The sequence below is a fragment of the Stomoxys calcitrans genome, chromosome 2, assembly GCF_963082655.1.
Source record: "Stomoxys calcitrans chromosome 2, idStoCalc2.1, whole genome shotgun sequence".
Taxonomy (NCBI): Eukaryota; Metazoa; Arthropoda; class Insecta; order Diptera; family Muscidae; genus Stomoxys; species Stomoxys calcitrans.
In genome coordinates this window covers 159,780,826-159,901,029 of record NC_081553.1, presented here as the reverse complement: position 1 = coordinate 159,901,029, position 120,204 = coordinate 159,780,826, and the positions used below count along the sequence as shown (strand labels likewise).

Genomic DNA, 120,204 nt, shown 5'->3' with positions numbered 1-120,204 from the left:
TAACCTGAAATAGCTGCCATATAAACCGATCAGGGCTTGAGCCTCTACAGGGCAAGTCTCGTCCGATTTGACTGAAATTTTGTACGTAGTGTTTTGGCAAACTTTCCAACAACTGCGCTAAGTATGATTCAAATCGGTTCATAACGTGGTATGGCTGTCGTACAAACCGATCTTGGATCTTGACTGCTTTAGCCTCTAGAGGGCGTAATTCTTGTCCGATTTGACTGAAATTTTGCACAAGGTGTTTGGTATTACTTCCAACAACAGTGCTAAATTAGGTTCAAATCAGTCCATAACCTGATATAGCTGTCATATTAACCGATCTTGGATCTTAACTTCTTGAGCCAATAGAGCGCGCAATTCTCATCTGATTTGGAAGAAATTTTGTGCAACGGCTTCTCTCATGACCTTCAACATACGTGTCTAATATGGTCTGAATCGATCAATAGCTTGATACAGCTCCCATATAAACCGAGCTCCCGATTTTGCTCTTTGAGACCCTACAAGGCGCAATTCTTTATCCGAATGAACTGAAATATTTCACAATGACTTCTACAATATTCAGCATTCATTTATGGTCCGAATCGGACTATAACTTGTTTTTATTTGAAAAATTCATTCAAAGAACTTGACAAATGCGATCCATGGTGGAGGGTATATAAGATTCGGTCTGGCCGAACTTAGCACGCTTTTATTTGTTGACATAGAATTTAGATCTTTTTTATATCACGGCAATTGTTACAAATCACTACGTTTAAGGTATTCGATAAAAATATTTTTAATTCTACGAATTAAATTATTATTTAATAGTATAAATTGAGTATTGATCAATATTATATTGTGTTCCCATTCTCACATATGTAACTGGATACAATTTGATACAATTATATCTCGAATTTGTCCGAGATATAAACACATCCAATTATATATAACAATATACTAAGGATCCTCTTGATGGCTGAGGGATTTGACGTGGTTATTATTCAGGAACCATGGGTGCGTGAAGAAATGATTCGTGAACTTAGAATTCCGGGACTTAAACTACGCTAGGGTACGGGGAATGGGAGACATAGAGCCTGTTTTCTTGCAAAGAGTAGTTTAAATGTTTTTCTTCATCCACCGCTAAGCGCTGAAAATTTAGTAGTAGCCAGCCTTGAAATAAACAAGTCTCAATATGCCGCCTTCAAACCTTAAGTCGCTGGTTGAAGCCGCTTCCGTAGGGAAGAAGAGCCTCATTGTAGGAAGTAATGCTAATGCACATCACCAGATATGAGGCAATCTCATGGCAGCCGGTTGTATGTACCGGATTGACCCGATGAATTCCTTCATTGGCAAGGACTGCCGCCTCGGTGTAGCACACACTGCTACTACAACAACAACAACCAGATATGAGAAAGTTCGGATGTCAACGAAAGGGATGCGCTGCTTATCGAATATATTATTAGTTGCAATCTCTCGATTTGTAATAAAGGGGATAATCCGACCTTTATCACCAGGAACAGGCAGGTGGTACTAGATATTATCTTTATATCGGAAGATATAAATGGAAGAATATGCGACTGGGATGTGTTGGATGACCACAGCGTCTCTGATCATCGTTATATAAGTTTCAGCATTGGAGAAGGTACTGCAGAAGTGGTCCCTCGGCTAATCAGAAGAAAAGCGGATTGGAATAAATTTCGGCTCAAATTCTGCACGTCTATCCCTTCTAGGTATATACTGCAGTTATGAGACCTATAATGCTATATGGTGTTGTGGTCTGATGGACGGCGCTTCAAAAGTCCACCTGCTGCTCAATACATCACCGGATGCAAAGGATGGCTTGTTTGTGAATCACAGCCGCACTGAGGACGACACTATCTGATGCACTCAATTTTATGCTATATCTTATGCCTGTGGACGTTGTGGCTAGACAAATTGCAGCGACCACTGCCGCGAGGTTAAGGGTGCTTTCTCATTGGTCATGTGGCGGCTACGGACAATGTGTAGGGTGCAATCCACTCAGGTAGGGTGCAATCCACACTGCCTGGAACAGCGAATACTGTATCAATCAGTGTGGATTGCACCCTACCTGAGCCGCTGTTTGATAAAAAGTACTGCACCACCGTAGGCGTTACCAAAGGCCACCGTAGCACAGAGATCAGCATGTTCGTCTATGATGCTGAACGCCTGGGTTCGAAGCCTGGCGAGACCATCAGAAAAAATTTTTCAGTGGTGGTTTTCCCCTCCTAATGCTGGCAACATTTGTAAGATACTATGCCATGTAAAACTTCTCTCCAAAGAGGTGTCGCACTGCGGCACGCCGCTCGGACTCGGCTTTAGCAAGGAGGCCCCTTATCATTGATTTTAAACTTGAATTGGACTGTACTCATTGATATGTGAGGAGTTTGCCCCTGTTCCTTAGTGGAATGTTCATGGGCAAAATTTGCAATTTACCATTATTCCTGAGAAAACCGATTGGACCTACGATATACCTGGTAACTGAAGTTACAAAGACTTCTATACGGATGGTTCCAAACTAAACGACCAGGTGGGCTTTGGGGTGTACTTTAAAGATTTAGAAATGGTCATATCGAAAAGGTAGTGTGTATCAAGCGAAGAACATTGCAATTAAGGAAATGGTGCAATGGCTAAGATATAATGTCATTACGACGATTGGCATAAATATTTTCTCAGACAGCCAGGCAGCCGTTAAATCCCTGGAGAACGTATTTCTAAACACAAAAACTACCCTCGACTGTCGCAGATGTCTCAACGAGATGACTGAACAGTTCAAAATTCACCTGTTCTGGGTACCGGGCCACAGATTTATCCCAGAGAACGACCTTCCACATTTCAGGGATATTGGAATCTGTGAGTATGCCTCTAGCGACATGTAAGCTAAGTTTTCAGGACCTTGCCCTAAGGACAACGAATGATAGATGTTCACAAAGAGGGAGCTGTGAGCATTGAGCATGAAGGGGCCTACCACTTTGCTGTCATTGGCTAAAACAGACATTTCAGTCATTGTGTCCGTCATGACAGGTCACTGTCTAATCGGAAAACATGCTGACAGACGGAAAGTTGCCAGCAACGACATTTGCAGAAGCTATGAGGACATCGAAAAAGAGGTGACAGCTTGAAATTTTGCAAGCTGTCACCTTGAAATTTTGGAAGCTGTCACCTTGAAATTTTGCACAGATATTCAATATTTATGTAGGTCGTTGGGGATTGCAAATGGGCCATATCGGTTCAGATTAAGATATAGCTTCCATGTAAACCGATCTCCCGATTTGACTTCTTGAGCCCCTGAAAACCGCAATTTTTGTCCGATTTGGCCGAAATTTTGCACATAGTGTTCTTTTATGACTTCCAACAATTGTGCCAATTACTGTTCAAATAGGCCAAGAACCGGTCTCTCGATCATCTTTGTTTGGTTCCTAGAGCTTTAATTTTTGCTGGTTTGACAGAAGTTTGGTATGTAGAATAGGATTATGCCCTTCAACTAAATTTATTTTGTTTAAATTTTTAGCAGTATCCATGGTGGTGGGTTCCCAAGATTCGTCCCGGCCAAACTTAACACGCTTTTACTTATTATTGCTAAAAGCGCCTTTTTAAGGATTTCTACAATAAGGGAAAAATGTTTTGTGAAAACTTTCCATGGTAATACCTACATTCATTGCATATCAGTCTATAAACTGATATAGCTTCCATATAAACCGATCTCTCGAATTGTTTCGAAATAGAGATGTTGAAGGTTTGTTCTACGAAAAACAGGTAAGTGTGGTATACCAAATTAAAGGTATTAATCTCCCCTTTGATTTGGTATACGCACTTTTTTGAACGAAGTCCAATTACGTCCTTACGATGGCACTATCGATATTTAATTTTTTGACTGAGATCGTGTGTCGAATGATAGCAATCTCCTATGGTGCGATGTAAAAATGACGTATGGGGTTGTTTTTTAACACTGGTGAGAATAAAAATTTCATTTTGCTGTGCCAATCGACCATTTTTTCTAACTCTGGCAAATTTTGAAGTTTGTCAAAAATTAAAAATAAACAAGATGTGCGCGCCTCATAATAATACAGGAAAAATCCCGAAAATAATTTAAATAATGAATGAGTGAATTTTTTTCAAAAATATTTTCCATTACTGCTAGCAGTTATATTGCAAATGCGAACGTTGCAATATGGAGATATTTTGGGTCTTGCTTTGTAAAAGAGGAAAACACGGCGAGTAAAACAAGTAATGCTATTTTAAAGACGTCTGTATTTATTATTTCCCAATTTTAAGAAGTTTTGTACATAGAACTTTCTTCTCGAACCATTACTTTAAGAGAAATGAATGGAAATGCAAATTTGCTTCTATTTTTATACCCACCACCTTAGGATAGGGGGTATATTCATTAAGTCATTCCGTTTGCAACACATCGAAATATCAATTTCCGACCCTACAAAGTATATATATTCCGGATCGTCGTAAAATTCTAAGACGATTTAACGATGTCCGTGTGTCTGTCGGTCCGTCTGTTGTAATCACTCTAGAGCTTTCAAAAATTGAGATATTGACCTGAAATTTGGCACAGATACGTCTTTTTGATGCACGTTGGTCAAGTTCTTGAACTGGCCAAATCGGATCATATTTGGATATAGCTGCAATATAGACCGATTTCCCGATAAAGGGTCTAATGCCCATAAAAGCTTTATTTTTTATCCGATTTCGCTGAAATTTGAAACAGTGAGTAGTTTTAGGCCACCCGCCATCCGATCCAAATATGGTAAAGTTCGGTGACTTGACAGTGACTTATATTTATAAGACCACTCAATACCCGTGCCGAATTTGGGTGCATAAGTTACACAATTTTCACCAGATTGTGGCGAAAGGGGTTTTACATATACGCTCGAGAAGGTGGGTATCCAAAGTTCGTCTTGGCTGAACTTAATTCCTTTTTACTTGTTTTCTATTGTTCACATAAAAATGATGAACGAAACTCATGCCAGGTAAACACACTATTGACGCCGCTATAAAAAAAATCACTAAACGGCGACGCCATCATTTCAATAAACTACAAACACAATGCTGTACTTTTGTTCATTATTGTTAAATAACTACCATTTAGAATCCCGTTACCAATGATAATAAAAAATAATTTTACTTATTTTATGCCAAATAAGTCGTTAAAATTTAGTGAAGTTTGCCCAAGTAGGAGCTATTGATCGATTCAGACCACATTAGACACGTATGTTGAAGATCATGAGAGAAGCCGTTGAACAAAATTTCTGCCAAATCGGATAAGAATTGCGCTTCAAAAAGTCAAGATCCCAGATCGGTTGATATGGCAGCTATATTAGGTTATGTACCGATTTGCACCATACCTAGCACAGTTAATCGAAGTTATAACAAAACACTTCATGTAAAATTTCAGCCAAATCGGACGAGAATTGCGCCCTCTAGAGGCTCAAGAAGTCAAGACTCAAGATATGTTTATATGGCAGCTATATCAAAACATGGACCGATTTCCCCATTTACAATCCCAACCGACCTACACTAATGAAATGTATTTGTGCAAAATGTGTGCTAGCTTTACTCCTTCGAAAGTTAGCGTGCTTTCAACAGACAGACGGACGGACATGGCTAGATCGACTTAAAATGACGATCAAGAAAATATTTACTTTATGGGGTCTCAGACGCATATTTCGAGGTATTACAAACAGTATGACAAAATTAGTATACCCCCATCCTATGGTGGAGTGCATAATAAGAGATCCGACACTAAATGTATCCTTTAAGAGGGCCCAAATTTCATCTGATTAGGCTTACGTTTTGTACAATTCTCTCATGACTTCCAACTGACTTTATTAACCGTGATTTTATTTGATATTGCTTCTATATAAATCGATCTCCCGATTTATACTTCCCATTTTAGTTTAAAATATAGGTGATTGGAAATTAATGATAGTATCGATACTGTCGATATTTATTATTAAAACTGTCGAAAATATCGAATGTTGCGATTATCGATAGTTTGCCAGCTCTCCTCCAGAATGGAATTAGTTTGTTCAAAGCTTAATATTCTTGCGACAGAAGCTATAAACGGATGATAATTTCCGTACATGCTGATTTTTTTGTGTTGGTGTCAACCTGTATTACTGCCTTCTTCCAAGTTAGCGTTGGTAACTTCACGCAGGTATAATGATCATAGCCAACCGTCGTTTGATTTTAATAGCCCTGTTACTGTGAGTGAGATAACTGATGTTTTGTCATCATTCGGCCCAAACAGTGATACGGTCACATCGGTTTAATTTGTTGAAAGGTTTGAAGAATTGAAAAAAGCGTGCCAGTGGTGCCGCATAATGTTGGATAAATGATCAGCCAATATTTAAAAGTTATAATGATTTTGTTATTCAATTTTGGACGACTTTCCAAGCGTTATAAATAGTCCCGATATTAATGTTTAATTGATGAACTAATCAAAACAAAGGTGAAACAATAATTGAGTACTATTAGGTTGCCCAAAAAGTAAATGCGGATTTTTTAAAAGAAAGTAAATGCATTTTTAATAAAACTTAGAATGAACTTTAATCAAATATACTTTTTTACACTTTTTTTCTAAAGCAAGCTAAAAAAAAACAGCTGATAACTGACAGAAGAAAGAATGCAATTACAGAGTCACAAGCTGTGAAAATATTTGTCAACGCCGACTATATGAAAAATCCGCAACTACTTTTTGGGCAACCCAATATTATAACATGTTGGCTATCGGTCGTCGTGGTGCTCTAGACGATAAAACGATAATTCAATTTATTATTAGCGGGTTGCATGATGAGGTAATATGGAGAACCCTATCCGCAATGTCATTCGCTAAGTGTTCCGATTAATTGAAAACGTTACATGGCATAATGTCAGTGTCGAGAAGTAGGACATACGCTCTAAATGCACAAGTGCGACCAGTGTGCCGGTAAAGAAAGACTTTGAACGTAAAACCAAAGAGCGCACAAGTGACACATATCGCGAAGTTATCCTTAGCCACCGAAGAGGACAAAAGAATCTGTGAATGCGATTGTAAACACGAAAATGATATCCAGGACGAATGTGAAAACGCTTTTAGAACTTTGATTCGAGCGATAATCAGTAAACCAGTTCTTGGTATTTAGGATGTCAACAAAGACCAAGAACTGCAAACAGATGCGAGTAGCATAGAACTTGCGGCAATTATCATCCAGGTTGAAGGTGACGGATCGAGGAGATCAATTGTGTATTTTAGTTGAATCTGCAGCGATTCGGAGAGGAAATACCATGCATATGAATTGGAGGTTCTTGTGCTAGTGGAAGCGTGTGATTGATTCAGAATAAATCTACTTGGAAAAAAAACACTTTCTGTTTCCATTGATTGCTCTGCTATTTTAAGTATGAAAACCATAGCACCGAGAGTTCCACGTGTGTCGCGTTGGTTCTAAGCTGCTCGAATATGATTTTAAATCTTGCCATTGTCAGGGAATGATCATGACGCATGTCGACGTGATGAGTAGAGCTCCCGTGGAAGAAGAAGCAGACCCAGCAGATGTAACAGCGAAGCTGATCGTATAGACATCAGGACAGATGACTGAATTTACACGATGCAGAAACAGGATCCTGAGATTGTGCAGATAATGGCCATAATGAGAGGTGAAGTTGTGTCGTCTCAGCAGACGCATTACTGTAAGAAATTTCTGATTAAATCCATTGACTGTACAAAAGAGGACGAACCAGTGAGGAGAATGATCTGTTGGCCATTCCAAATAGTTTGCGATGGCGAATTGTTCGACAATGCCATGATGAAGTTAGACATCCAGGAGCAGATGGTACCATTAAGAAGATCGAGCAACATTTCAGGTTCAGACGAATAAGGAAAGAAAGTAAAAGGCAACATGAAATCGTATGTCGAATGCGAAGAAATTATGGGATGTTAATTCCAAGGGTGCCGTTTGAAGTGATTCATATGGATCACTTGGGTTCTTTCACCAAAAGTCGACGTGGAAATAAGCATATATTGGTAAATATTGATGCAATGACTCGTTACTCTCCGACTATTCATGTTCGAACAATGACGACGAAGCCAGTGCTGGACGCGCTCAACACATCAAAGTTGCAGTACGGAGCGAATGGGTTAGCAGAACGTGTAAACCAAACTATTTTGTCTTTCCTGAGGACTTCTGCGAATTCCATGGACTAGGACAACGAACTCAGACATGTCCAATGGAAGATCAATATGTCGGTCAATGCTACGACTAAGTATTCACCTATTGATCGATTTCGATTTTCAACTACGAGACATCAGTGGTAACAATCTTTTGTCTGCGGTTGCCGATCATAAGGAGATGACGACTCCAAGTGAACGCTGAGAAGGTGCCATGAATAATATCTTAATAGCGAGAAAGATGTGGAAAGTTAGGTTTGACGCGAATTAAAAACCACCTTTCCAGTACAACGAAGTCGATCTAGTTTTCATTCAGAGTACAATGTCGAGCAAGACCGTCAAGAAAGTCAAGAAAGTTTTGCCATTCGATAGATACGTCATGGAAGACATCGAAGAAGTACCGCGATATCAACGAAAATTCAGCACTGTGGCCAGAAGTGACAAGATGAAGTCTTGGTGTGCCGCATTTCCAGAGATTGACAAAGTGTACCAAGAAGATAGTCATCATAAGGACCATTACGCAGAGCACTTGTATCTCAGGGACTAGGTATCGTCAGGTTGGCCGAGCAACACATCGAAATATCCATTTCCGGCCCTATAAAGTATATATGTTCTTGATCAGCGTAAAAATCTAAGACGATCTAGCCATTTCCGTCCGTCTGTCTGTTGAAATCACGCTACAGTCTTTAAAAATAGAGATATTGAGCTGAAATTTTGCACAGATTTTTTTTTTTGTCCATAAGCAGATTAAGTTCGAAGATGGGATATATCGGACTATATCTTGATATAGCCCCCATATAAAGACCGATCTCACGATTTAAAGTCTTGCGCACATAAAAGGTACATTTTTTGTTCGATTTGGCCAAAATTTTTGACAGTGAGTTGTGTAAGGCCCTTCGACATCCTTCTTCAATTTGGTCCAGATTTGGATATAGCTGCCATGTAGACCGATCTCTCGATTTATGGTTTTGGGGCCAAAAAAGGCGCATTTATTGTCCGATTTCGCCGAAATTTGGGACAGTGAGTCGTGTTGGGCCTTCGACATTCGTCTTCAATTTGGCTTGGATCGGTCTAGATTTGGATATAGCAGCTATATAGACCGATCTCTCAGTTTAAGGTTTTGGTGCCATAAAAGGCGCATTTATTGTCCTATTTTGCCAAAATTTCGGACAGTGAGTTTTTTTAGGCTCTTCGACATTTATCTGAAATCGTTTCATATTTGAATATAGCTGCCATATAGACCGATATCTCGATTTTAAGTCTTGGCCCCATAAAAGTCGCATTTATAATCCGATTTCACTGAAATTTGACACAGTGACTTATGTTAGACTTTTTGACATCCGTGTCGTATATGGTTCAGATCGGTTTATTTGTAGATATAGCAACTTAAAAGACCACTATTTTTTTATACACAATTGAACAATAACTTGTACTTATAAGTATTTGGTCCAAATCGGAACATATTTCGAAATAGCTGCTATGGGGCATAAAGTGTGCAATTTTCACCGGATTTTAGCGAAAGGTGGTTTACATATATACCCGAGGTGGTGGGTATCCAAAGTACGGCCCGGCCAAACTTAACGCCATTTTACTTGTTTTTATAATGGCTACCCAAATGAATTACACATGGGGCAAATCTGGACAGCTGTCAAATGCGATGAAGATGTGTGCAGCAGGGAGTCAACCGAGTTCTGCCATACTATTTTTTCTTTATTGTAAACACACAGTACAATTAATTAAGTTAATAAACATTTTGAACTTAGTCCTTTATCCCACACGCCCATCCTTTGACATATGAAATAATACATCCACAGTCTCTTTGTCGCCTTAGTCTGTCTTCATTAAGTTGGCTAGAATTGATTATTATTATTTAAATCAGGTTAAATTTAGCAAAAATAGATAATAAAACATTATTTATAATAAATAGGCAAAAAAGGAGAACACAACTAAAATTTACGTTTTTTATACTAATTTCGTTATTCTGTTTGTAACTACTCGAAATATTCGTCTGAGACCCCATAAAATATATACATTCTTGATCATCGTGACATTTTATGTCGATCAAGCCATATCCGTTCGTCCGTCCGTCTGTCTGTCGAAAGCACGCTAACTTCCGAAGGAGTAAAGCTAGCCGCTTGAAATACTTCTTATTAGTGTAGGTCGGTTGGTATTGTAAATGGGCCATATCGGTCCATGTTATGATATAGCTGCCATATAAACCGATCTTGGGTATTGACTTCATGAGTCTCTAGAGGCCGCAATTCTTATCCGATTGGAATGAAATTTTACATGACGTATTTTGTTATGATATCCAACAACTGTGCCAAGCATGGTTCAAATCGGTTTATAACCTGATATAGCTGCCATATAAACCGATCTTGAGTCTTGACTTCTTGAGCCTCTAGAGTGCACAATTATTATCCGATTGGAATGAAATTTTGCACGATGTATTTTGTTATGATATCCAACAACTGTGCCAGGTATGGTTCAAATCGGTCCATAACCTGATATAGCTGTCATATAAACCGATCTTGGGTCTTGACTTCTTGAACCTCTAGAGGGCGCAATTCCTATCCGATTGAAATGAAATTTTGCACGACGTGTTTTGTTATGATATCCAACAACTGTACCAAGTATGGGTCAAATCGATTCATAACCTGATATAGCTGTCATATAAACAGATCTGGGGACTTGACTTCTTAAGCTTCTAGAGGGCGCAATTCCTATCCGATTTGGCTGAAATTTTGCATGACGTATTTTATTCTTACTTTCAACAACTGTGTCAAATAAGGATTGAATCGGTTCATAACCTGATATAGCTGCCATATAAACCGATCTTGGGTCTTGACTTCTTGAGCCTCTAGAGGTCGCAATTTTTATCCGATTTGCCTGAAATTGTACGACGGATCCTCTCATGACCATCAACATACGTGTTTATTATGGTCTGAATCGGTCTATAGATACAGCTCCCATATAAATCGATCTCTCTATTTTACTTCTTGAGCCCCCAAAGGGTGCAATTCTTATTCGAATTGGCTGACATTTTACACAGGTCTCTAACATATAATTTAATTGTGGTCCAAACCGGACCATATATTGATATCGCTCTAATAGCAGAGCAAATCATTTCTTATATCCTTTTTTGCCTAAGAAGAGATGTCGGGAAAAGAACTCGACAAATGCGATCCATGGTGGAGGGTATATAAGATTCGGCCCGGCCGAACTTAGCACGCTTTTACTTGTTTATTCTTGTCTTCAAATAAAAGCAGAAACAATCTAAAGAAATACCCCAAAGATGTCGGAGCAATCGATTATTATTTTGGACAAACGAAACTCGATATCGAACCACGTGATTTCAAAAATGCATCCTCCTCCTCCTTCCTTCCTCCCTTCCTTCCTTCTTGTTCCTGTGGTAGCACAATGAATAAAAACCGTCTTAGTATGTCTGATGGCAGATCGCTACCGGTTTTTGATGACCATGAGAATAAGTATCGCTAGAACAGATTGTTTTTATTGCTTACATAAAAGAAATTGCAAGACACAAGTGGATCCATCACAGGCAACACATAAGTAGTCGTTTGTCGCTTGGTGGGGGCCTTAGTTCAGTTTATAATTTTATATATACTTGACATACATATATTCTTTATAGAACTGTCAAATATACCTACTTTATAGATGTACTAGCTGACCCGGGCCCGCTCTGCTGCGCCTTCTTTAACTTTATATGGAAAAAAGTTTCCTTGGAATATTTATTTTCGAAAATTAAAGAGCTTTTAGTGAAATACCATGCTACGAATATAAATAGTATATCGCTTGACTAATTGTTTAACAATATAAGTGCCTTTGTTCGAATCCCATATGATCTTTATTGGTATACGAATTTTAGTTTAGATGTAAAGTGTACTCCATTCTTAAAATACTTTATTTCAGCCCGCTACTCTCATGACATCTTATTTAGGGGTGTTTTCGGGGGTGAGGTGGTCCCCCGGGCACTTGGCCTTGAAAAAATAGCAACATCATGCTCTTCTTTCAAATACCATTTATTTAAACCCCATATTGCCATTGGTTTAGGGGAATTTACACGATGAGGCGTCCTCCAAACACATGGCCCAAAATAGGTTATCAAATTCGTTTTCTATTCTTAAATACCACATATTGGCATGGTCGAAAAATTTTTACCCTTTGGGGGGTGTTTTGGAGAAGGGATGATGCCCTAAATTTGGATATCAAATTCGTATTCTACTCCCAAATACCTTTATTTGAGCCCCATTTTGCCATGATCGCTAAAAAATTGCTGATTGTGGGGTATTTTGGGAAAGGGGTTGACCCCCAGAAAATTGGTCCCGAAAGTGGGTTTCAATTCTTGCTCTGCCTCCTAAATACCTTTCATTTAAGCTCCACATTGACATGGTTGGTAAATATGCCCGATTTAAGGGTGTTTTGGGGATTGGGGTGGTCGCCCAAACACAAAGCCCGAAAAATATATCATCAACGTGCTCTATTCTCATATATCTATATATCATTTATTTGAACCCCATATTGTCATTAGCCTCAAACTTGGATATCAAATTCGTTTTTAAATCTCATTTAAACTCCTTATTGCAAAAGTCAGAAAATAAGTCCGGTTTGGGGTATTGGCTCTAAAAACTATTAATATTTAGTTTCACTCTCTTTACGACCCAAATTGTCTTGGTGAGCAAATACGGCCTATTTGGGGGTTGTTATGATGGTGGGACGTCCCCTAGACAGTTGGTCCCTAATATTGATATCAGATACGTGTTCTACTCCCAAATACCTTTAATTTGAGCCAAACATGATCGGCTTGGGGGGTGTTTTGGGGGATGGGCATCCAATCAGTGAGTTAGCCTTGAAAATATATATCGAATTCGTGTTCCACTCTAAAAACCCTCTTATTTGAGCCTCATATTCCAAAAGTCAGCAAATACTTACTAATTGGGTGGTGTTGTGGGGGTGGTTGGCCCCATAGACGCTTTTCCCAAATATTGATTCGTGCTTTCCCAAATCAGATTCGTGCTTTACTCCCAAAGACCTTTCATTTGAGCCTCATATTGCTATGGTCGTAAATTTGTTCTCTTTGGGGGATGTTTTTGGGGAGAGGGGGCCACCCAAACACTTGGTCTCATATTTGGATATCAGATTCGAATTCTACATTCCTTTTATTTAAGCCCCATTTTCCCATGGTCAGTAAATAAGTCCTGTTTGGGGAAGGGGTGGACCCCCAGAAACGTGGTCCCACATTTGGATATCAGTTTCGTATTCTACTCCCAAATACCTTTCATTTGAGTCCCATATTGCCATGGTAAGTAAATATGTCCGATTTAGGGGTGTTTTGGGGCTTGGGGTGGTCCCCCTAGCACTTGGTTCGACAATTGGGTATCAGATACGTTTTCTTATCCTAAATACCTTTCATTTGAGGCCCATATTGTCGTGATTGGTCTAAATATATGTTTGGTAGGTTTTAGGTTGGGGCGGCCCCCCTAGGTACCCCATCCGAAATTTGGAAACCAAATTTTTATTTTTAGGGTACTATATGAGAGCAAACAAAATTTTGCTTAAATCGCACTTCCCATCTCCGAGATCTGGCGTTTCTGAAAATTATTCTGATAATTGAAATTATCAGATATCAAAAAAAATTATGCACCATCTGTGAACTTTTCAAGAAAATCGGTTCAGCCGTTTCTGAGTCTATAAGGAACATACAAACATACAAATCTACAAACAAATACAAATTGATTTTTATATATAAGATTAAGTTTTGTGAATACTGGTGTTTACGTTTAATTTTTAATCTTTTCATTAGTTTAAGGCTAGTAATATTTTCTGTGGTTTGACAAGGTTAACACATTTAGTTTTTTTGGGTTTCTTTGACCGAAATGATGTCATTTACATATAAAAATTATTATGACACCAACCAATTTATCAGCTGTTTAGGTAGGTCCATGTGTACACACAAAAGTGTGTGTGGGTCTTACTAAAATTCATGCATGTGTTGTAATTTCAACCAAACCCCGTCACCACTTCTAAATTAATAAATAATGACACAAAACTACTTAAAAAGAAACGAATGCAGCATTGATTTGTAAAAATAAATAGATTTTGTAGGATTTTCAATGGTAAATAGTAAAAAAGACAACTTTCCAAAACCTTTGCCACAACACGTTCTTTCACAAACGTTATTACTTCGTACAGATTTATTGCAATAGCTTGTTTTTTATTTATTTTAAAAGTATATTTATTTATATTTATATTTATATACAAATACTTTCTTATTTGTGCATCCACAAATACCAAATTTTTTTCCAACCCGAGTAAGCATGACATAACTACAAGGTAGAGTGCCATAAACAGCTGAGTACAATTTTTTCTTGCGAAGGGCACTGTCTGTCAACGAGTTTTGGTTGTGTGTGTGTGTATTATTGCTTAGAACGATAACACACAAAAACAACGAAAAATGGCGCGAACAGTAACATACCCAAAATCAGAGTTGCACTAATCACTGATTTCAATATTTTGTTTTTGGCCAACTGCCACTACCTGTAAATCAATATATCTTGCTAGTAAGTACATGTGTCAGTATAGCTATTAGTATCATAACGGGACACATAGGACTACGAGCTCACTTATGTAAAATCGGTGCGGCAAGTGTAGGGCATGCGGGGAAGATGATGAGGCGTTGGAGCATTTCCTTTGTCATTGCCCGGCTTTCGCGCCGAACAGATACCGGTACTTAGGTGGAGACACAATATCAGAAATGAACCAACTTAGGGGAGTGTCATTGAAAACCATTAAGGATTTTGTAAGTAGTACGAAATTCCTAACTTAAATTTTTCTTTTTAGAGGTAACTTTATAGTTTTTAGAGCGCACAACAAACCGATTACTGGCTTAGGTGTATGTCCATAGTGGCATGGGGCGGATTAATATATGCACCCTCTTTTCAACCAAACCTAACATAAGTACATGTGAGCAAGATCACTAACATGGTTGGAGTTGGGCAATTCCATCACTTGCCCAGCTGATGGAATCGGCCCAACTCCAGAATAGTATCCAAATCCCAAAAGAACTTCAAATGCTTGGTTTGGATTTTAATTTTTTCACATTTTGTTCCTTTTTTAATTGTTTCAATTTATAATTTACACGTTTATAAACATAAATCGATCGATCTTGTGGTTGCTACACATGATAATGTAAATAAAAACTAAAATGTCAATTAGGAAGTGCCCAGAAATTAGACAGCCTAGTGGGAATTTGCGCCACAGGGTTGTATCGTTGATTTCATTGTTGTTGATCACTAACACAAAGAAACACTTGGTTACAATTAGAAGTTTGGCGATCGCGCTTATTTTACGTAAGAAAACGACTTGCTGCGCAGCGGCTTGATATAGCACCATTAATACCGACTTCCCGATAAGAAATCTTGAGTTCATAAAAGTGGTATATATTTTTGCCCAGATTTTAATGAACAACTGTGCCGAATGTGGATAAAACGATCTCCCGATTTAAAGATATGTGCCCAGAAATGCGATTTTACTACCCATTTTCGCCATTACAGTAAGTTACAGAGACCCCCAGCATCTGAGTAAAGACCAAATCTGAACATATTTGTATGCAGCAGCCATATTGCCCTGTTTTCCGATTGAAGGCATTGAAAACAGGTTAGTTTTGAACCCGTATTTACCCAGAATTTACGAATTTTGGAAGAGATCCCTTAACACTAGTACCAGTTACTGTCAATATCAGAACTTACTTATTTGGCACCTCTATGGTTTTATTCTGCACTCCTAACAAATACACTAGACGAAACAAGTAAAAGCGTGCTAAGTTCGGCCGGGCCGAATCTTATATACCCTCCACCATGGATCGCATTTGTCGAGTTCTTTTCCCGGCATCTCTTCTTACGCAAACAAATGATATAAGAAAAGATTTGCTCTGCTATTAGAGCGAGCCGGTCCGGTTTGGACCACAATTCAATTTATAGGTTTGAGACCTGTTATGGCCTCAAGAAGTAATATAGAGAGATTGATTTATACAGGAGCTGTATCGGGCTATAGACCGATTCAGACCATAATAAAAACGTATGTTAATGGTCATGAGAGAATCCGTCGTACAAAATTTCAGGCAAATCGGATAATAATTGCGACCTCTAGAGGCTCAAGAAGTCAAGATCCCAGATCGGTTTATATGACAGCTATATCAGGTTATGAACCGACTTGTACCTTATTTGACATAGTTGTTGAAAGTAACAATAAAAAACGTCTTGCCCAGACGCCAGATCTGTTTCTATGACAGCTATATCAGGCTATGAACCGATTTGAACCATACTTGACACAGTTGTTGCATATCATAACAAAACACTACGTGCCAAAATTCATTCAAATTGGATAAGAATTGCGCCCTCTAGAGGCTCAAGAAGTCAAGACCCATGATCGGTTTATATGGCAGCTATATCAGGTTATGAACCGATTTGATCCATACTTGGCACAGTTGTTGGATATCATAAGAAAACACGTCGTGCAAAATTTCATTCCAATCGAATAAGAATTGCGCATTCTAGAGGCTCAAGAAGTCAAGACCCAAGATCGGTTTATATGGCAGCTATATCAGGTTAAGGACCGATTTGAACCATACTTGGCACAGTTGTTGAATATCATAACAAAACACGTCGTGCAAAATTTCATTCCAATCGGATAAGAATTGCGCACTCTAGAGGCTCAAGAAGTCAAGGCCCAAGATCGGTTTATATGGCAGCTATATCAGGTTATAAACCGATTTAAACCATACTTGGTACAGTTGTTGGATATGATAAGAAAACACGTCGTGCAAAATTTCATTCTAATCGGATAAGAATTGCGCACTCTAGAGGCTCAAGAAGTCAAGACCCAAGATCGATTTATATGGCAGCTATATCAAAACATGGACCGATATGGCCTATTTACAATACCAACCGACCTACACTAATAAGAAGTATTTGTGCAAAATTTCAAGCGGCTAGCTTTACTCCTTCGGAAGTTAGCGTGCTTTCGACAGACAGACGGACAGACGGATGGACATGGCTAGATCGACATAAAATTTCACGACGATCAAGAATATATATACTTTATGGGGTCTCCGACGAATATTTCGAGTAGTTACATTCAGAATGACGAAATTAGTATACCCCCCATCTTATGGTGGAGGATATAAAAACAAGTTATAGCGATACGAACACTTTTTATCAACATTTTCCGCTCATTTTTCTATATGGAGTTTCACTGCGAAAAACGAATTTAGTACCAACCTTTCAATATTATTCGTTCAATTAAGAAAATTCACAATAGAGATATTTCGAACGATTTGACTCGTTCACTTATGCGGCAATTCTGCCTCTTAATAGTTATTGATAACATGCATATATTTGCTATTTTATTTTACCACTGGATGAACGAGCCGTTAAGGGCAAAATTAAAACACAAAAAAAGTTGCCAGTACGAGTCTGTTTGTTTGCTATGAAGTGGTAACGCCGTTTGCCAACCTGTCAAAACAATACCATAAAATATTTGTAAAATTTATAACTGAAATTTGCAAAGTTTATATGGCAGCTATATCAGATTATGGACCGAATTGAACCATACTTAGCACAGTTGTTGGTAGTCATAACAAAACACTTCATGCAAACCTTTTAGCCAAATCGGTTAAGAATTATGCCCTCTAATGGATCAAGAAATCAAGATACAAGATCGGTTTATATGGCAGCTAATCAGGTTATGGACCAATTTGAACCATACCAAGCACATTTGTTGGAAGCCACCTTATGCCAAATTTCACCCAAATCGGATAAGAATTGCGCCCTCTAGTTTATATGGCAGCTAAATCAAAACTAGCCCAATTACAATCCCAACCGACCTACACTAATAAAAAGTATTTGCGGACAGACGGTCATCGGTAGATCGACTTAAAATATCATGACAATAAAGAATATATATGCTTTATGGGGTCTTAGACGAATATTTCGAAGTGTTACAAACGGAATGACGAAATTAGTATACCTCCATCCTATGGTGGAGGGTATAAAAATGATTCGATTCAATAATTTTTTAACTGAAAATTTAAAAAAATAAAAAACGATTGTGATTGAATCTGTTTTAAACTCAATTAAAAATTTAATTAAATCAGTTAATATCTTAGTGAACATGTAAAAATTAATTGAATCAATTAATTTTTTAATTGAAATGGCAACAATTTTAATTACGACTGTAATTGAAAAAAATTAATATTCAATAAAAAAATTAATCAATTAATGTTTTAATTCAAAACGATGTTTTTCAATTAAATTTTTAATTAAAGCATTTGCATTTGCGATTTGTTTTTCTTTGCAGGAGATAATGCCGTAACATCCGATTTACATCAAAGTATCCTAGTACCAAGCGATTTTAATCCGACAGTAGGCGTCTTATGTCAGTCTTTTAATCTGAGTATTTGGTATCACCCTCATCCTATGGTGGAGAATATAAAGAGAAATAATTCGTTAATGCCATATAAAATAGATAAGGAATTTCCATTTCGCGAATACTTCGAAACCTTAATGGTTGAGACCTTAGTGCCGAGCAAATTTTACAGTTACCCATGGATTAGAAAGCACACGAATATTACACATTTATTTATTTTAATAAAATTAAACAATATTTAACACTCGAGTGTTTATTTGAAAGAAGTAGGTATATTGAAATCATATAGTTTCTATCTTAATGATTGTAGTATTAACGTTAAAAAAATAAATGATTGAAATTTTTTACATTTACTTCTCTATGTGTATAACTATGTATGTATGCGTATATATGTATTTATCTTCATATTTATATTCATTCATTTCTCAAGCTACTCTTATATTTATAGTTCTAATGTACCATTAATTTTAAAATAAGTAAAATTCTAGACTACAATGCAACCATAATCTTAAAAAAGCCTTTCCATTTCCTATTTTGTGTCTAACTTAAAAAAAATATGTTTGACAAAAAAAAAATAAAAACAAAACAAAAGCTCAGCTTGAAGTATATACAAAAGGTTGTCTGTAAAAACAAAAATTCTTCTAAATATCATCTAAATGCAAATGACAGTGGTGTGTAATGGTCTGTGAATATATAACTATTTAAAGTAAAACATTACCATACATGAATATGTATGTATATACAGTGGCGGCAAAAATGAGCACCAATATCTGTATCTCTTATGCTTCTAGACTTATGCTCCCTGTACTGTGGAGCGAAAGGAATTTATATTATTATTATTTTAATTTTAATGAATTTTCTTCAATTAAGTGTTTCATAACCAAATAATTACAAATAGAAACACAATATAAAATCGAACAAATTATTCATCAGATTTTCAGTGACTTTATGATCATTAAAATTAACAAATAAATCGTTTTTATTTAAACTACAATTTTGTTTCAATTCCTAAGTTATTTTGTTTGTAATTATTTTACACCCGTGCTGGACCCTTCGCTGTTAGGTAATAGTTTCCAAGCGCTGTTAGCAATAAAACATAGAAGCGACTCCTTGGTATAACTAGATGCTTCAAGAACTTGATTACTAAACATACACCCTCGAGTGTGTGGACAAAGTGCAAGCCTGGACAAACAAGTCACAATCGAATGTAGCTACACGTAGATCAAATAAGCTAAATCGCGCAGGGTTCTTTTTAACAGAATCTAAGATGTGACATTTGCAAATTGTACACGAAACAGCTCTATGCCTAACAGAGAAGTGACCAACTATAAAAATAATTTCAAATAAAATAACTCGTGATATTATGAAGCATGTAAACATTTCTTAAAAAAAAAAAAAAAAAAACATTTTTTAGCTTAAGTGCTAAAACCTTAAAACGTTCGTTAATTATTATAATGGTGCAAAATTGAGTATATGCTATAATTTTGTCTGTTACAATATTTTTTCAGGTATATCCATTGTATTTCTACTGGTAAGAGCTTATTTCGAAATGAAATGAATGGCAAAATAACCAAGAATAGGATTTTATACATTGTTAGCCATTTTTGAGAGTAAGAATTACAGATATTGAAACATGTACTCACTTTTGCACCCACTGTATACGAGGAATTGCAGGACAAATCGGCAGTTCGGAAAAAATGTTGATGGCTCCGATTTTGCTATATGTTGTAGCATCTATTGGACGCTCTGCTTCAATAAGTTTTTACACTTGATAAAGTTTTTCGTTCAAGTTATGGACCTCTGAAACATTCGTGGAAGTGCACATGACTTTTTGTTTGAAATTTTCACCGTCTTTGAACTTATGTTTTCTCTTTTGTTCTAAAATCTTTGTCTTTGTCACTTTGTAAAAATTAATTAAAAAATTTAATATAAAATATTCTTATCAACAAATATCTCAAAATGTTAGGCTGTTTTCATAAAAACTACTTTTAATGACAAAGATTTAAAAACATTTATAGAACACATGAAAAATTCAAAGAATATTCACGATCGGGTAATCGAATAAATTTTTTAGCTAATTTGTCCTGTGTCTGTGTGTGTGTGTGTGTGTGTGTGTGTGTGTGTGTGTGTGTGTGTGTGTGTGTGTGTGTGTGTGTGTGTGTGTGTGTGTGTGTGTGTGTGTGTGTGTGTGTGTGTGTGTGTGGGTGGATACCTATAGATAAAGTATATATTTATATATACACCCTACAGTACTTAAGTGGTAAATGATAAATCTCAACACAAAATTATTGTTAATTCGAAATATAGAACAGCGACAATTAAATTAAACAATAATTGTTGAGCGAATCAGATGTGGACATGTAGCAAAATACATTTGCTCGAGCCACTTGAATCTAATGAACTTAGAGCGAGCGTTGTTGTAGCAATTATGATATTTGAGGTATGGTGGTAGACAAACGTAGTCTAGTCTAGAAAAAAAAGAAATTAATTTAGGGTTCCTCGACAGCCTTGTGCACCACATAGACAGGGGATTTTCTCATCTTCCAATGGGAATTTGTAGTCGTATGTTATTTCCTCATTGATGCCAATGGGTTGTTTAGAATATATCACAATCTTTTTCTCCGACTCAATTGTGATTACCTTGGCGTAACAATTTGGCTAAAAATATATAATGATTAGATAATATTCTGAACGCTTGGTTCTTTTGCTTACATTGCAACTATGATTTATAAAACGCGCTAAATTGCCACACTTTGTGGCATCGATAATTGTTTCCATATCAATACGAAACAGGTACGAGCTACCAATACCTATGGCTTCGTATTTATTTTCTCTCAAATCAGCTACAATGGGACGTATCATTTGACCAACGTACTCAATCACCATTTCATCTGCAGCTATTGGCTCCATGGCGAATAGGCCCCAGTCATGGATGGCAGATTTAGCGAATTTCAATTGCTTTTTGCGGAATTTAAGTTGATTGAATTTAAGTAATTCCGATTCTCCAATGGAACCAAATGCCGTAAGAAGGCGCCGTTGATTGGAACGAGCTTCTCGTGAAATGCCCTGCATTTTCGAAACTTGTTTATTGTGCAAATTTGTTATCTGGTCGTCCGTTTTATCTAAACTCTGTGCGTTCTCCACATTTGCCTTGGCGTGATGATATTTGTGTTTGGCCTTTTCGCGCACGTCTAACTTGTAAAATCCTTCTGTTCTGGCACAACCAGTTTTATGAATTTTTAACTCGTCTTCCTTTTTACGTTTCTTGACGGGCGGTGGTACAAATGCGCGATCTGTGACACAATGATCAACCCAGTGAGTATTGTTAAGCAAAAATCTGAAAAAAGCAAAACCGCTATACATCTTCACAGTTCTTAAGTAAATTATTATGATGGGCTTACCCATATGTATCCTCTTGCAGATGAATTTCATAACAACGTCGAATGTACTGTATATCTTCTGCATCGATACCCTTGGTTAGGAATTCATATAAAACCATCATTTCGTCTGTTGCATCACGAGGTTTAAACATATCACGAGGTTCAAAAATTTCCAATGATTTGTTGAGATTGTTGTGTTTCATCGATGTCGAGTGATCTGGCTGATTTTTATTCCCCGAACGCTGATTAAAGGAATCATCCTTCTTTTTGATTCGACTAGCATCCTTTCGTGGTCTACCCGGCCCAGGTTTCGCAACGGGACCGACTTGTTGTGTGATTTGTGTTGAAGTTGTCTCATGGGCCATTGGCACAGCAGATGCAGGCGGTGTCGCATATCCCCCATGGTCATGGGCCAGATACAATTGTTTTTTCCTAGCGGTGTCACTTGGTGAAGTCTTTGGTTTCGAAACATCTGCATGTGGAGGCAATGAGTAACAATGCTCTAGAGCAACTTGACTTGCTTGACTAGCTTGGCTAGAACCTCCATCGGAGGAAGTAGGCGATAATTTGACTGCTTCATTTTCCTCCTCAGTCTGCATTAGTTCTGTGGATAGTTTTGGGTTTAAAGTCGCTAGTTCCACTTGCCGCTCGACGTCTTCTGCAGTAATTTTTGACTGAAGAACTGTCAAATCCATTTGTGACTTTATCCCAACTTTATTACCATAGCCATTCGAATCGGACACCGGCGTAACGCTTTCATTGCCAGACTTCGGTAATTCGTCCAGTTGTTCACACACCTGGTTATCACCAAAGGCGGCATCTTTGTTATGGATTTTTTTGTCTGAACTTTGAACGTCGTTCTTAAGATTTAGATCATTACTAGGTTTGTCCAGCACCCATGTGTTGCTAATTCCAACATTTTTATCTTTTTTACTTTTGGCGTTACTCTTTTCTCTTTTTGCTTTGTTGGGGGGGAAAACTTGGTCTACTAACAACGTAGCTCCAGGTGTTGGTGGCGCTTTGGTGATGTCAGGCGTAACTGGCATATCTAATGACTTCTGAGATACCATTGTGTGCGTACTATTAGAATCCAATGCTTGAAGTGCAGAGAGAGAAACCTGCTTGCTTTGCTCCTCTTCTTGCTCTTGCATTTTGCGACGTTGTTCTTCCTGAAATTCACGCTCGATCTGTGCCATGTATTCAGTATTCCTTCGACGTTTCTCTTGATATTCGCGCTCTTCCTCGGAATCACTGTATATGCGATCGTATTCGAAGACTGATTTCTTTTGTTGAGGAATGTGTTCTTGTTTCGCATCTTGCTCTTCTTTTGGCAATATGGTAAGCTTCGCAGAATCACTATCCTGTAGCATGCCTGTTTCCTTTTCACTACATACAACATTTTCAGTTTGTTTGGAAGAGGACGGAATTTCATCATCAACACTAAATGAACTGTCCTTACTTATATCTTCCAGGTCCGAAACCAAAGCCTTTGTGTCTTCCTTATCCATTTTGTTCGAATTATATTTCTTTCCAATACAACTCTTTTCTTCATCTTCTGTGTCTGAATATATATTTGTCTTCGCAGCAACCAAGTTATCTTCATTTCCAGACTGTATCTTATGTTTTGCTTGGCCAAATTCGAATGAAAATCCTGCGGCGTAGTCCCGTCGCGAGGGTTTCTTATCCCTTATATTTTTTGAGCCCGCCTTAACATTAACGTCGGACGCTGAACTCAAATCATCGTCGCTGGCGCTATCATCACCCTCGACGGAACTTCCGTCCACTTCATCCTCGTCTTCCTCCTCATTCTCCTGCTCACTTGATGAAGAAGAGGAGAAAAAACTCGATGTGCTGCCTTTGCGCTTGAGCCGAGGAACCAGTGGTCTCCCTTTTATCGTGGAATCTTGGCTTACTTTCGAATCCTTCTCCCGGTTGGCAATTTGTTGGACTGTTACTGCACTAAGGTTTGAGTCTTCCTTTTCGGAATCAGAGGCCTGCACCATTTCCTCTTGATCACTTAGGCGTTTCTCATCGTCAGTCTTTCGAGATTTTGGGCTGTTTTGTTTTCGTATTCTGCGAAAGGACGGAAGTTTAGGTATAGAAGCGCGAAGACCTAGTGCTGGGTAGTTAGAACTGAAATCAGAGATATCTCTGTGACTATTTATTAGCTGATTAATATCAGGCGGCTTATCTATACGTGTTGTGGTGGGCACAGTTGACGATCCTATTGATGTTACCAGAGATGCTTTATCGGCAATTTTCTCCCTTTCACTCTTGTGGCGACGATTTTTTTGCATTTGTTCATCCCACCACGACTCAAAATTTTTGAAGGCGGTATTTTCAATCATCTTTTTATTGAAGTCCCTCTTTAATATTTGCTTTAGTTCATCGCTTACTTTCTTCACCACTTCTTCAATGTGTCTTTTGTAGGGATCTTCCTCATATACACCGGAAGGACAGCCCATATAATTTATATACCCATCCGAGCGATAGAATTTGTAAGCGTCGCGATAAGTGTTATTATATGTGACACCTGATGCAGTTCCAAACGTAGATAAATTGGCACCAATTCCAGGTAAATACGACGATTGTATGTAGGCCGGGTTAGGGAAGTATTGCGCTGTTGGCATAACGTCACTTTGTGGATAAGAGTTATAACCATTTCCCGGATAGTAGTACGGATTAACCGATGCATTTGTTTGGTTGCTAATGTACGACGCTGTACTAGCAAGGCCCTTCTCCGAAACTGTTATTGTGTTTAGACTGTCTTTTTCCATGCTGTGCTTGACATCTTCATGTGAAGATAGACTTGATAGAGACATACCATCCACTTCTTTTTTTCTGATGACAGTGTGAATGGGACTGTGAGATTCTTTTTTGAGAAGTATCTCATCGTCACTTGACGATATATCACTGGCACCTTGCTGAATCACGCCAATTTTTGAAGACACATGCTTGCCTTCCATTTGTTTTTTATTGCTTGTTCGTTTTGAAAGCAGCCTGTCATTCGAGTCTGAATTTACCTCTCCTTCCTCTTCGTCGCCATCGACCTTGGTTGCATTTGCAGCCCCAACACATTTATCCGTTTCAGAGTCACTGCTGTCCATTTGAAGAAATGGAGGTGCGTTGCCAAATGATTTGCCTTTGAACATTAAAGCAATTCGCGTGTCCAAATCCACGGTGCCTAATTCGGCGGAGGAGTCTGCTTTGTTCTCAGTACTTACGGGTTTTTCTTCTGTCGGCATGCTTTTACTATTCTTTCGAAGTTTATCATCAGGTTGTATAATCTCATCACTACAGCTGTATCCTCCAGGAGGAGGCGGTTCGGGTTCGCCCCAGTGCGGAGTACCATCTAGAGGAGGTGGAGGTAGAGGGGGTTGTGTTGGTTGGGTTGGATGTGTCGGTTGTGGTTGACTTTGCACCGTAGGCCAAGTTCTCCCTACGCCCCCTCCTCCACTACCATGCCAGATGTGTGCAGATGTCTGAATATCTGTCCCATAGCTGTAAGGTCGATATTCATATGCACCAGGCAGAGGCGGTATCATTAATGGAGATTGTGTTGGTAAAGAATTGGTTTGGACTGGAAAATAAACAGCATTGCTCGATGAAAGGTAATGTAATGTTGAAACGCCAGTCGATGCAGTGGTTTCTCCATAATCTCGAGGGTACCTTGACGTACTGTATTTCTCACTTCCTCGTGTTTTTTCGCAACGATCACGTTCATTTGAACGTTCTCTTTCCTTTTCACGGTAGTCACGATCACGATCACGATCGCGCCTATCATTCTCTCTGGATCGATCATAGGCCCTTCTTCTGTCTTTTTCTCTGTCCCGTCTTCCTCCGCTAATTCTGTCACGACTGTGTTCTCTGGACCGATCTCGTTTGGACGTATAGTGATGGTGTTTCGAACGATCTTTATCATACCTTGAAGAGTAATTTTCCCGACTGTCTGGCCTTCCTCGTTTATCTCGATATGATCTATCGTCATCGTATCTATCGCGGTTATGGGAATACCTATCATAATCACGCTCAGAACGATACGACTGTTTATAACCTATTTCAAAGCCATCATGGGACATGTATTCAAGATGGTGTTCACCGTAACTGGATTCTGAAGCTGGCACATCTGAAATTGGGACTTCTGTTATGGCAGGTGGTGGGGGTTTGGGTTTTGTCGCCGTCAACGCATCTATTGTTTGCTTGCAGATGCTTCCAAAGCTGTCATGAAACACACTTATTATCTGGGCAAAGAAATAAGATTGGATTATTTTAAATGAACGAAGTTTTTAGAAAGCCTACCTTTCCCATCACCGATTTCTGATTAAATTTCTCCACACAGAGTCGTGCAGCTTTAACATTTTCGAAAATAATTCGTGCCACTCCTAGGTGTTTATTTGTCGTCGGATGATGATAAATAACGATGTCATCGTACAGACCACATTTTTCTAGCATTCTAGAGAGAAATTGTTTATCTATATTGTCGTTCAAATTAGTTATGGTTACTTCTATTGCTGGAGGAATTCCAACATATTTCTCATCAATTTTCAATCTGAAAAGGACAAGTAATTAGTGAAAGAAGCTTTTATTGTTATTTGGAATTTTACCGTGGTACAGAGAGCACCATCGGTTCTACTGGTCTAGCCCTGAGTCGCAATACAGGATTCCTTGGATCTCTAGGCAAAACTGGCGGATAGGTGGGATCGTTTGGAAGAATTCCATCAAAACGATAGAGTTTAATGGCGCCTTTGGTAAGGGCTGGGTCGGAAAGAAGTTTAAAATTGCGATGAGCCTTTTGTGATCCAGCCCCACCACACATCTGGTCGCCTGCCGCAACAGCTCCATTGCTTGTAGGATGTGTGGGAGGCATTCTAGAATAGTTGCTGTCCATTCGGTCATACATTCACCGTACAATCATCCAATGACAAATTTCCCAAAGTTTCAATGACAGCTGGAAGTATATTGGAAGTTATTGAAAAGTCCTCTTCGCCAGAAAAAAATAATTACCTTAGTTCCATGCAAATGGTTGAAGACCATCAAATATTATTTTTTGTTTTGCATACCACAATATTTTTATACAATACACGGCAACACCAACTGACTGACTGCGCGCTCGACAATACAGTGCAGCGGCAGAAACCAACTTGCTTTGCTTGACTTCTATTCTATACCAAGGAATAAAAATTTATTTTTTTTGTTCGCAAATGTCTATTTTAACTGCTATTATCCATTGCACAAATGTAAAGTGCCTAACCTTGCATATATTTTTACAAATTTTATGAAAATCAAATCAGTTTTTCTTAATTTATTACAAACTTTCAGCAGCAAAATGAAATCAGTGTTCTCCTTCGCCGCAGCTCGAAAAAATGTTAGTATGAAAGCAGCGCCGCGTGTGAGTGAAATAAAACCATATTGAGAATGCTATGTCAACGTTGTGAATATTGTCAATGGCAACCCTTACTAAATGACAGGGTTGCTTTTGCAAATTGTAGCGCCCCCAATATCATTAACGAAATCTGCGTCTGTCAATTTCATTAGTATGAATCAAAGTAGATCAATAGAAGATAGAGCTTGATTAATCAAATTCAGTACCGCAATTCTGTAACTTAAAACAAACATTGTATGGTTAAACCATGTTTCCACTTGGAGCAAATCTAGATTTGCGACGAGATTTCGAAAATCTCGTGTTTTGCAACGAGGTTTTCCATACATTTTTTATGTGAGCAAATCCACATATTTGAGGAGATTTGTAGCAAATCTCCTTCCAAATTCAAATGCAACACTGCGTTTGCATTGAATACCAGTTGTTATTGGGATTTTTGGGCAGAACATTTTTTTAACATCTGACAATTTCTTATTGAAGTTGTAAAATTTAATAATAATTTACAATAAAAATGTTAATCACAATAAAATCGCCGACCAAAATGTCACTGTTGACATATAAAAACCGCATAAAACGCAGTGAAGACTGGGTTTTCAGATTATCTCAAATCAAGTGGATTGGTGCTCTAGTGGAAACATGGTTTCTAATATGTCAAAAAAAAAAAAAACAATCTTTTGCACTAACGATTATGTTATTCCATAATTTCTCGTTAGCAGAATTCGTTACCATTTTTTTCTCTGGCAACTCTTCTCAAAAAAATACAAAGAGGAATCGACAAAAATAATAAATAATTCTTCTCATAGCCAAAAATTCTTTTTTTATTAGTTTAAAAACATAAAAAATCCTAATCAAATTTACACAATTTTTTAGAAAACGTTCCATCAATACCAATTAATTCATATTAAACTTTTTTCATATTGAGAACACACTACCACGCTATTTTAATTGATAAGCTACCACGCTTATTAATTGATTTTTCACATATATCCGAAAAGTATTTAAAAAAAAACAAGAGAAAAACACTCAAAGCCATCGTAAATAGTTATCTTTATTTATTTTGTTAAAGTAAATACCAATTAATTGTCCGTCGTTTAGTTAACGAATTTCTACTCGTTAGCGAAAACGGCTGACTTTTATGATGTCGATTATCGTTAAAAGTGACTACTGAATACCAAATTCGTTAACTTTTTTGTTATCGCTTTTTAACTAAACGATTTTCGTTAAAATGCTTTACTGAATTCCACTACAGGATTCACTAAAGCTTCCATATATATTTATACTCTGGCGGTATACAAATATTCGTGTATTACGTTGATTGGTACTGTAAAATTGGTCTTTAAAAGTTTTCTTCTTGCAGCGTTTTAAAGTTTTCTTCTTGTAGCATTTTGGTGGAAACAAATAGCCTGTTTGTCGAACGAAAAAACCCGATTTCGGTTTGTGTATCTCATTTTAAACGAAGAATTTATAGAACGACAAAACGAACGAAAACGTCAAATATGCGAAGCAAATCTCAAAACCAGTCACTTGAATTTTTTAGCTAAAATGGACAGTAAAGAGCAAATGAAACTATGAAATAATACAATTTATAGCACTAAAGAACCTCCGATGCCCACCATGGATTCTATGATATAAGTAATGAAAACGAAAAATTGTAAATGAAAAGAAACTCGCAGGAAAACTAGAGAATGCCTAGTGCAACACAGGGTTTTTAAAAAAGTGTATTTCTTTAAAAAAATGTCAACGCGTGTTTTTGTTTTTATTTAACGAAAACATTGCAATTCAAAAAAAAAAAAGAAAAGAAAGCAGACTTGTTTTCATTTTGCTCCTCGGAATAGGTACTTCCTATTACGAAAAATTTTAAATCCTTTTTGGAGTAGGCTAGAAAGACCCAACATCTGTGGTGGTGGCGTCAGACCGTAGCTTGTTGTCCTGCCCTCCTATAGGTGTGTGTGCCTTGGCACCTGAAGTCGAGAGTAGTGCTTCAAGCGAACAACCAGCCGTCAAGCTAATTAATGAGCAAGAGACTTGTACCAGAGGCATCCACAGTTCGTCTCCAGTAAAGATGGTGTTTCCGACTCGAATTCACACAGCGACATTGTCAATCAGTCAGTCATCGCAGCCAAATCGAGAGATGAGGGCAGCGGGATGACGGCAGAAGTGAGCGATGGCTTTACTAAGCTCACAAGCAGACCGAGAAAGCGATCAGGGCACGACGAAGGAGACAGAAGTATGTACCGGCAGCGCATTCGGGCGAAAGTTCGGGATGCTGGAAGGGATAGAACTGACATAACAAGCACTTCTACGGAAGAAGTCCAATGACTTTACAGGAGCGTAATTAGACCAATACTTACTTACGTTTTTTATATATGGTGTTTGACAGAATATTCAGCTTTACTCAAAATCAGAGTTGCACTAATCACTGACTTTGACAGATAGTGCACTCAATATTTTGGTGTTGCACAACTGCCACTACCTGTAAATGATTGTATCTTGGTTGGTTCTATATTCGGGTTTCGCGGTGAAACTCCATTTAAAAAAATAAGCGGAAAATATTGATGAACATTTTTCGTTTGTTTTTCATCTAGGGAAAATTTACATTTCACGACGCCCAAAAAGAGCGCAACCACGGTCGTTGCGCCACAAGTCGTTTAAACGCGATCGTTTATTGGCAAAGGCTTTTGAAAAGTTGTACTTATTTAACTTATATCAATGAAAATACTACAAATATCTACTTATATATAAAAATAAAAGTTGCATTCGTTAATTTTTTATTAGTTTTGTGTTTCATTATTTATTAATTTCGCTTGAAATTAAAACAATATATATGATTTTGAGAACGGCCCACATGCTCCATTTGTGTGTACACATGCACGTAGAAGCTGATAAATTGATTAGTGGCATACTAATTTTTATACGTAAATGGCCAAAGGAACCGAAAAAAAATTAAATGTGGTAACCTTGTCAAGCCACCAAAAGAACTATTTAGACAAGGCTGTTGCCAAAAGTACGATCAGCTTGATGACAAGATGGCAGATTGCACCATATGATTTGTGTGTGTGTTATAAATAAGACCACATTCAATTGTTTCGCCATGCTATTTAAGGAAATTTTCCCCCAAAAAACGTAGTACCAACCTTTAATTAAATCTTGGTACAATAATATCATTAATCCAAAAAGACTTTTATTTGCGAACTATGAACAAGTATTTATTTGTTCTTATTGCAAGTTTACTAAATAGTTGTTTTAAGCAAGTTATGGGTAATTTTCAAGAAATTTTGGTTATTTAAATAGCTTGGCTTTTTTTGTTCAGGCAGAAGTGTCAAATGTATGGCGAGAAAGTTAAATCTAAACAATGGATACAACTCTGCAATTGGAAATTACCATCAACTGGGCTTGTGACTTTACTTTGTATATATTCGACCTGGGTTGAATTAACAAGGATAGGTCCATAAAATCTATTAGCTCAAAAAGTAATTGGCGAAAAATATCGCGTGAAACGAATAAAGTACCAGCCTTAAGATGTCAAATTTCTGGACACTTCCTAATTGACATTCTAGTTTTTATTTCCATTATCATGTGTAGCAGCTACAAAATCAAAACATTAATGACTAAAAACGTGTAAATTATAAATTAAAACAATTAAAATGTGAAAAAGGAACAAAATGTGAAAAAATTTAAAATCCAAACCAAGCACTTGTCATTCTAGTGGGATTTACTACAACGACTTGGACCATTCCATCAGCTGGGCATGTGAGCCAACCTTCTTAATTCAACCATGGGCAAGTAATTTGACCTTCTTTAGTCAACACTGAAATATACCGTGCTGGACATGGTTGAATTCAATCAACCATGGTGCCATGGTTTACAGACGTAGGTAATGAAATTCCAAATTAGGTACTCCCAAGGTCCATTCAAAACTAGTCTATTTTTTTGTTTGCCAAAATATGGCCGACCGCTTAACACAGCTCCAAGACACAGTAAATATGGTGAGAAAACATGAATACATTGTGTACAAAAATAATATTTTTGTTTTACAGCAAGCTGAGCATTTCTGTAATGCAATAGGTATGTCATTAATAGTTTAACTTTTCCCAACTGTATAATTTGCACTGTCAATATTTATAGGCATAATTCAACAAACATCATATCCAAGTAAGTTTCCAAATTTTGATCGTACTGGCTCCCAAACACCGATTCAAAACTTGCAGCAAGAAGACTACGCTCAACTATTTGCACAATTAATATCACGCTGTGCGAAAGACATTGATACCCTCATAGAATCACTTCCGAACGATGACAGCTCAGCAGAAATACAAAATCAAAGTTTAAAGCGTCTGGAAGTCGAAAATCAAGAGGCTGCTGAACGCCTGGAAGAAATTGTGGACAAAGGTGAAATGTTGCTTCAGAAAATTCAATTAGCGCTAGAGGACATTGCACAAGCACAACTAGACATGCAAATATCTATGAAAGACAATAATACAAAATGAGAATAAAGATGATGTACACTGATGGAAAACAAGTAAACCAAATAATGTTGTAATGAGTGAAAAAATCATTCACGTGCACCTCGCGAGTAAGTACTAACGGCCTTCAAATATCTTACTCGTATCTTTGTTTTTTGAAGCCACCCATCGATAACCATTGTTGTTGTTGTAGCCACATTTGCATGTGGAGGTGGCGATGCTCATCAAGCTCCTGTAGGCGAGCAAGCTCGGTCCAGTCCTGTCCAAAGGACAAATCGCCGCGCGTAAGGTAGCCCGGCATCTCACTGAGACTCCGCTCGATACCGCTGATTGTCCGCAACTGCCGTTGCAGCTACTCCATATGGAGCATTCCATTATCTCCAACCTGCGGTTGCGCCCGGTAGCTTGTAGCTAAGCTTATCGTGATAGTGATGAACGCCACACAGATCAGACCTCATTGTTCCAACCTGTGGGGTGCTCACAGCCATCCCGTGCCGGGAATTACTATTGTTGTTGTAGCAGTTTGCTAAGTTTTATCTGTCGTCTGCTTGATTCTGTTGAGTGTCCAGATCCAGGAACTCTGCTGGGTCTGGCTGGGCAATTAAACAGATGACGTGTTTCGTGTGGTCCCTGGTCACAATAGGGACATACATCTTGCACGTCGCCATCAATTTATTATCTTACTACGCTGCAACGTGTTTTGCCATTCAAACAAATAAATACACCTGTTCCATTTATTTGCCAAAAGACCCATAATGTTATTAAAATGTAATATTAAGGCGTCAACTATACATTTCTTGGTGTCTCAATATATACAAAAAAAGAAAAATGGACACACAAGTGGGTGTAGTTTGCCGGGAGCCAAGTCATGAAAAGGTTTACATATGTCAAACCGGCTTATGCGAAGTTTATCAAACGTGGACATCCAGGAATTAAATATCCAAAGTGACGATATTTGGATGGATTATCCCGATTTTTTTGTTACTAGTGCCGGTTATGTGAAGAAGGGCCAATTAATATATGAACATATCGATGGCTTAATATAAAAAGGGCCTAACACGATTTTTTTTTGTTACTTTACAGGAAAAGAAAAAAACTTAAATAGGCCATTTTTGAAATAACATCTGATATTTTTCTTTCAAAATAAACAATACAGAAATTGATTCAGATTAAAAATCGAAATCTAATAAAAAAATCTTGAAGACAAAGCAATTGGAACTAAAATGTATTGCTGTCCGATATAAGTTTAAGCTCAATGACAGGGGCCCCCTATTTATTGCAGTTTCCGAACGTCTCGACACAGCGATACTATTTTGCAGAGAAGTTTATACGGCTGATTACCCAAGATAAATATTTCGTACGTGTCACCAGCACAAGAAGGGGATACCCAACACTGAAAATTTTTTCTGATGTTTTCGCCGGGATATGAACTTTGGCGTTCAGCGTCAGACGGGCCAAGCTCTGAGCTACGGTGGCCCTAAAACTAAAACATGTCACTCAGTATTTAAGCAAGAGCCGATGCCGCCGGCCTCTCACTGAGACTCTCCGCTCGACGCCGATGTCTGTCCGCGACTGCCGTTGCAACTACTACATGGAGCATTCCACTATCTGTAACCTATGGACATGTCCGGTAGGTCGCAGCTAAGCTTCTTGTCACCTCAAAGTCCCAGCCTGTGTGGATTCCTTTTGGTAAATGTCTACTGCAACTAGTGTGAGATCCTTTTAGAGGGATGTGGTTGTTACTCGAGTAGAATTGGCAGGGCAGATGAACAAGTGATGTGTGGTCCCAGGTTACACATGGGACGCAACTTCAACACCTCGACATTTACTCGGTTGCTATTCATCGCTAGTCTTTTCGCCCATGCTAATTAAAACTGCCCCATAAGCTGCGTAATCTAAATAAAAGGGTTTCATTTCCTGGCACAGGTACGGCAATATTTGAGTTCAGTTGCTGCTGCTCATATATTACTGCGCGGGACAAGTCGGAGGGTTCACATAGTGCGAGGGCAACGACGCTTGACTACGTTGGCACATCTTGCAACGTAGTCGTATTTCCGTATTGTCAAGCCTGAGCTCGATCGGAAATATTGTACATCCATTTCGTGCACCGGTTACATCTCACTGACACCGGCCGATTATGGAGGCGGTCAACTAAACAGAACCGGCGCGGGTCGAAATCGTACGGAGCAGGCACTACAGGTTGTGCCTCTCCCATGTTGAAAAAATGACAAAACTCGTATAATGGGGCAACCGCCCCTGGCCGTTAAAAAATCAACCGCTGAACTATCTACCATGAAACTTCCTTCCATTTGTTTTGCGTCATTATTTCTTTCTTCTTTTCCATAACACTCCCCTTATGTTGCGATCCTTTTTCTCTAGTAGATCCCTTTAACAAAGTTCGTTCAAAATATTTGAATACGGAATAGGGAAAAACTCTCAAATCGCAAATATACCCTTGAACATTCCATTAGGGAATGATAAATAAGGGGCCTTCGAACGCAGTGTGACATCTCTCCGTAAAGAAGCCTTTGCATGGCAAAGAACCTCACAAATACCGCCAGCATCATGTTCACGCCAGGATTCGAACCCAGGCGTTCAGTGTAGTGGGTGGACTTGCAAACATCTGCACTACGGTGGCTTCCAAGGGAAAAACTTTCAAAGAATTGTTATTCAGAACAGGACTGAATATAATCGAAAATGGGCCCAAAAGGAAAATTGGCTTTTGTATGCGACGATACCTTATTATAAGGAAACAATATACAACTACATTATCACTTTAGCATTTATTGTTTCAAGCCAATTTATAAGATAAACTGCTTGTCATCTTGTAACGGAATTAACTTTAAATAACGTGGCATATATTTTACTTTAGTTTTGAAAAAAGACTGTGGCTAACGCAGTGATCCAATTCATGGACGTAATCAAAAAGTTCCTCCATACAGTTCTCAGTTGTCTTGGACCGACTGTTAACTCGATCGTTGCATGCTTGATATTTATTGTAAAGGGCTTCGATGTTTCCCTTTGTTTGACAATTTTCCTGCGTTTATGAAATAAAAATTGTTAAAGGGTTCAGAAAAAATATATTTTGGTTATAATTTACTCTTAAAGTTGTCTGGGCATCTACCAATTCTGCTTCTTCATCTTCTGCCCTTACAGATGGGATGGTAGTAATAGCGTTCCAAAGACCCCTGAATGACATTATCTTTATTTCTACGAAGCAATGGAAATGTAAAGTTAACTTAAAAATAATGCTTAAAAAATATCATTAAACTTTTAAATATATATACTTACCAAAAAAAAACCTGTGATGCAACCACAAATTTTTTTCGCAGCCCGACTAACGTGACAGTGTGTGAAAGTGTTATGTATTACACGATTACTTTACAGGGATGGGAAAAGTTCATGGTATGAAAAATGTTGATGTGTTTCTACAAGGTACATTAAAAGCTAGGTAGATTTAAACTTTGTTTACAATTGGAGCAAATCTAGATTTGGGACGAGATTTCGAAAATCTCATGTTTTTCAACGAGGATTCCCATACATTTCTTCTTATTTTAGGAGATTTGCATAAAATCTCCTTCAAAATTCAAATGCAACACAGCGTTTGTATTGAATACCCGTTATTATTGGTAGTTTTTGGGCAGTACTTTTTCTCAACTTCTGACAATTTCTTATTGAAATTATAATTAAATATTTTGTAATTAAATTTAATACGATCGCTTCATCAATTTAATTGCTGACTACAATATATATGCAGATCACAATAAAAATGTTGTCAAAACATCCCTGCTGACAAATGCAAATCAGTTCAATCGTAGTGTAGGACCATGTTTCCACTTGGAGCAAATTCATATTTGCGACGAGATTTCGGAAATCTCGTGTGTTGTAACAAGGTTTTCCATACATTTTCAATGTGAGCAAATCTCCTTGTTTGAGAAGATTTGCAGCAAATCACCCTCCAATTTCAAATGCAACACTGTGTTTGTATTAAATACCGGTTATTATTGGGAATTTTGGGCAGCACTTTTTCTTAACATCTGACAATTTTTTATTGAAATTATAAAATTTAGTAGTAGTTTCACAAATTTAATTGCTGATCGCAATGCATATGCTGAAAACAATAGAAATGCTAATCACAATAAAAACGCTGTCAAAAACGTTACTGTTGACAAATAACAGCCGCATAAAAAGTAATGGAAACGGGTTTTGGATTATCTCAAATTAAGTGTATTTCGGGTCTAGTGTAATCGCAATTTTAAGAAGGTAACGTCAAAAGCCCGGCTGATAAAATTTTCAAATTTCAGAGTTGTATCCAAATACACTTTTACGTCAAATGGTTTATTTAGATTATAAGTTTTTTCAACATCTTGTTTATTTTTCATTTTATAATGTTTTAATTTATACGTTTCTAATCACAAATCTCTTAACTTTTTCGCTGCTCTGCGTGGCAATGGCATCTGAGTTCAATTTTTTCTCGCGAAATGCACTATCTGTCAACGAGTTTTGGTTGTGTGTGTGTATTATAGATAAGAAGCATAGCACATACAAACCACGAAAAATGGCGCGAACTAGTTACATACGCAAAATCAGAGTTGCACTAATCACTGATTTTGAGAGATAGTGCACTCAATATTTTGTTGTTGGGCAACTGCCTCTTTCTGTAAATGAGTATATCTTGGACACAACCAAGGCGGATGCATAGCATGACAACATCCATGATCTCTGCGTCATTCATTCTACGTAAAATCTTGAAGCTATTGGGTGTTTTAACTTTGCAGTGAAGTTAAAAAAGTAAGTACTGCCGATAATATGGTGTTTTTTTGTGCCAAAAAAGTTTTCCAACATGAAATAAACCTGAGGATACCCGATATTTCACTAGAAATTCAATAATCTAACAGCACATCTTTACATTTTAGAAGCATCTCGGACTGACTATCGCCTTTACAAGGAATTGAAGCGTTAGAACTTTTTACAAAATTTGCAAAGTGAAGCCATTAATAGACCATCACAATTTACTTAAAAAAAGGTAGCCGTAAAGCAATATTTTTTTCAACTGTGGAACACTTGTGTCTATAGTGTCGGTCCTATGAAAACGTTTTATAGACAGTAGAACAGGGTTCTATGAATATAATAAATATTACTATAAATATTTTGATTTTTTTTTTCTTAATTGTTATGAAAAATACTCAGAAATGTTATGAAAATTTTTCATGACTGGCATGACAACTTTTCATAAACTATATGTTTGATTTTCATAAATATTATGGCATGTTTCAATGAATTGAGATTTATGGAACGTGTTTCATAAATGTTATGAAAAGTTTCATTGGGACGTGTTTAAACATTTTGCTCATAAATGTTATGACAAAATCCTTAATATCATGAACATTTTTTTTTCTGTGTAGGTTTTTTTTTATTTTTGCAATGTCAAATGCCTGTTAACACAGATGTGATTTTGTCTAAAATCTTATAACGATGTTTTTTTTCATCCGATATTCCACATATAAGCAACAAAACAGTGTTATAATGATGGGAATACAACTTCAAAACACATTTGAAAAAAACAATGTTTATTTCTAAAACCACTTTGACATTTGCATTTACGGCATTTGCAAATCAAGGTAGTTTCTTTAGGGGTACATTTTTGTTGTTGTGGTAATGACGTTAACACTTAATTGTGCTTGTTTTCTGCTTAAGCTGACCAGCGTTGACAAAGACAAAAACACATACATTTCATGATACTTGACAAGCAAACACATACACTTACATCTATTGAAAAAGCATGAGGTGGAGTTAAACACAAACAATTATGAAAACAAGAAAAACAATAAATAAACTCTAGGGAATACTAGAAGCAATGTGTGATGGCGTAATTAGAAAACTCCCAAGCACCAAATATGAAATCACAAGGCAATTTTAAATCGCTTTCAAATAAAATCTTGGCCGGCGTTTGAGATGTAGAATCGTGTATCGCAGATATCTATATGATAACAAAAATTTTGGTATGTGTACATTCCAGTATTTCTGGTCCACTTTCCGTAGGTGTTCTTCCACGGTGCGATTGAACCTTTCTACCATGCCGTCAGATTGTGGATGTAGAGGCGTTGTTCTGGTTTTCCTAATACCATATGAGTCACATATTCTTTTAAAAATTGCAGACTCAAAATTTTGTTCTTTATTTTGAAATCTATAGTGGAATTAGTAAAGTGTTTTAACGAAAGTCGTTTAGTACAAAAGAAGTCACTTTAAACGATAATCGACATCGTTAAAATCAGCTGTTTCGCTAACGAATAGAAATTAACTAAACGACGGACAATTATTTGGTGTTTACTTTATCGAAGTAAATAAAGATAAATATTTACGATAGCTTTAGAGTATTTTCTCTTGTTTTTTCTTAAAACATTTCGAATATGTGTGTTGCTTTTCTTTTCTTCGTGAACCGATGAATAAACGTCTCACACCAGTTGGCCTTCCAAAATAATAAAACTGAAGTATGGCTTTATGTTTGAAATGATGAAACTGCTGGATATATTTATTTTGCTTGATATGTGTTTTGTATTTTAAATATAAGGGTTGTACATTTGATGTGTGTGTGTGTGAGATTACGTTAATGTGTTGTTTATTCACTATTAATAAATAAAGATTCAAGTTAAAATTTACATTTAACACTTTAAAACTTTAACCAGTTCAATAAAAATTACAACAAAAATGCAAAGCACGACTTACATGTTTTTTTTGGTATCACGAATAGAAAAGAACAAGTATTTGCCAGAAGGGCCTATTTATACAAAAAATTGGCTTAAAAATAAACAAAAACAATAAACAAAATGAAGATATGTTGCAAATTGGCTTGGGATATTTCAGCCATTGTACTTCATTGCTGTCAGTTGCACCAGCATTTTGCAACAGCAGGGTTACCGTCGAGTAGGGTTGCCCTCAAACGACAATGTGTGTACAATCAATTAATAAACATGGTAGCGTGTGTTTCTTAATATAAAAAAAACTTTCCTCAAAAGTTTTATAAGAATAAGTTGGCATTGATAGTACTTTTCCTTAATAATTGTGTACATTTTATTTAGTTTTGTGACGTTTTTAAATTAAAAGAAGAATTTCAGGCTATGAGAAAAATTATTTACTATTTTTGTCGATTCCTCTCTGTGTTTTTGGGTAGAGTTGCCAAAGAGAAAAAGTAGATAATGATTTCTGTTAACGAGGAATTAGAGAATAACATAATCGTTAGTGCAAACGATTTTTTTGTCGTTATAAGTTACAGAATTTCGGTAGTGGTACGGTAATTAGATTTCGTCTGGCCTTTCTACCTTCGCTTTCCCATTTTCGGTACAGACTGTCCCATTGGGTCCAATATGATTTCATAAGAGGTATTTTCGGTGCAATTTTCTTTCGGATTGGTTTTTTGTCTTCTTCCTTTGCCAAGATTATCTTGTCCAGGATGGGATATTTTCGCTGCTCCTCACCAGATTCAATCGTCAGTAGTCTGATGTCCTTAATGCTTTTCTTACATTCAGCCTTTGAGCAATGTCTGCATTCAATCTTGCATGGTCGTCGTGACAGGACACCAGCCATGTTTGCCACCCCTTCTATGCTTGATGTTGAAATCGTAGCTTTGAAGTCGCCTGATCCAACGAACCAGTTGAGCTTCTGGATTCTTGAACTGGACCAACCATCGGTGTTCTGAATGGTCAGACCTTAACAAAAAGTGCTGGCTTCTACAACTGCCAGCAACTTTCTTCTTGTTACGCAGTAATTTCTTTCAGGCTTAGATAATGTGCGGCTGTAGTATCCGATTACCTTTTCTTGGCCGTTGACCTGCTGCGAAAAGACACCTCCGAAACCCAATGCGCTGGCGTCCGTATCCAAACCATTTTCTCGCCAGGAACGGGGTATGCCATAAGAGGGGCTGTACATAGCAATCCTTTTAGTATCTCGATTGATTCCTCTGGGGCGTCGCTCCACTGAAACTTCAGGCCTTTCTGTGTCAATTGTGTAGACTGGAAGCTGTGCTGGCGAAATTTGATACGAATCGTCTGTAATAAGTACAGAGACCAAGAAAGCTGCGTAGTGTAGGTTACGAAAACGTTTTCATTGTTTAAGGTAAAAGCGGATACGTGTTTTTAAAGCAGTTGCTTAACCTTATTCTTCCCAGAAGGTGAAAGACTGCTTGCCCAACCCTTGATTTTTGGGAGTCTCTCTCCCTAACAGTAAGACTCTTAAGATCATTCGCACCAAGCCTCTCAATAAACCTAATAGCGATGCGCCTTCTATAATTCCAACCTGTGTTTTGTATTTTAAATATAAGGGTTTTGTATTTTAAATATAAGGGTTGTACATTTGATGTGTGTGTGTGTGAGATTACGTTAATGTGTTGTTTATTCACTATTAATAAATAAAGATTCAAGTTAAAATTTACATTTAACACTTTAAAACTTTAACCAGTTCAATAAAAATTACAACAAAAATGCAAAGCACGACTTACATGTTTTTTTTGGTATCACGAATAGAAAAGAACAAGTATTTGCCAGAAGGGCCTATTTATACAAAAAATTGGCTTAAAAATAAACAAAAACAATAAACAAAATGAAGATATGTTGCAAATTGGCTTGGGATATTTCAGCCATTGTACTTCATTGCTGTCAGTTGCACCAGCATTTTGCAACAGCAGGGTTACCGTCGAGTAGGGTTGCCCTCAAACGACAATGTGTGTACAATCAATTAATAAACATGGTAGCGTGTGTTTCTTAATATAAAAAAACTTTCCTCAAAAGTTTTATAAGAATAAGTTGGCATTGATAGTACTTTTCCTTAATAATTGTGTACATTTTATTTAGTTTTGTGACGTTTTTAAATTAAAAGAAGAATTTCAGGCTATGAGAAAAATTATTTACTATTTTTGTCGATTCCTCTCTGTGTTTTTGGGTAGAGTTGCCAAAGAGAAAAAGTAGATAATGATTTCTGTTAACGAGGAATTAGAGAATAACATAATCGTTAGTGCAAACGATTTTTTTGTCGTTATAAGTTACAGAATTTCGGTAGTGGTACGGTAATTAGATTTCGTCTGGCCTTTCTACCTTCGCTTTCCCATTTTCGGTACAGACTGTCCCATTGGGTCCAATATGATTTCATAAGAGGTATTTTCGGTGCAATTTTCCTTTGCCAAGATTATCTTGTCCAGGATGGGATATTTTCGCTGCTCCTCACCAGATTCAATCGTCAGTAGTCTGATGTCCATAATGCTTTTCTTACATTCAGCCTTTGAGCAATGTCTGCATTCAATCTTGCATGGTCGTCGTGACAGGACACCAGCCATGTTTGCCACCCTTTCTATGCTTGATGTTGAAATCGTAGCTTTGAAGTCGCCTGATCCAACGATCCAGTTGAGCTTCTGGATTCTTGAACTGGACCAACCATCGGTGTTCTGAATGGTCAGACCTTAACAAAAAGTGCTGGCTTCTACAACTGCCAGCAACTTTCTTCTTGTTACGCAGTAATTTCTTTCAGGCTTAGATAATGTGCGGCTGTAGTATCCGATTACCTTTTCTTGGCCGTTGACCTGCTGCGAAAAGACACCTCCGAAACCCAATGCGCTGGCGTCCGTATCCAAACCATTTTCTCGCCAGGAACGGGGTATGCCATAAGAGGGGCTGTACATAGCAATCCTTTTAGTATCTCGATTGATTCCTCTGGGGCGTCGCTCCACTGAAACTTCAGGCCTTTCTGTGTCAATTGTGTAGACTGGAAGCTGTGCTGGCGAAATTTGATACGAATCGTCTGTAATAAGTACAGAGACCAAGAAAGCTGCGTAGTGTAGGTTACGAAAACGTTTTCATTGTTTAAGGTAAAAGCGGATACGTGTTTTTAAAGCAGTTGCTTAACCTTATTCTTCCCAGAAGGTGAAAGACTGCTTGCCCAACCCTTGATTTTTGGGAGTCTCTCTCCCTAACAGTAAGACTCTTAAGATCATTCGCACCAAGCCTCTCAATAAACCTAATAGCGATGCGCCTTCTATAATTCCAACCTCTTAAAGAGCGTGCAAATTTGCACAAATTTTTATTGGAAGTCGTTCGCGTAACAGCTGTTACATGAAAATACCAAAGCCAACACTAAAATGGATCAAAAAGATAGATGTAAGTAAAAAATAAAGATATTGTTTATTAGTAATTATTAAATTTGTTCAATTTTAATTTACTTTTAATTAAGATTCAAGGCAGCAGCCAGTGTTCAGGCACAGAAAACTTGTCAAATGAAGCTGTAATTTTACCTCAAGTCGGTTGTTCTACCTTAAGGTTGGTACTATTATATTCGATTTTCGCGATGAAACTCCATATAAAAAAATTAGCGGAAAATATTGATAAAAAGTGTTCGTTTCGCTATAAATTGTTTTTTCTTCTAGGGAAATCAATCACGTCGTTTTCTTATGAAAAATGTAAAAATCGCCAAACTTCTAATTGGAACTAAGTGTTTGTTAGTGATCTTGCTCACATGTACTTACTCGGGGTGGAAAACAATTTGCTATATGTGGATGCATAAATAAGAAAGAATTTGTGTATAAATATAAATAAATATACTTCTAAAATATATATAAAAAGATGTTCCTTCCTATTGCATTCAGGATTCACTGAATAAGATGTTTATGGGGCCTATCCACTTTGTGTTTTGCATGTGACCTAACCTTCTATTAGTGAATCCTGTATTGCATTAAACCTGTACGAAGTACAATAATAACGATTGTGAAAGCAAGCGTTTTGCTTTTGGTCTTTCAATTAGAACAACATTAGTGGAAGTGCAAGGCGGATTTAAAAAGGTGGTCATATTCGAGAAAGAAGATAACAAAAAAGTGAGTGCAATCAAAAATCTGTCGTCTTAATACCGTCAAACCTGGCCGGCTGTTAACAGCTGTTCGCGTGAGACCACCTTTTTAAATCCGTTTAGGTTGTTGGGCATGTGAGTCAACCTTGTTAATTCAATCATGCACGATTCCATACTGGCCGCCAAGTATACCTTCAGTTATCTACCATGGGTGTGAGTTATCGACTGTCAGTTGACATCTCTTTTATTAATTATTTTTGTCTGGTAGCCTTAGTTTCTTAGTTTTGTTTGCTAGCATTGGTTTAATTAGGTGGAAAATGTGAAATTATTATACTTTGGAGGATATTATAAAACTTTTTATAAAAAAGAATACATAAAAAAAAATCCATCATCATTTTTTGTTACAAACTGAAATATGTGGCAGAGAAGGTCAATATTTAATATACCTATATAAACAATCTCTTTGTCAATTTTTGTCGTGTGCTTAACAATCATTACCAATTTTTCAAAAAAAAAAAAATCTCGTTCAATTACTTTCTTTTAGTCGTGAATATACATCGTATCTGTGATATCCATTATAAAAAAGTAGTTTGGTTAAGTGACAATGCTAAGAAAAGTGTTCAAAACAAAGCTTATTACTACAAATTTCCTCTTGGCGAAGCTTCTCTTATCAGCATTCATATTATTCTCTTTAGGTAAGATAGTAGAAGGAAATAATCTACGTATACAAATGTAAGTACGAAAATGGCAAACTGAGAAGGAATAAATGAACAGAAATTATTTTGAATCTTTATTAAAATTCTGTTAATTTTAATTGGGTTTGCCTTCTTTTGATAACACATTTGTTTATTCTAATTACCTCATGTTTCCTACCAATAACCTTACCCGCCTTCTTTTTGTATGGAGATTTGAGCATTGAAGGTATTTCGCAAAAACGATTTCTTGTGGGAAATTACTATATACATGCCATAATTGTAGATAAGATTTACATTGGTTTCAGCATTTTTACTTAACAGGGCCGTCACTGATCTCCAAATTTCTACCGTCGTATTCACTAAGAATAAAAAAAAGTCTGTAAATACAAAATATAAAATCTTTGATAGCCCATTTATGACAATTATATTTTACGACGATTAAGGAACGTATGGCGCAGAGATTTGTATGTCCGAATGCCAGGGTTAAAAACCAGGCGAGAAAAAAATAAAAATATGAGAAATTCCTTTGCTTTGTTTAATTTTTTGTGCCATATTTCAATTCAATAGCTTCGTTTATAAACACTGCTATGGACGCACAAATATGTTCATATTTTCTTTGTAGGATTGGTAGTAAATATTTCGATGTTTTGATTCTCGAATAATAAATTTTATAAATAAATATATAAAATAATAAATCGAGCTTAAGGCGTTTGGCAACAAACGTTTTTTGCAGCATTAAGAGAATCGCTATTTGATCACCAACATATAGGCAAAACGACTTAAGCTAAATGTATAAAGGATTCACCCGATAAAGTCCTTCAACGGTAAGGGATGCCGCCTCAGTGCACAACACACTGCTAAAACTTAACTAATGGCCATCATGTTCCCGCTGCGATTGGTCGCCACCCCCACATGCAAATGTGGCTTCAACAACAACAACCAGTATCTGGGAAAAATGTTCTTTCCATATCCTCAGCACAGCTAGGCCAGCACGGGATAGCTGTGAGCATCACACGGGCTGGAACATTGAGATCCGATATCTGTAGTGTTCGTTGCTGGCACGAGAAGCTTAGCTGCAAGATACCGGCTGCAACGGCAGTCGCGGACATTCTGTGGTATTGAGCGGAGAGACTCAATGATAGGCTGGGCGGCACCTGCTCTTGCACAAATACTGAGTGCCTATGATACTCGATATGACAAGGCAGGTTATTGGCGCCTTCAAATAACCAATGGCCATATGTATCCGCGGCGATCGGTCCCTTGGACCGGAACGAGCTTGCTCACCTACAAGCGCTTGACGAGGATCGTCACATCCACATGAAAATGTGGCTACAACAACAACAACCCTATCTGTAGATTCTTGTTTGAACCGTAGAGTGGATCGGACGTTTTGTTGTTTCGCTCCGCAAGAATTTTCCTGTAACTCGTAATAGGTCATAATTTTTGGAAGAAAATGTATGTCACTCAAGGATAGATGCGATAGAGGTATCCATTAGGCGGTTGATGATCTGCGTCTGTTTCCAGTGGAGCGGCAGATCTAGAGCCCGGAGGAAGGCTTAGAATGGACTCCAAAGACCTAACAGCTGCGGTGGTAGTATCGTAGGCTGTAGCATGTTTTATGCTATTGAAACCTTGACTGTTGGAACGGCTGCTCCAGGCTCCTCTAGCCTACAGACAGCTGGTCAGCAGGGGCTTTTGACGAAGACACCTAGTTCGAGTGTTAAGCCGAACCTATTTTTTCTTCGCATGTCTATAATTTGGCTAGGCCATCGGCCTTCGCCGGCAAACCAACACGCTCTTTTAGAGGTTGGAATAATAGAAGACGGATCGCTCTCAGGTTTATTGAGAGGCTTGGTGCGAATGATTCTAAGACTCCCTAAATTGGGCTCGGTAACCTGGAGGGCATCCCATAACTAATAGAACTAGGGAGAATAATAGTAAGATGGTACAAGATGGGGGTAAGTACAATCCCAAGGCAGCCGGTTATACGTACCGGATTGACCCGATGAAGTCCTTCATCGGCAAGGGCTGCCGCCTCAGTGTACAACACACTGCTACAACAACAACAACATAGTAAGATGGTTTCAAGATCCTTTGCTAATGTCGCTGGGGTTAGTGATGCCAGTTGTCGACAAGGAAAAAGAACAGAGCTGCATAGATGGGAATAATTAAAGCGCGATAGTCAATGGACTGTTATCAGTATACTCAGATGTTCTTGCGGAATTTCCTGGGTCTCCTCCAGTTTGTATTGATGTAGGCTGGTATCGGGGCCAATACAGACTAATTTCCTTCGGGGATCAACGCTCAATTGAAATGTATCGTTGTGTGCTAAAAAGATTGGTGAGACCTGCCCAGGTGCAGCACTAGATTTGGTCAAGAAGAAAGATATTCCTTCTCGACCAATGGCGCATGCTTGGATACCAAGGATTCCCTCAGATCCTGAATCGATACTTGGAAGACTAAGGGAATGTAATCTCAATCTTTCAACCACCGACTGGAAGATTGGTAGATTGGATGAAGCTGATGGTGACCGGAGACATGCAGTATTCGTACTAAACTCCGGCTGAGTCCTACGGATTCAACAAGTTGAAACTAAAGGTCTATAGAAGCGGTGAGGTTGGGGAATCTTTGGGAAGATTGGTAGATTCAATGAGTCTGATGGTGACCGGAGACATGCAGTATTCGTTGTTGTTGTTGTTGTAGCAGTTTATTGTGTACTATCTTTCGTCTGCTTCATTCTGTTGAGTGTCAAGACCCAGGAACTCCGCGACTAAGATGGGGTGCGTCGACAGGGATCTGGGTCTGAGTCGAGTGGGTCTGACCGGGCAGTTAAACAGGTGACGTGTATCGTGCGGTCCCTGGTTACAATCGGGACATACATCTTGCACGTCGGCATCAATCCTAGCTCTGTGGGAATTGAGGCGGCTGCATCTGCCGGAACGTAATTGAGCCAGAACCACTCTGGTTTGCCGGGGGTGGTCGATTTCTTCGGGTGCAATGGGTGGCGGTCGTTCTCCAAGGACTACATTCACCCGGTAGCCAATTAACGCGTCTGCTACCGTGTCTGCATGAATGTTGTTCAGACCCGCTTGATATGCCGCTTAATCTAGAGGTTCTCTCTTGTAGCGCTGGACCTCACGCTCTAGATCGTGTAGATCTACCTTAAGGCTTCTGGGCGGTGGGTTTCTATCCACAAGATGATGATTTTGATGATTTCTGCGATAACAGCCCAAAAGGTATTGCTTAGACAGCATGTAGTTATGTCTTCGCACTGGTAGGATCTTTGTCTTCTGATGGTCGCAGTTCGGGGGGCGGCATTCTGACTGATCTGAATATTATTCCACTGCGTGTCACAAAGTTGACGTGACCACACTGGCACTGCATAACTTACCACAGACCGGCCAATTGCTTTGTACGTGGTCAACAAGGTTTCTTTGTCTGCACCCCAAGTGCTGCCAGCGAGTGACTTGAGGACCTTGTTTCTACTTTTGACTTTATTGCAGATTGCTGTGGCATGTGGGGAGAAAGTGTAGGAGCTGTCAAATGTGACGCCAAGTATTTTGGGACACTTGATGGTCGGAATCATTTCTCCATCGACCATCACAGTCAGCTCAGAATTCACCTCACGCGTATTTGTAGTGAACAGTGTGGCTGAAGATTTGGTGGCGGATATCTTCAGATTTCTTGCAGCGAAATATGAGGCAAGCTCGTTGAGGTAGACGTTCAACCTATCGCAGATGTCATCAATGGGTGGGGAGCCTGATGCCATGATCGTACAATCGTCCGCATATGATACGATCTCTATGCCGTCTGGAGGAGGTGGGATGGAGGATAGGTAGAGGTTAAACAGAGCCGGAGATATCACCCCACCTTGGGGAACTCCCTGTTTCACTCTACGGTGTCTTGACTTCTTATCCCTAAATTCCACAAATGACTGGCGGCCACACAGATAATTCGCGACCCAACGTATCAGGCCTGGCTGGAGGGACGTGTTGGCGATGTCCTCAAATAATTTGGCATGGCTGACCGTGTCGAATGCCTTCGATAGGTCCAGTGCCACGAGAACCGTCCTATCACATGGCCTGGGTTGATTGGAGCCACGGCAAATGTGTGTGGTGATGGCATGCAAAGCTGTTGTTGTGCTGTGCAGTCTCCGAAATCCGTGTTGATGCTCGGCGAATGGAAATTCTCCTACGAGGCTCGGGAGGAGTAATGCCTCAAGCGTCTTAGCCACTGGTGAGAGAAGGGAGATCGGTCTGTACGACTCCCCCAAACTCGGGTCTTTACCAGGCTTCAGTAGCGGGATCACTCTGCCCATTTTCCAGACATCGGGAACTATAAGAGTGTTCAATGACAGGTTAAGGACAGTGGTAAGGTACTCAACTCCAGGTAAATCCAGATTCTTCAGCATCAATGTAGAGATTCCGTCGGGGCCCAACGCCTTGGAAGATTTCGCGCCACGGATGACATTCGTAACTTCGCCCACGGTAAATTGTGATGGCTGTTCATCGGCTCGGATGATGCTGCTGCGTTGATGTCTCGGAATTTCCTTTCGGCCACAAGCACATCAGAGGGGGGGTGGCAGTTCATTGAAGCGGCGATTGGTATACTCTCTGAAGCCAGTCCAATTGACCTTCTTGTAATTGATGAACGTCCGGCGCTCAGAGGTTATGAAGTCTGGTGGTCGGTCGATGATGAGGATTATGGGGAGGTGGTCTGACCCCAAAGAGATGACGGCTTGCCAGGATACGTCACTCAGGAGATCAGGGGATGCGATTGAGATGTCTGGCGAGCTGCTGCACCTCCTCGTAATCCTAGTGGGGGCATCCTCATTCACCGTGCAAAACGTGGAGCTATCTATCTGCTCTGCCGAAGCTATGCCACGCTGGTCGTTACCTAGGGGAGAATGCCATGACGAGTGATGTGCATTAAAATCCCCCAGAACCAGAAGACTATGGCCAGATAGCAACCCACTTATGTCGGGGCTGTAGGCCTGGCCATTAATCGGGACACAACTACCAACCGGCGGTATATACACGTTGTATATCTCTATCTCGGCAGTACCAGACCTGACTGCTACCCCCATACATTCCATGTATGGGTCACTAGCGTCAAGCGCAGGCGAGATAGGTCTATACTGCACGGAATGGTGAATAACGAAGGCCAGTCCTCCACCTCCATTCCTTGAGCGATCCTTACGTAGCACATTGTAGCCGTGACAACTGTGCAAGCTGCAGGTGTTAGTCAGCTTTGTCTCCTGGATCGCTGCGACCGATATGCTCTTCCGACTCATAAAATCTACAATCTCATCAATCTTGCCTCGCAGTCCATTGCAGTTTAACTGCAAGAACGATACACTTCCCGGCACTGGCCTGGCAATAGTAGGGCTAGGGTGCTGTCGTTGCATAAATTGCCGTACGGGAGAGGTCGGGGGGTCACATAGTCCGACGACGAGGACGCCGAAGGCGACGACGGCGACGCTTGTTACCCACTGCTGGCTATGTTCGCACAGCACCTAGCGACATAGCCAATATGAGTATACTCCATTAGCGAAGTTAGGCCAGAGCAAGAACGGAAATGTACCCACTCCGAGCACCGGTTACACCTCACCGACACTGACCGATGATGAAGGCGGTTTTGGCAAACGGAACAGAACCAGGGTCCGGGGTTCTTTTCAATCCCGGCACGGACCAGAAGCATACGGAGAAGGCACTCCGGGATGTGCCCCTCCCATGACGAAAAAAGACGAACACGTACACTGAGGCGGCAGCCCTTGCCGATGAAGATTCCATCGGGTCAATCCGGTGCGTACAACCGGCTGCCATGGGATTGCAGTATTCGTACTAAACTCGTACTCGTACTCGTGCAGTATTCGTACTAAACTCCGGCTGTCTCGCAGGCCTCAACATGTCTGAAGGGGTGGTGTCCTACGGATTCAACAAGTTGAAACTGAAGGTCTATAGAAGCGGTGAGGTTGGGGAACAGGAGACGACTCAGCACTGAACACTTGCCTGAGGAATTATCGACCACATCGCTAAAGTATGGCGGACTGCAGGAGACTGAAAATCCTTCTGCACAATCGAGACAGGAGGGGATGGCATCGAATCGGGATCCGACAAACCCTGTGTGGGTGGGTCATCCAGTTGCATTGGGCTCAAAGTGTCCCCCAGCAGGGAAGCACAAAACTCAGAAAGTACTTCGACAGCAGCAGCTAGTGAAGCATCTAAGGAGGAATCGTACAAACCGCAAGTGTCCTGAGAAAGAGTGGTTCCACAGCTTTCTCACCTGTCCCTGGATGCGTACGGAACCTTTTCATGACAAGATCTAACGAATCTTGTGAGGATGAACTCCTGGTGGAATCAAAGGACGAGGCTAACACATCAGTGGTGGAAGTTCGGAATCCTGACTACGATCCGGTTTCTACAGATAAATCTCCACCATTGTAAGGCCGCTTCGGTAGCACTAAAAGTCCTCTTGATGGTAGGGTGATTTGACGTGGTTCTTATTCAGGAAACATGGGTATGTAGAGGAATGGTTCGTGGACTCAGAATCCCGGGATTCAAACTACTCAAGGGTACGGGGAATGGGAGACATAGAGCCTGTATTCTTGCAAAGAGTAGCACTAAGGATTCATTAACAGCCAGCCTTGAAATAAACAAGTCTCATTACCGGCTGGCTTCCCTATATATGGCACACGATTCAGAGATGCCGCCTTCAAACCTTAAGTCGCTGGTTGAAGCCGCTTCTGTAGGGAAGAAGAGCCTCAATGTATGAATTGATGCTAATGCGCATCAGCAGATATGGGGAAGTTCGGATGTCAACGACAGGGGTGAGCTGCTTATTGAATATATTATAAGTTGCAATCTGGCAATTTTTAATAAAGGGGATAAACCGACCATTATTACCAGGAACAGGCAGGAAGTACTAGATATTACCTTTGTATCGGAAGATGTAAGTGGAAGAATATGCGACTGGGAAGTGTTGGATGAGCACAGCATATCTGATCATCGTTATATTAGTTTCAGCATTCGAGAAAATACTGTAGAAGTGGTCCCACTGCTAAACAGAAGAAAAGCGGACTGGGGTAGATGTCGGCAAACATTCGGCACCACTATCCCTTCTATATCAGAGAAGGAAGTGGAAACTGCGGAGAGCATATTCATAATTCATGAGCGGATAATGAAGGCCCTGAATGACTCGCTCGTGTCAGCATATCCTAGTGCCAAGACAAGAGGCAAACAGCGACCCCCATGGTGAATCACGGAACTGGTAGGTCTAAGGAAGGCCTGCAGAAAACTCTTCAACAGGGCGAAAGCCACATGGGCACCACAATTGGGATTGAAAATGGGCTATGAAATACAAGGGCAAGCAGAAAAGGCTCAAAACAAGGGAAAGCAGAAAAAGGCTCAAAACAAGGGCAAGCAGAAAAAGGCTCAAAACAAGGGCAAGCAGAAAAAGGCTCAAACATGGGTGGAATTCTGCAGCTCCGTGGAGGATGCATCGCAGCTGTATAGGCTGCGATGCATCCTCCAGTATCCTCGAAACCTATTACGGGACATATTCAGAAGTCAGAGAATGCATGGACAATTCATAGTAAGCAAACGTGGCACCAGAAGAGATTGTCACTGATATGCATTCATCAAGGGTTATTGAGGAAATTGAGTCTGAGTCAAAAATCCTTTGGTCCATAAAAAGTTTCGGTTGAATTGCAAACTATGTCCGATAAACTGGCTCCTCGCCTTAGGGAGATATACGCTGCTTGTATCAGTATGGCGTATATACCTGTGTGATGGAGGGACACGAAGGTAATTTTCATTCCAATAGCAAGAATACCTTACTACACGAAAGAGAACGATTTTCGTCCAATTAGTTTGTCATCCTTTATGTTGAATGCTTTAGAAAAGTCACAGGGTGCACCTTAAGGACAAGTCCACTGAAACAGCAGCCCTACACGCCCTAGTCGCCTACATAGATTACTCTCTCGCTGTCAAGAAATATACAATGGTAGCATTCCTTGATATTGAAGGAGCTTTCAATTATGTAAAACCGACGTAAATCATGAAAAGGAGCTGGCAGTACCATTGCAGCCGGTTCTACGTACCTGGTACAAGGGCTGCGGCCTCAATAGATAACATATTGCTAAAACAACAATAACATGAAGGAGCTGGGGTTTCCAGGCATCAACACTGCCGTAAGAAAGTTTATTAATAATTTACCAAAAGATGCATTACGTCAGACTTGGTTCTGTAGATCTAAAAAGGTGGCTTAGCAGAGGAACTCCTCAAGTTGTAATATCTCCTCTGCTCTGGATTATAGCCATTAAAAATATATCACTGGAAGAAAAAGGTATACAAGTGGTCACGGATGCTGATGACGTGGCTATTGCGGTTAGGGGAAAGTTTCTCAGCACACGTTGAGATATACTTCAGGAAGCTCTATGTGCGACAGCGAAGTGTACTACCAAAAGTGGTCTAGGCGTAAATCCATGCAAGACAGAAGTAGTTCTTTTCAGCAGGAGTGGCACCTGTCTTCTTGGAAACATGGAATTTACAATTTACTGAAAGCGTAAATTACATAGGAAAGCGTAAAATACATTGAAATTCAAATCCAACACTTTGGAAAGGGGAAGTAAATCAACTCTTGCTCTATACAACTGCAATAGAGCTATTGGAAAAGTTGGTGGATTGAAACCGCTTGCCATGGACTGGGTATGTACTGTTAAAACTATAATGCTATATGTTGTTGTTGTTGCTGTAGCAGTTTATTGTGTTCTATCTCTCGTCTGTTTGATCCTTTTGAGTGTCAAGACCCAGGAACTCTGCAACTAAGATGGGGTGCGTCCACAGGGATCTGGGTCTGAGTCGAGTAGGTCTGGCCGGGCAGTTAAACAGGTGACGTGTATCGTGCGGTCCCTGGTTACAATCGGGATATACATCTTGCACGTCGGCATCAATCCTAGCTCTGTAGGAATTGAGGCGGCTGCATCTGCCGGAACGTAATTGAGTCTGAACTACTCTGGTTTGCCGGGGGAGGTCGATTTCTTCAGGTGCAATGGGAGGCGGTCATTCTCCAAGGACTACAATCACTCGGTAGCCGATTACCGCATCTGCTACAGTGTCTGCATGAATGTTGTTTAGAACTGCTTGATCTGGAGGTTCTCTCTTGTAGCGCTGAACCTCATGCCCTAGATCATGTAGATCAATCAAGGCTTCTGGGCGGTGGATACCTATCCACAAGATGATGATTTGAATGGTCTCTGCGATAACAGTCCAAAAGGTATTGCTTAGACAGCATGTAGTTATGTCTTCGCACTGGTATGATCTTTGTCTCTTGATGGAGGTGGTCCATATAAGAGCTGAGGAGACAGCCCATCGCAGTTCGGAGGGCGGCATTCTGACAGATCTGAATATTATTCCACTGCTTGTCACAAAGTTGACGAGACCACACTGGCACTGCATAAATTACCACAGACCGGCCAATTGCTTTGTACGTGGTCAACAAGGTTTCTTTGTCTGCACCCCAAGTGCTGCCGGCAAGTGACTTGAGAACCTTGTTGCTACTTTTGACTTTATCGCACATTGCTGTGGCATGTGGGGAGAATGTGTAAGAGCTATCAAATGTGACGCCAAGTATTTTTTGGACACTTGATGGTCGGAATTATTTCTCCATCAACCATCACAGTCACCTCAGCATTCACCTGACGCGTATTTGTAGTGAATAATATGGCTGAAGGTTTGGTGGCGGATATCTTCAGATTTCTTGCAGCGAAATATGAGGCAAGTTCGTTGAGGTAGACGTTCAACCTATCGGAGATGTCATCAATGGTTGGGGGGCCTGATACCATGATCGTACAATCGTCTGTATATGATACGATCTCTATGCCGTCCGGAGGGGGTGGAATGGAGGATAGGTATAGGTTAAACAGTGCCGGAGATATCACACCACCTTGGGGAACTCGCTGTTTCAGTCTACGGTGCTTCGACTTCTTATCCCTAAATTCCACAAATGACTGGCGACCACACAGATAATTCGCGACCCATCGTTTCAGGCCTGGCTGGAGGGACGTGTTGGCGATGTCCTCAAATAATTTGGCATGGCTGACCGTGTCGAATGCCTTCGATAGGTCCAGTGCCACGAGGACCGTCCTATCACATGGCCTGGGTTGATTGAAGCCAAGGCAAATGTGTGCGGTGATTGCATGCAAAGCTGTTGTTGTGCTGTGCAGTCTTCGAAATCCATGTTGATGCTCGGCGAATGGAAATTCTTCTACGAGGCTCGGGGGGAGTAATGGCTCAAGCGTCTTTGCCACTGGTGAGAGAAGGGAGATCGGTCTGTACGACTCCCCCAAACTCGGGTCTTTTCCAGGCTTCAGTAGCGGGATCACTCTGCAGTGGCAGTTGACTAAAGCGGCGATTGGTATATTCTATGAAACCAGCCCAATCGGCCTTCTTATGATTGATAAACGTCCGGCGCTCAGAGGTTATTGAAGTCGGGTGGTCGGTCGATGGTGAGAATTATGGGGAGGTGGTCTGACCCCAAAGAGATGACGGCTTGCCACGATACGTCTCTCAGGAGATCAGGGGATGCAATGGAGATGTCTGGCGAGCTGCTGCACCTTCTCGTAATCCTAGTGAGGGGATTCTCATTCACCGTGCAAAACGTGGAGCTTTCAATCTGCTCTGCCAAAGCTATGCCACGCTGGTCGTTACCTATGGGAGAATGCCATGACGTATGATGCTCATTAAAGTCCCCTAGAACCAGATGATTATGGCCAGATAGCAACCCACTAATGTCGGGGTTGTTAGCCTGGCAATTAAACGGGACACAGCTGCCAACCGGCGTTATGTACACGTTGTATAGCTCTATCTCGGCAGTACCAGACCTGACTGCTATCCCCATGCATTCCATGTAGGAGTCACTAGCGCCATGCGCAGGCGAGATAGGTCTATATTGCACGGAATGGTGTATTACGAAGGCCAATCCCCCACCTCCATTCCTTGAGCCATCCTTACGTAGCACATTGTAACCGTGACAACTGTGCAAGCTGCAGGTGTTGGTCAGCTTTGTCTCTTGGATCGCTGCGACCAACATGGTCTTCCGATTCATAAAGTCCACAATCTCATCGATCTTGCCACGAAATCCGTTGTAGTTTAACTGCAAAAACGATAGACTTCCCGGCACTGGCTTGGCAATATTTGGGCTGGAATGCTGCCGTTGCCTGAATAGCCGTACGGGAGAAGTCGGGGGGTCACATAGTCCGACGACGAGGACGCAGAAGGTAAGGACGACGACGACGCTTGTGACCCACTGCTGGCTATATTCAACCAGGCACCTTGCGACATAACCAGTATGACTATACTCCCGTAGTGAAGTGAGGCCAGAGCACGATCGGAAATGTACCCACTCCATGCACCGGTTACACCTCACGACACCGACAGATGATAAAGGCGTTTCTGGCAAACCGAAAAGAACCGAGTCCGGGGTTCTTTTCAATCCCGGCACGGACCAGAACCGTGCGGAGAAGGCACTCCGGGATGTGCCTCTCCCATGACGAAAAAAGACAAACACGTACACTGTGGCTGCCGGCCTTGCCTATGAGGATTCCATCGGGTCAATCCGTTGCGTATAAACGGTTGCCATGGGATTGATAATGCCATATGGTACTGTGGTGTGGTGGACGGCGCTTTTAAAGTGCATCTACTATTCAATACTCAGCCGGATTCACACTCGCCTTGAGGACGAACAATCCTATGCACTGAACTTGCTGCACTTAATCCGTCTGGACATTGTGGCTAGAGAAATTGCTGCGACCACTGGTGTGAGGATAAGGGAGCTGTTCATGCGGCGCCTACGGAAATTGTGTTATCGTTGATACAATACCCGAAAAAAATCCAGGCAGTGTGGATTACACATTGCCTGAGCCGGTTTTTGATAAAAGGTATTGTACTACTATTTCTGATAGGACCGATTGGAACCACAATATCGCTGGTAATAAAAGTTACATAGACTCTATATGGGTTGACTCAAACTAGACGACCAGATGGGCTGTGTATTCTAAAGAATTAGTACTGGTCCAGAAGATTACCCGAACGGCCACAGAGGCTTGCCAGAGAGCTTGCGAGACTAGAAACTACCTTACACATTCCAGGGGAACTTGAATCCGTTGGTATGCCTCTAGCGATATGTAATAGGGGCTAATACATAGCCCCTTTTTAAGAACCGTTTAAAATTATGAGTCATAATGTATTGGTTATAAATAAAAATATATTCAATTTTTATTTCCAGAACAAGTTAGCGCTATCAAATGTTATAAATGTGCTGTAATACTGGAGAAGACATATTCCTATACCAAAAACTTAACAATTGTAACACCTATGTGCTCAAAATTTTACGAATCTGATGAATATATTGTTGATTGCAAATATTCTACTATGTGCCTAAAAACAATCTCAACTTTGCATTTACAAAATGGTCAAAATCAAGAGACTGTCACTAGAGGTTGTGCCCCTCAAAAGGATACTAAACAGGTAAGTTTCAGCTACATAGAATTTAAAATAATCCGTGATCTACCTTTTTAAATTGTTAATATTCGTTATATATTCTTCAATAAATTTCGCTTGGATTTGGTCGGACGGACGGCCCGGTTTGATATTGATATACTCGGGACGTAATTAATTTCCTATGTGTATTTAAATCGGTATTCACTTTGAAATAGGTTTATTCCATAGATTTTTATTTTACAAAACTGTCAAATGAACCTATTTAACATAATGGAAGTTTTGTGAATACAGTAGTTGGTATTTGTTAGGTCTGCTAGAGTCGTTCATTATAAAATTTGTATATAACACCAACTATTAGCCATGCGCGTACGTCTGTCCATTTTAATTTGTCATTAAAGTACAGATAGGATCATTTTGTAATTTGGCATAGACTTCTAGAGACGATAATTCTTGAAATAGGCAAGAATAATCGATAATCGATAATCATGAGAAGCTAAGTGTTTTTATTGAGCTCCGTGAAAAATTAATTAAATATTAAAATAAAGTAGTGTATCGTATTCCGATCTACGAAATTTTTGCGCTGCTGTCATCTGCCTAATAAGCTAATTGCATCTCGTACTTGGATACCACATTTATTTCGTGGTTTTTTGCTCCCGTCGCTCTGCGCTCTTGTTGTTGTTGCTGTGTGTTGCCTAGTTTTCCCGGCATTTCATTTGATTTGTTTTGCCATTGTTCGCCTTTGAATCATGGTTCCTTCACCTGTTAAACATGCTATTCCTAAAAGCTGGAAGTGTCCTGTTTGTGGTAAAATCATCACTCGTGGTGTTTACAGCATTGGGTGTTCTGGCTGCCCCAATTATTTCCACACTAAGTGCGTCAATATTTCTAGTAATGAAATAAAAACAAACAAGTCGTTGCAGTTCACCTGTAAGAAGTGCATTGGTGATAAAGTCAATTCTGCGCGTTCCAGTTGTGTTGCTAACTCCACCGTTTTTAGGGGTGCATTACCCAATAGCAGTCAATTTGCTAAAGATAGTGCCGGTGATGCGCGTTCCAGTGGTGTCGGTAATTCCAGCGTTTTGGGGACAACATCATTCAATAGCAGTCAATCTAATTCTGTTGACGCCGTGCATTCTCAGAGTGGTACGCTTGGTCTCCTTACTGGTTTGCAGAGTATACGTGTTGACCCATCTGAGCAAGCAGCAGATGATCGTCTTAGTTGTATTCGTGGGCTTTTTGATGACTTTGTTGAGTCCATGAAACAAAAATTTGATGAGCAGATGCAGAAATGTTTGCAGGATTTTCAAACAATGGTGGATGGTGTTGTTGCTTCCTTTCGAAGTGAGTTTATTGCTTCAATTCAGAAAGTCAAATCGGATGTTCTTGTTTGTCAGCAAAATATTGCCAATGTTGATGCTAGGCTGTGTGAGAGGATACGGCAATTGGAGCAGTTTAATTTGGTTCAGCAAAGACGTCTCAATCGCGCGGATATTCTTATAAGTGGCATGCCGAGATCAATTACAAATCTGCGTGAGCCAGTGATACAGATTGCCCGCTTGTGCGGAGTGCAGGTTGCCCCCAGTGATATTAATCATTGCTGTTATATTTCCGGTGGTAGGATGGTGCTGGTCAAGTTCAATTCCGTTCATACCAGGGATTTGATTATGGCGAACTATTCTAGGCTTAACTCGATCAGACTAAACGATGTAATTGGTGGCGAGGTTGATTCCCGTGTGTATTTAAATGATCATCTTACCGCACCTGCCTCTAACCTTGTTTTTAAATGCCGTAAGCTGCGGTCACAAAAGCGAATATTGAGATACGTCTTAATTAATGGAGATATTCCCAAGGTGTGCCTTACGTTTCTGAATGGTGACGTTAAAACAGTGAGTGCGACTGAATGTGATCAATTATTTGGAAGTGCTGAGTCAAGCAACGCTAATGGAGATGTGGCTAGCACCGTTACCAATGGATCCCGTGCGTACTAGCCTTTTATTTTTATTATTTTGTATTTTTTTTTTTTTTTGTATTAGCAATTAATTTTTCATTGAGCCCTTATAGCGTCATTAGTTATGAATACTTGCAACTTAGGTAATATTACGTGCGATAATTCGTTTTTTCGCTCCTCATTGTGTGCTTATAGTGATAATTTAAGTGTAGGGCATTTTAATTGCCGCAGTTTTAACCTCTCTGAGAGGTCATCTAAAATTAACGAAATAAGAAATGTTGTTGTTGACAGTTTGTTAAGTGTAGTAGGTGTTTCCGAAACTTGGCTAAAACCAAGTATACCGTCTAGTCGATTTGAAATTTCGGGATATTCTTGTTGCAGAAATGATCGTCCATGTGTGAGAGGTGGGGGCGTTGCTTTGTTTGTCTCTAAGTCTATTAAGTACAAAGTTGTTAATAGTGGTAGTCAATATGGGATTGTTGAATGTTTGTTTGTAGAACTTTTACTTGGTTCTAGAAATGTTCTTGTTGGTGTTGTATATCTTCCGCGGGGAGATTTTCGGGCATTTGAAAGTGAAGTTGCTGATGTTTTGGTGAGATACTCTGACGTCATAATTTTGGGAGATTTCAATAATAATCTTTTTGATCTGTCGTCTTCTTATAGTGTGCGCGAAAGTTGTAGGCGGCTTAATGTTTCAATTGTCCACAACTCTATACCTACTCATTTTAGTGATGTACATAATTCTACTTCTTTACTTGACTTTGTTCTTGTAAGTGATCGTAGTTGTGTCTGTGTTTCTAACCAGGTTGTTTGTCCCAGTATATCGGATCATGCGTTTATTTTCGTGTCCCTTAACGTTTCAGTCCTTAATGTTTTGCAGTTTTTTGAATATGTTGATTATAATGCTTTGAGTTGTGATGATTTGCAGGAAATTGTTTCGTCTACTGATTTTTCCGCTTTGTATTCCACTAGTGACGTTGATTTTCAATGTAGTAGTTTTAGTAGCTGTCTTGGGTCTATCCATAATGCGTTTCCTATAAAAAAAAGGGTGATAAGGGCTAGGAGTGAGGATTGGTTTAGCAATCCCCTCATTTCATATCATCTATCGCTTCGAGATTTGGCTTTTAAATCTTTCTTGGAGAATAGATCCAATGTTAAGTGGCGAATTTATTGTAGAGCCAGGAATAAAGCCAAATCTGTTATAAGAAAGGTTAGAAGGGAAGCGAATGTACTGCAGTTTGAGGGCAATAAAAGCACAAAGCAGTTATGGTCGTTGTTAAAATCCAATGGACTTGGCAGTTGCAAGTCGTATGATTGTGATTTGAATGTGGAGGATTTGAATACGACCTTTAATAAAAACCAATTGGACTCCCAAAGTAGTTCTCTCGGGGAGTATGACTATAGTGGTTTTGCTTTTCAACGGGTGGAGTTGTGGGAGTTGGATAAGGCTTTTTCTGCCATTAAGTCCAATGCAGCAGGTGTAGATGGTTTCTCATTAAAATTTCTTAAGAAAGTCTATCCTCTTGTGTCTTGTCATCTGTTACATCTTGTAAATTCTATTTTGTTAACTTCTTATTTTCCGTCCGATTGGAAATTAGCCAAAATAGTGCCCGTTGGGAAAAAACAGTCTTGTCACGCTCTGAAGGAGTTCCGTCCGATTTCTATTTTACCTATTTGTTCTAAGATTGTCGAGCATGTTATTAAATGTCAAATGTCTGGCTATTTGGAAAGTAATCGTTTTATTTGTCATGCCCAGTGTGGATTTAGGCGAGGTAGAAGTACAGCCTCATTGTTATTGGGTTTGACAGATTCTATCCGGTCAAACATGGGTGGAACACGTTTTTGCGTGCTATTGTCTTTAGATTTGGAAAAGGCATTTGACAGAGTGGATTTTGGCCTTCTTCTTAGTAAATTAAAGTCCGTTTATAAGTTTTCGACCAGTGCATGTACATTGTTATGCTCGTATCTTACAGGTAGGAGCCAGTTTGTTTGTGTTGATGGTAAATGTAGCAGTGTTCTTTCTGTAAGAAGCGGTGTTCCTCAGGGTTCAGTATTAGGTCCACTTCTTTTTGTGTTATTTGTCAATGATGTTTTTTCTCGTCTGGATTGTTGGTGCACTCCATTTGCATATGCTGATGACATCCAATTGCTTTTTAAGGGTGATAATCGATTTTTGAATGTTTTTCAGACGAAAATTAATTTTGCGATGGAGTCGTTACGTGAGTGGATGGCGGAGAATAGGTTCAGTGTTAACGCTTCTAAAACTAAAGCCCTTTTTTTATCTTCGGGCTGTCACAATCATGTTAGTGTTAGATATAATAATGTAGATATTGAATTTGTGCAAAGCATTGATTGTCTTGGTGTTCAGCTGGATGACAGGCTTCGGTTTGATCGGCACGTTAGTTCCGTGGTGTCTAAGGTTAACTTTTCTTTAAGAAGCCTGTATACCACGAGTTTATATTTACCGCTCTTTGTGAGGGAGCGTTTGGCGCATGCATTAGTTTTGCCGGCCATTTTATATTGTCTGGAGGTGTACTCAAGTGCGTCGCAAGGGAGCATGCATCGTATTCAGGTCGCTTTTAACAATATGATTCGTTTTGTTTACGGTGTAGGTCGTCGTGTTCATATAACTCCCTATGTGTGTCGTTTTCTCGGTTGTGATTTCCCGTCGTATGTTAATTATCGTTTGCTTTTGTTTCTCTTTAAGTTATTGAAATGTCGGTCTCCAATTTTTCTTGTTAATGAATTTAATTTTTGTCATTCTACCAGAACTAATCAGTTGGTTCTTCCGAGGGTAGATAATTTTTTGAGTAGTACTTTTTTTGTAAGGGTTGCACGTTTGTACAACTCCTTGCCTACGGATTTAAAGAATTTCAGTTTGTCAACAAGATCTTTATCAAATCGTCTTCGTCTACACTTTCAGCGCTTTTAATTTTTGTGTCAAATTGCCAACAACTTTAACGGAATGTTTTTATCGTGCGTATTATTGGTAATTTATTTATTTTTTGATTTTAGTATTACTTATTTTTTTCCATTTTGTTTAAATCTTTTTTTTTGTTAAGTGATATTTTTTAATTATTTTTTTTTCAAGCTCTTTTATTTATAATTCTTGATAATTTGTTTTCAAAGCCAAAAGTATTATTGGGATTTTTTTTTTTTGTATATTTTGGTTTAAGTATTACTATTTTTATTATGCTTTAATCATTTTTTTTAATTTATTACGTTGATCTTTTTTGAGTAGGATTTTTTTTAATCAGTTGCTGCTTATAATTTTTAGTAATTTGTTTTTTATTTGTTATTTAGTTTTATCTAGATTCAGAAAGTGTTAAATAGGTTAAATATTTTTTTCCATTTTCTAAGTTTTTGAGTTTTTTATTTTTAATTGAGTAGTTTTTTAACTTATGTTAGAAAAAGTACGTCTTATGCATAGTGTGATTATTTATAGGCCTGATGGCTTCGCATTGCATGAAATGAAATAAATAAATAAATAAATAATGTATACATGTAATAATGTATACATTTAATGTAAAAGGGCCTAACCATGACATTCCATAACATATTCATTTTTGTTTCAAACAAATTGTCGATTCGAAAACATATTCGGATCACGGCATTCAATCGAAGTTTGCTACCATTTTTTACAGCGTTGCCAGTATCAATAAGCGAATTAGAATCAAAACAAAGAGGAAAGTCTAGTCGGCGGCAGTCAATTAAAATAAATATTACTTTGTTTTGTAAATAGGTCATTATTTTTGGAAAAAAAATGTAAATGGAAGGATAGAACAAATTAAACTGCTACAATAACAACCATTCGCAATTTTCTACGAGATTTTTTTAATTGTTTCTTAGGCGTAAGCCTCTAGTCTTGCAAAATTTTAACAAAACATTATAAGGCTACATATTTTGTGTTATATGGTCGCTATACTCATATTTTTCAGGAGAAACTATTTTTAGCGCAGTATACTGTCCACATCCACAAACCCAAAAAGTACAAATATTAAACATGTGATTATGCTATAGCATACAGTTGTATTACATTTAGTTTATTTGATCTCTTCAAAAACTCGAAGCTTAAGGCGGAAATAGCTTATAACAATATTTTTAAAATTTTTACCATTCAGCATTGGCGCTAAAACATGTCTCTAGTCGGTAAAACCACATTTTACCTAATGCAAACTTAAATTACTGTGTAAATACCACAGAGCTACGATTGATGCCGACGTGCAAGATGTATGTCCCGATTGTAACCAGGGACCGCACGATACACGTCACCTGTTTAACTGCCCGGCCAGGCCCATCTTAGTCGCAGAGTTCCTGAGTCTTGACACTCAACAGAATCAAGCAGACGAAAGATAGAACACAATAAATTGCTACAACAACAACAACTGTGTAAATATGTTAGGTCAGGTTAAAAAGAGCGTGCGTATATTTATCGGCTCCATGCAACTATGGACATACACCTAAGCCAGTAATCGGTTTGTTGTGCGCTCTAAATACAAAAAAGTAAACTCGAAAAATTTAAGAAAATTTAAGTCAGGAATTCCGTGCTGCTTAAAAAATACCTAATTGTTTTCCATACCACGCCCCCAAGTTGGTTCATGTCTGGTATTGTGTTCCCACCTCAGTACCGGTGTCTGTTAGCCGCGAAAGCAGGGCAATGTTATTGGGAATGCCCAATATGTCGCACATTTTTAAACGCCCCTTCGATGTCAATGCATACCGCCAATGTGTACAACTTGGCATCAAAGGATTCTTCTATTTCTTTAAAATTCTTTCTTTCTTCACAAAATAACTCTGATATAGATGAAAGATATGTCAACACATGCTAACTTATACCTAAACAAGTTAAAAGGCATTAAGGTCGGCCGGGCTGACCTTTGGATCATCATCATAATTCGGTGAAAATGCGTTATTTAAGCACCCATAATAGCTATATCGAAATATGGTCCGATTTGGACCAAATTCGGCACGGACATTGGGTGGTATAAAAAATTCAAGTCCCTGTCCAACTTTGGTTCAATATTGGAAATATGGTCCGATTTGGACCAAATTCGGCACGGACATTATTGGGTGGTAAAAAAATACAAGTCCCTGTCCAACTATGGTTCAATATTGTTTTTTTTTGGCAGCTACATATATCCAAATATATACCGCTCTAAACCATATTAGACAAGGATGTCGAAAAGCCACATAAGTCTCTGTGTCAAATTTCAGCGAAATCGGATAATAAATCGGCAGATCGGTCTATATGGGGGCAATATCAAGATATAGTCTAATGTAGCCCATCTTCTACATTTCGATGTGGCGCAAACGAAATGACAAAATGAATGTAGCACCATCTTTCGGTGGAAGGTATAAAGATAAAAGTTCATAAATAAAGTACCAAAAAGAAAAAATTTTCTAAAATAATTCTTAAAGTGCAAATTTGAGGGCATGTGGCAATTTTGTTTACGATTTTTTGTGGGAACTTTTCTTTTACTTTTTTTATTTATAATAATTTTTTTTAAAACGTGATAATTCAATAAGTATTCGACTATAAAAATTTATTTGATTTTTTATATTCGGAGGAAATGCAAAACGTGGAACATCCACTTGGTTTTGCTTGCCACTGTATATATTTTTGATCGTAATGACATCTTAAGTCGATCTAGCCACCTGTCCGTCGCCCTATCCGTCTGTGGAAATCACTTTAGCGTCTAAACGAATAAATCAATTCGTTTGCAATTTTGCACTAATGCCTCGTATCGATGTAGGTTGTTAGGGATTGTAAATGGGATAAATCATTTCATGACTTCGTGATCCTCTAGAGGTCGCAATTCTTATCTGATTTGGCTGAAGTTTTGCATAACGGTTTCTTGGACATTGTATGATAGAAAGGCTAGCTTTGCCTATGGCAACAAAAGAAGTCCGACACCATTTATTCGTTGGGTTTCATTACAAAAATCCACTAACTTCGAACGACTCCTTTCCAGCTTGACCACTTACGTTTATTATAAGTTTTACACATTTTCAATTTATAAAACCTTAAATTTTTGTTTTTTAACTTTACAGGTGTTCAGTAATGGACGTTGGAACCAAGAACATTCCGTGCAAGAGGTCTACGAAGAAGGCTGTAAGGAGCTAAGTGGTGATTCAATATCCGCTTCTTCCAAAACACATTGCTACTGCCGTGGAGATTTATGTAACACATCCAGCAGATCTTTTACTATGAACGTCTTTATATGGTTATTTGGATTTGTTACTCTTATGCTATTAAAATAGCCGTCCCATTTTTCCAAAATGATATAAAAACTTTTACATTTATTTTCTTTTGATTTGGAGATCTTCATGAACATTTTTAGGTTTCATCCATTCTTCTTTTCATTATGTAAATTGTTTGTTCTTAGAAAGATTACAAAGTTTGTATATGTATTCCTTGTTAATTTAAGTAAATTTTGTGATATGTAGTCGGTGGACAGCTTAAGTGTTCCCTACGCTATTTTTGTTTTTGTCTTAATAAGGCAATGCCGGTGACATGCTCAGTTTTTGCAGCAATTTTCCAAAAAATATAAACTTAACTTAAACTTGCTGCAATTATCCGGTAACTATTATTGCAACGACATATTCCTTACAGTGTAAACTACAATTCTTTTGAAGTGTGATCAGTTTTATTCGTGATTTCCTTTTTGAAGATAGGATCTCACCGTAGACAATGCACAGTTCTGGGTCGATACCCTCTCTAGTTTGCAATAAATTCAGTGATCAATGTGCTCCATATGCTTTAAATGTAACCAAATCGAAGAAGTGGCATATGCAACACTTAAGCGTGCAACCGACCAATGTGTATTTCTATTGTTGGAATATCCGAATTATTGCGAATGCAAATCTCTCATAATATGCTTCCCTTACTGTGACGTTTATGTTTTTTATTCATTTTTTGTTTAATTTTTTTACTTTTTGGATGTATTATTCTAATCATTTGCGCCCAACCCTTTGAATTAAATCCTTTTTGTTTTCTAAATCTGTTAATAAAAAAAAACATGCTACTTTGTGTATAAAGTGTTTTATTTCGGCTACAGGCACAGGCGTCCGTGGACCATAATTCCAATATCAGATTAGCTAAATGTTGTTGTAGCAGTGTGTTATATTCTATTTTGCGACTAAGGTAGGGTGCGTCCAGAGGGATCTGGGTCTGAGTCGAGTGGGTCTGGCTGGGTAGTTCAACAGGTGACGTGTGGTTTGCCGGGGAGGTCAATTTCTTCAGGTGCAATGGGAGGGTGTCGTCAAAGCTCAACATTCAGCCGGTAACTTTTCACCGCATGTGCTACCGTGTCTGTATGAATGTTGTCTAGACCCGCTTGATCTAGAGGTTTAGGCGTCTGGGCGGTGGATACCTATCCACAAGATGATGGTCCCTGCGATAACACCCCAGAAGTTATTTTGTCGCACCAGTAGGCCTTCCAACTCTCTTTTCTTACAGCGGACCCATGTGTTTTTCGGGCGTACCTCCTTCGCTGTCTTTGCGCGTTCCAGTCTAGGACATTTCTCGCGTAACATATGACCCATTCAAGTCTATTTTCTCTGCTGGATTTCTACATCAACAGGGGAAGTGTTTGCTCTTATTTACAATTCCTCATTTAAAATACGGTTTGGCCAGAAAATTCGAAGCATTTGTCGCAGGCAGCGACTTATAAAAACTTGGATTTTGCTGGTAGTCGCTTTTGTCAAGCTCGAAGTTGTAAAGCCATATAATAAAATAGACTTCGCACTTTGCGGGTATTCGCTTTTGTCAAGCTCTAAGTTGTAAAGCCATATAATAAAATAGATTTCACACTACTGTTGAAGATTCTGACTTTTGTATTATGTGAGATGTCACTTCATCTCCAAATTTTGTTGGGTTTAAAGCGGTTGATATGTATATCTGCCTCCGATCCTCCGTCTTTTGTTATTTTGCTGCCAAGATAGGAAAAGTTGTCAACGTCTTCAATGACATGATCGCTTATAGTGAGCGATGTCAAATTTGAAGTTCCTATCCTCATCAATTTGATCTTTGCTATGCTTATCTTTTGGCAGCATTTTCATTTAATCGTTCTAATTTCGTATTTATGTGCTCAAAGCAATGCACAGAGGCATATGTCATCCGCGTAGTCGATGTCTCCAAGAAAGTCGTTTATGCCCCAGAGTATGTGCCTCAGCATTTGTTGCTTCTAATACGGAGTCTAATAATATTAAAAATAGAGTCGGCGATAGGATGCAACCTTGCTTCACTGCTTTATCGATCCCGAAAGGTCGGCTCTCTTTTCCATTGAAACGGACTGAAACGTCAGTATTCCTATACAGCTCCCCAATTAGTGTCACGATCTTTTCAGGTATGTCCCTATTCAACAGTGTGCTCCACATTGAAGTTCTTGAAACTGTGTTAAACGCATTCTAGAAGTCGATGCATAAAAGTTGTGTGTTAAGGTCTGCAGACTGTTAAATGATTACGATATACGCAGGGAGTTTACGCAGGGAGGGAATGTATGTTCATTCCTCAATACGCTGTCAAGTGCAGGCGAAAAACGATGCAGAAGGAGACTTGCCATCACTTTATTCATTGTGTTTAGCAATGTAATCTCCCTCCAGTTTAACACTGGGTACATAATGTTGTCTTGTATTCGCACGCTGTTTCGGGGTCTTTTAGGTTTAAGAGGTTGAACTTTGGGCTTTTTGTTCGGATCCTTTTCACTACATCTGGATGTAGGGTGGCCACTAAGAGCATGTGGTCACTATCGATGTCGGCTCCTCGTCTAGTTTTCACATCCATCAGCGAATTCAGAAAGAGTTTACTGATAAGTACGTGGTCGATTTGATTACGGGTGTTTCCATCTGGTGATTCCCAAGTATATTTGTGTATATTTGTATTTCATGGGGGAATTTTATGCTACTAAAAAGATCAAAGTTTTTTATACAGAATTGAACAATGGCTTGTACTTATTAGTATTTGCTCCAAATCGGAACATATTTCGATATAGCTGCTATGGGGCATAAGGTATGCATTTTCACCGGATTTTGACGAAAGGTGGTTTACATATATACCCAAGGTTGTGGGTATCCAAAGTTCGACCCGGCCAAACTTAACGCCTTTTTACTTGTTTTTTTTATGAAACATTATAAAACCAATTATCCAGTTATCATATATTGACGAAAGTGCGGCATACGAAAATTATCGCAAATACCCTTCCGAAATCATTTTTAAAAGCATGTGCAAATGTTAGTCCTAAAAATTCATTGGGGGAAAAACGGGTTAAGTTGTGTACTTTATCAAAGCAACATTTATTTGAATTGTATAAAATATAAAGTCAACAAATACAATCATAATTTACAAAATACTTAGAGTATAATAGCGTAGAAATTTTACCGAAACAGGGAGATTGTTAATACAGTGGTAGAATACACTAAGTATATAATATATATATATATATATATATATATATATATATATATATATATATATATATATATATATATATATATATATATATATATATGTATTTTCAAAACGGAATGATTTACAAACAACTTCTGTTTTAGGAAAAATTAGAATTTTATTGTAAATTTCCATTCACTCCTTGAAGAACATCAAAGCATACTCCACAAACACGCACAGGTTTATTTATGCCAAACTTCAGTATGGGAACATCGTTGTTGGAGCATTTTGAGCAAACCACACGTCCACAATGACGACTACAAAAAAAGCAGAAAATTTTTTAAGAAAAAAAATTATTCATTTTTTATTTATTGTATTTATATCATTTTTATTATCGGAAAATACAAACTTAAGGACTCAAAATTGAATACGAAAAAATTAAAAATTTAATAAACATTGTTAGTTTCAAATAAAGCCAATTCACGATAAAGTGAATTGATTTGTAGCTTTCCGGCACGGGATAGCTGTGAGCACCACACAAGCTGGAACTTTGACATCCAATCTGTGTGGTGTTTTTTCGCTATCACGATAAGCTTAGCTGCGAGCTACCCGGCGCGTCCACAGGTTGCGGATAGTAGAATGCTCCATATGGAGTAGTTGCAACTGCATTCGCGGACAATCAGCGGTATCGAGTGGAGAGTCTCAGTAAGAGGCCGGATGGCACCAGCTCTTGCTTAAATACTGAGTGCCTTTGATGCTCCATACGACAAGGCAAGATATTGGCGCCTTTTAATAACCAATGGCCGTCATGTTCCCGTGGCGATCGATCGTATAGACCGCAACAAGCTTGACAAGAATCGTCACATCCACATGGAAATGTGGCTACAACAACAACGATTAAAAAAATATTGAATTAAATATTTCGTTGCGGATCCTTTATTCTGGAAGATATAAACACATCTTTTAGGCATAGGGGATATTGAATTATTGATTATTTCAGGTTGTAGTGCTTGTCAGGCAATTTTTTCGGCTTCAAATAAATCTTCTTTAGTTTTGTGATTTTCTCAATTGATTTTTCTTATTTTCCAAGGGTTCCAATAGGATTAAATTCCGGTAATTTAAGTTGACATTGCATAAGATTAATAATGTTTTCAATAAAAAAAAAATTCCGGGCATTCAGATGGCCGGGGGCTTGCAACTTGTAGACCTTCAAATTTACTCCCTCAAAATTTGTTCGGACTGCGAAAGGCCCATTGGTGGTCCTATTTTTTTAAATTGTGACAGTGCTTAAAAAGTCCTACAAAATAATGCCTACGTGTATGGGATATAAGCCTTGCAATATTTGTTTTCTAAATCAAAACTAACATTGATAAAAATTTCAAATCAAAGACAAAACCTGATTTAACCAGTCGTCCAGGAATGCCGACAGATCACAAAAAGACGGCAATCAGAAATTTGCGTTTACTGGGTTTATTATGGATAGCAACTAAAGTTCAGTTGAATTATAGCCTGACAAGACAAGCAAAATAAAAATTTCTATTATGTATGGCAACTTTTGTCAATTAATGTCGATTACAGTTTTTTGGCATTCTAGGTGCGAGAACAAGTATATTCTAAGTAGATTTAGCAATGTCCGTCCGTCTGTCTGTAGAAAGCACGCTATCTTTGGAACGAATAAACTAGCCGCTTGAAATTTTGCACAAATACTTCCTATTAGTGTAGGTCGGTTGGGATTATCAAGAGGCTATATCGGTTAGATGTAGCTACCATTTAAACCGATCTCCCGATTATACTTCTTGAGCGCGGATAGGACGCAATTCTTATGCGAGTTGACTGAAATTTAGCACAATGACTTCTACTATGATCTCCAACATCCAAACCAAGTACGGCCGAATCGATCCATAACATGATATAGCTCCAATAGCATAGCTATTGTTTTTCATTGTTCATTGCCTATAATGAGATACCGGACAAATGCGATCCATGGTATAGGGTATATAAGAATCGGCCTGGCCGAACAAAGCACGCTTTTACTTAATTTATTTATTTAAATTTTCATACCTGACTAGCATCAAAATAGACAATGACCAACGAAGATGGGAATTTGCATTTTTGTCATACAACATTTTTATTTTCTTGAAAATGCTGGATGGACGAAATATTAGAGGATGAATGAAAATTTTATATAAAAACAACGACCTTGAGCTTGAATCAAAAGAATTATAAATAAAAAAATCAGAAACAAACAAAATTTGTGAAATTTAATGATTTTCGCCCCAACACGCAAAAAACTTGAAATGAAAAAATTCGACAGAGCCCGGCCGGGATTCGCACCTAAGCACACGGAGCAACAGCGACAGCCGATGCCGTTGCGATTGTCTAGCGTGCACTAAATCATGTGCTACCATGGAAGTAGTGTAATTTTTGCAGACCAAAAATGTGTCATTACATGAACACATGCATTGGGAAAAGTACAGCTAATAGGCAATAACTACGACACAAACGAAACAGCAACGTACGGCCCTGCTAGCCATCACACCCAATATGGTTGAAGTTTTTTAACCAAAGACGAAGCGCGTTCTATAGTGGTTGGTGTGCGTTGCGATCTCTGGCTTTCAATTTACAAAGAAAATCTCCGATCATTGAGCTCGTCTCGAAAGAGAAACAAACAAAAATTGTCAAATTTAATAATCATCGCCCAAACAGGCAAAAAACTTGAAATTTTATTTTTAGTTTAAAGCACTGTTGCACAATTTTTTTATTGTTTCTTAGCGTGTAAAATATCACTTATGTCGCCTTTAGCTGCCCTTTCCAATGGTTTCCTTTAGCTACTAAAAACAAACATACCAAAAAGCTCGCCTACTGGATTTACATCAGCGATGTCTAGCCTTTTGCGGTACCGTTGATGGCAAGTCACATGTATTCCAATGGGTGGGTTATGGATGGCAACCTTAGTTCAATTCCGTTGTCAGTTGACAAATTTACAGTACGGATGGCAACTTTCAACTCAAGTTGCCAATGTCAGTTACTAAAAATTGTATTTTTCGTCAACAACTTCCAAATTAAATTGGATGTAATCCAGTAGGTGAGATCTTTGGTGTTGCAGAAATTTTGAATTGGGAGCAGCATAAGAATACTAAAGGTCAGCAAACAGCGTCATAAAATGATTATTTTTTCACGTTAAGAAATAAAAAACCAGTAACGAAAGGCAAAAGCTGGGACGACTGTACAATAGCCTAAACCTACCCTTTAAGTACAAAGTTCTAATTCTGAACCAATTTTGATGGACCTCGGCGGAAGTTTTCAATGGGGTTGTTAAACCATCCGTATAAAATTTCGAGCAAATATTTTTAAACTGTAATAACTACGTTTGTTTCTCATTCAATAATCGTTGACTTTTTTGCAATGAAAAAGGAAAACCGGAGATCACCACATACACCAACCCCTATGGGACGCGTTTCGTCATTTGGTTAGAATAACTCATCGGCCATATTAGGTTTGAAGGCTTCATGGGCCGTACGTTGGTTTTATTATTGCGAAAACGCCTCTATGACATACCAAATGCCGCATTTAGTATTTGAAAATTGGCCAAATTCTTCTTTTACTGTGAAATTGGTAAAGATACCTATTTTTTTGTTGAAAATTGGGGACCACAATTGGAACTGACCCATTGATGATGACATGTGGTCAGAGCTTAATTTTATACTGATTACCAACACACTATTTATAGACCAGTTCTAATCTTTCATAACCTTCAAAGGTAGTGTTTGCGAATACCTTTTTATAGCGAAAGATTCGCCGAATCAGCTTCAGTATTCTGACATTTTTTTTCATTTGCCCTCATTTTTGCTCTCAAACTAGTTTTATGATTTCAACAGGTTATTATATGTATCGGTCTTTTGGTTTTAAATGACTTTTATTTCCATAAAATTTTACGCAAACAAACTGAAAACATTAAGCGGCTATGCGCATCGGATTGGCCCGATGGAACAATTCATCGGCAATGGCTGCCGCCTCAGTGTACGTGTTCGTGTTCTTTTTTCGTCATGGTAGAGCCATTCTCCGGACTCTTGTGGTCCGTGTCGGGATTGTAAAGATCCCGGGACCCTGGTTCTGTTCGGTTTGCCAAACCATCCATCTCGGTCGGTGTCGGTGAGTTGTAATCGGTGCATGGAATGGGTACATTTCCGATCTTGCTCTGGCCTCACATCACTACGGCAGTATAGTTATACTGAATATGTTGCAAGGTGCTGAGCGTAGTCGTCGTCGGACTATGTGACCACCACATGGTAGTCAACGAACATAGGCGGAATTTGAGGCTGGAACACTTAGAGCAATGTAACTTAGGCACCGGTTTAGACAAGCTGTGGTCTACTGCAAAGTCGCTCTCGAACCCCGGTAGACGGGATGACAGAACCTCAGTCACTTTTGGCGAAGTAACCGTGACTGATCCGAAGAGATGCGCCAGGTTGTTCAACCGTCAATTTATTGTGCACTCCGAGAGTGACAGGGCAAGGAGGAGAGCCATTCGCCGTATCCGTGGTCTCCGAGCCGATGGACAACCATCACAATTTACCGTGGACGAAGTTACGAATGTCATCCGTGGCGCCAAATCATCCAAGGCGTTGGGCCCCGAAGGAATCTCTACATTGATGTTGAGGAATCTGGATTTACCTCGAGTTGAGTACCTTACCACTTCCCTCAAACGGTTTTTAAACACTCTTATAGTTCCCGATGTCTGGAAAATGGGAAGAGTGATCCCACTCCTGAAGGCTGGAAAGGACCCGAGTTTGGGGAGTCGTACAGACCGATCTCCCTACTCTCACCAGTGGCAAAGACGCTTGAGGCATTACTCCTCCCGAGCCTCGTAGGAGAATTTCCATTCGCCGAGCATCAACATGGATTTCGGAGACTGGACAGCACAACAACAGCTTTGCATGTCATCACCGCACACATTTGCGGTGGCTTCAATTAGCCCAGGTCATGTGATAGGTCGGTCCTCCTGTCACTGGACCTATCGAAGGCATTCGACACGGTCAACGGAATTATATTCAGATTTATCAGAGTGCCGCCCTCCGAACTGCGCTGAGCTGTCTCCTCAGTTCTCATGTGGACCACCTCCATCAGGAGACAAAGATCCTACCAGTGCGAAGACATAACAACATGCTGTCTAAACAATACCTTTTGTGCTGTTAGCGTAGAGACCATCCAAATCATCATCTTGTGGATAGATGTCCACCCCTCAGAAGCCTTAATGTAGATCTATATGGTCTAGAGGGTGAGGTTCAGCGCTACAAGAAAGAACCTCTAGATCAAGCGGCATATCAAGCAGATCTAGACAACATTAATGCAGACACGGTAGCAGATGCGGTGAATGGCTACCGGGTGAATGTAGTCCTTGGAGGAACGACCGCCTCCCATGGCATCTGAAGAAATTGATCTCCCCGGGCAAACCAGAGTAGTTCTGGCTCAGTTACGTTCCGGCAGATGCAGCCGCCTCAACTCCTACAGAGCAAGGATTGATGCCAACGTGCAAGATGTATGTCCCGATTGTAACCAGGGACCGCACGATACACGTCACCTGTTTAACTGCCCAGCCAGGTCCACTCGACTCAGACCCAGATCCCTGTGAACGCACCCCGTCTTAGTCGCAGAGTTCCTGGCTCTTGACACTCAACAGAATCAAGCAGATGAAAGATAGAACACATAAATATTTCAAAAAATAAATATCGACCAAGTTTTGCGAAAAATCATTTACATTCTGCATAGATGATGACGCTAATTTCTTCTTGGAACTTTATTAAAATCGATCAAAAATCCGTTTTTTGGTGAAAATGATATCCGGTAAAAATTGCATCCAACTATTGCCGTATATGCTTATAATTTGCATCCATATTCCCAATTTATTGGAGATAAAATAAGAAAAGGTGATTTAATGTCAAATTACCTAGCGGCAAACGTACATGTAATATAAAACTTGCTCTCCTAGATAAAAGACTGCTGACTAATATTATTTTAACACATTTCCTTCACAGTGTTTTCACTAGACACAACAAATACAACATGCCAACGCACGGCCCTTGAAGCCATCACACCTAATATGGTTGAAAAGTCTTCAAACCAAAGACGAAAGCGTCTAATAGTGTTTGGTGTGTGTTGCTATCTCTGGCTTTCCTTTTCCATTTGCAAAACAAAATTTCCAATCATTGAGCTCGTTACGAAAGAGAAACAAAAATTGTAAAATTGAATGATCTTCGCCTAAATAGCCAAACGATTTTGAAAATGAATAATTCGGCAGAGCCCGGCCAGGATTCGAACCTGGGCACACGGAGCAACAGCGAGAGTTGTTGCCGTTGTCTAGCTTTCAAAGCCATCAATACAACTTCCAACAGATGTACAGAATCATGTGTACCACGGAAGAAGTGTAATTGTCACAGAAAAAAAGTCTGTCATTACACAAAAGCACATGCATTGGAAAAACATACAGCTAATAGACAGTGTTGTCGAGCGTGGTTAATGTGGTAATTGCATTCAAATGCACAGCCTTTGAAGCCATCACACCTAATATGGTTGAAAAGTCTTCTAACCTTTCTTTTTCCATTTGCAATCTCCGATCATTGAGCTCGTCTCGAAAGAGAAACAAACTGAAAAATATTATTTAGAAATTGTCTTTAAATGGGATAGTTTGCTAGTAAGTCTGTAAAACTTTTCCAAAGAATAATTAGTAATATTTAATTATAAATTATTTGGATTACATCAGCAATGAAATGAACAATTTTAAGAACTCGAGGCTGAAAAAATTCGGTCTATAAAAAAAATTGCATTAACCCATTAACGACGAAAAATACCCAAGAATAGAGCTGCCTTAGAAAAATTTAAGCTCGAGTTAGGAAAGTGGAATCGTAATGAAATTTGGTCTGGCGTAAAGTGGACCACAATTTTGGGGGAAATTGGCTTGATTTATGTTTGTATTTTGACGATGCACAACAAATACGCATTTGGATATAATTCTAATCCCTGAGAGCCACCGTAGCGCAGAGGTTAGCATGTCCGCCTATGACGCTGAACGCCGGTGCGTACAACCGGTTGAAAAGGGATTAATTTATGTTTATTTTTAGGCGATTCACAACAAATATGCATTTGGATAGAATGCTGATACCTGGTGGCCACCGTAGCGCAGAGGATAGCATGTCCGCCTATGAACATCCTAAATAAATTTTAGTCTCAGCGGGGGTTATCGCCATCGCCACTAATGCTCACGAATGTCGCAATCGCAGGGTTCTATGCTATGTAAAAACTTCTCCCCAAAGAAGCATGAGAAGCGTGATATCCAAATTTGGGACCAAGTGTTTGGGGGGCCACCCGCCTATAAAATCACCCCCCAAAGAGGACAAATTTACGACCATAGCAATATGGGGCCCAAAAGAAAGGTCTTTGGGAGTAAAGCACGAATCTGATATCAATATTCGGGAAAAGTGTCTATGGCGTCACCTCTCACCGCCATAACACCACCTAAAAAGGACGTATTTGCTGACCATTGCAATATGGGGACGAGGAGGTATTTTAGAGTGGAACACGAATCTGTTATATATTTTCAGGACCAAGTCATTTAGTAGCCGCCCCATCACCCATGATAACCCACAAATAGGCCGCATTTGCTCACCATGACAATTTGGGCCTTAAGAGAGTGAGGTTCGATATTGATAGCTTTTAGGGTCCATACACCAAACCGCACATATTTGCTGACTTTTGCAGTAAGAAAACAAATTTGATACCCAATTTTAAGGCCAATGGCAATGCGGATCAAATAAACGATATTTGTAGTAGAGCACGATATTGATATATTTTCATGACTAAGTGTTTGGGGTACCACCTGCTCCCCAAAACACCCCTTAATCGTACATATTTACCAACCATGTCAATGGAATGGTTTTGGGGAGTAGAGCACGAAATTGATACCCACTTTCGGGACCAATTTTCTGGGGGTCTTACCCCTTCCCCAAAACACCCACAAACAGCAATTATTTACTGACTATCGAAATAACGGACTCAAATAATGGTATTTACGAGTAGAATACGAATGTGATATCAAAATGTGGGACCATGTATTTGGGCCACCACCCCTTCCCCAAAACGTCACCAAAGAGTGAGTACAAATTTAGCAACCATGGCAATATGTGTTTCAAACGAAAAGTATTTGAGATTGTTTAGGGGACGCTTCATCCCATAAACTTCCCTTAAACCAAAGGCAATATTGGTTTTAAACGAATGGTATTTAAATGAAGAGCATTATGTTTATATTTTTTTCAAGGCCATGATTTACCGATCATGGCAATATGGGGCTCAAATGAGAGGTATTTGAGAATAGAGCACGAAATTCATACCCAGTTTCGGGAGTCCACACCACCCCCTAAACCCACCAATCACCACCGTAGGGACCTTTCCACTTCCAAAATCCCCATGGGAATATCGACTCAAATAGTGTATTTTAGGAGTGGAGTACATCTAATATCCAAACTTAAATGACCCTAAACCCTTCGAGTCAATTCGTAGTCCAATTCAGGGATTCAGATAAAGGCATTTATATTGTTATGCTATTAGTCAAGCGATATACATATATTTTTTTCGTATCTTGGTATTTTACTAAAAGCTCTTTAATTGTCGAAAATAAATTTTTCAAAGTAGTTTTGTTCCATATAAAGTAAAAGAAGGCGCAGCGGAGCGGGCCCTGTCTAGCTAGTTTGCATATATAACACAGATGCTTCTGTTGTTCATTTACCTGCAGCGAAATTTGTATTTGACATATTGCTCCTAAGAGGAAGCACAAATGTTGCGAGGATTCGAGATCAACTCAGAAAAAGTACTGAATTAAATTTGAATCTGTTTGCAAACTTAGATATATTGGGTTGCCCAAAAATTAATTGCGGATTTTTCATATAGTCGGCGTTGACAAATTTTTTCACAGCTTGTGACTCTGTAATTGCATTCTTTCTTCTGTCAGTTATCAGCTGTTACTTTTAGCTTGCTTTAGAAAAAAAGTGTAAAAAAAGTATATTTGATTAAAGTTCATTCTAAGTTTTATTAAAAATGCATTTACTTTCTTTTAGAAAATCCGCAATTACTTTTTGGGCAACCCAATATATTTTTTATTATATTGAGAGCAAAAAATGGACATGGACGGATGTATATAAAAGCCAAGAGAAATCGTACTTACCAATGATGTTTTCGCATCGTAAGAGTAAATTTTGTATTGCACTCCTGACATAGATCGGATTCCGACCAGGGAGACTCTTGTGGCAGCTGGTCGAGAAGTTTGTGCAAAAGTTGATCGGTTGCTAATTTAAAGTTGAATATGCTTATCCCCTCCCGATTCTCAGTTCCAAGGCAAGCTCCATTTTTCACAAGCACTTTACAAAGCGGCGCTTGCCCTCGCATAAATGCTAATAACAAAGGTGTATTACCATCCATATCCGGCACATTAATGGGATATTTAGGCATCGATTCAATAAAGAGGTCACAAATGGCGGCAGCATTTTTATCTTCACCAGTTCGACAAAGTTCATGCAGAGGATTGCGACCCTTATTATTGATTGCCTCTGCATTAATGCTAGACTCCGTCAACAGCTCACGAACAATTGTGAGGTGTCCAGAGCGAACTGCTATATGTAAAGCGTTGTTACCCTCTCCATCGACGGCATCGTAATCAGCTCCATTTTGTAATAGGGCCGAAACTGCTGCCAAGTTACAACGTTCCGCAGCAATATGCAATGGTGTTTTTTGTATAGCATCCCTTTCATTGATACGTGCTTCAGCCAATATTAAGTTTCTTGTTATCATTTCATTGCGTGATGCAGCGGCTAAATGCAAAGGTGTGGACTGATTGGCGTCATGAACTCGAGAATTTACATCAACCTGTATAGCAAGCAAAAATAAAACACTCTCTAAATCATCCTTCATAATGGCTAAATGTAAAAAGTTTCGCCCTCTCGAGTCCATTTGTTCCGCTGCATTGGGTAGACGATCAAGAATTCTTTGAGCTGCCCTGTGGTTGCGTATCGCCAAGGCAGCTGCAAATGGAGTGTTACCGTGCTTGTCCCGAATTTTCAGATCGATTGCAGGATGGCAAAGTAGAATGGATATAATTTCTTCATGCTGATTCTCTATTGCGACTTGAAGAGGAGACTTATTTTCTGCATCCAGTGCGTTTACATTTGCCCCATGATCGATTAGATTTTGAAGAACTTTAACAAGACCCCATTGTGCGCACAAATGGAGGGGCGATGACTTATTAGTTGCTTCATCGCCACCTTCTCCTTTTGGTCCAAGCTGCCTAGGGGAGTCAAGATCGCATTGGCTACGTATAAGAAATATAGCCACAGACTCTTTATTTTCATCTATAGCCCTGTGTAGCAACGTTTGCTGGCAACCATCTGGACCAGGTCCCCAGTTATCCGTATCGACGCCGTGGCGAACTAAGACTTGTGCTACATCCTCATATTCCAATTCGAGTGCTGTCCAAAGTGGGGCATCGCCTTTGTTGTTTGGCGCACTCAAGGCTACGCCACGTGTACATAAGGCATCAACAACCTCAGGCATATGGCAATGAATGGCCAACTGTAGGGACGACTCCTGTTCTCCGGTCAAAGCATTCAAATCGGCACCTTGTTCCAATAAAAAAACTGCAATATCTGATTCGTGATTTAGAATGGATTGATGCAACAATGTCATATCTTGTCCATTTCGGGTATTCACATCAGCTCCACCTTTTATCAAGATTGGGACAAGCTCCGTTCTATTTAAAAATAGACTCAAACTTAACGGCGAATCGCCGTTTGCATTTTTTATATTAAAATTAGGGATTTCGCCCGTTTCGCCACTAAAACCAACCTTGCTTTTAGTGGCAAAATCCACAAAAGCTTCAATAACGTTTGCCGCATTCGATTCTACTGCAACGTGCAATGGCGATTTAAGATCGGCAACGCCTGCCTGAATATTCGGCGATGCCCCCGCTTCAAGTAACTTCTCTGCCAGTTTCTTGAGGTTTTTTTCCGCTGCTATGTGCAGAGCAGTAAAACCACGACTGTTAATATGATTTAAATCGGCATAATCAGCAAGAAAAACAGCTGAGTTTTCCAAATGAGAGGAAGCTAAAACTTGCAACAAGCTGTCGTGCGTTTCCGATTTTAATGGATTAGTTGCAGCTCCCATTTCTATCAATCTTCCAGCGAGTTTTATACCAAATTCGGCATCACGCATTAAACTTAATTCTAGGCAACACTTTTCGTCATTTGTTCTTAGGTTAATGTCTATATTATTTACACCTAGCAAAAGGTTCTGCATTTCGACATTGTCGCATTCAATAGCTAAATGCAAAGGAGTCTGACCCGAACGGTTTTGTATATTCACGTTAGGATTCATTGACAACAATGTTTGACCCACCCCAACCATGTCCGAATACAGACCTGCATCAATAGTTTGTGGACTGTATGCACATATAACATGTAAGGCTGTATCTGCTGAAGATCTGAAAGAAGGTTGTTGATCGTTCTGGGTTCTGAGTGTTATTTTCCAAAAATTAACATACCTTGATGTTTGATTTAAATCGCAATTATTTTTTAGAACGAATTCGGCAGAAAATTTATCTCCGCGTTTTACGGCATCTATAAGAATAGTATCTCCCTACATGAGAAAAACAATATTAGACGACGAAGTATAAACAAAAAAATTGATAAAAATACCTTAGAGTCGTATGCGTTGATATTTGCGGATCCATTTTTTACAAGGGTTTGAGCAATAGGTAAACTTTTACCCATTAGAGCCATTTGCAAAGGTAAAAGTCCTTGTTCAGCAACACTATTCACAAGTTCGTCTAACTGAAATTAATAATATTGGGAATTTATTAAAAAAACAATAGTCTAGTCATTATTCGGCATTATAAAAATCGTTTCATTATTATAGTTTGCGAGGTTACAATGGTAAGAAATATTGTTTGAAGTGTTTTGCGTTGCCCAAGGATTGCATCTTTGGGGGCAGAGAGATCTACAACCGGATTGCAAAAATTTTCCGTTCTGAAATTAACAGGCGATATCGAGGCTGGACTATTACTATTCTTCGGTTTGGTCTTCCAAACTTTAGCTTTTGGTATAGGTATTCCGGACTTCCTTCGCTCATTTTTTTTTTTTTTTTGAGATGAAATACTACAGAAGTTGCACGACTATCCCCTCTAGACTTGAAAAGGAAGTGGAAACTGCGGAGGACATATACATAATGGTCAAGCGGGTCACGAAGGCACCCTTAATGACTCGCTTATGTCAGCATTACCTAGAACCAAACCAAGGGGCAAACAGCGACCGCCACGGATGGACCCCGGATCTGGTTAGTCTAAGGAAGAAAACTCTTCAATATGGCGAAAGCCACAAGGACACCACACGACTCAGACGTCTATAAGGCTGTGCTAAAAGTTAAAAAGGCTGGATGAAATTCCGCAGCTTTGTGGAGGATGCAACCGAGGTCCCGGGCCTAAGGAAGATCCTATCCTCGAAGCCTATTATTATGGTAGAATACATTCAGAAGTCAGTGAATGTGTGGACAATGTCTAGTGCAGAAACGCTAAAACTATTCTTTGACACACATTTCCCGGTGTACTCTTCAACGGATAATGTAGGCCATCCAGCGGACAACCAGACACATAAGCGGTGGCATTTGGTCATAAAGTGTAAGCAAAACTTTGTATTGCTTGCCAATACTATTTAGAGGCCGATTAGATCTTCCAAAATCCTTCAGAATGTGTGCTTGTATGTGCAAGTATCTCAATTGATCCCCAAAGTGGGTATCAATTTCGTACTCTTCTCCCCAATACCTTTCATTTGAGCCCCACTTTGACGTGGTCGGCAAATAAGCCCGATTTAGGAGTGATGGGCGACCACTCAGTGACTTGGCCCTGAAAATATATGTCAGCAAATACGTCCTATATGGGTGGTGTTATGGGGAAAGGGTGGCTCTATAGACACTTTTTCCCGAATATTGATATCAGTTTCGTGCTTTACTCCTTTCTTTTGAGCCCCATATTGTTATGGTCATAAATTTGTTCTCTTTGGGGGTGTTTTTGGGAGGGGCGGCCCCCCAAACACTTGGCCTTACATTTGGATATCAGACTCGTATTCTACACTCAAATACCTTTTATTTAAGCCCCATATTACAACGGTCAGTAAATAAGTCCTGTTTGGGGGGTGTTTTGGGGAATGGATGGACCCCCAAATTTGGTCCCACATTTGGATATCAGATTCGCATTTTACTCATAAATACCTTTCCATATTTCCATGGTCGATATATATGTCCGATTTAGGGGTGTTTTGGGGAGTTGGAATGGTCCCCCCAAAAACTTGGTCCGACAATTGGATATCAGATACTTTTTCTAATCTTAAATACCTTTCATTTGAGTCCCATATTGCCGTGATTGGTCTAAATATATATTTGGTAGGTTTTGGGGGTGTGGCGGCACCCTAGGTACCCCATCCGAAATTTGTTTTCAGTTTACTATAAGAGAGCACACAAAATTTCGCTTAAATCCAACCACGCATCACCGATATCTGGCGTTCCTGAAAAATTAGGGTAAGGGGGAGGGTCCGCTCCCCCTTCAGATATAAAAAAATGCCAAAACCATCAGCGAAAATTTCATGAAAATCGCTTCAGCCGTTTTTAAGTCAAAACCAGCAAACAAACCGACAAACTAGCACAAATTGATTTTTATATATAAGAAGATAGATGTAGACTACTAAATTATTTTGATAAATATTTCGACGAATCAGCTTTAGGACCAGTTTCTCTTTGAAGAAATACAGTTCGTAATAACTAACAGTGGCATTAATTTATCGATGGGATAAAACTCCTGCTAACAATTTTGCTTTTCTCGTACACTTCCAAGGTAAATGAAAAATAGGACCAAATCAAGCGATCAACCTTTCGGTATCATAACAGGACTCATAGGACTACGAGCTGACTTATGCAAAATCGGTGCGGCAAGTAATAGCATGTGTAGGGTATGTGGGGAAGATGATCAGACTTTAGAGCATTTCCTATGGCATTGCGTGGCTAATTTCGTGGCTAACAGCCATCTAAGCTGCCATTAGGTGATAAGACATGTCATATGTTATTTCAAAAACAGCAACTCTGAAAGTTGTACAAGTTGTTGGAATAAATATGCAACTTTTTCGATTAAATCATGCTTTTATTTCATCGAACATACATGTATATAAAAAAAGTACAATACATATGAGAATACATACCGATTAGAGCACGCTCTATTCGTATACGACGTGCATAAGACAAGTCTTATGAATACAGAAAGTGTTAGTTCAAATGACATGTCTTATCGTATAATGGCAGCTTTAGGTGAGGATACAATACCAGACAACTTAAGACAACTGAACCAACTTAAGAGCGCGATATGGAAAACAATTGGGGGTTTTTTTAAGTAGCACTGAATTCCAGACTTAGATTTTCTTTTTCGAGGTTACTTTTTATTGTTTAAAGCACACAACAACCCAATTTATACCCTCCACCAATTACTGGCTTAGGTGTATGTCCATAGTGGCATAGGGCGGTTTTATATCCGCACCCTCTTATCAACTAAGTTCCAAAATAAGCAAACAAAAATGTGATTATGAACAAACAGAAATTGAATTTTCATTTGGGTATGAAATGATTTTTATTTGTAATTCCCACCACCATAGGATGCAGGCGGGTACTAGTCATTCCGTTTGTAACACCTCGAAATATTGATCTGCTACTCCATAATGTACAAATGTTCTTAATCGCCTAGACATTCCAAATCGATCTAGTCATATCCGTCCGTCCCTTTGTCCATCCGGTGTAAATCTCCTAGAAGTGGCCTGTAGAATTAACAAGAAACTCCAGAAAGAAAGACAAGAAAAGAAAAAGCCTATAATGAAGTTTATGTCGAATAAGTTTATTGGGTTTCTGCTGCTTACCGCCTCCGATGCTGTTGGACAAGTGCAGTATTGAGGCCTGGCAAGAGACGAACTAACTTTACAATTTATTTCAAGTCAGCTATGTTCGATTCTGATCAAAAAATAAGCGTTATTTTAAATTTGTTAAAAAAAGCAATTATTTATTCTTTAATAACTATCGTGTCCCTTCCAAGTAATACTAACCTCGTCCTTCCGTTTGCAACCCATCGAAGTTATAATCTGATAAAAAAAATAGGCGTTATTTTAAATTTTTTCAAAAAGTATTTATTTATTCATCAATAACTATCTTGTCCCCTTCAAAGTAATCCCCTTTTTGGTTAGATAAAACTTAATAGTAAGAAATCAAAGAGCCCACCAAAACACCAACCTTATCTGTCAAAAAAAAAAAACAAATTGACAATCCAAAATGGCTGATATTACCAACCATACATAACAGAAACGTGTACTAACATAACGGAAAATAAGCGAAAATCGAACATACGTAACTCACGAAATTTGAAAACTAGTAAAAAGGCATTAAGTTCGGCCGGGCCGAACTTCGGATACCCGCCACCTCGGGTATATATGTAATTCGTCACAATCCGGTGAAAATTGGATAACTTATGCACCCAAATTCACGGCACGGACATTGAGTGGTTTAATAAATATAAGTCACTGTTGAATTTTGTATTTCAAATTTCAACATAATCGGGTAATAAATAAAGCTTTTATGAGCTTCAGAACCTTAATCGGCATATCGGTCTATATGACAGCTATATCCAAATACAGTCCGAACTTTACCATATTTGGGTCAGATGGCGGGTGGCCTAAAACTACTTACTGGGCTTTTATAGGCTTTATACTCTTTATCAGGAGATTGGTCTGTATGGCAGCTATATCTAAATATAGTCTTATCCAAACCATATTTGAGACGAATGTCGGGAGATCTAAAACTACCCACTGCTTCAAATTTCAGCGAAATCGGATAAAAAAATAAAGTTTTTATGGGCTTCAAGCTCTTTATCGGCAGATCGGTCTAAATGGCAGCTATATCTGAATATAGTCCAAACTCAACCATATTAAGGTCGGATATCGGGAGGCTCAAAACAATCACTGTAACAAATTTCAGCAAAATCGGGTACTAAATAAAGCTTTTATGGGCTTTAGACCCTTTATCGGCAGATCGGTGTATATGGCAGCTATATCTAAATATAGTCCAATCTGAACAATATTTGAGTCCTATGTTGGGAGGCGTTAAACTACTCACTATTTCAAATTTCAGCGAAATCTGTTAAAAAATTATGCTTTTATGGGCTTCAGACCGATCGATCTCCAAATAGAGATCGATTTGTATGACAGCTATATCTAAATATACTCCGATTTTATCCATATTTAGGTTAGATGTCGGGAGGTTTAAAATAACCCCCTGTTTGAAATTTTAACCAAATCGGATAATAAATAAATCTTTTATCTGCTTCAGACCCTTTATAGGCAGATCGGTCTAGATGACGGCTATATTTAAAATTAAACCGATCTGAATCATATTTGAGTCCTATGTCAGGAAGCCTAAAACTACTCACCTTTCAAAATTGGTTAAAAAATAAAGCCTTAATTGGCTTCATACCCTTTATCGGCAGATCGGTCTATATGGCAGCTATATCTGAATATAGTCCGACCTCAACCACATTAAGCTCGGATATCAGGAGGTTCAAAACAACTTACTGTTTCAAATTTCGGCAGAATAGGGTAATAAATAAAGCTTTTATGGGCTTCAGACCCTTTATCGGGAGATCGGTCTATATGGCAGCTATATCTAGATATAGTCCGATCTGAACCAGGTCAGATTAGGTCAGTTGTCGCGAGGCTTAAATTAACCCACTGATTCAAATTTCGGCGAAATCGGGCAATAAATAAAGCTTTTATGGGCTTCAGACCCTTTATCGGGAGATCGGTCTATATGCCATCTATATCTAAATTTAGTCCCATCGAATGTCGGGAAGCCTTAAGCTACTAACTGTTTCAAATTTCAGCGAAATCGGATAAAAAATAAAGCATTCATGGGCATGGTCCGATTTGGCCCGTTCAAGAACTTAATGAGCGTGCATCAAAAAGACGTATTTGTGCCAAATTTCAGCTCATTGTTAAATCGTCTTAGAATTTTACGACGGTTCGAAATATATATACTTCGTAGGGTCGGAAATGAATATTTCGATGTGTTGCAAACGGAATGACAAAATGAATATATCCCCTATCCTACTGTGGTGGGTATAATAACGATTATTTTTGATCAGGCCTCGTTAGTGAAAGTTGAAAAGAGTTGCCATTTTAACAGTTACAAAGGGAAATTTGTGGGTCATGTAAGAAACTGGTAGACATGATTCAGATAAGGTATTTCATAATTTCATTTCGTATGAAATCATTATGTTACAGCTTAAAGATTAAGTTCGACCATGAGCTGTTGAACCTAGTTCCGTCCGTCCGTCTATTGCAATTACGAGAGCGGTCAAACGCGTAAAGCTAGCTGCTCGAAATTTTGCACTTCTAATTGATGGAAGTCATTGGATAATCCACGGTCCAAATCGGCCATTTCGGTTCAGATTTGGATATAGCTCTCATATAATGTGGTCCTTGGATTTCTTGAGCCCCTAGAAGCTCTTCTTATCCGATTGGACTGAATTTTGCACAGTTTGGTTCTGTTACAACCAGGGCTGCAGAGTCGAGCAATTTTCATTCGATTCCGATTCCGACTCTAGGCAAATTGCTCGACTCCGTAGTCAACACCGGGAACTTAAAAATGCTATATTTTATACCCACCAGGTGAGGTGTTCCAACCTAGGCAATATGCGTATCAAATAAAAGGTATAAGCAAGTAGATTACGAATATGTAAAAACAAAAAATAAAAACTGGACTTGGGAACAGCCTACGGGTTCTTGAGGATTATGTATTAAGGAGTAGATTATGAAAACGCAATTTTCATTTCTATTCAAAATTTAGGATGAAGAAAAGGAGGACGATGATGATGAGTAAAGGGAGCCCACATTGAATTTACTCCTGAGGGCATCAAAATGCGATTGCCACATCCACGCGGCAATTTCTGTGTAGCGCCAACGACAACAATAGGGAGCACATCCCCCGAGGGTACATTTTGGATCTCTAGGGATTCGAGGGGAAGTTACCCCAGAAACGGACTTCAGAATCTCGTTACTGAGCTCAGAACTAGGGGGTGCGCCCTATATATAAAGTGCATTTTCTTCAAATCTCTCCATTTCGTTAATAACACCTCGAAAAATTTATAATAAATATTCTTAATCGTCTGTCCATCCGTTCGTTCAACAGGTAGACGAAATCACAATACCGTCGGAACGAATGAGGCAATCCGAATGAAATTTTGCAAAGATAATTTTAATAGTGGGTTGTTTGCTGTCAAGTATTGGCCATATTGCGTAGATTGATTTTAATTTATACAAAAAATTTTTAACTATGTGCTTATAAATTATTTCGTCGTCTAGGTAAGTTTCTAAGGTGTTTAATGGACCAAGTTTTTCCTGAACTGGGCTTTTATACTGTTTAAAAACTGAGCTTATTAAAAAAATATGCGCAAGTTTTTAATATTTTTAAACATCGACCCTAGGATATGCAGGATAAGTATAGAAAAACTAGAAAGTGAAATTTTCACTAAAATAATTAAACAATTCTTTTCCTGTGATACAAAATTTAAAGAAATTTTTTCTAAACATATAATATTAACGAAGTTTTTTCCAAACACCTACACAATTTCAATGAAGTTTTTTCTTAAGACAAAATTTTATTGCAATTTTCAGATAGAATTTATTCAATCAAATATTCTTTAAAGCCAAAATTAAAAAAAAAAATGCCACAGAACACAAATTTTCAAGGACATTTTTAAAGGCAATATTTCAACAAAAGTTATTAAATTGTTGGATTTGTTTGTTTGTTCAGCTGAAACCAATAGGCTTTGATTTTGTTCTATTTAGAATAAAAAGACTCCTGGAGGCAAGGGTTCTGTTTATAGTAGGACATCCAGCGAACTGCTTAAATATAAACAGCATGCCTATGTCAAGGGAAGGTCGGTGGAGACTGCCCTGCACGAAGTTGTGCATAAAATAGGAGAATCCTTCGATGCAAAAACTTACACCCTGGCGGTATGCATTGACATCGTGGGGGCTTTTGACATTGTGCAGATCGACACACTGATCCAATCCTTAGACCAGCACCGTGTGGACCCGGTTCTTAGAGACTGGATAAACCATATGCTAAGGAACAGGTGGATAAATTGTGTGTCCCATGGCATAAGTATAAGGGAGAAAGTGGCACAAGGCACGCCACTGGGGGGCATTTTATCGCCACTCCTATGGGTGACCACCATAAATGACCTATTACGGATGCTGACTGAGGAGGGATTTGAACCCGTCTGCTACGACGATGTTATAACACTTCTAAGGTATTATAAGAACTATGCAGAAAGGCCGAAAGATTCTTGCATATGGCGTATGACTGGGCTAGACCCAGAGGTCTCAATGTTAACCCAGAGAAGACTGAAATATGCCTGCACGAGGAAGACGAAGGTGGGCCAATTTAATATCTGACAAGGTCAAATAATAAGGTGTGATCTTGGACAGGAAACTGAATTGGAAATGTCACATTGGAAGACTGAGACGTCTGTTCTAGCCAATGACAGCAAAGCGGTAGACCTCTTCAAGTCTAGATGAGGCCACATAGTTTTGCAAGCCCCCTCTTTGTAACCATTTATCATTCGTTGTCCTTCGGGCCTGGTCCTGAAAACTTAGCTTACATGTCGCTAGAGGCATATCCACAGATTCCAGTATCCCTGGAATGTGTAGGGAAGTTTCTACTCTCGCCAGCTCGTCCGCTTTACAATTCCCTGGGATATCTCTGTAGACGGGCCGCAGGCTCGAAATGGGGCCTGAATCCGAGGATAGTCCACTGGCTCTACAGGAGCGTGATAAGACCAATACTTACTTTCGCCTTTCGGCTCACTGAGAAGGCTCACAGATATTGGCCACTATGTAGACGGGCCGTAGGCTCGAAATGGGGCCTGAATCCGAGGGTAGTCCACTGGCTCTACAGTGATAGCATGTGTAGAGCATGCGGGGAAGATGATGAGACGTTTGAGCATTTCCTTTGTCATTGCCCGGCTTTCGCGTCTAACACATACCGGCACTTAGGTGGAGATACAATACCAGACATGAACCAACTTAGGGGAGTGGTATGGAAAACAACTAAGGATTTTGTAAGTTGCACGGAATTGCTAACTTAAAATTTTGTTTTTAGAGATTACTTTATAGTTTTTAGAGCGCACAACAAGCCGATTACTGGCTTAGGTGTATTCCCATAGTGGCATGGGGCGGATTAATATCTGCACCCTCTTTTCAACCTAACCTAGTACTTTGTAGTGTTGAAAATGTAAAATTTGATGTGTTGCAAATGGAATACCAAAATGGCTAATAGGTTTAAGAACTTATGGTGCCTTTTTGGTTTGTAGGACATTTGGTAAGTATTGGCCGAATTTGGTAGTATTTTTCTTAAATTTTGGTAGGAAATATTTTTCCAGTGACAACACTGGTTATGAGACCAAAAGCTCTACTGACCTCCTTCTTCCTTACTTTCAGTGATAGCCTCGTCCTCTTATGACCCCATAGGATTTTCGCAGTAAAACTTTTAGATTGCTGTTTCTAGTATGGCTCGAGGTCATATGTAAAAAAATGTTGATGTTTATATTTGTTATTTATTAATTTTATTTGTTTTTTCCAATGTTTTGATAATCGCCGACAATCGTCCTCAAGAATTGACTGTTTTCTTTTCGTACATAAAACAAGAAAAACTAACACAAAAAATTATCTTAGCAAAATTTTGCAATGAAAACTTTTAAAATTAATGGTTACATTTATTTACACTATTACAACTAAAGAATAGCTTGACGAAGGGAGAGTTCTTTGCATGTATTTTTGTACAACATTTCTATAAATATGTGCATTGTGTCTGACTTGTAGTTAATTTTTTTCCCCGGTACGTTTATGATGTGCAAAATTTTAAGTGTATATCTCGTCTTGTTGTTGTTGTTGTTGTTGTAGCAGTTTATTGTGTACTATCTTTCGTCTGCTTGATTCTGTTGAGTGTCAAGACCCAGGAACTCCGCGACTAAGATGGGATGCGTCCACAGGGATCTGGGTCTGAGTCGAGTGGGTCTGGCCGGGCAGTTAAACAGGTGACGTGTATCGTGCGGTCCCTGGTTACAATCGGGACATACATCTTGCACGTCGGCATCAATCCTAGCTCTGTGGGAATTGAGGCGGCTGCATCTGCCGGAACGTAATTGAGCCAGAACCACTCTGGTTTGCCGGGGGAGGTCGATTTCTTCGGGTGTAATGGGTGGCGGTCGTTCTCCAAGGACTACATTCACCCGGTAGCCAATTAACGCGTCTGCTACCGTGTCTGCATGAATGTTGTTCAGACCCGCTTGATATGCCGCTTGATCTAGAGGTTCTCTCTTGTAGCGCTGGACCTCACGCTCTAGATCGTGTAGATCTACCTTAAGGCTTCTGGGCGGTGGGTATCTATCCACAAGATGATGATTTGGATGATTTCTGCGATAACAGCCCAAAAGGTATTGCTTAGACAGCATGTAGTTATGTCTTCGCACTGGTAGGATCTTTGTCTCCTGATGGAGGTGGTCCACATGAGAACTAAGGAGACAGCCCGTCGCAGTTCGGAGGGCGGCATTCTGACAGATCTGAATAGTATTCCACTGCGTGTTACAAAGTTGACGTGACCACACTGGCGCTGTATAACTTACCACAGACCGGCCAATTGCTTTGTACGTGGTCAACAAGGTTTCTTTGTCTGCACCCCAAGTGCTGCCAGCGAGTGACTTGAGGACCTTGTTTCTACTTTTGACTTTATTGCAGATTGCTGTGGCATGTGGGGAGAAAGTGTAGGAGCTGTCAAATGTGACGCCAAGTATTTTGGGACACTTGATGGTCGGAATCATTTCTCCATCGACCATCACAGTCAGCTCAGAATTCACCTCACGCGTATTTGTAGTGAACAGTGTGGCTGAAGATTTGGTGGCGGATATCTTCAGATTTCTTGCAGCGAAATATGAGGCAAGCTCGTTGAGGTAGACGTTCAACCTATCGCAGATGTCATTAATGGGTGGGGGGCCTGATGCCATGTCGTACAATCGTCCGCATATGATACGATCTCTATGCCGTCTGGAGGAGGTGGGATGGAGGATAGGTAGAGGTTAAACAGAGCCGGAGATATCACCCCACCTTGGGGAACTCCCTGTTTCACTCTACGGTGTTTTGACTTCTTATCCCTAAATTCCACAAATGACTGGCGGCCACACAGATAATTCGCGACCCAACATATCAGGCCTGGCTGGAGGGACGTGTTGGCGATGTCCTTAAATAATTTGGCATGGCTGACCGTGTCGAATGCCTTCGATAGGTCCAGTGCCACGAGGACCGTCCTATCACATGGCCTGGGTTGATTGAAGCCACGGCAAATGTGTGTGGTGATGGCATGCAAAGCTGTTGTTGTGCTGTGCAGTCTCCGAAATCCGTGTTGATGCTCGGCGAATGGAAATTCTCCTACGAGGCTCGGGAGGAGTAATGCCTCAAGCGTCTTAGCCACTGGTGAGAGAAGGGAGATCGGTCTGTACGACTCCCCCAAACTCGGGTCTTTACCAGGCTTCAGTAGCGGGATCACTCTGCCCATTTTCCAGACATCGGGAACTATAAGAGTGTTCAATGACAGGTTAAGGACAGTGGTAAGGTACTCAACTCCAGGTAAATCCAGATTCTTCAGCATCAATGTAGAGATTCCGTCGGGGCCCAACGCCTTGGAAGGTTTGGCGCCACGGATGACATTCGTAACTTCGCCCACGGTAAATTGTGATGGCTGTTCATCGGCTCGGAGACCACGAACACGGCGAATGGCTCTCCTCCTTGCCCTGTCTCTCTCGGGATGCACAATAAATTGACGGTTGAACAACCTGGCGCATCTCTTCGGATCAGTCACGGTTAACTCGCCAAAAGTGACTGAGGTCCTGTCGTCCCGTCTACCGGGGTTCGAGAGAGACTTAACAGTGGCCCACAATTTGCCTGCACCGGTGCCTAAGTTACATTGCTCCAAGTGTTCCAGCCACAAATTCCGCTTATGTTCGTTGACTACCCTGTTTATTTCCAGATTCAGCTCGCTGATTCTGGGGTTAGCGGGGTCCATAGCACGAATCCCATCACGCTCGTCTGCGAGTACCACTGCTTGCGCCGGGAAATTGGGTCGCACTTGCGGTATTCGACCGGCTGGTATAAAGCGAGCGGCTGCTGCGTTGATGATGTCTCGGAATTTCCTCTCGGCCACAAGCACATCAGAGGGGGGTGGCAGTTCATTGAAGCGGCGATTGGTATACTCTCTGAAGCCAGTCCAATTGGCCTTCTTGTAATTGATGAACGTCTGGCGCTCAGAGGTTATGAAGTCGGGTGGTCGGTCGATGGTGAGGATTATGGGGAGGTGGTCTGACCCCAAAGAGATGACGGCTTGCCAGGATACGTCACTCAGGAGATCAGGGGATGCGATTGAGATGTCTGGCGAGCTGCAGCACCTCCTCGTAATCCTAGTGGGGGCATCCTCATTCACCGTGCAAAACGTGGAGCTATCTATCTGCTCTGCCAAAGCTATGCCACGCTGGTCGTTACCTAGGGGAGAATGCCATGACGAGTGATGTGCATTAAAATCCCCCAGAACCAGACGACTATGGCCAGATAGCAACCCACTTATGTCGGGGCTGTAGGCCTGGCCATTAATCGGGACACAGCTACCAACCGGCGGTATATACACGTTGTATATCTCTATCTCGGCAGTACCAGACCTGACTGCTACCCCCATACATTCCATGTATGGGTCACTAGCGTCAAGCGCAGGCGAGATAGGTCTATACTGCACGGAATGGTGTATAACGAAGGCCAATCCCCACCTCCATTCCTTGAGCGATCCTTACGTAGCACATTGTAGCCGTGACAACTGTGCAAGCTGCAGGTGTTAGTCAGCTTTGTCTCCTGGATCGCTGCGACCGATATGCTCTTCCGACTCATAAAATCTACAATCTCATCAATCTTGCCTCGCAGTCCATTGCAGTTTAACTGCAAGAACGATACATTTCCCGACACTGGCCTGGCAATAGTAGGGCTAGGGTGCTGTCGTTGCATAAATTGCCGTACGGGAGAGGTCGGGGGGGTCACATAGTCCGACGACGAGGACGCCGAAGGCGACGACGGCGAAGCTTGTGACCCACTGCTGGCTATGTTCGCACAGCACCTAGCGACATAGCCAGTATGACTATACTCCCGTAGCGAAGTTAGGCACGAGCAAGAACGGAAATGTACCCACTCCAAGCACCGGTTACACCTCACCGACACTGACCGATGATGAAGGCGGTTCTGGCAAACGGAACAGAACCGGGATGTACCTCTCCAATGACGAAAAAAGACGAACACGTACACTGAGGCGGCAGCCCTTGCCGATGAAGATTCCATCGGGTCAATCCGGTGCGTACAACCGGCTGCCATGGGATTGCCTTGTGATGTTCTCCTATGTCAACATATGCACCGTTTGTAAATCGGGTTTGTGTCCTGTTTACGCGCAATGAGCTGCCAGTGCCGTCTTTTGCTCCAAGGGTCTTCCAGTGGCATTCTGATCCGATTTATGACCTGAAAGTCTCGATTTAATTTTTGTCTTCGTTGTCCCGTCATGTACCGACTCGTCACCATTGCATTTTATTCTATATACAAAATTCGCCTTGTCCTCTTTCGTCATTTTGGACTTGGTCTTGCTGAAACATCTATTGGTCGGAAAATTTTCAATGTATGCTAAGGGTTTATAAATTTTTGGTTTACTTTGTACTGTTCGTTCTTGTTGTCTATGGTTCTCCACGGAAAATCGTACATTTTTAGTATATACCGAATTTTTCTTTTGTTTCCTTTCTGGTTACTCGTGTCGCTTATATTTAGTACCCATCGAATGAAATTGGTTGCTGTATTAATAATTGTTTGTCGGGGGTTTCTCGAGTTGAAATCAAGAAGCCTCTCAGAGGCTGTAGGTTTCTGGTACCAATTAATATGAAGTCTTTGTCGAATTATTAACTACCTCCTTCTCCATTATTAATTCTATATGCCTATCGAACGAATAGAGTGCACCTAGAGTATTCTGGACTTCCGTCTTTTTCAAAATTTAGAAAATGCCATCTACATATTTGGTTTATACTTTGGGCTTGAGTGTCAGTTTTTCCATTACAGAAGTTATTTAATGTATTAAATATTTCCATAATAATGTTAGCAATAATTGGAGGCTGGCGAATTCATGAGCAGTTCTTCCCTTTGCTCATAGACCTTCTCATCATACAAGAAGCATCTTGTAACTTTAATACAGAAAGTCCATATGTCGATAAATAAATCCTTTGGTATTTTCGTGTGCTGCTTTACATTATCCCATTGTTTTATGGCCGAATTGACCGGAATGATCGGAAAAAGTGATACCACATCGTATGGCACTAGCATTGCGTCGTCTTATATTTCAGTAGTTCCTAAACTCAATGGCGTCCTTTACACTATATGCAGATGCTAACGTCAAGTTTCTTAAAATGCCAACTATAAATTTTGATAATTTGTAAGCAGGGGAATTAATTGATAAACATATCGGGGGTCCCTTCTTTGTGGATTTATGGTAACACGTATATTCTTAGAGCCGTCGCTATGTTACTGGTCATTTTGTTCTTTTCCATTACGTCTATTATTTTTAATCTTAATAATTTCTCCACGAAATTATTATTTTTAGTCTGCAGTCCTGATGAAATATCGCATAAAATATTCTTCAGTTTCGTTTCGTAGTCGTCTTTTAATAACGCCACAGTTTTGCTTTCCTTATCAGCACTTCTCCCACTGTGTCTAATAGGAATTTGTCTTTTCTGCCACTGTGCACATATTTATAGAAATGCTATACAAAAATACAGGCAAAGAACTTTCTCTTCGTCAAGCTGGTCTTTAGTTGTAATAGTAACTTCGTGGAGAACATGTCAAACTGTAACCAATAATTTTAGAAGTTTTCGTTGCAAAATTTTGCTTAGATAATTTTTGTGTTGATTTTTCTTGTTTTATGTATTAAAGGAAGCAGTCAATCCCTAAGGACGATAATAGACGATTATCGAAATATTGTCAAGAACAAATAAAATTAATAATTAAAAAATATATACATTTTTTTAATTACAAAAATTTCTTTACATATGTCCTCGAGCCTAACTAGAAACAACAATTAACGAATAAAAGGTCAACTATAGCCCGACTTAAAAAAAACTTTTTATCATAAAATTTTAAAATATTTATGTAGGCGCTATAACAACCAGACCAATCTAAAGCAATTAAATGAAGTCGAAACTATGCAAATAGCAAAGCTTCTTCGAGGTTTAGGACGTTTACTTCTTTTTATATGTCTTACTAGCTGACCCGGGCTCGCTCCGCTGCGCCTTCTTTTACCTTATATGGAACAAAAGTTTCCTTGGAACATTTATTTTCGACAATTAAAGATCTTTTAGTGAAATACCATGCTTACTTGACTAACAGTTTTACAATATAAGTGCCTTTATCTGAATCCCATATGATCTTTATTGGCCTACGAATTGAAGTTTGGATGTAAAGTGCACTCCATTCTTAAAATACTTCATTTCAGCCCGATATTCCCATGATGTCTGATATAGTGATGTTTTCGGGGGAGAGGTGGTCCTCCAGATACTTGGCCCTGAAAAAATATCAGCATCGTGCTCTTTTCTCAAATACCATTTATTTAAAACCAATATTCCCATTGGCTTAAGAGGAGGAAAAATGGCTGTTTGTCTGGTATTTTGGGAAAGGGATAGACCCCCAGAAAATTGGTCCCGAAAAGGGTATCAATTCTTGCTCTACCCCTCAAAACCTTTCATTTAAGCTCCACATTGACATGGTCGGTAAATATGCCCGATTTAGGGGTGTTTTGGGGATTGGGGTGGTCCCCCAAACACTAAGCCCGGAAAATATATCAGCAACGCGCTCTATACTCATATATCTATTGGGTTGCCCAAAAAGTAATTGCGGATTTTTCATATAGTCGGCGTTGATAAATTTTTTCACAGCTTGTGACTCTATAATTGCATTCTTTCTTCTGTCAGTTATCAGCTGTTACTTTTAGATTGCTTTAGGAAAACAGGGTAAAAAAAGTATATTTGATTAAAGTTCATTCTAAGTTTTATTAAAAATGCATTTACTTTCTTTTAAAAAATCCGCAATTACTTTTTGGGCAACCCAATATATATCATTTATTTGAACCCCATATTGCCATTGGCCTCAAAATTGGATATCAAATTCGTTTTCAAAGCTTATTTAAACTCCTTATTGCAAAAGTCAGCAAATATATCCGGTTTGGGGTATTGGCCCTAAAAACTATAAATATTTAGTTCCACTCTCTTTACGACCCAAATTGTCTTGGGTCGTAAAGAGACCCAACGTCCCCTAGACAGTTGGTTCCTAATGTTGATATCAGATACGTGGTCTACTCCCAAATACCTTTAATTTGAGCCCCATATTTCCATAGTCGGCAAACATGACCGGCTTGGGGGGTGTTTTGTGGGATGGGCGGCCACTCAGTGAGTTGGCCTTGAAAATATATATCGGATTCGTTTTCCACTTTAAAAATCCTCTTATTTGAGCCTCATATTGCAATAGTTAGAAAATACTCACTATTTGGGTGGTGTTGTGGGGTTCGTAGCCCCGTAGACAGTTTTCCCGAATATCGATATCAAATTCGTGCTTTACTCCCAAAGACCTTTCATTTGAGCCCCATATTTCTATGGTCGTAAATTTGTCCCCTTTGGGGTATGTTTTTGGTGAGGGGCGGCCCCCCAAACACTTGGTCCCATACTTGGATAACAGATTCGTATTCTACATTCAAATACCTTTTATTTAAGCCCCATATTACCATGGTCAGTAAATAAGTCCTGTTTGGCGGTGTTTTGGGCCAGAAACTTTGTCCCACATTTGGATTTAAGTTTCGTATTCTACTCGTAAATACCTTTTATTTGAGTCCCATATTGCTATGGTCGGTAAATATGTCCGATTTAGGGGTGTTTTGGGGGTTGGTGTGGTCCCCCTAGCACTTGGTCCGACAATTGGATATCAGATACGTTTTCTTATCCTAAATACCTTTTATTTGAGTCCCATATTGTCGTGATTGGTGGTCCCCCTAGCACTTGGTCCGAAAATTGGATATCAGATACGTTTTCTTATCCTAAATACCTTTTATTTGAGTCCCATATTGTCGTGATTGGTGTAAATATATGTTTGGTAGGTTTTAGGGTGAGGCAGTCCCCCTAGGTACCCCATCCGAAATTTGGATACCAAATTTTTATTTTTAAGGTACTATATGAGAGCAAACAAAATTTGGCTTAAATCGCACCACCCATTTCCGAGATCTGGTGTTTCTGAAAATTTGGGTAAGGGGGAGGTACCCTATTTTCAAGATTTCAAGAAAATCGGTTCAGCCGTTTCTGAGTCTATAAGCAACACACAAACATATAAATAAATCTACAAACAAACACAAATTGATTTTTATATATAAGATGTGACGTTTTCGACGTTTACAACTGTTTAACAGTCGGAAACCTAAGCCTTCACACGGACAATTTCTGGCCACATGGCAACGATCAGCTTTATCAACATAAAAAAGGTAAAAATCTAAAAATTGTCAATAAAAATTTATACAACATTTCAAAACACCCTCAACATCCTCAGTGTTACAGCTGGCAAAATATCGATGGTATTATCGATATTTGGACAAAGTTTCGCCAGTTGCAAAATGAAATAAAAAATCAAAGCTGACTAAAGGACGCCAACAGTAAAACAGCGAACAGCACAAAAAATTGTGCTTTTCAATATTAAATAATTTCAATTAAAAAACTTCCAAAAGAGATGGGAATTTCTAAATATTCGGCTTACGATAATTTGTAATCCTTTCATTTTAGGATTATAGTCTATTGGGCAATATTACTGGCAATATGCGAGCAATATCATTTTAATTATTTAATTGAACACTTTTGACATTAATATTGTAGGAGTTTTGGCTAAACACGAAAACATGCTTAAATACTGCTCAAAATTTTGCAAAAGTTAATTATTTTAATTTATATAAGTTTTAATGAGGTCTCCCAAATATATATTTTTAACTTGTATCTTGGGTTATTATAACATGCTACTGTATGCTAAGCATTAGTTCGAATCGGTGAATAATCTAATAAAATGTCTGAAGGTGAGATTTTGAGCACCTACGCAGATAGGAAAAATATGTTTCAAAACCTTGCGCCAACGTTGCCATTATCATACACGGGCGTTGTTGGAAATATTGTCAACAAGCGTGAATGATTTTGTGAACAAGCGTTGTTGATTCATGCAATGACAGTTGGGGACATCATCCCTTCGAAATGTGTATGTATACCAACCTTAAGTTTAAATGACTCTTAAAACCTTGCATGTGTATAGCCGGCCGTGGTGCAATGTGGTAAGGCGTTTGTAAACACACTATGAGATTGATGGAACACAGGTTCGATACTCATCGGCACACAAAATCTTTTTGTGTTCTTTAAATAAACTGTGCAGTAGAAGTTGTCAGAATGTGAACGTCTGTGGACGTTTTGTTCAACATAACTGTTGTTGGTTTATAAATATTTGTTGTTGATCTAATAACATCTGTGTGTTGATTCGCTTTTATGAACGAATGTGGCCACTTTGTCAACGCCGTGCTCAATTTTTTCCATGGGTGTAGATATATGGGGTTATTGGCCGATTTGGACCATGCTGAGCTCGGCAGTTAAAAGTCATAGCAACTGTAGAGACAGAACAAGGCCTCTGGTGAAAATCAAATCCACGATCCCCGCATTGGCAATACAAACACGCTACCAACTCGGCTACCGGGTGGCCAACAGGGATTTAGGTTTTTAAGTTTTATAAGTTTTTTAGTTTTATAAGTTAAAAAATACTCTAAAAAGTATCAAAATGTAGTATATTTTACTAATATATGTAACTTCTTTTCTTGGGGAACCTCTTGTGAAATTCGATTTGGAACATTTCTTTCATTGAGATCATCCTCTTTAAGTGAAGATTTTGAGATTTTGATGCAATGAGTTCAGAAAAATATAAAATTTACCAAATTTTAAGATACTTATTTTTATGCATATATTATGGGCGGTACTTATGTGAATTATATTGTAATTACAGATTTCATTTCTTTGGGGACTCATAGTTAAATTTGATGTGGGATATTTCATCCTTTGACACTATGCCCTTAAGTAGAATAGTGTAGGAGATTTTGATGTCAGCAAATAATTTTTGCATGAAATTTGTATTTTAATTTTTTAACAGTTAACAGTTTTATATCCAATTTAAAAGTTCTAGTGAAATTTGATGAATAATATTTCTTCCTTTGAGACAATTTCTCAAAAATGAACTTTCATGCACAAACTTGAAAATATTAAGACAGAAATTCAAGCAGAAAAGGTTGATTACAATTTTGTGTTTTTGTCGAAATTGTTAACGATATTTTCACGATATGTTTCATATATAGAGATTTTTGTTGTTCAGTAACTTGTAGGCCAATGTGGTAAGAAACATTTTTGACATCATCCTCCAAAAATAAAAGTTTTATTGGCGTTTAGCGCCAATTTTCAAAAAGTATTACTTTAACCCTAAAATGTACTTTACAATTTTTGTGATTACTGGCGTTCAGGTTTAGTTTTGGGTTTAGATGTGAATAGAAACCTATAGTATAATTTTATGGTGAACATTTTCGTAGAATATTTTGACCAGCCAAAAGTAAATTTAAAAAGATTTTTAATGCTTTTAAAAAAAAGGGACCAAAAAGACCCCTTAAGTGAGTCGATTGAGGGTTAAAATGATCCACAAAATTATTTCTCGCAGCCTTGCCAGTAATATTGCCGAAAATAAAAGGGCTACGAATAATTGTAAACCCAATATGTAGAAAAAGAGTCCAGGAGGGGGGAATTTCCACCCTCTTGTTTGGTTACTTTTCGATGTAATGTTCCTGCATGTGAGCTTTCAACCTTTCTCACATTTGAACTGCTTGGAGGCGTCCTGATGGTGGCTCATCATGTGCTGGTTCAACTGCAATTGCAAAAGGCATTAATATATCATTGCGGACTCGTGTACTCGCGTGGACTTGCATGTTACCGAAGCCTTTCCTTGAGGGTAAGGGCAAAGAGTGTTCAAACTCTTTGCAAGCAAACTCATTGATCTTCTTTTGGGCCGATGTTATGTGGTTCATTAAGTTAACTTCCTGGTGATAGCATTTGCCAGCAGTATGTATGAACTTGCGTCTGGTAAAGTCTGATTTGCCTCTGAATTCCTTCAGGCAGACGGCCTACTTATAACTTTTCCAAGGACGCTTGCTTGACAGTTCGTCGGTCAACTTGCCTATATTCCTACCGCACTATTTTGCTTTTCTAGTTTTATTTTGCAAAATATTCATTTTCATTTTGTCATTCCGTTTGCAACACATCGAAATATTATTTCCAATCCTAAAAGTATATATATTCTTGATCAGCGTAAAAATCTAAGACGATCTAGCCATGTCCGTCCGTCTGTCTGTTGAAATCAAATGAAACTTTGACAATATTCTTTTTTTGTCCCTAAGCAGGTTAAGTTCGAAGATGGGCAATATCGGACTATATCTTGATATAGCCCCCATATAGACCGATCCTCCGATTTAGGGTCTTAGACCCATAAAAGCCATATTTATCATCCGATTTTGCTGAACTTTGTGACAGTGAGTTGTGAGTTCGACATCCTTCTTCAATTTGGCCCAGATCGGTCCAGATTTGGATTTAGCTGTCATATAGAACGATCTACCGATTTAGGTTCTTAGGCCCATAAAAGCCACATTTATTATCCGATTTTGCCGAAATTTGGTATAGTGAGTTGTGTAAGGCCACTCGACAACTTTCTTCAATTTGGCCAAGATTGGTCCAGATTTGGATATAGCTGCCATATAGACTGATCTCTTGATTTAAGGTCTTGGGCCCATAAAAGGCGCATTTATTGTCCGATTTTGCCAAAATTTGGGATAGTAAATTGCGTTAAAGCCTTCGACATCCTTCTTCAATTTGGCTTAGGTCGGTCCAGATTTGGATATAGCTGCCATATAGACCGATCTCTCGATTTAAGGCTTTGGGCCCATAAAAGGCGCATTTATTCTCCAATATCGCCGCAATTTGGGACAGTAAGTTGTGTTAGGCTCTTCGAAATACTTCTGCAATATGGCACAGATCGGTCTAGATTTGAATATAACTGCTATATAGACCGATCTCTCCATTTAAGGTTTTGGGGCCTTAAAGGCGCATTTATTGTCCGATTTCGCCGAAATTTGGGACAGTGAGTTGTGTTAGGCTTTTCGTCATTTTTTTGAAACTTGGCCTAAATCAGTCCAGATTTGGATATAGCTGCCATATTGACCGATATATCGATTTTAAGTCTTGGTTTCATAAAAACCGCAATTATAATCCGATTTCACTGAAATTTAACACAGTGACTTATGATAGGCTTTTCGACATCCGTGTCGTATATGGTTCAGATCGATTTATTTTTAGATATAGCTACTAAAAAGACCAATATTTTGTTATACACAATTGAACAATGACTTGTACTTATTAGTATTTGGTCCAAATCGGAACATATTTCGATATGGCTGCTATGGGGCATAAGGTATGCATTTTTCATCAGATTTTGACGAAAGGTGGTTTACGTATATACCCGAGGTGGTGGGTACCCAAAGTTCGGCCGGGTCGAACTTAACGCCTTTTTACTTTAAAGTTACTGAAATTAACAATAGCATCGATAGTTATCAATATATTTTTTTTTTTTTTGAAAAATATCGAATGTTGCGAATATTGATAGTTTGCCAGCTCTACTCAGTCTACAACACAATGCTACAACAACAACCTCAAATCTCTCTTGAAAACCCAAAATTTTGCATAATTTGTCAAATTTTGTATGCTTTTTTGACTTAAACAAACGAGCGTTTTTTAAAAAGAGGCACCTCTCACTATTCAGAAAAATACATATTCTCGCAATCAGCACAAACCGATTTTTACAGTATTTAACAGTCAGAAAACTGCGTGTACCTTTGCCATATGGCAACACCAGGGCGATCCGGGTTAAATATTCAATGGCCATAACATAACGTTCCAGCGGCGGCAATCGGTCCTATGGACCGGAACGAGTTTGTTATCTATTGGAGTTTGACGGGGATCGCTACCTTCACGAACAAATATAGCTACAACAACAACAACCACAAAAAAAGAAAGAAAAACCAATTGAAATCGCTAATACATGTGTTAGTTAGCGGAGGCAAACTCCTCACATCCCACAGAAGAAGTATATTTGTCGAAAATTTCCTCTATGGAAAACGATTTTTTGCATGCTGCTATATGTAACGGACCATTTATGGGGTAAACATTACTAGCCAAATAACTATATCTGCATCGCACGGCAAAATATACTGCTTAAAATATGTTTGTGATTTACATCCAAATTATAAATTACACATTTGTACTGTCGAAACCATTTCCGGCCAGTACATTGTATTGTAATTTATTTAAAACAGACATATATTTAAAAAAAAATATATATATGCTTATGAATCACCAGATTTAAATGAATAAAACCCATAAGATGTATGCCTATTTCAAGACAATATATGTATATACACACTAACCACTTTCTATAAAAAGATTAAATGTTTCAATGTTAAAACATTCTGGTGATTGCGTTCTCGAAGTTCAAAGTGATATTCAATTAGGCGTTTCAAAATAAAGTGCAGAGCTCAGATGTACATTTCTTATGTGTATAGGAAATGGAAATAAACCCGATAAGGAAAATGTTTCACGCGTCGTACTCTACACATTTAGAACATAATTTTTGAGTTTGTTGCAAAATACGTTAAAGTTTTTTTCCATTAAAACCAGCGATATTCAGAGTGAGAGAGCTCTCAAATCGAGCAGCACCGCAACAAATTATGGCTAAGACTGCAGCCGCGTTACATCAAGGATTTTCTATAAAAATAATACAAATTTTAGTCATCTCTGGCCTTTTGGCAGGTACATACAACGGACAAATATAAACTAACTGCACACATTGTCTAAACAAATTTACTCTGGTGTAATAGATAGATCGATTGCTCTTCAATGCTTTAGCTGTGGGGTTACAAACGATGAAACTAAAACTAATACTCACAACGATGTAATCCCAATATGCTCAAAATTTGATGGCTCATCAAGGTTTGTTGTGGAATGCCCATTCTCTACCATGTGTTTGCGAACAGTTCATACAATGTATTTAAAACATGGTATTAAACAACAGACAACCACGCTGAGCTGTGCACAACAAAAGTATACAGAATACGTAAGTATTAACCAATCTAACAAAAACAATTGGCACTCTAACAATTTTACTTTCAGAAACTGGAAAACAAAAATTGGGTTCCGAATGATTTTGTCAAAGAAGTCTATCCAGAAGGCTGCATAGTAGAGCCAAATGATTTATTAGCGTCAACGAAAATGAGCTGTTATTGCCGCGGTCATTTATGCAATTTTGCAAATCGACCAACAATGGAAGCAAAAACGAAAACATTCGTATTTTTAATTATTATTATTTTATTGAAAAATTATTTTTAAGGATCTGAAATAACACAAACCAAATGACAGTACTAAACATATATCACTTTACAACAATTAAAGGGACTGCGAAATAAAACAAAACTTGAGGCAGATACTAAATCATACAGTACATGAAATGTATTATTTGTGAGAGACAATATTTGAATTGTAGCCGTTGAGTGGAGCGGACGTGTTTTTATTTCGCTTCTCAGAGAAAAAAAATTTCCGTATCACGGAATAGGTCTACCTTGAGGCAGATACTAAATCATACAATACACGAAATGTATTATTTGTAAGAGACAATATTTGAATTGTAGTCGTTGAGTGGAGCGGATGTGTTTTTATTTCGCATCTTAAAGAAAAAAATATCCGTATCTCGGAATAGGTACTACCTATTACGAAAAATTTAAAAGCCTTTTTGGAGTAGGCTAGAAATGGACTCCAAAGACCAAACAGCTGCGAAGATCGTAGCGTGTTGTCCTTCCCTCCTATAGGTGTTGGTGCCTTGGCACCTGTAGTCGAGAGTAATGCCTTAGGCGCACAACTAAGACTTAGACTAATAAATGAGGAGGAGACGGATAAACCAGAAGGATGCCCAGTTTGTCCCCAGCCTTTAAGTAAAGGTGGTGTTTCCGACTAGGATTCATTTCAGACGAATCGAGAGATGAGAGCAGCGGGATGACATCAGAAGTGAGTGATGGCTTTGCTAAGCTCACAAGCAGACCGAGAAGGCGATGCGGGCACGACGAAGTTGACAGAGGAGTATGTACCGGCAGCGCAGACGGGCGAAAGTGCAGGATGCTGGAAGGGATAGGACTATCATTCGGAAGCTGGAAAAAGAATCAGATCTCCCGAAGAACATAACACTGTCAAAATGCTGAAGAAGAAAGAGCTCCCCGCTTTCAAGTACTCTGGGAAACCAAGCCAGCCAAGCCCGCACAAGAGACTACAGACAGTTTCCTGCGGAGGTGGACAAAATCGGAACAGGAACAAAGAAAGCGCGCACGGCCCCTGAGTCTTCATGGAGGACTGTGACTTCCAAACGGAGGCAACAGCCATCACGGAAGGGGAAGATGGTCGCAGAGAATGGTAAGGAGCCGCCCTCTTATGCCAGAGTGGCAAGGAAGCACAACAGAGATGAGCTGACTTATGCAGTCATCAATATCGGCTGTGCATCCGGTAGGATTCCAACAGATCATCGGTCCCAAGTGGAGCATCTGATTAACGAAGAGATTTTCAAACATGTGCGGAGCTCTGAAGAGGGTCCACCCATACAAATGATGAGCTGCGAGTATGCATCGGCGGAATGTATTGATACTGTCAAACAGCTCGTCAGAGGTATCCACGCTCCCTGGGAGGGCGCAAAGCTCGACCAGGTGAGAAAGATGGACATCCCCCAGCTCACAAAGGCGACGGGCCAGAAAATTTGCAAGGGAGGCGTGTTGGGATTCTTGGGCAAGTAAAACCAATGATTGGTCGCAGAGAAGTGGGAGGTCTTCCACAGGGAGGAGAAGGAGGAAGGAACTCTCCCCGTGGTTGGCATTGAACAAGACTCCGTGACGAGTTTGGCTAAGACTAAAGGCATGGCGCAAAGCTTTCTTTTTCAAGATTGGGAATGCCTATCCTAGTAGACAGATATTCTCATATTGAGATATCAGGCCGTGCAGTGACATGTGACTCAATACCGCCCGACGAACAGGGGGCTAACGACGAGACAATCACAGCCTCTCTCAATATTGGAAAGACTAGGATAAGCAAAGACCCTAATACTAAAATATCAGGCAGTGCAGTGGCGAGAGACCCAACACAGCCTAACAAACATGGACCAGACCCAGACGGACCCATCACCGACTTAAAGATTCGGAATACTGGGATAGGTAATGATCCCAATATTAAAACATTAGGCAGCGCATCGACAGGAGTCTCATTGCAGCCTAACGAACAGAGAGCCACCCACTCCCAAGAAGCCCACTTACTTAAGATACGTACAACCGGCTGCCACGGGATTGCATGTTGCACATGTAGTGGCTTTTGATGAAAACCCATTTTCCACAGGATACGACGGGGCTCACGGAGACACCGGAATCTTTGAATAATGACGTTGATTGAAGGTTTATCACTACAGAATTTATGGTGAAGGAATTCTTGAGAAGCTTCAAACCATTTAAGTCATCCGGACCTGATGGAATATTTTCGGTGTTACTACAGAAAGAGGCAGACTGTCTGGCAACTATTTTCACAGCGTGACTGAGACTTGCATATACTCCAAAAGCCTGGCGGGAGACACGGGTCTGGCAATGAAAGTTATGCGAGGCCTACAAACCAATAAGCCTTACGTCATTTCTTCTCAAAAGAAGCCTTACTTCTCGAGTGCGAGGCACTGCTGCTAGCGGCACAGTCTTGGATTGACCAAACCCTAGTATTGCCATCTGGAAGATCATGTTACACGTATGGATCAAAGCTTGAGAACAGAGTGGGCCTGGGGGTCTACATTGAGAGCACAGGGACTGAGATCTGTTTTAGACTGCCTGACCATAATATGGTCCTGCAGGCGGAGATTCGGGCGATCACGGAATGCGTGAAGTGGTGTGGTGCTAACGCGAGGACGTCGAATGTGAACATCTTTACTGACAGTAAATTTGCCATAAGGGCAATAACAACCAGGACGGTAAAGCCACGAAAAGTCTTACAATGTTGGAAGGAGATTAACGCCTTCTCTGAGGATGGCAAATTCCGCATCGTTTGGGTGCTGGGCCATAACGGGGTAAGGGGGAATGAAAGGGCAGACAATTTGGCGGTGAAGGCCAGAGGACTTCCGTCAATAAACTTGGTTAACCCGAAGCCGGGTCGCCGCAGTCCAAGTTAAGGCCGTGGGCGACGAATGCGCATGCAACATTGTTGAACAGCGAAATGGCCGGTAGGATGGCGAAAATCCTATAGGTGATCCAGATCGTGAGAAGACGAGGCTATTACTGAAAAGAAGTAAGAAGGAGGACAGTATAGCTTTCGGTATCATAACGGGACACATAGGATTACGAACTCACTTATGTAAAATCGGTGCGGCAAGTGATAGCATGCGCAGGGCATGTGGGAAGATGATGAGACGTTGGAGCATTTCCTATGTCATTGCCCGGCTTTGGCGTCTAACAGATACCGGCACATAGGTGGGGACCCAATACCCGACAGGAACCACCTTAGAGGCGTGGCATGGAACACAATTAAAGATTTCGTTAATACCACGGAATTCCCAACTTAGATTTTCTTTTTCGAGGTTACTTTTTTTTATTTAGAGCGCACAACAAGCCGATTATTGGCTTAGGTGTATGTCCTTACTGGCATGGGGCGTATTAATATCCGCACCCTCTTTCTATTTGTCGTAGGAAGTGGTTTATAAACACTTGGATTTTGAATTTTTTTTTTATGATTACATTATTATTGTTGAATTTGTGAAAATGAGTCGACTTTCTCTTTTGCTGGCAATAAACGATAAGAATTCTGGCACGGTTAGCAAAGATAAGATAAGAAGCATTTAACCTAAACAATTTTCCGCCCAAGACTACAAACAATTTATTAAAACGTGCAAAGAAACAGCGGAAACTCAATCAAACAACTACGAAACAATATAAATTTGTAACTTATATACCAGGGCTGTCGGAAAGGTTTCTAAGATCGGACCTGTACAACAAGGAAAAGGAGACAATAGCAACCAAAACATCTAACCAACTTTTTGGTAACACAAAATCAAAAATCAGCAAAGAGGATAAATCCAAGGTGATATATAATATACAATGCAATGGAAACGGATCGGACTGATGCAAAAAGGAATACGTTGGCACTACAGGATCCTAATTAAAAAACTAGGATGTCGTCGCACAAATCGTATACTATCCATGGAGCAAAAAACTGCACTCGCAGCCCACAGTGCAGAGATTCTGGCGGAAGAGAGTAACTACTACCGACGATTAACATTAGGAATGCTCCATATTACAGATGTCCCTGAAGAGAGAAGACTTTATTATAAGACAGACACATATAAACGCTCTGCTCAAGCACACAATAAACAATTTTATCGTTCCCGAAAGGACGGCTATCTTTTTCATTCAAATGGCATTCCTGCCCAGCTCCCTACTTAGCGTCACGAAATTTTCAGGGATTTTTCAACAGCGTATTCCACATTGAACTTCGCGAAATTGTGTCAAAAGCAAAATGCAGTCAAGTGCAGGCAAAATTCGCTGAAGCAGAAGGCTTGATGACCTTATTTTGGAATTGTGACCATGATTCCCTTCTTCCTTCTCCGAATCTGTTGATAGGGGTGATTGATTTATTGAGCAATGGAGTGTGTTCCATACCGCAACAGTTCGGCAGGTACCTTGTCAGGACCGGCTGATTTATCTTTTTTTTGAATAAGACCAAGATTTGCCGTATTTTTAATGAGACCAAAACGGCCACAATTTTTTCGCAGGAGGGTGGGACTGTAGATAAATCCCTGCGTGGGTTTCGGCGCACTGGGGGAATAAGAAGGTCGGCGCTTAAGTATTTTTTTACTGGTCCTTCGGAGCTGAAAAATCCACGCCATCGCTCCAATTCTGTTGTTGTTGTAGCAGTGTTGTGTTTAATATCTGCTTGATCCGTTGAATAACCATATCGAGGAACTCTGTGACCAAGATGGGGTGCGTCTAGAGAAATTTGGCTCTGAGTCGATTGGGTCTGGCTGGGCAGTTTAACAGATGACGTGTGTCGGGTGGTCCCTGGTCACAATCAGGTCACACATCTTGCATATTGGAATCAACCCTTGCTCTGTAGGACTCCAGGCTGCGGCATCTGTCGGATCGTAATTGAGCCAGAACTACTGTGTTTTTTTTGCACTATGGTCTTTTGTCCAAAACTATTTTAGCATTCAATTTGTAGTTGTAAATCTTTTATAACTTTGAAACCAGATGGTTTTGCAAACTTCTAACCGTTTGAAATAGAGGATATAAGCTTTTAGAAAATGCTTGAATTGGCCACCCTGGAAGCCGGTTGTACGCACCGGATTGACCCGATGGAATCCTTCATCGGCAAGGGCTGCCGCCTCAGTGTACGTGTTCGTCTTTTATACCCACCACCGAAGGATGGGGGTATATTCATTTTGTCATTCCGTTTGCAACACATCGAAATATGTTTGGGGATATAAAAGGCGCATTTATTGTCCGATTTCGCCGAATTTGGGACAGTGAGTTGTGTTAGGCTCAACGACATTTTTCCGAAACTTGGCCCAAATCGGTTCAGATTTGGATTATAATCCGATTTCACTTTAATTTGACGCAGTGACTTATGTTAGGCTTTTCAGATCGGGTTGTTTTTAGATATAGCTACTTAAAAGGCCAATATTTTGTTACAATGACTTGTACTTATAAGTATTTGGTCCAAATCGGAACATATTTCAAAAGAGCTGCTATGGGGCATAAGGTACGAATTTTTCACCGGATTTTGACGAAAGGTGGGTTATATATATACCCGAGGTGGTGGGTATCCAAAGTTCGGCCCGGCCGAACATAACGCCTTTTTACTTGTTTCGTCATGGGAGAGTCACAACCCCGGACTCTGGTTCTGTTCGGTTTGCCAGAACCGCCTCCATCATCGGTCAGCGTAGGTGAGGTGTAACCGGTGCTTGAGGTGGGTACATTTCCGATCTTGCTCTGGCCTCACATAACTACGGGAGTATAGTCATATTGAATATGTTGCAAGGTGCTGTGCAAACATAGACAGCAGTGGGTCACCAGCGTCATCGTGGTCGCCTTATACATCCTCGTCGTCAGACTATGTGATTGAATGCTCTACGTTTTGCACGGTGAATGAGGATGCCCCCACTTGGATTATGAAGAGGTGTAGCAGCTTGCCTCAGGAGATTAGGGGATGTAATGGGGTCAGACCACCTCCCTATAACTCTCATCATCGACTGACCACCCGTCTGATCTGAGTGCCGAACGTTTATCGATGGAGAAATGATTCCGACCATCAAGTGTCCCAAAATACTTGGCGTCACATTTGACAACTCTTACACATTCTCCCCACATGCCACAGCAATTTGCGAAGTCAAAAGTGGAAACAAGGTCCTCAAGTCACTTGCCGGCAACACTTGGGGTGCAGACAAAGAAACCTTGTTGACCACGTACAAAGCGATTGACCGGTTTGTGGTAAGTTATGCAGTGCCAGTGTGGTCTCGTCAACTTTGTGACACGCAGTGGAATAATATTCAGATCTATCAGAATGCCGCTCTCCTAACTGCGACGGGCTGTCTCCTCAGTTCTCATGTGGACCACCTCCATCAGGAGACAAAGATCCTACCAGTGCGAAGACGTAACTACATGCTGTCTAAGCAATACCTTTTGTGCTGTTATCGCAGAGACCATTCAAATCATTATCTTGTGGATAGATACCCACCGCCCAGAAGCCTTAAGGTAGATCTACATGATCTAGAGCTTGAGGTTCAGCGCTACAAGAGAGAATCTCTAGATCAAGTGGCATATTAAGCAGGTCTAGACAACATTTATGCAGACATGGTAGCAGATGCGGTAAATAGCTACCGCATAAATGTAGTCTTTGGAGAACGACCGCCTCCATTTGCACCTGAAGAAATTGACCTCCCCCTGTGTTTGTTTATTTGTGGGTTTGTAAATTTGTTTGTTCCTTATAGACTGGAAAACGGCTGAACACATTTTCTTAAAATTTATACAGATTATGTAGGTTGGTCTGGAAATAGAAATAAGCTATATAATTTGTTCATATAGCAGGGGGGTCCCATGGCAGCCGGTTGTACGTACCGGATTGACCCGATGGAGTTCTTCATCGGCAAGGGCTGCCGCCTCAGTGTATAACACACTGCTACAACAACAACAACAACAACCACCCCCTTACCACCACCCAAAATCATAAGTAGAGCGATAGAGACAATATGGGACCCAATTTCCGTGCTAAATTATTACATTTTTGAAACATACTAGAAAGTGTATGTTTCAAATTATTTTCCACATGTAAATAATAGGATATTGGTGATATTGGATTTCAAATCGCTGCATATTATCATTAACAAGGTGATTTTTAAGCAAGGTGTGATTTTAAGCAACACCGGTTTAAACACGCACGTTTCGAGTTTTGTTCAATTGTCAAACGTATTCAGTTTGGTCTATAATTTAAGAATAAATCATCTTACAAAAGAAAAACACTTGCAATTTATTGAATTTTATTATCAAACTGCGTGCTCTGTTAAGAAAATTCATCGCGCAATTCTTTCAATGAGTCCATTTTTGGCTCAATGGGAACGTAAATAAGCAGAATTGTCAATTTTGGAGTGAAGATCAGTCGGAAGCATTACAAGAAACCTGGAACAATCGCATCTCGTATCGGAGATCCACATTACGAAATCAATTTCAAAGGCAAGATTATCAAAAGACACATTCATCAGGTTCGTTCCGCTGCTTCCTTTCCAATTGAAAATAATACAAGAAGACGCACTTGCGTACGGATAGCCCATGTCAAAGAAATCGTCCAATAGGTGTGGGAACGCTACATTTAAATAACGAAAACGCTCTACAGAGGCCAACGCCTGAAAGAAATATGGTAGAACCCCGAACCGTGACCCAACCGGTGAGAATTGGACACGCGTCATTGTTTTCGGAGTCTGTAAATACTCTAGCTGGACACGGAATAAGTACACCATTAGTTGGATCTCCAACAGCCCCTTGACGATCAAAAGGCAAAGAAAATCTCGAGTGTTGTTCTCACCATAAAGCAATTGAAGAAATGTTCAAACTCATTTTTACTGTTTTACATACAACCCTAAATTGGCAGCATTGTTTATTTATGGATTGTCGCATACTCAGATTGTATTTTTACAATAACACTAAAGAAAAGATGTTTATTAGATTGGTATTGTAAGCCCTCACTTCTTGTGATGTAATACCATGTGTAACACTGAATTAATCATTAATAAAGAATTCTTGAAATATAAAACTCAGTAAAAATATCTCCGAACCATAAAGGTTTGAGGTTTAAGACAAGGAGAGTGCTTATCGTGTGATCGCTTTAATATCCTGCTGGAGAGGATTATACAAGATGCAGATGTAGATAGATGTGGCACACTACTCACAAGAGAACACATGCTACTCGCCTATACCGGAGATATCGAGATCATAGGTCGGTCACCGAAAGTAGTAACTACAGTCTTTGAGAGAAATTTGAAAGAGAGTCAGTGAAAATGGGTCTGGCTGTAAATGGAGATAAGACGAAATGAATAGTTTTAACTCTTAAAACGCCTTGTACAACCGATCAGATAAAGAAAATGGAGAAAGTTGGAAACCACAATTTTCAGATAGTCAGTTTTGAAATAAAGCGAAGAATAATATGGCAAACAGATGCTACTTTGGAAACAAGGCCACCTCTCGACAGACGAAGATCACACTATGCAAGACACTGATACTACCCGTGTTATTATATGGTACTGAGGCATGGGTACATGTGAAAGCAGACGAGGCAGTGCTTGGAGTGTTTGGGAGAAAGATTATTTCTAAAATATATGGACCACTCTGCGTTATTGGAGAATATAGCCGTCGCATGAACCACGAGCTGTACGACGACGATAGCATAGTTACACGTATAAAAATACAACGGCTGCGTTGGCTGAGTCATGTCGTCAGAATGGATGAAGAAGCTCCAGCAAAGAAGTCTTTTGAGGAAAAAAAACACACGGTGATACACGCAAACCGGAACGACCAAAAGCCCGATGGAAAGATCAAGTGGTGGAAGACACCTTGAAACTTGGTGTCAGAGATTTTAGAGTGAGCGCAAAATATCGAGGCGCTTAGAACGCTATTCTAATTTCGGCTAGTGGAACAAATTTTCGGTAATAGCCATTAAAGTAAGTTAAGTAAGATTTCCTTGCCTATGGTAGTCTTAGCAATTAAGTTTCATGTTGAAGCTTTCAGACATTCCAATGTTAAAATAATTCAACTACAAAAGGAGCTCAAATTTCTAACCCGTATGGTGGTCATAGCCATCCCGTGTCGCTTTTTAACTTTTCTTGTTAAGAAAGGAACATCAAAATTACTCTTCAGGAAGTGCTTACAGGAATGTATGCGAAGAGATCGTTCTTAGGTGTTGGCTAGATTTGATTAGAATAACAGTTTTTTTTAATAGACTCGCTTACACAATTTTAGTCCAACGTGTTACTACAGTAGGGACATAACAGGCATACGGAACGCTCCTTTATATATAGACTGACTATTCATTTTATTTATAGGACAAGTGGTCTATTATGTTTGCAACATCTACCAATATTCAATTCCGATTATATGTAGTTTTGATCGCCGTCTATATCGAACTACTAGCAGTGTCTTTTTTATTAATAGCTTCAGTTTTTACATTACAAGGTTTTCTTTTTAATCAAATGTATCTAAATTATTAAGAACATTTAAAACATACGGCCTCATTCACAAAACTTAATGTAGATTTGAAATAGGTTTATTTGACAGATTTCCTTTATTTCCGTATTTGATGGAATGTTTCAGGTAAATTATAAATTTATTCCAATATTGAATTCCATGGCCATCTAATTAATTATCTAATTCACCTTCAGGGAGGAAATGCTTTCCAAATATGGATATTCTGCTTGCGTTCATCACTGGACAACGTCCTATGAAATGTTGCATAGTCTCGAATTCATAGAGATTATATTAATTGCATTTTCACTCCAAATCTGTGCCTCCAAATTTATTGCTGTTTAAATTTATTACGCTTGCTCTGGCTTTGAATGTTAACCTAATGCTGCTCGTGTGTGATCAGGACGTCGATACATTCTCGATTAGCTTGCCTCCATTTTCTGAGTGTATTGCGAGGTGTTTTGTTTTTGGTTTTTACCACCAAGTTACTACAAAATTGCCAGGTAACTCCCAAGCTAGCGGCTGCGCTTTTATATCTTTTACCCAAAATAACTCCCGTTCCCTAAGCACTTTTGTGAATTTATTAGGCAATCTAATTGTATCATAATAAAAAGGGTTTTCCTAATGTATGAAAGATGTAGACCTAGTGTGTCCTAGGGCGTCCATCGTCTACACCTGTTTCCAATATGAGGGCATAATCTGGAGGATGGCTGGGTAACTTTAAGATTTTTTTAAGAAAATATCGGAGCAATGAGTTGACTTCTTCGAAGTGCCCGAACCCCCAAACCTGCGCCGCATAAGATTTAATTGATCTGCCTTGGGTAAGTGCTCCTAAGTTCGGTATGTACCAATAGTCGATTTCTGATTATCAACCGTTTTGGAAAAGCATAATTTCAGATTTGGTTGCATTGACCTCCAAACTTTACCATTCACAATATTCCTCCAAGTTCTTTATCATCCTCTGTATAACATTATTATCATCCGCTAACAGCCCGGCGTCATCTGCATAAAGTAATAATCGAACAGTGTCTCCATCAATACTGGTTCCCCCGCTGGGCATCCTGCATATCATTTAAATAGAGTGCGAAGTGTAAGGGTGAGAGAGCGCAACCTTGTTTAACAACCCCTTTCGTTTTAAATTATTTAGATATCTCATATCGAGTCTAGACCGCCGATATTGTGTTGGTGTATATGTTTTTAAGGACTGGAACAAACTATATCGAACTATATATTTATAAAGCCCCGGTATAAAACGATCTTCCGAATTGACTTCTTGAGCCTCTGGATGGCGCAATCGGTGAGTTATACATGGCTGAAATACTCACAAATTTAGCCAGCATTTGGTGAGGGGATAACCACCGTTGAAAAGTTTTTTTTTAGGGCACGATAGGCGGGCATGCTCAACTATGCACCACGGTGGCTCCCTCATAACTCCCTTACAAACCAATTTCCCGATTGTACTTCTTAAACCCCTAGAGGGTATTATTTCTCCTACGACCTCCAACATTTTTGCCAAGTATGGCCTGAACCGATCTATGCAATGCTTATTGATGATTGATAATGATTTCTCCTATAACCTCCATTATACATGCCAAGTAAGGTCTGAATCAGTCTATAACCTGACATTGCTCCCATATAAAAACAGATCATCAGAGTTTACTTCTTAAGCATATACCGGAAGCAATTCCTAACCAAATTTATAAATGATGTTTGTTGCTTGACACTCGTTTCGACTTGTTTTGACTTTAAGACGGATCATTAGTAGTAATCGGTTCTTTAATGCGGTTTCGATAACGATTTAATGAAAGTTAACTCTAAAGTTTTCTCGTGTTAATTAAATAATAAAATTTTTTTAAACAAGTTAAAACGTAGCTTGTACCCCTTGCCGAACTTTGTATGAGCACTACGATGGATAAATTTATTATACTATTTTATTATATCTCCACCATACCCATACCTATATCCATATATGGACCGATATGGATCATATTCGATTAAGATGCCGAGTAGCTTCATATATGCCCCAGTGTGAAATTTCAGCGAAATCGGGCATCAAATGCGCCTGTTATAAGAATAAGACCCTAAATTGACTGATCGGTCTAAATGGCAGCTTTATCTAAACAGGTTGCAATATGAACCATATTCGGATTGGATGTGGGGATGCCCTGGTTCTGTTCGGTTTGCCAGAACCGCCTTCATCATCGGTCGGTGTCGGTGAGGTGTAACCGGTGCTTGGAGTGGGTACATTTCCGTTCTTGCTCTGTGCTAACTTCGCTACGGGAGTATAGTCATACTGGCTATGTCGCCAGGTGCTGTGCGAACATAGCCAGCAGTGGGTCACAAGCGTCGCCGTCGTCGCCTTCGGCGTCCTCGTCGTCGGACTATGTGACCCCCCCGACCTCTCCCGTACGGCAATTTATGCAACGACAGCACCCTAGCCCTACTATTGCCAGTCCAGTGCTGGAAAGTGCCGGAAAGTGCATCGTTCTTGCAGTTAAACTGCAACGGACTGCGTGGCAAGATTGATGAGATCGTAGATTTTATGAGTCGGAAGAGTATATCGGTCACAGCGATCCAAGAGACAAAGCTGACCAACACCTGCAGCTTGCACAGTTGTCACGGTTACAATGTGCTACGTAAGGATCGCTCAAGGAATGGAGGTGGGAGATTGGCCTTCGTTATACACCATTCCGTGCAGTATAGACCTATCTCGCCTGCGCTTGACGCTAGTGACCCATACATGGAATGTATGGGGGTAGCAGTCAGGTCTGGTACTGCCGAGATAGAGATATACAACGTGTATATACCGCCGGTTGGTAGCTGTGTTCCGATTAATGGCCAGGCTTACAACCCCGACATAAGTAGGTTGCTATCTATCAGAGAATATACCAATCGCCGCTTCAAAGAACTGCCACCCGAGACATCATCAACGCAGCAGCCTCTCGCTTTATACCAGCCGGTCGAATACCACAAGTGCGACCCAATTTCCCGGCGCAAGCAGTGGTACTCGCAGACGAGCGTGATGGGATTCGTGCTATGGACCCCGCTAACCCCAGAATCAGCGAGCTGAATCTGGAAATAAACAGGGTAGTCAACGAACATAAGCGGAATTTGTGGCTGGAATACTTGGAGCAATGTAACTTAGGCACCGGTGCAGGCAAACTGTGGACCACTGTTGAGTCTCTCTCGAACCCCGGTAGACGGGACGACAGGACCTCAGTCACTTTTGGCGAGATAACCGTGACTGATCCGAAGAGATGCGCCAGGTTGTTCAACCGTCAATTTATTGTGCACTCCGAGAGTGACAGGGCAAGGAGGAGAGCCATTCGCCGTATCCGTGGTCTCCGAGCGGATGAACAGCCATCACAATTTACCGTGGGCGAAGTTACGAATGTCATCCGTGGCGCCAAACCTTCCAAGGCGTTGGGCCCCGACGGAATCTCTACATTGATGCTGAAGAATCTGGATTTACCTGGAGTTGAGTACCTTACCACTGTCCTTAACCTGTCATTGAACACTCTTATAGTTCCCGATGTCTGGAAAATGGGCAGAGTGATCCCGCTACTGAAGCCTGGTAAAGACCCGAGTTTGGGGGAGTCGTACAGACCGATCTCCCTTCTCTCACCAGTGGCTAAGACGCTTGAGGCATTACTCCTCCCGAGCCTCGTAGGAGAATTTCCATTCGCCGAGCATCAACACGGATTTCGGAGACTGCACAGCACAACAACAGCTTTGCATGCCATCACCACACACATTTGCCGTGGCTTCAATCAACCCAGGCCATGTGATAGGACGGTCCTCGTGGCACTGGACCTATCGAAGGCATTCGACACGGTCAGCCATGCCAAATTATTTGAGAACATCGCCAACACGTCCCTCCAGCCAGGCCTGAAACGTTGGGTCGCGAATTATCTGTGTGGCCGCCAGTCATTTGTGGAATTTAGGGATAAGAAGTCAAAACACCGTAAAGTGAAACAGGGAGTTCCCCAAGGTGGGGTGATATCTCCGGCTCTGTTTAGCCTCTACCTATCTTCCATCCCACCTCCTCCAGACGGCATAGAGATCGTATCATATGCGGACGATTGTACGATCATGGCATCAGGCCCCCCACCCATTGATGACATCTGCGATACGTTGAACGTCTACCTCAACGAGCTTGCCTCATATTTCGCTGCAAGAAATCTGAAGATATCCGCCACCAAATCTTCAGCCACACTGTTCACTACAAATACGCGTGAGGTGAATACTGAGCTGACTGTGATGGTCGATGGAAAAATGATTCCGACCATCAAGTGTCCCAAAATACTTGGCGTCACATTTGACAGCTCCTACACTTTCTCCCCACATGCCACAGCAATCTGCAATAAAGTCAAAAGTAGAAACAAGGTCCTCAAGTCACTCGCTGGCAGCACTTGGGGTGCAGACAAAGAAACCTTGTTGACCACGTACAAAGCAATTGGCCGGTCTGTGGTAAGTTATGCAGCGCCAGTGTGGTCACGTCAACTTTGTGACACGCAGTGGAATAATATTCAGATCTGTCAGAATGCTGCCCTCCGATCTGCGACGGGCTGTCTCCTCAGTTCTCATGTGGACCACCTCCATCAGGAGACAAAGATCCTACCAGTGCGAAGACATAACTACATGCTGTCTAAGCAATACCTTTTGGGCTGTTATCGCAGAAATCATCCAAATCATCATCTTGTGGATAGATACCCACCGCCCAGAAGCCTTAAGGTAGATCTACACGATCTAGAGCTTGAGGTTCAGCGCTACAAGAGAGAACCTCTAGATCAAGCAGCATATCAAGCGGGTCTGAACAACATTCATGCAGACACGGTAGCAGACGCGTTAATTGGCTACCGGGTGAATGTAGTCCTTGGAGAACGACCGCCACCCATTGCACCCGAAGAAATCGACCTCCCCCGGCAAACCAGAATAGTTCTGGCTTAATTACGTTCCGGCAGATGCAGCCGCCTCAATTCCCACAGAGCTAGGATTGATGCCGACGTGCAAGATGTATATCCCGATTGTAACCAGGGACCGCACGATACACGTCACCTGTTTAACTGCCTGGCCAGACCCACTCGACTCAGACCCAGATCCCTGTGGACGCACCCCATCTTAGTCGCGGAGTTCCTAGGTCTTGACACTCAACAGAATCAAGCAGACGAAAGATAGAACACAATAAACTGCTACAACAACAACAACCTTTTTTCAAAACAAGAAAAAAGGACATAATTACCAGCAGTTTTAATGCAAATTTTGCCCATGAATATTCCACTAAGGAACAGGGCCAACCATCTCACATATCAATGAGTGCAGTCCGATTCAAGTTTAAGCTCAATAATAAGGGTCCTCCTTTTTATAGCCGAGTCCGAACGACGTGCCGCAGTGCGACACCTCTTTGGAGAGAAGTTTTACATGGCATGGCACAAATGTTGCCAGAATTAGGAGGGGAAAACCACCGCTGAAAATTTTTTCTGATGGTCTCGCCAGGATTCGAACCCAGGCGTTCAGTGTCATAAGCGGACTTGCTAACCCCTGCGCTACGGTGGTAGTTTTAATATCATCCCTAAAACTAAACAAAAATCATCATCCAAATTTTGAACGAATTTGTGCTGTTTGTTAAAATTGATTTAATTTGACATAAAGTGATGTTATTTTAAAAATATAGCTGAAACAAATAATAAACATACCAGCAATTGGTAATTATGTGTTTATATGTTTTTCGTGTGTTTTTTCATCGTAAATTAAAGCAATTTTGTTTGTATTCCCTGCCAAAAAAAAATGTGTGAAAATTTTTCACAATTTTCAGAGGAGAAAAGGACCACCGAACATATCAAAGTTTGAAAAGTTTTCATTTCACTTGTTAAAGTGAGTTTTAGAACACACTTGAATATCAATCTAGTTGGCAGGTATATTTAAATATACATCATTGTTCCAAATTCTGGCGAAATCGGGATATAATTGCACATGTTATGGCCTTAAGATCCTATAAAGGCAGATCGGTCTATATTTGGTAAGAAAACCACTGTTTGAAATTTCACCAAAATCTGATAATAAATGCGGCTTTTATGGGCTCAAGACCCAAAATCGGGAGGTCGGTCTTTATGCAGTTATATCCAAATATGGTCCCATTTGGCACTATTAACAACTTAGCCTACGTATGGAAGAAATATGAATCTGTACTAAATTTCAGCTCAATAACTCAATTATTGTAGACTGTAGCGTAGTTACAACAGACATCCGCAAAGACCCATGACTGGCGGACAGACACGGATTCCGTTAAAACGCGTTAGAATTTTACGATTAGGACTATAAATATATATATACTTTGTAGGGTCATAAGTTGATATTTCGATGTGTTGCAAATAAAAATGGCGGTGGATATAAAAATGTGTGTTTTAAAAGGTTTTTATTTTGTCGGAGTCGAGCTGATTTTAAGATTGGAAACCGCTCCGCTAACGTTTCGCTCCGTGTTCACGAAATTTTGCTCCCGCTCCGGCGAAAATAGGTCTGCTACGCTCTGAACCCCTACTAGGGCAGACCAAAGTCACAGGGGGTATCGAACACACGACACCGCAACGGTTGTTTTTATTATAGCCACGTACATATGTGTATTTGGAGGCAGCGATTTTCGTCAGGCTGGCTGCAGATGCGAGCAACAGTATTCCGGTGCATAGGACCGAACGCCGCTGCAATGCTATGACCATTGGTTATTTAAAGGCGCCAATAGCTCGCCTTATTATATGGAGCATCGTATGCACAGAAAACTTAAGCCGGTGCCGCCCGGCACCTAGCGGGGACTCTCCACTCGATATCGCTTATTGAACGTTTGCAGCTAATTAATTTACGAAGCATTCCACTGTCCGCATCCTGTGAACGCCCGGTAGCTCTCAGCTGAGCTTTTCCTGTTGACTGTGAGCACCACGCAAATAGAGCTTCAAGTTCCAACCCGTGTGGGGCCCAAAGTTATCCCGGTCCCCGATCACTGCTACGGGGCACTTAAAAATGTTCCTAAAGTCTTGCGCATTCTTTCAGCCAAATTTCTACCAGAATTTTGAGAAAAAGCTAGGATTGAACCACAACGGTCGGGCGCCGATCGGTCCTTTGGAACGACCTTCTTACCCCTATGGAGCCTGACAAGGATCGCTATCTCCATATACAAATATATGGATACAACAACAAAAAGACAATTTTCATATGGCCATGGATCCCAAAAATAATTTCGACTGTATTAAACTTACCTTTCCGTCATTTTCCACTAAACACAGGAACACAACATCTTCCCGCAACAGTCGAATTGCAGCATGGAGAGGATATTTTGTTTTGTTTTTTAACATTTTGAAAAGCAGTGGTCCCGACATATGTTCAAAGTCTTGTGGTGTTAAATCGTCCCAATGAGTCGATATTAATCCAGAACAGTAATCTAAAAGACTTGCAGCTCCAACTTCTTCCGCAACACAATAAAAACGCACGCAAGAGCGCACACCCACAGAAGCTACCAAAGCCCTTTCACACAGACCTAACAAGCCAGGAAGATGAAATCGGTGCGAAGCTTTCAATAAACCCAATGATAAATGGTCATGCTGCAATTCCACTACATCCATATAAATCCATCGCAATAGTGCCATTGATATATCTTCCTCCATATCACTCCAATCTAATTCTTCAACATCGCTTAGCACATCCTCTCGCCAATCTTCCGACCGGGCATGCAAAACAAACTTGTGGGCTGGCATGATTTTTGTTCGCATTTTGATTTTTAAATCCGAATAAACTGTACGTCCATATAAGGAGGCTACAGTAAGCACAAGACGAGATACAAAACTGCTAAACTCTCCAGCTCCCTCTAAATCAGTCGTAGCAACAGCTTTGCTATATTTTCGTTCCAAATCGGCATAACCTCTTTGCAGTTTTGTATATTCTTCCTTGAGAAGGGTCAAATGTTGTTCAAGTTTTTGTAAAGTGGCACTATCGGCAGTAGAACCTAGAAGCAAAACGAAAAAATACGTCATTAGGCAATACAAACTACGCCCATTGAAACTGAAATGGTTTACACGCGACTGCTCTCTAATTTTCATATCCGTCTTACCCATGTTTTTGTTGTGGAAGATATACGATACAATTTAAACGTACAACAATAAACTATTACAAAAGCTATATTGCATTCTTATTTAAGGTTTTGATAATTTCCCCTACTCCTGTCTAACAATATCAAATGATGTCAATTTCGCGTAAACTGTTTCAGCCAATTTATCTATCCAAAAATTGCCGCAAATATCAACTGTTCACATTAAGTACTTTCGTGTAAAATTTCACTGTAAAAATCAGGGTTCACTAAAGAAGGCTAAATCACTAGCGGAGCTGATGAAATTTTCCAACTTCAGTGTCGTGGCGAAACAATAGGTCTGTTCGCGTACTTTTCCTGTAAAAATTTGCCAGTAAAAAATTGGAGGAGAGTAAGAGTCATTTTACTCTCTTTAAAAATTTTGCAACCAAAAGCACGTGAACGACTTCCAATAAAAATTTGCAGAACAACAGCTGATTTTTGTTTTGGTTGGTTTTTTATTTGCTTGCTTAGTGAAACAATTGTTTTTAAATAAAAAAAATACTGGCGATACTAGCGAGGTATTTTCCTTAGATAGAAGTCAATTTATTGGCCCGATAGTGAAAAGGCTAGAAGGGGAGCCATTCGTAATATCCGTTATCTCCGTGCCGCGGGACAGCCATCACAATTTACAGTGCATGGCGCTACGAATGTCATCCGTGGCGCCGAGTCGTGCAAAGCGCTGATCCCAGACGGAATCTCTAACTGATGCTTAAAAATCTGGATCTGCCTGGAGTCGAGTA

At 39.7% G+C, this 120,204-nt stretch overlaps 6 protein-coding genes and 1 long non-coding RNA gene across 9 annotated transcripts; 3 read left to right on the top strand and 4 right to left on the bottom strand.

Annotated features, from left to right (window-relative positions):
- Positions 1-20,708: 20,708 nt before the first annotated feature.
- On the bottom strand, positions 20,709-27,351 carry LOC106093905 (histone-lysine N-methyltransferase SETD1). Of its 2 annotated transcripts, none has more exons than XM_013261072.2 (7): positions 27,233-27,351; positions 26,986-27,143; positions 26,586-26,929; positions 26,281-26,530; positions 22,003-26,222; positions 21,314-21,938; positions 20,709-21,259 (listed from the first exon to the last, which is right to left on the bottom strand). In XM_013261072.2, exons 3-7 carry the CDS (start codon positions 26,879-26,881, stop codon positions 21,086-21,088), a joined length of 5,565 nt encoding a protein of 1,854 aa, XP_013116526.2. In that variant the 5' UTR covers positions 26,882-26,929; positions 26,986-27,143; positions 27,233-27,351; the 3' UTR covers positions 20,709-21,085. The 2 variants fall into 2 exon arrangements, with proteins under 2 accessions (XP_013116526.2, XP_059218381.1); XM_059362398.1 differs by having other exon boundaries at positions 26,986-27,138.
- A 3,819-nt stretch (positions 27,352-31,170) lies between these two features.
- Positions 31,171-31,901, top strand: LOC106093903 (mediator of RNA polymerase II transcription subunit 21). Its single transcript, XM_013261069.2, has 3 exons — positions 31,171-31,347; positions 31,399-31,426; positions 31,487-31,901. The coding sequence occupies exons 1-3, from the start codon at positions 31,306-31,308 to the stop codon at positions 31,846-31,848; spliced, it is 432 nt and encodes a 143-aa protein (XP_013116523.1). The 5' UTR covers positions 31,171-31,305; the 3' UTR covers positions 31,849-31,901.
- A 2,687-nt stretch (positions 31,902-34,588) lies between these two features.
- On the bottom strand, positions 34,589-35,199 carry LOC106093904 (cytochrome b-c1 complex subunit 6, mitochondrial). Its single transcript, XM_059363142.1, has 3 exons — positions 35,116-35,199; positions 34,925-35,034; positions 34,589-34,861 (listed from the first exon to the last, which is right to left on the bottom strand). The coding sequence occupies exons 2-3, from the start codon at positions 35,021-35,023 to the stop codon at positions 34,688-34,690; spliced, it is 273 nt and encodes a 90-aa protein (XP_059219125.1). The 5' UTR covers positions 35,024-35,034; positions 35,116-35,199; the 3' UTR covers positions 34,589-34,687.
- Positions 35,200-42,914: 7,715 nt separating this feature from the next.
- LOC131995357 (uncharacterized) lies at positions 42,915-64,821 on the top strand. Of its 2 annotated transcripts, XM_059364017.1 has the most exons (4): positions 42,915-43,077; positions 43,193-43,343; positions 55,629-55,870; positions 63,843-64,821. In XM_059364017.1, exons 2-4 carry the CDS (start codon positions 43,253-43,255, stop codon positions 64,050-64,052), a joined length of 543 nt encoding a protein of 180 aa, XP_059220000.1. In that variant the 5' UTR covers positions 42,915-43,077; positions 43,193-43,252; the 3' UTR covers positions 64,053-64,821. The 2 variants fall into 2 exon arrangements, with proteins under 2 accessions (XP_059220000.1, XP_059220001.1); XM_059364018.1 differs by lacking the exon at positions 42,915-43,077 and having other exon boundaries at positions 43,102-43,343.
- Positions 56,313-58,218, bottom strand: LOC131995359 (uncharacterized). Its single transcript, XR_009397409.1, has 2 exons — positions 57,705-58,218; positions 56,313-57,636 (listed from the first exon to the last, which is right to left on the bottom strand). It is a non-coding gene; the product is annotated as an uncharacterized LOC131995359 (long non-coding RNA).
- Positions 64,822-67,297: 2,476 nt separating the features above from the next.
- Positions 67,298-119,645, bottom strand: LOC106094883 (rabankyrin-5). Its single transcript, XM_059364014.1, has 6 exons — positions 119,447-119,645; positions 118,599-119,341; positions 78,918-79,052; positions 78,764-78,858; positions 76,394-78,703; positions 67,298-67,496 (listed from the first exon to the last, which is right to left on the bottom strand). The coding sequence occupies exons 1-6, from the start codon at positions 119,448-119,450 to the stop codon at positions 67,358-67,360; spliced, it is 3,426 nt and encodes a 1,141-aa protein (XP_059219997.1). The 5' UTR covers positions 119,451-119,645; the 3' UTR covers positions 67,298-67,357.
- LOC131995358 (uncharacterized) lies at positions 101,053-102,066 on the top strand. The gene is made up of 3 exons (XM_059364019.1): positions 101,053-101,377; positions 101,446-101,681; positions 101,738-102,066. The coding sequence occupies exons 1-3, from the start codon at positions 101,296-101,298 to the stop codon at positions 101,951-101,953; spliced, it is 534 nt and encodes a 177-aa protein (XP_059220002.1). The 5' UTR covers positions 101,053-101,295; the 3' UTR covers positions 101,954-102,066.
- Positions 119,646-120,204: the final 559 nt, after the last annotated feature.

Bases quoted from the DNA above. Each gene is read 5' to 3' on its own strand.
- LOC131995357 (XM_059364017.1), top strand. From the start codon at position 43,253: ATGCTAAGAAAAGTGTTCAAAACAAAGCTTATTACTACAAATTTCCTC. The intron at 43,344-55,628 runs GTAAGATAGTAG...TTTTATTTCCAG, and splicing joins ATTCATATTATTCTCTTTAG to AACAAGTTAGCGCTATCAAA. The intron at 55,871-63,842 runs GTAAGTTTCAGC...TTAACTTTACAG, and splicing joins CTCAAAAGGATACTAAACAG to GTGTTCAGTAATGGACGTTG.
- LOC106093904 (XM_059363142.1), bottom strand. From the start codon at position 35,023: ATGTCATTCAGGGGTCTTTGGAACGCTATTACTACCATCCCATCTGTA. The intron at 34,862-34,924 runs GTAAATTATAAC...TCATAAACGCAG, and splicing joins ATGCCCAGACAACTTTAAGA to GAAAATTGTCAAACAAAGGG.
- LOC106093903 (XM_013261069.2), top strand. From the start codon at position 31,306: ATGGCCGACCGCTTAACACAGCTCCAAGACACAGTAAATATG. The intron at 31,348-31,398 runs GTGAGAAAACAT...TTTGTTTTACAG, and splicing joins TCCAAGACACAGTAAATATG to CAAGCTGAGCATTTCTGTAA. The intron at 31,427-31,486 runs GTATGTCATTAA...CAATATTTATAG, and splicing joins GCATTTCTGTAATGCAATAG to GCATAATTCAACAAACATCA.
- LOC106094883 (XM_059364014.1), bottom strand. The intron at 79,053-118,598 runs GTAAGTTTAATA...TATTAATTTCAG, and splicing joins TAGTGGAAAATGACGGAAAG to TTAGACGAACTTGTGAATAG. The intron at 78,704-78,763 runs GTATGTTAATTT...ACCTTCTTTCAG, and splicing joins GATTTAAATCAAACATCAAG to ATCTTCAGCAGATACAGCCT.
- LOC106093905 (XM_013261072.2), bottom strand. From the start codon at position 26,881: ATGTATGACCGAATGGACAGCAACTATTCTAGAATGCCTCCCACACAT. The intron at 26,223-26,280 runs GTAGGCTTTCTA...TTCTTTGCCCAG, and splicing joins AGAAATCGGTGATGGGAAAG to ATAATAAGTGTGTTTCATGA. The intron at 21,260-21,313 runs GTAAGCAAAAGA...ATATATTTTTAG, and splicing joins TTATAAATCATAGTTGCAAT to CCAAATTGTTACGCCAAGGT.
- LOC131995358 (XM_059364019.1), top strand. From the start codon at position 101,296: ATGGCTAAGACTGCAGCCGCGTTACATCAAGGATTTTCTATAAAAATA. The intron at 101,378-101,445 runs GTACATACAACG...CTGGTGTAATAG, and splicing joins CATCTCTGGCCTTTTGGCAG to ATAGATCGATTGCTCTTCAA. The intron at 101,682-101,737 runs GTAAGTATTAAC...TTTTACTTTCAG, and splicing joins AACAAAAGTATACAGAATAC to AAACTGGAAAACAAAAATTG.